General features: G+C 40.9%; 5 protein-coding genes and 3 long non-coding RNA genes across 10 annotated transcripts; 7 read left to right on the top strand and 1 right to left on the bottom strand.

The window, feature by feature from the left end:
• Positions 1-7,288: 7,288 nt before the first annotated feature.
• On the top strand, positions 7,289-13,584 carry cops2 (COP9 signalosome subunit 2). Of its 2 annotated transcripts, none has more exons than XM_023414629.2 (13): positions 7,289-7,447; positions 7,931-8,044; positions 8,128-8,205; positions 8,322-8,447; positions 8,572-8,661; positions 8,766-8,843; positions 8,987-9,161; positions 9,287-9,465; positions 9,700-9,752; positions 11,049-11,146; positions 11,250-11,332; positions 12,002-12,060; positions 12,980-13,584. In XM_023414629.2, the coding sequence occupies exons 1-13, from the start codon at positions 7,394-7,396 to the stop codon at positions 13,122-13,124; spliced, it is 1,332 nt and encodes a 443-aa protein (XP_023270397.1). In that variant the 5' UTR covers positions 7,289-7,393; the 3' UTR covers positions 13,125-13,584. The 2 variants fall into 2 exon arrangements, with proteins under 2 accessions (XP_023270397.1, XP_023270396.1); XM_023414628.1 differs by having other exon boundaries at positions 8,322-8,462.
• A 161-nt stretch (positions 13,585-13,745) lies between these two features.
• secisbp2l (SECIS binding protein 2-like) lies at positions 13,746-32,221 on the top strand. The gene is made up of 18 exons (XM_023414611.2): positions 13,746-14,004; positions 18,968-19,176; positions 20,419-20,746; positions 20,892-21,030; positions 22,192-22,415; positions 22,765-22,789; positions 22,965-23,083; positions 23,602-23,712; positions 23,822-23,932; positions 24,556-24,723; positions 24,896-25,037; positions 25,656-25,831; positions 25,976-26,105; positions 26,214-26,376; positions 27,493-27,713; positions 28,373-28,527; positions 28,741-28,960; positions 29,434-32,221. The coding sequence occupies exons 1-18, from the start codon at positions 13,984-13,986 to the stop codon at positions 30,048-30,050; spliced, it is 3,279 nt and encodes a 1,092-aa protein (XP_023270379.1). The 5' UTR covers positions 13,746-13,983; the 3' UTR covers positions 30,051-32,221.
• A 1,170-nt stretch (positions 32,222-33,391) lies between these two features.
• LOC111661140 (SHC-transforming protein 1) lies at positions 33,392-46,595 on the top strand. The gene is made up of 14 exons (XM_023414612.2): positions 33,392-33,730; positions 33,912-34,022; positions 34,114-34,676; positions 37,087-37,157; positions 38,492-38,552; positions 38,950-39,069; positions 39,196-39,249; positions 41,005-41,056; positions 41,163-41,289; positions 41,959-42,151; positions 43,406-43,478; positions 44,077-44,173; positions 44,291-44,438; positions 44,520-46,595. The coding sequence occupies exons 2-14, from the start codon at positions 33,971-33,973 to the stop codon at positions 44,649-44,651; spliced, it is 1,743 nt and encodes a 580-aa protein (XP_023270380.1). The 5' UTR covers positions 33,392-33,730; positions 33,912-33,970; the 3' UTR covers positions 44,652-46,595.
• A 2,157-nt stretch (positions 46,596-48,752) lies between these two features.
• LOC147818663 (uncharacterized) lies at positions 48,753-50,819 on the top strand. The gene is made up of 2 exons (XR_015437761.1): positions 48,753-49,097; positions 49,867-50,819. It is a non-coding gene; the product is annotated as an uncharacterized LOC147818663 (long non-coding RNA).
• Positions 50,820-64,461: 13,642 nt separating this feature from the next.
• On the top strand, positions 64,462-125,369 carry fbn1 (fibrillin 1). 2 transcript variants are annotated; one of them, XM_087176143.1, is made up of 67 exons: positions 64,477-64,494; positions 64,661-64,754; positions 64,972-65,256; positions 67,074-67,156; positions 69,036-69,134; positions 70,023-70,118; positions 71,551-71,646; positions 78,269-78,466; positions 79,535-79,660; positions 81,024-81,149; positions 82,444-82,596; positions 82,708-82,968; positions 84,135-84,287; positions 84,372-84,491; positions 84,581-84,706; positions 85,817-85,939; positions 86,988-87,110; positions 88,061-88,213; positions 89,002-89,055; positions 89,214-89,339; positions 89,460-89,585; positions 89,734-89,853; positions 90,446-90,583; positions 90,673-90,723; positions 90,842-90,967; positions 91,074-91,301; positions 91,396-91,521; positions 92,512-92,640; positions 93,986-94,111; positions 95,918-96,043; positions 96,150-96,272; positions 97,098-97,223; positions 97,847-97,972; positions 101,724-101,846; positions 102,358-102,480; positions 102,609-102,734; positions 104,244-104,366; positions 104,625-104,747; positions 104,852-105,019; positions 106,465-106,533; positions 106,661-106,786; positions 108,038-108,160; positions 108,260-108,418; positions 108,517-108,588; positions 108,680-108,805; positions 108,948-109,070; positions 110,256-110,381; positions 110,504-110,620; positions 110,716-110,841; positions 110,929-111,048; positions 111,765-111,890; positions 115,156-115,308; positions 115,423-115,485; positions 115,606-115,725; positions 115,848-115,967; positions 116,057-116,179; positions 116,735-116,866; positions 117,171-117,296; positions 118,198-118,404; positions 119,282-119,407; positions 119,674-119,796; positions 120,358-120,474; positions 121,877-122,005; positions 122,098-122,217; positions 122,916-123,147; positions 123,225-123,396; positions 123,710-125,369. In XM_087176143.1, exons 3-67 carry the CDS (start codon positions 65,054-65,056, stop codon positions 124,094-124,096), a joined length of 8,739 nt encoding a protein of 2,912 aa, XP_087032269.1. In that variant the 5' UTR covers positions 64,477-64,494; positions 64,661-64,754; positions 64,972-65,053; the 3' UTR covers positions 124,097-125,369. The 2 variants fall into 2 exon arrangements, with proteins under 2 accessions (XP_023270388.1, XP_087032269.1); XM_023414620.2 differs by having other exon boundaries at positions 64,462-64,754.
• A 358-nt stretch (positions 125,370-125,727) lies between these two features.
• dut (deoxyuridine triphosphatase) lies at positions 125,728-128,356 on the bottom strand. Its single transcript, XM_023414621.2, has 7 exons — positions 128,166-128,356; positions 127,315-127,471; positions 126,904-126,995; positions 126,658-126,702; positions 126,480-126,554; positions 126,038-126,108; positions 125,728-125,873 (listed from the first exon to the last, which is right to left on the bottom strand). Exons 1-7 carry the CDS (start codon positions 128,278-128,280, stop codon positions 125,817-125,819), a joined length of 612 nt encoding a protein of 203 aa, XP_023270389.1. The 5' UTR covers positions 128,281-128,356; the 3' UTR covers positions 125,728-125,816.
• A 5,863-nt stretch (positions 128,357-134,219) lies between these two features.
• LOC147818662 (uncharacterized) lies at positions 134,220-140,308 on the top strand. The gene is made up of 3 exons (XR_015437766.1): positions 134,220-139,305; positions 139,393-139,737; positions 140,166-140,308. It is a non-coding gene; the product is annotated as an uncharacterized LOC147818662 (long non-coding RNA).
• Positions 140,309-140,975: 667 nt separating this feature from the next.
• LOC147818661 (uncharacterized) lies at positions 140,976-142,975 on the top strand. Its single transcript, XR_015437765.1, has 2 exons — positions 140,976-142,186; positions 142,573-142,975. It is a non-coding gene; the product is annotated as an uncharacterized LOC147818661 (long non-coding RNA).
• Positions 142,976-143,317: the final 342 nt, after the last annotated feature.

The raw sequence follows: 143,317 nt of genomic DNA, 5'->3' as shown, positions 1-143,317 counted from the left end.
GGGGGAAAGTGTTTGCCTGTTTCCCCTTTACAAGCATAAGAGTCTACAATTACATGGAAGCATTGGCAGGCGGCCAGCCTTTGCTGTGGTCACGACTAAACCTGAGCCATATGCCTCACCTAAATAAGTAATAGATTGTGATATGTGAAATAACATTTGTTTTGTTATACTTAGCACAAAGCTTGTGCTCATATATATGGAAAATTCTGAATATGAAAAATTTTGTTTGATTTCGTAAAGAAACATCTGCATGCAAAGTGTCATCTGATGCAGCACTGGCCCATGTAGTATCCTAATCACTATGCCCATGCAGCCTAAGCCCCACCCCATGCCTTGGACCCGGCTTCAGCTCCAATCTTGCTCCAACTTGTGCCATTCTCCAGGCTTTTCTCCGCTCCTTAGCCTTATCTCAGGTTCAGCAGGCCCTAACTCATCTGGAACCACAGAAGTAAGAAAAAAATGCTGAATGTTGAATTGCTATTCCTCCGTCTCATTCCCCTCCTTATGGGATTGCCTAAATGTTGTTAACCACACCATTATCTGTGGTAGTTTATGCATAAACTGCATGCACAGGGGAAACAAAATTGGTTTTAATGTGGGTTTGATCATGTGTCTTGTTAAATATCTATGTTTACAATGATCTGTGACAATCCAACTTATTTCTGTGAGTTGAGTTATTTGTTTATCTTGCATCAGTGGCCAGAGCGTTGACAGCTGTGTGTGTGTCACCTCTGCAGCAGCTCTTTATCTTGTAATAGAAGTGATTTCATCAAGTGTGGGAAATGGAAGGTCACAGTGCTCCATCTGTCTCTGGTAAGTTTGTGCCACAAGGGTCAGACACACAACTTGCATCCAGACATCGATGCACCAGCTAACATATGTGTGCACCAACAGGCTCAGACAGACACATACATGGACACTAGTCATCTCAAACGTAAACAAGGCTAGAGCCAATGAATGGCCATCAATCAACACTCTGATTAAGACGTTTTCCTCCAACTTAAACACCCTCTGCTTTTCCTAGAACTATAATTTGTTGCCATGTAACATTTAGGGCGCTCAGAGACAGATAAGGTACATTAAAGTAATCTCTCAGCAGGGACCTTGGTTCCATGCAATGGAAAGTTACTATTTGTGACTGAGTGTGGAAAATCTTGCATGCTTTCCTGGTAGTACACCAGTCTCAGCGCAGAATATTGGCGACTCACTAGTGGAGAAATAAACAAAGTAGATCCTAATGGATGAAATTGAGGGCTTTTATCTGATCTGGGGGATGCTCATAGACTTTAGCCTCAGACATAAGAGCCTGCTGGAGTAACAACAGGTCAGGCACACACAGTTATAACAGCCTCTCTGCCACAAATACAGATACAGTGCATTCAGTCACTGTAATATCTGTTTTATTGCGATTTGTTACTGCATCCAAATGTTCTTCTTGAAAGAAGAAACTTCTTGTCAGCAACATTTCTGCACTTTCTATTGCTCTGACCTTTTAAGATCTTTCATTCTCTCTCAGCTTAGAAAGCCCAAGTAAGGTTGTCAGCATACATATGTGTGTACAATATTGTTTTAGAAGCAAAAGGTTGCATTATTTGTTGCAAAAAAAGACACAGGTTGAATCCAGGATCCATTATGGGGGGGTCTGGAGAATTTTGCAATAGTGGAAACTGTGTTTTCCTGAAGAACAAATTCCTCACTCATCTATCCAAACATGTATTGATACTCAGTAGCAAACTAGTAGACACTGGTATTAATATTACTCATAGTGTTGGTGTCATTCAGTGTTATTTACAGTATTTATCACACAATGTGAAGACAACACATGGTGCATTGCAGAGAGCAGAGCACAGTCAGAACTGTACTCGAATTCCCTAAAACTGAATCTATCACCTACATGTGGAAACGTATAATAAAAAAACCCATCAGTACTGATGCTAATGGGAAACCACATTGAAAGCATATCATTTACAGTATGGTTTTCATTCTAAACCTTCATTACGCTGGTAAGAAACAGCTCCTACAACCTTTCTGCAGACAGTGTAAACTACAGTAAAGCTTGTAAGAGCATTACTGTTATTGTAGTTTTTTTCCACAACAAAACATTCCTCGGACTAGCTGCAGTATTTTCTTCCCAAGCCTGTTGTCATCTTCTTTTCAAGCGAAAGAGTCACAATCACAGCAGATGGCACAATAAAAGCCATGACAGCTGCAGACCAGAAAGAGATGAAAGACAATACACAGAAAATCAAACTAGATGAATTTGTACAAAGAGAAAGAGACCCTGAAGAAGACAATAGACCACCGTTAGAAGGCATGCCGAGAGCTTCCAGAAATAGTTACGTATTCAATCTATATATACTGTATGTGGAAGCTGAAGACACATGCAAGCCTTTCAACAGCAGATGAGTTATGCGCAAGCAGAGGTTTTATTACTTCACTTCTGACAAGTGCTCTCACAGCCGTGGCTCCTCTGAGCTTGGCTGTCAGCTTAGGGCATAAATCACTCCGCGTTCTCTGACAGGTCAGCGGTGTGACAACAGAAGGTTAGTTCGTCGCTAAGCGCTCGCTCTGCAAAACCAGCATCCTGTCTGTCGAAGGGTTTGACACTATCTCGTGCTGATGAAAGCGTCTAAAGGGTCACACATCTTCTGTCAGTCTGGTACTGAATGTGGTCCTCTTGCTTTGCATGAGCGTGAAGCTGGAAACCACCAGCCCCATAGCCTCAGCCTTGGCATCTGAAATATGTAAGGGCATCTAAATATACCCTGTCTCCTGGTTTGATTTTCTAAACCAAACCCAGAGGGATGAGTACACCAGGAAAAAGGGAGAGGGCATGAGGCAACAGAGGAGGAGGAGGAGGAGGAGGAGAAAGGAGTGGGCAGGAGAGGTGATGAGACCCATCCTGCACTCTGTATCCCGGACCTAACCTAAAAGCTGAACTCGCTTTTGGGCCACATCTGTTTTTATTTTCAGCCACAAAAGAGAATAATAAAAACAGGGCAGCTTAGAGCCGTTAGCCTGCCATTGTCGGAGGGCAGTCACATCATTGAGCATGGGTGGGATATTCTGGTGCTTTGTGCTGCAGGGAAGGCTTTGGTCGGCTGGACTTCGTGACATGGTTGCAGTTATGAAACAATAAACTCTTACCAATTTCCCTTGTACTCAAACAAGTAATACCGTTAACTCAATGATTGTGTAGGGAGAATTTCTCTGCAATTAAAAATGTTTAGGGAATTTTGGTTGACAGAAACCACGTGTGACTTCATGTTTGTTATGTTTTTTAATGAGTGTTGGCGGTGCAGTCATCCTTAAAAGAGTAGTTCCACATAATAAGAAACACGTCCTTGCAGTAACTTCCAGGAGACTTGTTGCCAGTTTCTGCGGCTGGCCAGGAAATACTTTGACACATAACCCATTCGTAAAACTAAGTGTCTGTTCACACTTTGGTTTCTGCACAAATTAAGAGAATATATATCATCTTAATATGTGAGCTTTATTGTTGCTGCTAGAGGGACTTTGTCACATTTGGACAGAGGCAGGCTAGCTGTTTCTCCCTGCTTCCAGTCTTTATGTTAAGCTACGTATGTACAGAAATGGGAGTGTGATTGATCTTCTCCTCTTAACTCTTGGCAAGAAGGTATATGCATGATGCTACAAAGTGTCAAAATGTTCCTTTTAATTTAGGATTTTTTATATTGATTCTATCACAATGCAAATTGAGCTGAGATTGTTTCGTCCTTAGAAATGTGTCCACACGCCTCCACCAAATTAGAATAAAAGTGGTCATTGGATAGTATTTTTCTAACCCCCATACATTTATAATGCACAAAAACTCTCCAGATACCCCAACACTCTCAAACTGTAGCCCACATACATACCACATTATGCTAGCGTGTGATGCAGAAGGGGTGCGTGTGGACTTGGCTGCAGCGGCTGGTTCAGCTCTTGAAAGTTGGATTTGATCTGTAATAACAGCACCACTTGATGGAAGTTGTTGCATAAAATTGAGACACGCTTCTACATACCTTGTAAAAATGAAAACAGCAACAAAAAAATAAAAAGAGAAAAACAAAATGGCTAGTCACGCATCTTGCACAAGTTGAGAAGTGAGAGCAGCTATGATGACCTCAGGGAAGGTTGTACAAGGTTGGCAACTGCTCAGGTTTTTTGGCCATTTACCATTATGTGCATGCAGAGGCGCACACGATTAAGCAGGTGTGTAAATTAGACCATATATATATATATATATACTGTTGCCCAACAACAAGTTGGAATAATTTTGTTTTCAGACACAATCCTCTGTTTATTCCTATTTAAATGCATCACTTTTGACCAGGTGCAAAGTGGAAAGTTTTGGGAAGATATACACTTTATCCGTCAAGAATAAATCACTTTGGCACAATAATTTCATGGAAAGAGGTAAAAAACATTTTATTCCAACTTTATGAGCAACAGTGTATATACATTATATGAACAGCTATGTGTGTGACCGTGTAAGCATGCATGACTAATGATCTTCAAGGGAGTTGGCAGCAGTACAACAAGGGTTCGCACCCTTATGTGAGCACTTTAGTGGTGAGATTTTGCGTAGAGTACACAAGCAGGCAGCCTGCTCAGAGAGGTACACAGGCTTTTGCTGCCAGATGCCATGCTGGAGATATATTAAAGACTCTTGTCTCATGATTAAGGAACTGCCAGAAATTAGATTATATTAACTCTTTTAAGGTTATTAGGTTCGGCATAAAACAATTTTTGGCAACCAAAAATTAAACGGATTATAGAGACCAGTGTATACATTGACGCCACGGGAATAATATCAATGTACTAATTTTATCAAATGAATCATCAAAGATTATCTGAAAGGAGAAGGGCTGCTCGGAGGTGTTTATAGGGCTTAATACCATACTTTTGGATCTCTAAATAAGGTTAGTAGGTTTACATGGCAAGGTTAAACATGGTGAACTTGTGTTTATCACACCATCCCCCTGACTCAGTCAGATAAATAAAAGTCTTTGGCACCAAGTTGGTGCATGGGATAGAGTTGTATTGAGCTTGGGCTGGGAGGGTCCTCCTTTGCCCTTCAAGTACTGCAGCATCTCCCCACCACAGCTGGGAAATTCACTCTTAAGCAACTGTGAAGGTGTTGACACATTAGCCAGTCTGCAGTATAATAATAATGGTGTGTTTCAGGTATGTGAAAAAGCCTGATGCCATGTCATTTCAGGATGTTGTGTGGGTGTTGTGATGGTGAATCAGGGTGTATTAGCAACCATGTGTCCTTTGTCACAGACCCACAGCTTTTTTCTGGTGTTGTTGATTTTTGTAGATAAGCGCTGCTCATTTGTTAAGTCTTTGTGTTGATGCAGTGCAGTTCATGAAGTGCTGATAGACACTACACACGCACCACTGTTTGTAGAGTGATGCATCTCATACATGCAACAAATGGATGTGCACATCTGTATCCTGTAACTATAGACAAACTCACAGACACACAGGTCACCAGCCCAGTGCTGATGCAGAACAATTATAATATTCTGCTTTCTTTGTGAAGCCAGCAGACAGCCGCTGCGTGGCTTTATGTAAGAGATGCAATAAATCTGTCAGTGTGCACATTAAAGATAATATGGCTGAAAAAAGTGCACTGTCTATGACACCTTTGTACACACTCGCAAAAGTAATATTATTCTGGGTCCTCTTAATGCATTTAAAGTAATAAGTCAGTCTGTGAATACATTCTTCCCTCTAGCATTGGTGTTGGTGATTCATGTCTGGATATTGTAAATATTATGGCCAAACTGTCTGCGTAGGATGATGAACTTTTTCACCCGCACTCATCAGTTTTTGGAAATAAACGTATGACACATAACTTGATGACACACAAGCAGATTGCGTAAATTTTCGGAACAGGAAAGTAATGTCCTCAGTAATAAAATCTTTCATATGGTTTGATGTGGAATGACCCCCCCCGAGTTAAGCAGAGACGCTAGAGACTGATGTGATGCTGCCAATGGTCTCTCTGTATGGCAGCCAAGATTGTTGAGAGAACAGTCACGAAATCCATTAAACGTGAACCTGACTCACAGGGCTGACTGAAAACTGACACGCAAAACTGGAGTTCATGGACATTTACAGTGGTGGAAATTAACACATTTACTCAAGTACTGTATATAAGTACAACTTGGAGCAATTGTGCCTTTATAATTTGTTCTACCTTATACTTATACTCTACATTTTAGTGGGAAATACTGTACTTCTCTTCATTTATTTGACAGGTACAGTTAGAAGTTACTTAGCTGATTAATTTGACATGCAAAATACAACATACAATCATAATATGCTTAGTAATGGATTTAAATACTCCAACTTGCAACATGATCCATACATTTTATAAGTATATATTCTTTCTTCTCTCCTTTTCTTTTCTTTGTGGTCATATATACTTTCCCTAGCTTAAGAAGCTAAAGGCCAAAAAGAGCTGAAACATTTCTTGTTATGAATATAGCTTTATATTAATATTTTAATCCTTATATATCCAACTTCCGGAGCTGTATATACTATATGTAATGTTTCATCCAAATGTTTCCCATGATACTATTTCAGAAAAATGCAGTAGCCTAACATATAATTTAGTTTCTGTAACAGAACTGCTGTGTCAGGAGTGGTTGAAGAAGTATTCAGATCCCTTTTTGAAGTAAAACCAGCCATATGACAATGCAGTGGAGGAAAGTAGCTAAATACTTAAGTATGTAAGTATATTTCAATGTACAAATACTCCATTTCAAGTAAACATCCTACATTCAAAGTAAAATGTTTAGTACAGAAGAATTAACAGCAAGAAGTAGCTACTTACAGTATCAATAGCTGAGTTCTTATTATGCAGCAAAATGGCTCATGTCACCTCATATTACTGGAGTATGCTATTAGTCTTAATAATTTTGATGCTGTAGCTTTCTGATGTTAATTTGACTCAATATCAGATCTGAATCTGGAAAGTAACTAGCTATTAACTGCAGGTGTCAGATTAATGTACTGAAATAAAAAGTATTTTAAAAAATCCCTCTGAAATGTAATGGAGAAGCATTGAATAGAAATACTCTAGTGTACGTACCTTAAAATTGTACTCAGGAACAGTACTTAAGTACATTTAATTACTTTCCACCACTGATTTGTACAATCTATTATTCCAGTACATTGTTTTAAAGATGCATCTCACAGTCGTGTCATGCTCCAAGGGGCAAAGGACTGCAGCTGAGACGATCCGATAGCGCCATCTATGGAGGGAAATAGGTTCCTGCTTCTCGCCGCCCTGACACACCACCTCACCGCCGCTGCAAAACACAGCACAGGCCGGGCTACCGTCTGTCTCTGAATAAGGACAAGGAACACCATCAAGATGTCTGACATGGAAGACGATTTCATGTGCGATGATGAAGAAGATTACGACCTGGTATTTAAACCTGAAATTATTTACCTTGCTTTAAATTTCAACGTTTTTGTCCGCTGAGCGCTAACAGTGCAGTGCCGACAGTGCGTTAGCTGTTTAGCTAGTTAGCTTGTTGGCTAACATCAAGCTGAGAGTGGGTGATTATCGTTAGCTTCCTAGCTAGCTAACGGTAGTTGGCTTTAGCTTCTAGGCAGCTGGCTAATATTAATGAACATTAACATTGCCTGTTAGCTATATTAGGTTACACGCGTTCAGCTGCCAGTAGATTTAATTTGCCAGCAGGAAAAACAAGCCAACCTGCTAGTCACCAAGCCCTTGCGTTGAGCTAACTTAACGTTAGCACAAGGCTCATATTTGCAGAATAATATGAAAACTCATTTTGCAATGTTTAGCCTTACGTTAGCTAGCGAAGAGTTTCTGACATGTTTTGTTTCTAAATATGTAACTTCTATGTTTGCACTTTGACATGCACATGCTTAACTTTAGGAATACTCAGAGGACAGTAATTCAGAGCCAAATGTGGACCTGGAGAACCAGTACTACAACTCAAAAGCCTTGAAGGAGGATGATCCCAAAGCAGCACTCAGCAGTTTCCAGAAGGTGGAGTAGTGCTCCTTAAAAATTAGCCGACGTTATTTTCAAGTATGATATATTTACATCTCTTGATTTTGCTATGTGTTCAGGTATTGGAACTAGAAGGAGAGAAAGGAGAATGGGGATTCAAAGCACTGAAACAGATGATCAAAATCAACTTCAAGTTGGTATGCAATATAATACATGCCATAGTTTTTTTTTTTTTTATGCCTGTCCCACCAGAATTAATCTTTGCATTAAGAGTGTTTTTTTTTTAATGTATGTGCGTTTCTCAACCTTGTAGACCAACTTTCCAGAGATGATGAACAGGTACAAGCAGCTCCTTACATACATCAGAAGTGCTGTCACCAGGAACTACTCAGAGAAGTCCATCAATTCCATTCTGGACTACATCTCTACCTCCAAACAGGTATCGACAGACAATGTGAGACAAAGCAAACTCCAGCTGGCAGTTACATATGTTGTGTCCTTGGAACTCGGAAAACCAGGTGATTTAAATGTGTCTTCTTGAAATGTGTTTCCTGTTTTACTAGATGGACTTGCTACAGGAGTTTTACGAAACCACATTGGAGGCTTTGAAAGATGCAAAAAATGACAGACTGTGGTTTAAAACTAACACAAAGGTACACAAAGATTCTTTACTGGTTCCAGGCAGTCTTATGTGATAATTTCCATGTAAAACAGGTCTTTAAAAAAAAAAATGCTCTTTTTTGTTTCTCCCCTGCAGTTGGGGAAGCTGTACTTGGAGAGAGAAGAGTATGGGAAACTGCAAAAGATCCTTAGGCAACTTCACCAGTCATGTCAGGTAAATAGGTCAATTTTTTAATTCTTTTTTGATTGAATATGCAATAATAAATTTCCCTGTTTTCATACAAGAAATGAGGTTTTAAAAGCAACAATCGATCAATTATGATAATGATTTAATAAATGATTTTATGTCAACTACAGACAGATGATGGAGAGGATGACCTTAAGAAGGGCACGCAGCTGTTGGAGATCTATGCTCTCGAGATCCAGATGTACACAGCACAAAAAAACAACAAGAAATTGAAAGCCCTATATGAACAGTCACTTCATATTAAATCTGCCATTCCTCACCCACTCATAATGGGAGTTATCAGAGGTATGATGGTGTACATACCTCCTTCATTCACAGAACATTTGTTTAGCCTTGCGTTGTGATACTTTCTCATTATGTACTGTTATAGCTTTTTGCTGAAAGACGTGTGCTTGTTTGCTCCTGACCAGAGTGTGGTGGGAAGATGCACCTGAGAGAGGGTGAGTTTGAGAAAGCTCACACAGACTTCTTTGAGGCCTTTAAAAACTATGATGAGTCTGGAAGCCCAAGAAGGACAACATGCCTGAAGTACCTGGTCCTAGCCAACATGCTGATGAAGTCAGGAATAAACCCTTTTGACTCTCAAGAGGTATGAAAATAATTGTGACTGTTTTAAATGTTTGCGTTTGATAACTGTTCAGAATACGTAACGGGAGAGAACAAGACAGCTAGTTGCCACATAAGTTTGAGCAGTTTGCAGTTGAATTTTTTGATAAAGCACGACTTGAATGTGTTTAAACTATTTTGAACTATTAAACTATTGTGGGAGACGTTTACTTCATTGTTAGCGCCAGGAATAACTTTTCATATTTTTTTTCCAAAGGCCAAACCATACAAAAATGACCCCGAGATCCTAGCAATGACAAACTTAGTAAGGTAAGCATGGATTAATTTCTTAATTGAAAAATGTTTGTGTACATCACACTTTGTTCTAGTGTTGGTTGTTTTTTTTATCTCGTATAACATTTTACTTGCCAAGTTTACTCTGAGGTCTACACCATCTCAGCAGTCACAGCTTTACTAAGGAGCAAAAATGGACAAATGACGAGAATAGTGAGAAGGCTTCGTCAGTGACAGTTGTTTAACCTATTTTAAGCGAAGTACACATCTAAAATGTTTAAAACAATGTTTTGCTTGGCTACAAAATATATGGTTCACTTTTTATTTCCATAGGCTTAGAAAATATGGTTGAACAGTTGACTTTTAATCTGTCTGATTGTATGTTGTCCCATGCACTCTGTTGTAAGGTTATGTCTGGCAAAGCCACTGCAGGCTTCATTACTAAACTTCATTATGTCATTGTGAAGAGAGAACAACTTATACAGGAGAAGAAAGGAGAGGTGTGATTAGCTATTATTGACACAATCCCCTAACACATTAGTTATTATATATGATAATGACTTATACAGACTCTCACCTTTTATTCATGTGCATCCATGACCTCAGCAAACTGGGCATAGTGCGCTTGAGTGTGCTTTGTGCCTTGCATCTTCGGATCACAACCAAGTCTGCAAGAAATATGTTGTCATGGATGGCCAAAATTGTACAAATGGACCCAGAGTGCTAATAATGTTCCCATAATGTTTTGAATGGATGGTTACCTCTTGGACCTATACCCTGTGCTGTATGGCCTTTGGTCAGTATTTCAGCTGAGTTTCTCATTCAGTTTATCCCAGTTACTAACTAATTCTAACAGCTTGGTCTGTACAGATGTTCACATCTTTGAATTCATGCCTTGTATCATTTCCTCTTAGTACAAAATGATACATTAACAACAGTAATGGACTTAATACGATTTATACAATTTGCCAAAACAGTGCTATGTCAACATTAGTGTTCATTTCACAGTATTTGTATAAATTATGGAACATGACTATTGTCTTCCCAAGACTTTAGTGGTCTGCTGCTTCCTTGTTTGCTCTCTTTTGTCCCCATGTTTACATAAGTTACAGGCGCTGTCTGAAATTGCTCAGGTTCCATGCATATATTTAAGATTTTTATTACATAAACAAGAAACTAAGAACGCACACCCAAAACTGTAACAAGAATAGTGTTTACACAAAAGTCTGATATTTTGCAATGTGTTTGACAGCTATCAGGATGAGAGTTTTTCTGTGGGTCACGAAGACACAATGTATATAGCATAACAACTCTGGATGTTTTTCCTTCCAGCGCCTACCAGAACAATGACATCACTGAATTTGAGAAAATCTTGAAAACAAATCACAGTAACATAATGGACGACCCCTTCATTAGAGAGCACATAGAGGGTGAGTGGTGGAAATGACTTTCACTCCACGTTCATGATAAATGTGTTTGGGAAAAATATTGTCTTTTTTAAAGTGTAGCTGATCATATGATGATGTGTTGCAGAGCTCCTGCGGAACATTAGAACTCAAGTACTTATCAAACTCATCAAACCGTACACGAGAATACACATCCCTTTCATTTCTAAGGTAAGTCTACGTGATTAATAAGCGTTCTGTACAGTGACTTCATCTGTGATCTTTCCTCTTTGATCTTTTTATTCCTCCACAATAATGAAGATAAAGTTATTATTGTAAAAAGGCACAAAGATAGTCATACAAGTGTCAAAGCAGAATCTGATGTTGTAGGATTTGGTTTTGTTTTGTAGGGCCAGCAATTATTGGCAAATATGGCAAATTATTGCTTTACTCAATTCGGGTTAATTAGCATAGTAAGTTAAGTGAAATACAGTTGCAGCATTAACATAAATCATGCATGATGAAATCTACAGATGAAAAGCAAAACTAAACACAAACAAAAGAAGAGGAGCTAAAAAGGCAGTATTATTATGATAATAATCATGGTATTTTTCTCAGGACTTGGGTTCATCTCTCAGTACATGTGCCATTCATCACTAGTGCCTCTACATGGTATCTGTTAATACTTTGTAAACCCCTTTCTGTATTTATTTATTTCTTACTTTACATACTTGCATGGCTGACTTCCTCCTCAGGTCTTCTGCAACACACCTAACACACTATTTACAATAGGATTTACAGTGTGTTGAACACTTTGCATCCTAAATGTAAAATCAGACTAGTCGGCCAACTTGTTTACAGATTTGAGGATGAATCTTTTCTCTTTTCCTTGTGTTTCAGGAGCTGAACATTGATGTGTGTGATGTGGAGAGTTTGCTGGTGCAGTGCATCTTGGATAAGTAAGTTTCTCCCTCATGTGGCTGACAGTCTAAAAAATATCTACTCCCTTCCTGTAAATAGTCGTAGTTCCTCATAGTTTGTGTCATTTGGCCCTTAAGGGAATCAGGTGGTATGACTTGACAGTTTCACTTACATCTTTTATGTAATTAATTGTCGTACTGTAATAATTGTGATCTGCTATTTATAGCTTCATATATCAGCTGTACTGGTTCACTGATATAAATGACTTGGTAGGGAGTGAAAACACTTGATTACTCCAACTTCAGATGTACTCAAAAATACTGAGTGAAATGTTTAAATTAATAATTTTTACATTTTGCCATCATGCTCTGAAATGTTAAAAATGTTTTTTAAATGAATGCCACTCATATGAAAGCAAACAAATTCAATAATACAAACGTGCAACCCCCACATTTAAGAAAAATACTTGATTCTTTGAGATTGCTTTTGGGATTTGGGATTTCGGGATTTTCAAGAAATTATTCCACCTATTTTGCTGTTGTCGTTCGCTGTCTTTACTGCACTATCCCACAGTACAATTGGCAGCGAGATCAGATATACTGTTTAATTAGAAGGGCACTCGGAGAACAGACCTTTTTAAGGTCAATGTCAAACAACATACACCAGACTACATGTTCTGAAACTGCCCCAAAATTTAATGGGTTCCTCCCTGGTCTGTTCCCCATCCCTCCACCAAGTTTGGTGCAAGTCGGTTCAGTACTTTTTTCTGTAATCCTGCTAACAAATAAACAGACATGGATAAAAACATAACATCCTTGGTAGAGGTAACTACAGGAAGAGGAAAGATGCATTTCAAGGTGTAACTATAAGAGTGTGACTAAATTGTGTGGAGAGATTGGACTGTTTTTCTAATGCAACGTGTGGCTTCTCTGCTCACTCTCTATTCTTTTTACTCAGCACAATCCATGGCCGAATTGACCAAGTTAACCAGCTACTAGAACTGGACTACCAGAAGAGAGGAGGGGCTCGCTACACAGCTTTAGACAAATGGACAAATCAGCTGAACTCTCTGAACCAAGCCATTGTTAGCAAGCTCACATGATGGCATGTAAAATCAAGAGACAAGGAAAATGGCATGTTTGAATACATCCATAAAGTATGCTACTGTGCTTCTTCAAGTATATCCTCTGAGACAAGATACACAGCACAGGTTTTGAGAATGCCACCAATTTGAAGAAGACTCCGAGAACCACAAGAACGTGTTCAGAGTGTTGTTTTGTCCTGATGAGAGGAAATCACTGACACTTCTTTTTGTTTTTCATGTTCCTGATTGGCAGATCCTTCCATGTGCAACACACAAATGCTTCAGATGTGTAGAAAAAAAAGTCCAAATGTGTATCAAAACGTGTACACAGTATTTTAATGTATACTGTTGCCTGTTGGTAATAAACAGATTTCTCTCAGCACTAAAATGATTGAGCTGCCTTTGACTAGCTACAACGTTTGAACTGTGTGACGGATTGAACGTGGAGTTGAAGTCGAATAAAATGTTTTTAACTGTATGAGCATGAAGAAATCGTTCTTTTGTTTGAGTTAATTCACTGAAGATATTTCTATGCCCTCATGACGTACTGCATTTCCCAGCCAGTAAAAGCTTTCTGGGCCTCGGCGGCTTCCGTTCCAGGTGACTCCCATTTCCACACTGACAGCAGTTTGCTCTCTCTCGGCAGCATAGCGCCTCAGCCACAGGCCGGTCTGTGCTGAGCCCCGTCAGCTGACGCAGCAGCAGCATCTAGCAACAGTTAGCGGTGGTGTCTACTAGGAACTGGGTGTGAGTCACTACAACGCTTCGGTGAACATCATTGTAATTATTTCTATTTACAATGAAGAAATTAAAAGGGCCCACCTCTTGACGTCCACATTGTGGTCAATGAAGGTCTGTCGCGGCGAGGGTGACTGACATGGACGCTAGTGACAATAAGGTACAGTTTATTTTTAAATTATCTGTTTTGTTGGGGTCTTGCTAGGGCTTTAGCGGGTGGAAAAAAGGAACATAACGTTGGTTTAAGCTGCCGAGGCCCAAATTTGTATTTTCGTTAATGTTATTCAAAAAGCCGATATTCCGGTGTTGTAATTACAAATAGCAGCGTTTCTTGAATTAGACGAAAATTACCTGTTTAGGTCATTATCATCGATAACAACACCACACGGTTTGGTGTTTGATCACAGACAACAAGTCAAACAGTTATCTCATTTTGCTAGTAAGCTAACCTTAAACAGCTAACGGTAACCGCAGCTCCGTATAAAACACAGCAGATAAATCGTTTCTTTTCTTCTGTTGCGGTGCATGTGTTTTTGTCCATTTTATAAAATGACTTAGATGTATTTTCATGACATTATTCCAATGCGTTAAGCCCACAAAGACAGACTGTGTTTAAATGTTAGCTTCGCTAGCTTGCTAGCTGAAGCTAAACATCTCAGCTGTCATTTGACGGCACTGGTCATTTTAATCACAGACACTAGCTGGCAGAATTATTTTTTCTTTTTTTCTATCGAAATGATTGGTAACAGCTTGGAGAGCTACACCTTACATAAAGGTTTCGGTAAGGTAGGAATGTGTACATGAAAGTAGTGTTGATGTCAAGGGGAGGCGGAGAGGTTTTGTGGACCGTCATGAGGGGAATGTCTGGTTCTTCTGCATGTATGGCATTCCTATGACGCTGTTAGCAATGCAGAAAGTTTAGTTTGGTTGTTCTCGGGTTTGTTGTTCAAGGCGAATAGGCAATGTCTATTATCTTTGTCAGGTTAACATGTTAGCTAGCACCACTGGACGGTTGTGTTCTCTGGTTGACAACAAGGGGTCCTTAGGTCTACTCATCAGTGTCTTATTTTCCCGAAGGACTACATCTAAAAATGTGTAATCTACACTCAGTTGCCTGTTTATTCTTTACTCCTAGCTAACACAAATGCAGTCTAATACAACAGCCCTTCCATAAATACTACTTATATTAAGGTTATAATGTTTAGTTTGTGTTGAATTTGTTTCAGAAAGGTATTGAATCAACTCAATGGTCATTTTGGAGGCTGCAGTTTTTGGTGCTGTTATATCAAGAGGTGTTTCTATTATTTCCTCCACCCCATTTGTTTCAATGAAGGTAGGTAAAATATCAGAAACACCTCTCCATATAATACAAAGCACCACAAACTACATTCTCCAAAATGATAAAGTTGAATCAACACCTTTTTAAAACAATTTCAAGTTGGGATTTATTGCATGACTGCATTGGTTTTTTAAAGGCTTTAATGCATATGTTCTGTCACCTACACAGCCCACCCTGCTCTCAGTGCAGAAACAGATACTGTCTGGTAGTGTTGGAGAGCTACTGGTGTGAAAATAAATGCTTGCACAAACAGAGGCTTGTGAGATCAGTAGCCCCCAGTCGAATCACTCAGAGTTCTGTCATCCCCAGCGGATGCACATCTGGGTCTGACCTCATTGCCTCTTTCACAATCACAGCTATTCTCACTAACAGAGATACACAAAGACTCATGGTTGAATCAAAAGATTGATCCTCTGACAGGCTCTGTCTTCCTAAACTTGTTTTTCTTTATATAATTGGATTTGTCCACTAGTGTTCAGAATTGAAGATTCACCATTAGTGCACATGAGGCCTCCATGCTGTGCCTTGCTATGTAATTAGCTTATCCTGTAGTACTGTCCCTACTTTATCCTCTCAAACTTAATCCTATAACAACACCCTATCAGCTATACTGTGCCATCATACAGGTTCAGACCGACTACTGTAGTCTTAAAGCCTTGCAAATGTATCAGTCTGGATGAGGCTGCTATTGATCTCTGGGAGATTGTAAAAAATCTTTCTTTAGATCTGTAGTTTGGTCTTCTATACTAGCCTGGCAGAACATGCTCTATTCACGATGCCTCTTTTTTAGATGGGATGGATTCTACAGATTACCTAAGGAAAAATGAGGGAACCACCCACAGACAGTAGCAGTGGGAGACAATAGCTGTCTGTGTGACATCCACTGGCTGCACTGACACTCTATTCATGCATCCCGACCACTGTTTCAGAAGAGTGAGGGGGCTTCTTTGTACTCTGAACCCTGTCACCTCTCCCCTTTCCTCATCCTATGCACAATAGCAAATCATTTTAATGGAACCCCTTGGACAGAGCTGCCACCTTGGATTAAACCAATGCTGACATTATGTCAAATGAGAAGTACTCAGAGGTGTGAAAGATGCTTCCAGACAGAGACAGCAATGGAAAGGACAGGGAGGGCAGTTATGTTATTCTTGTCAGTTGCTCCAAATTGTTAATATCATTTACTTCCTTACCATATATCAATAACTCTTGATAATAAACTCTTGATAGTTTACTTTGACGAGCATGTAAGAAATGAAGGTTAAAGCAGTTATACTGACATTAACAAACACGGTATTAGGTTAATATTATGAATTTAGAATAAGGATTACTATGTTAAAACATGCAGTAGTACAATATGAAAAGTATTGCTCTGTTATGTTTTAAATGTAGCATACAGTACTGTACATGAAACAATGGTATGCTTTCTGATTAGATTTTTGCTTTTTAAGGTATTAAGGAGATACAGGCCTGCCCATTAGTTGGTGTCATCACTAAGCATAACCTACCCATTTGAGGCCATGTCTCTGGGTTTCTGCAGAACAATAGTCTGAAGTGGCTGATTGAGTTTGGGAGTACTTCTGTGTTTCAGCCCAAAGCCTGTCTTCCAGTGCCTCATATCTCTAATCTTTGGCCTTTGTGTGGCCTACTGTATCATTTCCTACAACAGCCTACACTTCTACACCTACACACACCTGCTTGGTGTGCTTGATCCACATATCTGGAGACCCATAAAACCAGACTGACTAGAAGAAGACTTTGAGTGACTTCTGTGCCTGTAGTAAATATGTCACAGCTTTTTGACTGAATAGCTTTATTGATTTGTTTATATAGCTTTATAGTAATTTGTACACAGAAAATGGCCTTTTGTCTGAATGCTCCAAACCTCTATGTTGCTTGCAATTTAATACAAAAGTGGCACTTAAGGGTAATTTTTCTTGTGGTTGCCCATTTATTCCTTTCAAGAAATATTTTGCAGCAATAAAATCATTGTACCGTGAATAATTCATCACATAATCATTATAATACATAATCTTTATAAACATTATGGATAATATGGGGGTACCTCTGTGCTGCTTTATAAGGATTTCAGAAAGGGATATACTTTCTACTGATTTTTTTCATTTTATTCTAATGGTCAATTCATTGTCTTCATTTCCTCATTTGGTCAAAAACTCATGTGGCACATGTGATTCCATCTTAGTCCAGTTTCCTTGTTGTTTCTCACTTTTTTGTGAGAGTTGAGATGTGGTTAGAAACTAATCACTGTTTCCTAACTTACAGTATATGTTTCATAACAAGGCTGAGTCTGGTGTTTGTCCCCAGGTGCTCTCAAAGGCCAAAACCTTTGAGGAAAGTGAACAACATAGCATTTAAGGCCTGAAACAAAAGCTTTAAATGTGTGTCTATTATACCATACATAATCAATTTTCAATGTTGCAGCTACATCTAAAATTACTCTGTTTGCATTTTCTATTTATGATTTCCTATTTTATTTTTAAACTCTTTTCCTTTTGTCCAATTACCAAATCATCCCTTATCTATTTAATGGCGGCCTTACACCAAGCGACTCACATTCTTGCGCCTCCCCGGAGTCGCCTCCGTGCTCACTATCAACTCGGTTTGCTGCTTCCTGTTTGGTGCTGGAGAAGGTGACAGTGTTCACGTACTTTAATGTCAGTATTTGAATAAGCCATGACTAAAAACTAATATGATAAGTTTAAACATATTTAATTTCATCAGAAAAGATGGAAAAAAAGACTGACTTAAGAGAGCTCGGATGACCACCTTACGCCAAACCATCGAGGTGACAGGAGCGCACTACAACTCAAACAAAACTTTCATGATTTTATTCCGACATTGGAAATTTGTCAGTGACAGTGAAATCGCTTGAAAAGTAATTTGGTGTCTGGCCGGTATTAGCAGCTGATGGCATTTATCTCTCAAAACAAATTGTAAGCTCCCTTTGGCTTTGAAGTACAGAGATCAGCCTCACCATATTAACAAGAAGATGGATGAGTGGCTGGAGCTCTTCTCTTACATGTTGTGTACTTTGCTTAGATCCTCTGGCAGCTGTGTGTTATGTCATCTATAGCCTCATAAAGGTTTTATGTCCTTGTTTTACCTTTTTACTGATGGCTGTAGACACATAAGACCTTAAAACAACAGGAGCATTGTGAGGAAATACAGTGCTCTGCTGTGATTACCACTAAAGGAATGGGAGGTTGGTCAGTGTGCTGGGAGACTGTGTACAGCTCCTTCGGTCTCTGTCACACATCCAGTGCTCAGATTAATATCTTAAAAATCTTGGTATAGATTTAATACTTATACAGTTGTGACTTTTACCATGTTTTCAGCTGATATTAAAAAGGCTTTTTTTTTTTTTAATTTTAAGGCCCACCTGCCCAACCTACGCAAAGAGTACAGTCAAATTATGGAAAAATGTAGGTGGGTTTTCATGGGTAATCGTTATCAGTTGATATCAGCTTCCACCTTACAACTATCCCATTTGATATGTGTGGGATGGCAGTAAGAGTAATAAAATGATACAATCTGTTTTACTGTGTAGATACAGGTATGGAGAAGGCTAACAGCGCGCTTAATAAAAAACAAACAGAAAATGTGTTGACTGACTTGAGTAACTTTTTTATTTTTAACCAATTTGAGTAATCAGTCTGTGCTCTCTGGGCACGGACCTATTTCTCTTTCAAAGACACCATGTAGTCATTAAGTGGCTGCCATTGATCATGGTATGGCAGTAATGGCTGTTCATTTGTCACTGCAGGATGTGAAGCTTTCAGCCGAAGTGGAACCGTTCATCCCACAGAAGAAAGGTCTTGAAGGATCCCTGGTCAGCATGAGTCTTTCTGGAGAGGCGGGTGGTGGAGGAGGGAGCGGAGGTATAGGAGGAGGTGGTGGTGGGGTGGAAACCACTCCCATACCCAGCTACCTCATCACCTGCTACCCTTTTGTCCAAGAGAACCAACCCAACAGGTACTGCCCCAGCAGGGGGAGATTGAGGAATGGGTGAAAACCTAATTTAACAGTGGTTCATTTCAATTATGAATTTTGCCAATGGTGTCAACTTTAGCAGAAATATTGCCAATCCCTGTGGCATTGTGGGAAGATTGGTGCCCCCATTTTGAACTGCACAAGAACAATCTTCTCTCTTCTGGACTTTTCTATTTTCAGAATAACTGTTTACTAAAATAAGAAGAAGAGAACACTGTGTCCCTGATGTTGTGCTTCACAGAAGAGATCACGATCAAATCCTTTAAAGAGTGTATTGAGTTAGAGCCATTAGATTGCTCTGTTGATTAAGAGTGCTTAACTATGAATGGAAACCTCCCCAGAGTTACAGAGTTTACATGGAACCACAATCTATGTTTCCAGTGGCTCTTTCTTTGTCCAGAGTGATCTGCTGTATCCTGCACACATCCGTTCCTTTGTTTCCTTCCCCACTATTTGAATGCAAGGAAATACCCGCTATAGTAAGCTGGCTGTGAAAATGTCATCTGGATCCTTATCAACATTTCTGCATGTGACACAGCCTAACAAACCAACCATCATACACATTACTGCCACATCCCACCCAGGCACCACCTCTCTCCTGCTAAATGAATGTTAATCTTATTTTGTGGAACACAAAATGTCTTCCCAACATTATTGCATGTTTGAAAAAAATACAAACTGAGAAGTGCTTTAAGTAAGTGACACAAAGTTCAAAAACCTCTACACAATGCTGTGATTAATTCAGGATATTGCGATCATGGTTTTCTTAACTGAGAATGAGTTTTGTAATTTTGAGTATGTGTCATTACAGATCTGATTTTACATATATTCGTCATCTTTTCCTTTTCCATGTAATGCAGGCTTAGACATTTAGTCAAAAGTTGACCTCCGTTAAAATAACATTTGACAGCTAAATAGCTTAGCATTAAGAGAATGTAACCTGATTCACAGCCTTCCCTTTGTGGTTTCAACATACATTTCGTAACATTTTGTTGTGTTGTGTGGTATTTTGTACCATTCACTTTTGTAATATCCACTGAGAGAGGACTGTGATTCTGTTAATGTTGTGGCAGGACATTTTGGATTGGATATGGACACACTCAGTCCTCTACTACAACACATAGTGAAAATGCCAGCTTTTTCAAATACTTTGGTCTTTCTTTAAAGCTGAAAGACTAGAATATTAGTAATACTTTAACACATTGCCTCTCTACTGCTTCACAGGCAACATCCTATGTACAATGGAGGGGAGCTGCGCTGGCAGCAGCCTAACCCTACCCCTGGTGGTCCATACCTGGCCTACCCCATCTTGTCTTCCCCCCAGCCTCCTGTCTCCAATGACTATGCTTACTACCAGATTATGCCTGCTCCGTGCCCACCTGTGATGGGCTTCTACCAGCCTTTCCCTGGCACCTATGCAGGTCCTGTGCAAGCTGGAGTGGTCAACCCTGTTTCAGCAGATGTTGGGGAAAGACCACTGCCTCTGGGGCCAGCATATGGGATGGCCAGTCAGAGAGGGAGAGGCATGATCCGGCCTAATGTTCTCCCAAAGGTACACAAGGACAACAGCCTTATTGTCATATTTATTTATATATATATATATTAAATTATATATTATTTGTATCACCAAAAATTGTCCGTCCTCATCCTCTGTCTATTTGGTGAGCATGCCCTGCCTCTTTTTCTCTCTCCTGCAGCAACAGTTGGGTGTGTGCCAGCCTCCCCGGGGTCGCCGGCCTCCAACAAGGAATGTAGCTGTGCAGAAGGAGGTGTGCACCTTGGGACCTGATGGTAGGACCAAGACAGTCATGCTGGTGGATGCAGCACAGCAGACCGGTAAGAATACGATGGCAATAATTAAAGATACATTTAAGTCCTACCATGCAGGGTGTAAACAGATGTTTTTACTTCCCAATAACTGCCAATTAAAGATGAAAAGCCTGTTTGTTGTTGCAGTGGAAAATTCATAGTTTGAATTTCCAGCTAGGTCTGTGGCCAGTGCCAGTGTTGTTCTTTAATCCTGTGGCTGAAAGGAAGCTGACGCTCAGAACATTCCAGACGTTGTTAAAAGTTAGCTTTGTTAAAGTTAGATGCTTTGCCTGTGAACAAGAATCTTTCCTGTCAGTGAGGAAGTGGGACACAATGCCGATAAGAGCAGTGTCTGGTCTTACAGGTTGATGTTGATGATGTTTGTGCTAAACTTCTGAAAGAACTGGAATGTAGAGTTTCCAGTTGGGAAGGTTAACATGTGTGCAGCTCATGGTGTCACCCATGATGTCTCTGTTCTCAATAGCCTGTGTAAATAGTTTGGTCATTCAGTTGTGGTATTGTGTTGCATGAAAAACGTCATACAGTTAAATCCAGGTCCAAGTTGGTGATCAGTGAGTTTCTATTGAATCACCTAGAGTATTTATAGTTCCTCTTTTGAGGATGATGATTGATGGGGACAAAAATCTTGTACCTTCTACCCGGAACCTCTAAACAGCTGCTTCAATGTAATCAATCGGTACATTTGTCCGCATCAAAGTACATTGATTAAAAGTGTCTGTTTTTGCCACTGACGGGATCAGATATTTTGATTTTCAGTCGTGGAAGAAGCATTTGGATCCTTTACTTAAGTAAAAGTACCAAACAGTAACACAAACAAACCAATCAAGGTAAAATTAAAGTTTTTGTAAATAGAGTTTGGTTAGTTTTAAACAGAGCTATATAACATGTGTTTCTGGTTAAACAAGGATCTTCCTCTCTAACAAAAAGGTAACATCCATGAGGTTGTCAGAAACTTAAAACGTCAATCTGAACTCGTCAGTGGAAAAAAACAAGCTCTTTAAGTGGACAGACTTTGACTTGGGCCAGTGCATTGTTGATTTCGTTCCAGCAGCTGTTTAACAGTTCCGGGTTTACCGTTCTTGCTCAATATTGGACTGACTGCAAAGATTTTTGTTCCTATGAATCATTTACACCCAGGCTAAAATCCTAGTTCTACTCTGTCCTCAGATTTCCCAGGTGATGTGTCAGGGCGGTGTGCTGCTGAGCGGGCTAGTCCTCTGCTGTGGAAGAACCGTACAAAGAGAAGACGGGCGTCCCATCCAGCTGAAAGCTACAATGAGCAGGGCGCCAGTGAGGCCGATATAGACAGCGACAGTGGCTACTGTAGCCCCAAGCACAACCAGGCAGCTGGGGTAACGCAACGAACAGCAGAGAATACAACAGCACCCACAGTATGTTTGCTACTTACCGTCAATTCCAGATCCAACACATATTTTTGAAGAATTTTTTTTAGTCTGAACATTAATAATTGGGTTAGCGTTGGGGTTAGGTGCTGCGCTTGTCAGCCCCTAACAGTTTTTTGAAGTAACAAATGTAGACGTCATTGAAATACCAGGAAGAACAACTAGGACATACCATAACATACTTGACTCCACTTCTGGAACAGCAGTGCACAGGGGGAATACCCATTTAACTGAATCAATTACATTTCTTTTGCGCTCACAGTGTAATATATAGTAGCATATTTAACATACACTATATATCTTAACTTGTCTTTTTTATATTTTCTGTGTCCTATAGGGAGTAGAGGCTGGTGTAATGACAGGTAAGTTTGATGCAATATGTGTTCGAATCAGGTGTTAGGAATCCTTCCTTTCCACACGTCTTCACACCACGCTTTTATAATCAGATTTCTGATGCATCCTGTATCTAATATATTCCAAATGGATGGAAATTTTTCTTTCACGTGAGAATTACAATGTTTTTTTTTTTTTATTCAGTAACAGGTACATGGGTAAATGTAACCTCCCAGGCTCCCCCAAAGGCCTGGGGGGACAGGAACGGTCAGTTTCACAGAGCAGACCAGAGGAAGACTCCTGAACAGAGAAACTTCTCACAGGTACCATAGGTCCCACTTGAGTAGACACTAAGTTAAAGGCTTCTGTTTCTGATAACACTCTGAGAGTATTGTGAAATACTGAACATATATTTACTATTAAAATTACAGGAATCATTAGCATTTGAGGATAATATTTCTCAGAATATGTAGCCAACCCTTTATGTGGTGTGGATATCCAGTCACATTTCTCATAAATTCAAGCAGAGGGTTGTCAGAACTCGTCATCAGTTCCAAACACGCATCTCTTACATAATGCACATTCAGTATTTTCCATCAGCCAATAAACAATTTAAGCAAAAAAACAGCCAACCACAGGGGTGTATACTTGAGTTAATCTACTGGGAAGTTTTCATGAGCAAGAAAAATTAATGTAATGAAGCTTTGGTGTTTTCACTCTTTCCTTCCTTCCTACAATGTTCTCACCAGACAGCATGTGCACAGATATACAGTATAGAGGGTAATAAGCATATTGAATTGCTGTGGTACCCTGTCTGACTCCTCCGTTCTCTGCCTTCTAGGATTTCCATAGTGGCTATCCAGGGCGTTTGCCACCCAACCAGTCGGATCAAAGACTACAGCCAGCAGTGGTCGCTGGCACTGAGCTCACTCCAGAGCCCCTCTACTTTGAGGTGAGAGAAGTTTCATTGGAATGACTTCTCTGTTACCATCACTCTCATTGTGTATTCATGTTCGGCAGAGTCTTTTGTTGTGCTGACATGTTTTCTACATGTCCGTCAGGATGAAGATGAGTTTCCAGATCTTGCTACTGGAGGGGCTGCCCAACGCAATACCAAACCTGAATCTGCTCCAGCGCAGACACACGCGCAACCTAAACTGCCCAAAAACCTGGTAAGAGAAAATGCTTTCTGAAGGTGACCGTCTTTCAACAGTCTCTGTGTCCTGTGCTGACTGTTTGCAGGGTGTGTGTCTCTCCCTCTCAGACAATTTGACTCTTTAATAGTAAATGTGACTAAATTGATTTATTATTTTCTCAGTTTTTATTTCAAATGCTAAATTAGAAATACCGCATTTTTCAGAGAGTTCCTGGGTCATTGTGATCACTCTGAATTTGGTATTTTTGATTACACTGTATGGATTGACTGGACAATAGCCTGTATGCATTCCCTGTTAAATAAAATGGCACGTAGCTTCAATAACAGTTTTGTCTCAAACCAGGAAAAGCTTAGAAGTGGCATTGCGCATATGTCGACTTCTGAAATTTGTAGCAAAGTGTGTGGTGCCCCTTGTTTATTTTGAACACTGCTTATGTGATGTAAACATGAGGCAGCAGTTGTAAACATATTTCCTCCAGCGTGTGAATGTTGTGGACACTTGAAGCTGTATCGTGTTTTTTCCCAAGCTTGATGCAGAATTTGGGATCAGTGGTTGTGTATCTGTTAATCACTGACTCTTGTATCAGTTAATCTTTACACCCCTACTAAATATTGTTTGTGTCTCTATACGCCTCACAGCTGGATAACCTACCAGAAAACTCCCCTATCAACATTGTGCAGACACCCATCCCCATTACAACCTCTGTTCCCAAGAGGGCCAAGAGCCAGAGGAAGAAGGCTCTGGCTGCTGCGTTGGCCACTGCACAGGAGTACTCTGAAATCAGCATGGAGCAGAAGAAACTACAGGTATGAAGCTGAACGTCATTAGGTTCTGGGTTTAAATGTTGATGCATTTAATCACTTCGTGTCTTCACAACTGGGCCAGCTGGCCTATGAGTACCATTCTGATCTTCAGTTGTATTTGATTGTTTCATGGGTATGATGACCTTGCTCTGCATTCTCTGTCCTCGCCCGGTAGGAGGCATTCACCAAAGCTGCAGGGAAGAAGAGTAAAACCTCTGTTGAGCTGGACCTGGGAGACATGCTGGCAGCTTTGGAGAAACATCAGCAGGCTATGAAGGCCAGGCAACTCACCAATACCAAGCCACTGTCTTTTACAGGTATTCAAAAACGATCATTACGACATTAACAAGTGGCATGAAAAAATAAACTATTTTATGATGCAATATCCCTGCAGTAATTTACAATGATGGTTTGAGCTGTCTGTCAAATACTGTCAAAATGTTAATTCAGCTCAATACTCTCTCTTTTTTGAGGCTATAGTATTATCTCAAGTATATAATGTCACATTAAATGTCTTTCATTCAGTGTTAGTGGTGGTCTACTTGTTTCCAGTGTTCTTTGCAAATTTAGTTTTCTTGTTCCTCTGGTTTTAAGCTGTTATCAGGATTTTGCTCCATTAATACGTTTTTGACAAATACTGATGAAATCCTGAAAAATATACTGAAATAATGATTTAAAAATATATACAAAATATAATAATACTCTTAATTTCTTTTTAACATAATAGAACTAATTCGTGTAGCTGACTTGGTAACTGTGACTGACATTAGCCCCCCCACCCCCACCCACCCCCCACTGAGTGGCCAGACCAGGAGCATTAAATTGATACAAAACCATCTGACAGTCCCAATTCAGTTCCCAGCATTATGAACCCCTTTGCACTTGCATGTGCATATAATCTCAGTAACTGTTAACTTTGTTGTTCTTTTCTCCAGTTGGAACAACCACCCCGTTCCACAGCTCAGGCTCGACCAATGTGCCGTCCACGTTGAAGGGTCATCAGCCACTATACGCAGCCCCTCATAATGCCCTGGATTCCACTGCACCCCGTGTCAAGAGAGGGAAGGAGAGAGAGATTCCCAAAGTGAAACGGCCAACAGCCCTTAAGAAGGTTGGTGATTTTAAGTTCAAGTTGATGAGTTAGAAGAGGTGGTTATATGATGTTATTTAGCCCCTTTAAAAGTTTGTAAAAGGAATGGGGGTCATTGAACCATGGAAGTATAATCCAATTTTTGTATTTTACTCTTTTCTATAGATTATCTTGAAGGAACGTGAAGGGAAGAAAGGGAAGGCAAGTGTGGAACAAGAGTCATCAGGCCAGGAGGAGCATGGGGATGACCTACATTTTACTGATGATCTTACACGAGAGCCCGCCTCCCAAGAAGGTGAGCGCAAATCATAATTATGAAGTGAAAACATTTCAGTTATACTCATATTTTTTTATTATCCACCAGTGTCTAATTGTTATTTCTGGTCTGTTGTTCGTACCACAGAGAACGGTCTGAGTGTGCCCAGTGATGCATCCCTTTCCCCGGCCAGTCAGAACTCTCCATATAGCATCACCCCAGTGTCCCAGGGTTCTCCTGCCAGCTCTGGCATTGGGAGTCCCATGGCTTCAAACGCCATCACCAAGATCCACAGCCGACGTTTCAGAGAGTAAGAACACACACTTTAACACACATGGAGTGAGAAACAGAAGTAGGAACAGGACAGACCTTTTGTAGGAATCCCTGGCATTGGAATGTCTCAAAAACGCACAGTGTGGTAACAAAAAATGGTTAGCGACGCAAATATTTGTCCCACTCCAAACTCACAGAGCCTTGGCTGTGAGAAGCGCACTCTGAGCGTTAATGGGTGTTTTTAAGGGCGAAACTGTACAATAAAGAATTGTAGAGTATGGCAAGGATGCCTAGCACATTGTCCCCTCTCAGCAAAAATGTATGCCAGTGGTTACAAACACAGCTTTGTCCCTCTGTGTCCTCTGCTGTAGGCCTATTGTCCCAGCCCACGCTACTCTAACAGATTTTGCATTTAAAGCCTCCAAAAACCCTCTGTTGACAAGCTCCGCCTCTCAGCTCTGACCAGCAGGACACTTGTTCCTCAGACCACCCTACGTCGTCCCTCTGATAGATATTTCATCAAAACACAAATTTACTCGAAGCTTGCATGTTATCTCATGGTCTGATAGCAACAAAGTGGAATAGCATAAGCATAACCAGCAAGTAGTTAAGCAAAGCTGTCATGAACAGCTGTATAACCATAGAGTGCCGATCGCATGCCATCATGTTAAAAGAAAAATTCACAGCTGTATACTGCTGACCCTGTAAGGATGTGATATGATTGCTGTCATTGTTGTATGGCATGAATCAGGTTAAACCCTTTGTATATCAAATACATGAGCGCCATACAATCTTTCTTTTATTATCTAAGTTGACAATCATAAAGAAAATCTAGCAATAAATAAAAATTTCTACATTAAATGTCCTAACACTAGTGGCACCCCCACAAAATTAAAGCCTTGCATACTGGATATGTTGCTTTTTTATTGATGGCACTTTCCAGTGTAACATATTTCCAGATTGCTGACATCGGATAACGTTACACTTTTACTGGAAATCAATTCTTCTTCACCCCGTTTACTACTGTTTCAGAGCTGCTAGTTAACAATAATGATGACCTTCATCATTAGCCTGGTAGCCACCCAAAATATGTTTTGAACATCTGTAACCTCCTTGTTTTTTGTGCCCTCACTTGTCATCTTTTCTTCTGCAGGTACTGTAACCAAGTGCTGAGTAAAGAGATCGACGAGAGTGTGACTATGCTGTTACAGGAACTGGTTCGCTTCCAAGAGCGGGTCTACCAGAAGGATCCTACCAAGGCCAAATCTAAACGCCGCCTGGTCATGGGTCTCAGGGAGGTCACCAAGCATATGAAATTGCATAAGATTAAGTGTGTCATCATCTCTCCCAACTGTGAGAAGATCCAGGCCAAAGGTGAATAATGCAGCAAAACTGTCTCCAGTACATGTTTGATGAAATTGTCAGAGGTCTCACCTGCTGAGCTGTAAACATGTTTAAAGCTATAATCATTATTTTTTCAGTGTTTAACAATGTGCCTAATAAAAATGTGAAAACAACGTGACAATGCGAAAGGAAGCTGGAGAAAAGTTTCACACAAATCTGCAGCTCCCCATGGCTTATGTCTGAGTTGAGCTCATTGTTTAACTGTCCAGCTGCAACTCTACTGTTTGGTTCATTCTCATTGCTCTCGTAGTGTTGTATTCAGAAAGAAACCTTTAAAACCCACTGCACACCACCTGCTCAGCAACAAACTGCAGATAGACACAGTTGGCGACTCGCTGATGAACTAAGTGATACTTCTCTCAGGAGTTGCAGAGAAACAGAGTCAACAGAGAGTGAACATGGACTGTCATCCATCAGGTGGCCAGAAACACAACTTCAAATGATGATGTTTCTCAGTAACTTCTGGATATGTAAATAAAGAAGTAAAAATCCCGCAGTGACATATCTATTACAAAAACAGCAGGTTTTCCCATTCTTGTGTGCAAGTCATTGCCATTTTCTCCTGTTTTTGTTAATTGGTTTTCTTAAATTTTATTTATTTGAATCACTAATTGTTTACTGTGTTGCAGGTGGTTTGGATGAAGCTTTATACAATGTAATCGCCATGGCGAGGGAGCAGGAGATCCCATTTGTGTTTGCCTTGGGCAGAAAAGCTCTAGGACGCTGCGTCAACAAACTTGTGCCTGTCAGTGTGGTTGGCATTTTCAACTACTCTGGAGCTGAGGTAAGGCACTCCCATCCACTAAAACTATCTATCTTGATGAGTGAATGTAACAATAAAATCCAGATTGTAGGTCAGTAGTTGTTATAGAGCAGTAAAGATATATAGGGACTTTGGAATCACAGGATCATATCTAAGCAGCTCATAGTTTTTTAAATAATTTAAAAAAAATTTTTGTGTCTTGCTAACTTGGTTAATTCCCTCTGTGCCTTTCAGGGTCTCTTCAACCGTCTGGTGTCTCTGACAGAAGAGGCTAGGAAGGCCTACAAGGACATGGTGTCAGCTCTGGAGCAGGAGCAAGCCGAGGAGGCTCTGAAAAACGACAAGAAAGTCCCACACCACATGGGGCATTCCCGTAACCACTCAGCTGCTTCTGCTATCTCCTTTTGCTCCATCTTCTCTGAGCCTATCTCAGAGGTTAACGAGAAGGAGTACGGTAAGCTCCCTCATTTCTGTCTCTCTAATTAGTGGTGGAAGAAGGATTAAGATTATTTACCTAAGTAAAAGTGTCCGCTATTGTTAATACTGATTTCAAATCTGGGGGTTGTTACATGGTTGATGGGGTAGATAAGAAGAAAAAACATGTTTTGCTACTCAAAATGTTTTCATTACATGATTTGACTTCAAACTATAATTTAAATGACACCATCTGATTTGGATTCTCTCTGTGGTGGAATTGCTAATAACTATCAAGTAAGAGGTTACAAGCCAAAAAGTTTGGGGACTTCTGGTTTAATCTTAATCTTTATAAGATTATGTTATGTTTTTATATACGATTTTAATCTGAAAAGGGTGAATGGGTTAGTTAACTACAGCTGTCAGTTAAATAAAAATAAAATTGCGTTCAGGTACAGAACTTGAATAAATGTTTATATAAATGTTTCCTAACAAATGTATTAATTCCTTCAGAGACCAACTGGAGAAGTATGGTGGAGACTTCAGATGCCCCAGAGACTGTAGAGACTGAGCCGAGTCGCCCTGCACCTTCCATAGCCGCCCAGAGAGACAGTGAGGCGCTGGCAGCCACCACCAACACCACCCAGCCTGGCTCCACCGCTCCCCAGCCCAGGGCGGGGCCTCTGACTCAGGGTGCCGGTGACAGAGACGAGGTCCGGGTTGACGACCGATTGGAGCTGGCCTCACAGCAGAGCACGGAGACAGGATCGTTGGATGGGAGCTGCAGGGGCCCGCTGAACTCCTCCATCACCTCCACCACTTCCACCCTAGTCCCCGGGATGTTGGAAGAGGCAGAGGAGGAGGACGAGGAGGAGGAGGACTACACTCCTGAGCCTATTTCTGTGGAGGTGCCCACCCTCAGCAGCCGCATCGAATCCTGGGTGTCAAAGACCCTGGAAAACCTGCAGCTGGGAAAGAGCCAGGAAAGTACGGAAGAGGAGGAGGAAGAGGAAGACGATGAAGAGGAGAGAGGGCAGAGTGAGGACGAGGAGGACCTTGATTCAGCAGACATCACGGAGACGAGGGTGGAGGGCAAAGAGAAAGTGGAGGCTAAGAAGGTCAACGGCTGACATCGATTCTCCTCCTCCCTCTTTTCTTATATACTCATTCATTCTGTCCTCTGTCGCTCTCACAGCAGCCAGCAGCTTCTCTCCTTTGTCTCTAACCCCTGACACTAGACGTAATCTCAGGTATCCAACCAACTGACCAACACTCAAACACAACCCATTAACGCATTACAGAGAAACTGATGAACTTACAAACACGCAGCAACAGACCAACCAACAACTAACACATTTTGAAGGGTAGTAATTGACGTTTCTTTAAAAAAAAAAAAAAAAAAACTCATCTGCCCTCACTTCTTCGGCCCATAACCTGCTACACTTGAATTAAGAGGGAAGTTTTGGATTTTCCTCCTCTGAAACTGAACTCTTTTACAGTCGAGGACTTCTCTGGGAGCAAGAAATGTTGAACTGCTGTCCGTAGCTCACAGAAAAGGAAGGTTGGAACCTTCCAGCTCCCATCTTACTTTATTCAGAGTCCTGCAAGGTTTACAGCTCTGCAAGTATTTGTGTGTGTGCGTGTGCGTGTGTGTGTGTGTGTGTGTGTGTGTATTTACAGGCACATACTGTAGTTTGCATTTATTTTGCTGTGTTCATTAGCTTTATTTTTGTAAATAATGTGTGTTTTTTTCACCTCACTGCTCAATGAGGGAAAGAGAGGCATGCATTTCTTAATTACTGCTTGGTTGGTATTTAGCTTTCCTCACAGAATGTTACAGTGTCAGGGGTTCTGTCTTTCTACCAAAACCACTCCCACCCTTCAGTCTTCAGAGAGTGTTTTAGTAATGTGTCCCATTCTGTATTCAGATGATTCAAATGACTTAACTTCTAAGAAGCAAAACAAGCTTTGTGTATATAACCTCATCTAGGTGGTTCTACTACAGTATGTAATGGTGTGTCATATTGATTTGCTAAGTGTGAAACTATTTGGGGTTGTTTTCCTCTGACTGGAATTGTCTTCAGTTCCCAGATGTTGTCTGTGCTCCATAAAGAAAAAAGTGCTCCTGTTCTCTTTGGTGGTGTTCGTTCTCTGATTTGGGGGGGGGGGGACTCTCAAGCTGTAACTTGCCTAAGACTTTTTTTGAAGTCTGTTTATCAAATTTAAAATCAACACTGAGTCCCTCTGTCCAGAGAGAAATTTGTGTTTTGGTAAATATACCGTTGGACACAGAACTTAATAGTAAAGAATTGGGTAACTAGAAACGTGTTGTAAATTGTCATTTTTACCAATTTACAAAAATCTATTTCCTTTTCAAAATGTCATTTAAATCAAATAAAACCAACCAGACAAGCAGGTGTTTACTGGTGTTCATGAAGTTTAAAGGGGCCAAATTGACAAAAAAAAAAAAAACAAAACAGACATGGTTGCTTACAACTGAAATAAATCCTTACAAAGCTCTTCTAGATTCTATAGACAAAATTTTGTCGGCACCCAGCTACAACTGCCGCTGTCTGCAGTCAGTTCACCACAGCTGAGAAGCTCCCTCCTCAGGACAGAGTCACCACTCTTAAGTCAAGCAAGTCATCACAAAGTCATGCACATGCTAATGATACTCCCCTGTAAATACAAGTGTACAAAAGAGATTTTGATTTTGCATTGTATTAAAAAAAAAATACAATCATCATGTTCTTAAAGCCATTTGATAGTTTTAACATTTTAACAGTTGGAATCCAATTTGATAATGGTATTTGATAGTGAATCATAGTGAGATTTCAGCCTGTCTATGATGATGCAGTGTGTAAATGCAGTATGTCGGGCTGTATGCAATGTAAAGCCCTGTGATGGGAGATGACAGTGTACTGAATGTCTTACTTGGGATTATGAAAGTATTTCTAGTTTGATAAAAGGTACGCTGTGTGTAGGCTTTCTGTTGCTATGACTTCCATCAAAGTGTTTGAAGTATGTTAATTGACAGCAAGTGTGTTTTTTGCACTATGTAAATACAGTACTGGTAAAGGTCTTGTAACTAATGTGAACAAAAAAAAAACAAAAACAAAAATACGGTTCAATGAAGTACTTTTTTCAGCGTGTTCCTCGTCTTTATATGGATATTTAAGACTGTCTCCTTCAGACTGTACATCACTAGCAACATTGTTAGAGGCTGTTTCTCATAATCCTGTTATCACTCTTAACCTATATGAACTGATGATTAACATCATTAAAATGTTGTTTAAGTAAATCATGTCACTGTCTCATCTTCTGTTCACAGCTGACTATGTTTCATCAGCATATGCACAAACTAGACTGCAGTAGAAACTGAAACAAATAGGGAACTAGTCAAATACTTGTTTGATCATTTCAGTCACTTTTCAATCATAAATGCTTCCAAGTCCTGAAATATGACGATTTTATGCTTTTTCTTTGTTGTATATGATCGTAAAATGAACATGTTTCTGTTTTGGGTTATTGATAGGATAAAACAAGCAATTTCAACAAGTCAAGCTGGGCTCTAAGATGTAACATGTAACAGGCATTTTTTTTGCCAATTATTTCATAGACAAAAAAATGCACTGATTAATAAAGAAAATAGCATTCAGATGAATTGGTCATAAAAATAATGGTTATTTGCAGGCCTAGATTGCAGTTTTACTGAATGACCACTAGGAAGGGACAAAGCTCTGCTTTACATTATTTTATACACTCACACTTAGAGACTTGTCTGGTCTTTTTATTGTCACATCCATCTTATGTCCATAAAGAAAACACTTTTCAAGTTATCTCTAATTAAGTTATTTGTTTTGAGGAAAATTAAAGTCAGAAATACTTCTTAGCTCTGAAAAGTCTTGACTTGCGTATATGAAATATGGAACACTGCCACACTCTGCCTGCTGTCTGTTGTTGAGAGATATTAATCTTTTAATCAGGAATAGGTACAGTATGTAAAGCACTCTGGCTGGCGTCTAGCATATGGCTCTGATTACAATCAAACAGAAATGCAAATGTTTCAGTTAAATCCCCTTCCTCTTGAGTGTTCATGCCAGTCATTTGAATATTACATGAATTAGCTAGACTCTGAAATATCTTTTGTTGTATAAATTAAGTCAATCAGAGCAATTCTACAATTACTACTTATACTTACTAAAATATTAAATCATCATTTTCTGGAATTAGGTGAAAACACTTTTTGTGGGTAATAATGTCTTAATAACACACTTTAACAGCATCTCCAAGGTGCAAGTGATGTTAGAAGAGGAGATTAGAGCACTCATGTACTGTATTGGCTCTGCTTCAGTGTATAAGTGTGTGTGTGCGTGTGTGTGTGTGTGTGTGTGTGTGTGTGTGTATGTGTGTGTGTGTACAGCATGAGTCACCCTACCCGCCTGTGATTGGATGGTAGTTTATGGGTGAGGGAGGGGGATAGAGCCTTAGGGGCCGTCTGTCAATCTCTCCTCCGCTCCATTCACACATTCATCTGCATGCACCGTCATAGAGAGACAGAGGAAGTGAGCGAGAGGCTCTCATTCATAAAAAAAAAAAAGGGAGAGAAAGTTCATTCATAAAAGCTGCACAATTCTGCTGTGCCTCAGAAAGAAAAGGCAGAGGGGAGGAAAGTTGATGTGGAGGTGAAGCAGAGCTGGAAACCTGACTGAGAAAGTGTATGGGTCAGTTGGATGGGACTGTACTCAGCATGACTAGAGCGGAGCAGACTGGACTTTAGACTACACAGGACATCCCCAGTCCCACGCAGGTGAGTTGAATCTGGTGTAATGTACAGTAGGAATCCCATCTAATAATCTGAGGACACAGTACGGCAGATAGTCTTCCAAAGATCAGATGATTAGCAGTTCAACCAAAATGATCAACTCAATGCATTTTATGTCTCACCTTTTGTTTCTGTGTTTAACTGTGTGTGATCTCATTCCTGGCAGGTATTCCTCTTCTCTTCTTTACTTTGTCCCGGTGTTCTCCTTCGTCCAGTTTCCTGATTATGAGAGAGCAAACCTTACCCAGGTTCAAATCACAGACAGGACTCTTACCAGGTAGCCCTTCTCCATTGGAGTCATTATAGACATAATCAGTATAATGGAAATCACTGTGCTGCATATCTGATTGTGACACCATCTTCTACAGGCATGCTGAAGCGCACCAAATACAGTCGTCTGCGTAACGATTCACTGACGTCTCTAGAGGATTGTCCCCAAAGAATGCTGCCCCTGAAGAGTGAACTTCACTTAGACTCTGATTTTGCCCAACTGGATCCTGGGACGCCCTTGCACCATGGGCTGTCCACCCTGAGGGACTTCATCCCCCGCGTGGCCAACATCCGATTGCAAAGTCCAATTTCCCTGCGGGGCCTGAGGGGACAGAGAAACACAGCTGGGGAGAGAACCATTGATGGACACACTGACAGACCATTGTCCAGAACAGAATGGGGATCAGGACCTAATCAGAGATTTTGTAGCCAACCTTCCCTTAATGTGCACCTATCCACTGGCCAGAACCTCACTCACTCGGCTCTGCGCTGCACAAAAAGACCCATCACTCTGCATCGGATGGCCAGCCTCCCCTGGACCCCCGGCTGTTCTCCCTGCTCACTGAGCAGAGATGCTCTGTGCTGTTTGCAGACTTCCTCTGCAGCAGATGACTGTACAGAGTTGGGGACAGCAAACAGAGCAGTTCACCATGACATCAAGGTACCTATCACACACATAAACCAATAACGCTGCATGAATACACAGGCAAGGAGTTTCCTTGCCGGACTAATCTTAGTGTTTTTTACTTTGACAATTTGGTTAAAATTATTGATGTGCATGAACATTACAATTTAATGTTGATTGTGTAACATCGTCAGTGTAAAGCTTCTTCACTTTACACTATGCAAGAAAGTGCAGCTAACCTCATATCCAGGGTCCCAGCACAGAGTTGAGATACGCAGTTTAATTCCGACCAGTGTCAATACACACACACACACACACACACACACACACACACACACACACACACACACACACACACACACACACAAAAACACTCTCCTGTCTCCCTGTGCTCTATTCACACTATCACACTCACTTTCGTACATTCACCCCCTCCCTCTCACATAGAGCTTCCTGTGTAGGCAGTAGTGACTCATCCTGGCTCTCTGCTCCTCTCTAGATCTACTCTGCTTGCGTGTGTGTGTCTGTGTCTGTGTGTGTGTGTGTGTGTCTGTCTGTCTGTGTGTGTGTGTGTGTGTGTGTGTGTGTGTGTGTATGAGTGCATATGTGTGTGAATGTATCCGGTATCAGCAGAGCCCATGCTGTCCTAGAACCGGAGGTGTGTCCGCATGGGTGATTAGGAGCAGGGCCTGTGAGCTGTCCACTGATGGAAATGAGAACGGACTGTCTGATTGTCCTCTACAAACAAGCACACACATACATACTCTCCTGCCCACTCACCCCACCCACACATATACACACACACGTGTATTGATTTAAGTCTGGTCTCCAGAAATGGACTTACTCATCCTGTGTCCAGCCTATAGAGTCTGCTCTGCTGAGGCTCATGACGAGTTAAAATGTGACTGGCCAAAGCTTATCTGAGCACAAGGCATCAACGTTGTCTGGTTGCATTAACCGATCGTCCACCCTCCTCAGATCTTTATAATCAATTACATGTTAGGATGTCCAAAACTATTCCTTAAGTGCAGAAGTTGCATATTGGATAACTATGCACAGGCTATTCCACAGTTTTGGTCCATAAGCCCAACTGTTCATACAACCAATGCTCCAGCACCTAAGCCAGCCAGAAACAGTCACCTTTGTATAAAGGTGCTAAAAATATTAAGATCTTTCAAAACTGGCAATAAACCTTTCTAAATAAATTCACATCACATTCAAACATCAGTATGTTAGCATTGACATTGCTAGCATGTTAACATGCTGGCGTTAGCATTGGTACAGCCTCACAGAGCCACTAGCATAGCTTCAGACTCCTACTCTTGTTTACTTATTTTGGAAAAACTCAACAAGCTGCACTCTGTACAAGCTGCAGTCTTTTTTACTGATTACAAAGATATGCCTTGTGGAAAAAAGCCATATCTAAAATGATCTCTAAAGTTTTTGCTGCAGACTGACCCTGGTATCACTATTTTAAGCCCTTAATTAATTTGATGTCTATTTTTGAATGTACACTTTTATTTTTTAATTCTCCTCGTGTAGTTTTTAATAGTCTGTTCAGTTTAGATTGTTGATGTCATCAGGTTCTACAGATACACAGTTGGCTGTCATCTGCATAGTGGCAGTTTCAGACCAAAGTAAATAGTTTGCATTACAGTTTGTGCACAAAATGAAGCGCAAAAAATCTAAAACTGGAGAGAATGTAAATAATCATCATTAATTTTCCAACCTTGTATCTTTGTCCTCTTTGTATTGAGATTTGTTTTCTCAAGTCCCTGTAGGACCAGGGAATAAATTAACAGAACTTGGGGAATGCTCAGAGTTGCATTATATGAACGTTTTGACCATTCTTGACTGTAAAATTATGCCTGACATAATATCCACCTTCAATACCATGGTGTAAAAATTTAGCAGAGCTTTGGCCACAAAATTTGCTGTAAAATCAGTGTAGCATATCTCACTAAAACTCCAGCTGATGGCTGACAAAATGTTTCAGTCTATTTATCAGCACAGTACAATGCAGTTCAGTGGTCTCCAGGCTTATTGATTTTTGATCCCTTAAAAACGAAATGCAATGATCTGTCATTACATGTTGCATGTGTACTGTACATAGGTCATGAACTCTTCAACTCTACTATAGAGTAATTTCCCCTCCTCTCATTTTCCTACATAATTTTCAGAGGTTTGAAGGGAGAAAGCTATTCAGAGGTAAATCAGTAAAAAGTAAAAGAGAGACAGCAAATAATAAGTTTTTTCCTTTCCTTTCCTATTTAATCATCTCAGTCTGTTAGATTTATCTTTCAGTCCTGTTGGGGACATTTAGATTGAGGAGGAATGGGACAGACACATTGCCCCCTGTACATCCGCACTCTGTCTAAAGTCACTCCTAGAGGTGTCATTTCATATTGCAATCGGTGCATAACTGCTGTTTTGTTCTGTTTTAAAGTACATGGGCAGCGTGGAGGTGACCAAGTCCATGAGAACCCTTGACTTTGATACGAGAATGCAAGTCACACGGTAGGACGTCCTTGCACTATACACACACACACACACACACACACACACACACACACACACACACACACACACAGATACCTGAGAAAGAACAGCTAACTACTGATATGATATATCAGGATAAACTATGCATGGATAAGTTGATGTTTCGCCTCTGCATAGAAGAGGAAACAGAAAAGACGAAAGTTCTTTACCCCGACTTACTGAATTCATTCAACATATATTTGCCAATCAAGACATGTGTGGCTTATTTCAAAAATGTTTCAAAGGGGGGAAATCAAATTAAATGTATCATGTTTCATAAACTGGGGCTTTCTCCTCATCATTTGATATTGACATCCTAGTGCAGGATGCCAAAACACTGATGTACACAGCAACCTCTGTTCACAAGAACGCTGCTGAATGATGGGGTAGAAAATCCAATTAGATGAATTTCCTCCTAATGATATCTCGTAGACTTATTAAGAGAGAGAGAGAGAGAGAGAGAGAGAGCAGGAGAGAGAGAGAGACCCAGAGAGAGACCCAGAGATAGAGAGAGAGAGAGAGAGAGAGAGAAAGAAGCCTAAATCCATTACATACAATTTGTTTTCAAGGAGAAGAAAAGCATTTCCTGGAAAAAAGCCTTGCTGCCTAGTGGGATGTTACTTCTCTGTGTGTGGGTGTTTGTCTTCTTTGACCTCTCTGACCCAATGAGCAACAGCTCTCTGAAGACAAGTATGCCAGTCACTGCAGTTTGTTTTTTTTTTTTCAATCTAGCTCTGCTTTAATGTATATTTGTATATGTATATGTATGTTTTATCTGACCAGGAAAGGGCTCACTGATACATGGTTAGGAAAGCAGCACCACATAGAACATGAAGCACAGAGGTTAAAAAAACATTTAAGACTTATAATGAATTAGATTAAATTTGAAGAAAATAATGAAGGTTGACAAAAACAATAAAAAAATGTTGGGATGATAAAATAATTGCAATGAATACACTATAACAACAAATATCAAAACAGATAAATAGTAGATAACATTTTTTTTTAATGCGTAGAATATAGTAGGCCTAGATTTGTGTTGTAGAACTCATGTCAAGCCCTTTCAGATTTGTCTTGTGACACAGTACAGACGCAGTACAAATAGCTCAAAAATGTACCAACGTACAGTCCCTGAGTTTCTTTGCACCACTGTAAAACTGTGCTACTCTTACAGCATATTTTATTTCCCTGGTATACTGTTGATCACATGCAAGTCACATGTTAGCATTCTGTTTGGTCTGTATGTGAACATGTTTATAATCTGTGTGTGTGTGTGTGTGTGTGTGTGTGTGTGTGTGTGTGTGTGTGTGCAGAGAGGCAATCAGTAGACTGTGTGAGAAGACATCAGCCAAGACAACAGTGAGAAGTAAAAGGGTATGGTACACACACACACACACACACACACACACACACACACTGTCCCTGACCCTTAGCCCTGTCCATGTCTTCACAAGACATTATAATGACTGGATATGAATAGGGATATGATTGCAGATGTGCTCTGATCTTAACCATAACAACCGACCACTAATCCCTGAACCGTGTCATCACCTTAAAATTTTATGTTTTACAGTATTGGGACTTGCTTTTTTGTCTCCATAAGAATGACTGTGTAAACAGATTTAGGTCCACCACACACACACACACACACACACACACACATGCACGCACGTGCACATGCACATGCACATGCATATGCACATGCACATGCACATACACACACCAATGCAATCAACACAAGAAGAATAACTGTGATTTTTCTCTTCATCAGCCTGTACATAAGGGTCTCTCTGCTGTTCTGGGTCAAATCAACCTGCAGTTTTCTGGGAGCAGGATCATCCTCACTGTCTCCACAGACAGTGTGACTCTGATCGCTGCCTCCTCCTTACAGGTGACAGCTTCAGCACGCTAAACCACATTATAATCGTCACATATCTGAAATATTGAGGTTTGGAGTGAAAACCGTCCCTGCCTCTGTTTTCATTTTTATTTTTTCTTCCTCTCTTCTTTTCCTCAGAAGATTGCCCACCACCCCATGCAGGCCATTTCATTTGCCTCAGGAGGAGACCCAGTATGTTCATATTCTTAAATGTCAAATGTTTAACATGTATAAACAAGTTCATGGTAAGATAAGGACACAAACAAGGGTAGTATGTGCACAAACACACACACACACACACACACACACACACACACACACACACACATACACAGTGAGTAATTTGATTTTGTTTGATTATTGCTTGGTTTGCTGCCATTTGTGGAGGATTGAATTATTTCCTCTCTTGATCCCTCTACGCTTGTAGTTGGTGCTGCAAGGTCAGGATCAATATTTGTCAGTCACTAAAAGTGAAATCTTTGACTTAAATGAAAGTGTGAAAGATAAATATCGCTCACTTTTACTCCTATTTGAATAAGAGCCATTTATCAAATTTCCTGGCTACTTAAAAATAGTTAAGAGAGCCTCAAAGGTGTCTGAAGAGTAGATTCTAGATGCCTGCAGTGTAGAAACAGATGTGAGCATACGCCCTCAACTGGAAAAGCATTTTAAGGATTGAACACAAATAAAACAACATATTGTAAGATACATGTGATTAATCATATGACCACATAGCTCTTAAAATTTACTTAGTAACTTATTCTTCACACTCCACAAATAACTATTCCACTCCTAAGTTGGCTCTGTAGATCACTCTTAGGTCTTAGGATGAAGCACAAGCAACAGATCATGAAAGCCTGTCTTGTGACTTCATACAACCATCAAAGCCGGTATGCGCTCTGGTTATCTTTACACCTCATCATGTCTGAATGAACTAATAAACTCTTATTGATTTTCCTTCCCTGTCCCACCATGCCCGCATTATTTCCATATGACAGAATTTGGGTGATTCATCCTGAGTGAAAAACTTCCTGTTGCCTGAATGTCTATAATGAATAGGCAGAAGAAAAAAAATCAATGCCGCCCTGTTACTGTCTGAACAGCCATGTCTGTTATTAGCTGCTGTCTAGGTCAAGCCATAATCCATTAACTCACTTTTTCAACTCAAACTAAATGTTAATACAAAAATACATTGCTATTTTGATACTGTGAGGTTGCACTGTCTAAGATCAGACAGAACAGGACGGTAGTTTCTCTCTGGTGAACTGCTCTGGAGAAGCTTATAGCTTGCTGTTATTAATTAGCTAAAATAATCTTGTAGTGTACTCTAAGCCTCGCTCAGTTGGCTTGGACACATGCAAGATAGCGGGGAGAATTTAAATCAATCTGCCACAGAGGCTTTGTGATGAAACATATGCAGCCGACTCGCCTCTTGTATTAGTATCAGAGAACGGCTGATAGGGAGTGAATTAATTTAGACAGAGAATACACATTGATGACCATTAACTGAAAATGGCAGCTGTGTTTTCAATGATTAAATGTGAAAAAATGTTCAAATTATGAATTGAGTGGCCACCAGATGTACAGGTTATAAACTGAACTACACAACAGCACTGTCAGGAGTTGTATTAATGACCACATACACAGACATGTGGAGGAATACAGAGGATACCTGAAAGGTGACTATTAGTAACATTTGAAAGAAAAAAATGAAACATTGCTGCTCTTACAAATGGAAAGTTGAATTTATAGGCAATAAAATCCACCTTTGCTCAATTTAATACACTTATGGTGGTTAATAGTAGCTATGTTAACAAACCTTGAAAGGATGCTGCTGTTGGTTTTCTGACTTTATGATTCAATTTTACTTGTGCTTTTCCTAAACAATGTATACACTATGTATATATTAGCATTTAGCATATTATATTTCTCTCAATTTGTTCACAGGACATGGCGGATTACATCGCTTACGTTGCCAAGGACCTCACCAATCAGAGAGGTAAAGGACTCTCTAAATTAATCATTATAGTGAGCTAGACTTTCTGATACAATCTGTACTTGTCATTATTACGGACAAAACATCTCCCTTTCTCTCTCGCTGTCAGCGTGTCACATCCTGGAGTGTCCCCGGGGTCGGGCCTGCGAGGTCATCAACAGCATCGGTCAGGCCTTTGAGACTCGTTTCCGCCAACTTCTCAGCCACACGCCATCGCTCCTCTCCACCAATCCCAGGTTGTCCTGCTGTATACAACAGCCATCTTATTGCTGTGACACAGCACTGTGCCACACATCCTATTTTAATGTACTGCATATTTAACCCATCTGATCAGAAGTGCAGTTTAATAATGTCTCACTCTACATCGGCCAATAATTCTTTTCACTGGCTTTTAGAACATCATAGTTCTCTCAAATGTAAATGTTGAACCTTTGGAGTTTGATCCAAGATTCATTATATTTGTGTAAACCTGAAAATTAATTGATTATTTATTATTGAGTCATTTTCAAGCACAAACGCTCACCGGTTGTAGCTTCTCAAATGGGGGTTTTACATGGTCTCTAACTCTATATGTTGATAAATAGGTAGTAAATAGAATAGTTTAGAGGTTTGTCCTTAGTTGAACCAAACAAGCAATTTGAACATGTCACATGTCACATTTTTCATTATTTTCTGACATTTATAGACAAAAAAATTGATTGGTCGACAAAATAATTGGCAAATTATTCAGAAATGAAAATAATCATTGGTTGCAGCTATTTGCTTTGCACTATATGTGAAATTCAATGTGGACATACTGAGCAAATTCAAAGCAATCTATGCCTGTAATTTGAGAATGTGTCTGTATTTTTTTGTATTTGTTTGTTTGAAGTGAGGTTAACATCATGTAACTTTTCTGGTCACAGATCAGCAGTGAGAATCTGTCCCAACTGGAGCCCAGAGGAGACGATCATGGACCAGAAGGCCGAGCAAGAAGGTGAAGTCAGTGAGCGCTGTGACTACTACAATGTGATCCCAGGAAAGAAGCCACCTCCTGGTGGAATAGAAGACCTGCGCATCGCAAGGGAGGAGAACAAACAAGATGCTGACATAAAGGGGGTAAGAGTTAATTGTAGCACTAACACCAAATACAATAAAGACATAATGTATTAACATTAGCATAGATAATATATTGTATTATATGCTCTATTGTGACAACTCAGAGGGAGAAAATAGACGTTGTTACCTGCTTTCAATATCTTGGTGATTGGCTTGATGAATGTCTTTTAAGCAATGACCTTGTGAAGAAACTAAGACTGAAGTTCAGGTTTTCTGTTTTTCTTTTCTGAGGGAACTTGGTTTCATGAAATCAGATCTATTGTAAACTCTATGGTAACTGATTCTTTAACTAACTGTCTTTGTTTTTAGTTCATTTGAAATTTCTTAACATTGAGAATTGTTTTGTAACTTTCTTTGTTCTTAGCTCAACTGAGCCTTCATGCATTGCCCCCTGGTTTTTAGTCATGTTTTATTTGTGTGGCTGCTGTTGTTCTGTCCTGGTTGAAACTTCTGATGCTGCTATTATATAATGATCGCAACTGAGCAACTCCATCTACTGAGGAAGGCCATTAGATATGGTTGAAAGATTCAGACACAACAAGCAAGATGGCCCTTGTGTTGTGGCCTAATTCTTAGTCTGTATGAGCCAATGCCATTAGGTCCTTAGCCTGAGTCCTTGAATGTGTGCATATATTTTAGTACAGCCAACTGTGTCTTCACTGTGCTGTTGTAAATGTTACAATGGTTTCATATGTGTGGCATTATATTTCAGTAGTGAACTTCCATGACAACCAGAAGAGAAGATAATTTTACATTTTAAAAGAAATTCATAATCATATCATTATAATTAAATATGATATAGACAGACACATACTTTTCATACTCTCTCTTTATCCAAGATAAGTTCGATGAGCACAAATGTTCGCACAATTGCACCTTGGAGCTTCCCTGTACAACATCATTTTATCTGTCGCCTGCTGAGCAGAGGCAGTTGAGCTTCACGTGCCTTGCTCAAGGGCACCTCAGTGATTGGTAATAGGGAAGGCACAAGCGTTTCTCACTCACCTCCCAGAATCATTGTGCCAGTCTGGGAATTGAGTCCATGACTTTCCTGTCAAGAGCACATATCTCTAACCCTTAGGCCATTACTGGCTCCGGATGGACACACACACACACACACACACACACACACACACACACACACACACACACACACACACACACACACACACACACACACACACACACACACACACACACACACATGCAAAAATGTCTGTCTTTGTGTGTATGACTCATCTAGCGCTGTTGCAGGTTTCTTTGCCTCGGCCTGTTTCACTGTATGAGAACTGCTCCATCACAAAGGAAACTCCAGCTCCACCTGCAGGTAAGAAATCTTCAATGCACTCCCAGTCCAAGCCATAATATACTGTTTATGTCTTTATGCATAAGCATTCTGCGCAGTAGTATAGTTTTGAGATTAGAGTATAATTTCAGTTCATGCAAACTTGAAATTATTAAACCAGATTCAAATTTATTCCCATCGGTGCCACATGATTTCAATTAAAACCTGGTTTCAATTAAGTGGTTTAAACCAAAGTGGAATATTAATTTGAACAACAGAAAAGAAACCAGAATAAATGAGCCTGGACTGAATTACTGACCTGTGAATAGAGCCGTCACCTATATCCTGCAGCAACTACATTTGAATAAAAAACAACAACAACATACTCAACTGGGTTCAGTTAACTTGTTTACTTCAGTCAACATACTGTTTGCTCTATTATAGATTTATTAGCCATTAAAACACCTCGACTGTCAGTTTAAAGTTATTTAAGTTTTAAAATCTGAAGCTAATTTAAAAGTAATTTTTAGTGTAATTCAACCTGTTTATTTAACATTACATTTAAAGATTCAGTGCAGCACAATAGTAAAATAAACCATAGTACAATCCTGTTATTCTTCCTCTGTTGTTTCTCCTTCAGACTCAGTGAGATCTGGGGTCAGTGCTGAACAGTGTACTCCTCTCTCTGAGTCACTGATCCGGGACCTGATCCAGGAGGAAGGCTGGTTCCATAGCAGGTGGGTGATCAACATCCCTGGGCCTTCACTATCGATTAATTCCCAACTTTAATGTGTCTGTCTGCTAATGTATATCTCCCTCTTCCTTTCTCAGTAACTTTGTGTCCTTCATCCCAGGTTAGGAAGAAAGCAGGCAGAGTCACTCCTCAGCTGTAGTGGGGATTTCCTGGTCAGAGAGAGCAGCTCTGCCTCTGGTCAGTATGTACTCAGTGGGATGGAAGGAGCCACCGTGCGGCACCTACTGCTGGTCGATCCTCACGGACAGGTAAAGGTGTGCTGTTGGATTTTGAATGCATAAGGAGAGGAGAATGGCCTCAGTACATAAGTCTGTTTTCTGTATGAACAGGTCCGGACCCGTGATCAGGTGTTTCTGAGTGTTGGTCACCTGGTGCGTTTCCACATGGACAACCAGATGCCAATCATCTCTGGAAGCAGTGAGCTGCGTCTGAAACAACCAATCCTAAGAAGACACCAATGAACATACATAGGGTGTCTCATGCATACATCAGCCTTCAGCAGTGGTTGTTAACCTAAGCAAAAAAAAAAAAAAAATTGAACATGGACATAATTTCCTAGAAAATCTTTTATTATTTGGCCATTAATCTACACACAGTGTGTTGTATATGTGCAGTGAACAATTTGATTTTCCTAACACTTAAGTAAACTCGTGTGTACACTGTGCCTCACCCTGTGTTGAGAATAGCTGCTGGCCTGCAGAGCATCCTGTCTCTCTCTCTCTCTCTCTCTCTCTCTCTCTCTCTCTCTCTCTCAGGCTGTATTTGCTGGTGTTCACTCAAGGTCTAAGCACAATCACTGGTGTCGGGAGGAAATTACCAGAATGTTGGCAGGCTTTCAGAATCATTTTTTATATGCTAAATTTGTCTTGCGTTCATTTGTTTAGACTTGTTATTGTATTGTGTTCCCATTTCCCGTGCTGGACTTTTGAAAATAACTTTTCATCCCAATTATTTGTTACATTCTGAATATGGGATTCAAGTCCTCTTTGTAACCTGAATCCACAGCAGTTTAGTCTGAGATAAACTGGGGAATATGCAAATAGCAATGTTTTTCTTCCCCATTAAGTGTTCAAATACATATTTGGCTCTTTTACAGAATGGATTACTGGACTTTGTCATTTTTTTTGTGTTAACATCTACAATCACACAAGCACCTGTGGACAACACAACTTGCTTGAAGACAGTTTTTTAATAATTTTTTATTAAATAATTGCAATACTCTTCACTGTAACTAGCTGGTCAGTAATCAGCTTCACAATACAAGACACAAATAGAGACACAAATCCAACAACTCATGAGACAAAAGACCTCAAGTGACTGTCATGTAGGAAAAAAAATTCTTCCTTGTATTGTTTCTCTGTAAACACTTCAAAACCTTTCAACGTCATTGTCATATGTAGGTACTGGATATCTGGATTTCATCTCTACTGATGAAATAAAGGTAATAACACTGATGAACTATTTCATACTGCTAGCAAAATATTTTTCGTGTTAACACATGGTCAATGAAGGCATTAGTCTGAAGATGTTTTTCACTTGCAGTTAGTTGCGGTATGGCTACTCTATCTTAACAGAACAAAAAGTACAAAGGTAAAAGGACATAACTGCTCTGGGGAGGTTGTAAGAGCAGTTTGCAATTTCATGATTAGTTCAGCAAGCAACTTACACACGAACATTAGTCAGAACCTGCATATCAAAATTAGTTGATAGAATGAAAATATATCTGAAGATTATAAAAATTGTACTTATATAAACTTTTTATTGTGTCAAGGGTTTGTTTATGTGTGTAGTTGAGGTATAAAGATGCAATTTGTTACTGTTTCCTGTTGTGTTTAACAGCCAATCAAAATGCTCAATGGAAGGTACTGGACAAAGAAGATTCATCACATTTACAGCTACATGCACTGTTTACTGTATCAAGCCATTTGTACATCATTTGGGAAAAACATGATAGTTGCCCAGGAAAAAAATCATCCTAAACCTGCATCATATTTTGAATCTAATTGTTCTCTGTCTCCATCATTCTGAAACCACAACACAACAGATTTTGAAGATGACAAATCTTTACTACTGCCACATAAAAAGAGGCAAAAATTATCTGATGTTACTATTTTGAATTTAAATGACATAGAGGGGGAATGAATTGGGCATAAATAGCATCACTAATCTTGAGATCTATTTTTGTTACACTATGCAGGAGTAGAGTTCACAGATTTAATGTTTAGATGAGAAATCTACATTTAAATCCAGACCATAATAATATGTGCTGGTCTAACTGAACTGTCATGGACCCACTACAGGGCCAAGTAAATGTCTTCACGACTCTGAACTGAATATCAGGCCAACAGAAGAACATTTAATCTAATGAAATTTCTTTAAAGAATAGCATCATAGGATAAACAATATGGACATGTACTGTAATATTATCAGACAGTATTTTATTGATCTACTCCAGATCACTCTGTTCACAGTCCCTCCTCTTTTCTTCTTCTTTCACTCTATCAGCTTCACTCATCCATCACTGGAAATGTCATGCTGACTGCTTCTGCTGCTCTGCTCAAATTCATCACACTTGATGAATTTGAGTAAAGTCCAGTGTAATCCCAGAATACCTGTGAAAAAATACATTGCTGTCATGGAATTACATTTTCATTTTCAAGTTTACATGATTATCTTAATATTCCCCAATAGGCTTCTATAGTACCTTTAATTTGTATAATTTTAGCCTGTTATTTTTCCAGATGCTTTGATAATGGAACACCATATTATAATCATGTGTTGTGCATTTAAAGGAGAATCCAACCCTTTTTAAGAATTCACATTTGTTATTCCTGTGCCCCAGAAAAAAAACTGGTGAATATTTGTGAAAGTGCAGCACTCTCCTCTAAAGTAAGAAGCCAAAGGGAGAACCTTAAAATGTGCAATGTCATCCCAGTTTGCTCTATAACAATGAATGGGGCTCTGATGCTGCAAGGCCATAAAATATTTGTGTTATTTCTTACACTAAAATTTGTGTTTCAAATTTTAAGCTTTATATCCAATTCAGAATCTGGATGAGACCTGTTAGGGGTTAATCTACACAGCTACTGTAGATTATGGGGTTAGTGAGGGAATTTATTGACTCAAAGTAATTTCAGCTATATAACTTCAGTAGCCAAGACTCAGTAATGCAATTCTTGCATTCCATATTTTCATTTGTCATTTCTGCCATTTAATCAATATTTTACTGGAATACACATCTGATGATTCTTCACAAAGTCAGCGCCCCTTGTGTTAATCTATGGATTCTCTCTGATTTCTATCTTTAGGACAGATAATTGAGACTTAACTGTCCTTGGGCACAGGAGTAACATATGTGACATTAAAGCCTTTCATTTAGTCAAAATTGCTTTCAAATTAATTAACTGTATGTTTATGAACGTTGTGATTATTATTTATTAATAACTTGAACTTCCTGCACAGCTGCTGTTGGAGTTATACTTGCGGTTTACCTTCACCTACCCCCGCAGTTTATGGATTTTTGCTGCTGCTTGAAGACTTCATGCTGGTTTACTCTGTGTCCATGAGAATGTGAGGATTTGTGTTGTGTAAATGTGTCTTAATAAAACAGTATGTTATGTAATCTGATTCCATCCTTCGTCCAAAGAAAGGGCTGGCATGGGGAAAATAGCAGGAAATTAACAAACGCTGTTCAGGCCCATCGCCAGAACACGTGTGGTGTGCTTCAAGCCTGGTTGTGGGTTGTTGGACTCGGAAAACATGGCGGGCCGCACTTCAGCCGGATCTCTCGGCCGAGACCCGGTCGAGTCTTTGCCACAATAAACTGAATAACAGCATAAGAAAAGTAAACTGGGGAACAAACAAACGCAGAAACTTTTCGTAGCCTATCTATGCCATTTTCGGAAATCGGACGAACAGGAAACGAGGCGTGCAAGGAAAAACCAGAGGTTCGCACATCTGTCTGTTTTAATTGACTGCGCACATACGGGCATTGGGCCGAAAGGTGCCACCTTTGCTTTAAATACTGGAGACAAAAAGCAGGAATGTCGCAGTGGGCTCATGCCTGGCTCTGAGAATAGTCCACGGTCAAAACACTCTGAAACGTCCACCAAGCAATATATACTGTCTGCAGAAATCAACTGCCCGGTACCGGAAGTAAGTCCGACAGCGTCTGAGGCTTTGAATTTATTTTGATGCATAATGTGAACAGTGCGACATTTACTGACCTGAATTTAAAATAATAATAATAATAAAACCTGAGAAAACTAAAATTTATTCTGTGCTCAACAAATCTACTTCTCAGTTTGCTATTATCCACAATATCAACGTGTGTCACTCAATTCTTCTCACAAAATTCTATGAGAAGCTGCTAGGCCCAAACTGAATACTTCATTTGCACATACAAATATACTGGTATTAAGCACTTGCACACACATGCATACTATCATGCATGGCAAGTACTATATATACATGGATACATACTTATGCATGTGTAGGGCAGTAGCCTAAATAAGCCACTGTGTGTCGCAGTTGCGATGTTTATTTCCAGGTGAATCCCGGTTTTGGTGTTTGACCGCTGTGGGACACCGTAGTTTCGATGTGCGTTCCACAAGGGACGCCATCTTGGTTTAATGTTTTCTTCTCTCACGGTAGAAGGTAAGCAGTGTTAACAGCAGCCTGCATCATCTTACAATAGCTTTATTTAAATCAAATTTCCATTTTTTTCTGTTAAAATTGTCTGTAAACAACATGTTAGTTAACAGTTTGCCATGGGAATGAGACGTGAGCAGTTGTATTTCCTGTCTTAAGGTTGTTCGTAATATTGGCCAGCCGGCTAGCTTTCTGCGCATCACAGCAGCACCTGATCAGTGGAAATAGTGTGTGATGTCTCATCTGATTGGTTACAGGTAGGTCCTAGCTGTGATCCTAGCCGCCATGCAAACTGGTAAAAACCGATCTGTCACATCTCATCTCCGGGTTGGTGCTCCTATAACAGTGTCGGAGCCTCCGATCGGTTAATATGTGTTTTTAGAAACTAATTTCGAGGCTGCATTTACTCTTTCATCCCTGAGTGCAATGTAGCCGCGGTGTTTTACAGCAGGTCTGGGCTGGACAGGTGTGTTTACAGTCTTTTTTCTGAAAGATGTTTCAGCAGGAAAGGGGTGAAAATGAGCGGGTTCATCCGGGTGTTGCGTCTACTGCAGTCATTCCTTTATTTTCGATCCCTAGTAAGCAGTCTGCAGCAAAGAGTCAGTTTTAGCCTGAGCTACATTCTTGACTGACATGATGCATTTTGCTTTCACCTGTATCTTTACTCCTTTTATGTTTACTGGTGGTTGGTGTACCACCTGGTGGTAGCAACTTTTGGTTGAAGTGTGGTGCCTTCCGGATACATAATCACACACACACAAATACTCACACATGCATAACTTTATGTTTTGTGACTTTAATGTCTTGTAATGTGGGCAAAGAGCATGGAAATTTAAAATGATTTTGGAAAAACGCTTTATACATTTTTAAGAAATAAAAAGCCTCACCTTTTGATGTTTGTGCTTGAACAAGTTTTAAGTAAATATAAATGTTTTTCAATATTGTATTGTGAAGAGCTGCTTAAAATGTCCTTGTTTGCCCTGCAATGGAATATATTTTATTTAATATAATTACATGTTTTCCTAGGAATACCAGAATCCACCTCAGGCCAGAACCACACCAGCACAACAAGCAAGAAATTGGTAAGTCATGCACATGACTATACCCCATTCCCATATAGGCTCAAATTAGGGTCCTACTGAGTTTGAGCTTGTAAAGTGATGTTCACAGGTAATTCTGAAGTTGGTAATTGTAAATCAACCTTTTGTAAACCTGTAAAATAAATTTGCATTAGAAACAATTGTGCTTGTGGCAAGGATATATATGTTTGTGTTAAAAAATGGTGTGATTAAAATCTGAAAAAATGATATCAGTGCTGAGGTTTCACAAAGACACTGTGAAAGATGAAGTGCTTTTGTTAATATTTGTATAAATAAAGAGCAGAAAACAGTGCTCGTATTTCCCACACTGTGACACTGAAGTAACAAGTACAAATTTTGACCATGTTTTCACATGTGAATCTGATTCGACAATGACAATCCAATCACAGAGTCCAACTTTTAAAATTTTTTCCAGGATTCCTGTTAACAGTACCTTTTTTATGGAGGTTTTTTTTCCTATCTTTATTCAAGAGCGTGGTATATCAATTTGAGGGCATGATTTATTGATTTCACGTTCAGATTTTGTAACATTGTCTCTCAAAATCCTGCCCTCGTACTCAAATAGCCTCTGCTTGCGCCTCTGCTTGCTTTGCTCTGTTCCTGCTCAAACTGTGTGCTTGCACTCAGGTATATAGTTGCTTGCACAGATTTCCCGCGCTCAAGCTCAGGTTGCTTCTGTTTATTCTCTTTCTTTAAGACTTTTGGAATAAAATATTCCATCTTCAAACATCTGTTAGTATTCTTTCCTAACAGGTGCTTCCCACTGGGGAGTTTCTCTAGGATGAGGTGTAATGTATACCATGTACACTTGTATTCATGCATGATAACTCGTTTTGGTAGAAAAAATTTGAAATGTCATTAAATGCACATTTACAGTGACCTCTTTTTGTATAGTGTATGTTTGCATGATGAGTTTAATTTATTCTTTCTGAATAAACATCTTTTCTAAATTATAACACTGAGTCTAACATTTCAACATTAACAATGTTAATATCTATCTTAATATTTATCTTTATTTTAAATCATCTATGACTGGATATTTATGACATTGTACATGGAGAAATGCTAGTTCCGGTTCCCTTTATTCCATCTCAACAAAACAAAATATACTGTAAATCAGTGAATAAATAATATGTCATAAAAATATTTTTAATGGTGGAGTCTCATGTTGTTATACAACCCTGTGTCAAATGATAAATACATGGACCTTATAACCTTTCTTTCACTTATTAAGTATATATTTTGCATTATGACGTATTCCTTACTATTACCAGCTGTACGAGATGAGTCGGCTGTTCCAGTGACTGTACAGGACAAATGAAGATAACTGTCAACTGAGTATAGGCTATATGTAGGAAATATCAATTATGCTGTAAACAGCAAACTGACAGAGATTACAATAAAGTCAATGGTAAAGAAATGACACCAGTTATCTCTTTACAGGTTGGATGGGAATGAAATGTGGTCTGTTTACAATGCAGCTTCATGAAATGTCAGAACCGTGCTTTCATTCCCTCAGCCTGCAACATGACTGTTTACTGTCAACAGGTTCTGCTTTAGTAGTAAACGTTAGCGTAGCCTGCATATTAACAGTGAGCAGTTTCAACACCGAAAGCCATACTATCAAACACCTTAACCAGGTTCTGTCACTTCATATCTTATAACCGTTAACATAGTGCACGTTACTTGGCGCCGATTATTTGAGGAAATAAAAAAGCTCAAAGAAGATATTTCCCCTTTACAGTAATAATAGAGCTTCATTGATTGAATCCAGTAAGAGAGACAGAGAAGAAATGACACCAAGTTGAAGTTATGAATATAAATAATGTTATAATAAACTTTTGGCCCTATAAGCCACCCCCCACGCTCTGCCTATGGTGTGACCCGGGTCACATGGAGTCAAGAGCCTGCAGGTAAGCTTTCTGGAAACATGCACAAATCCTCACATTTTTAATTGCAAGCAGGAGACTGGACACCTTACTGTGACTCCACTTCCATGTGTTGACGTCACAAGCAACTTGCCATGCAGTGAAAGTAGCAGTATTATTCTTTGAACTGCATGTTGAAGGTCAGTATGACAATAGCAACAGTAGAAACTTCATGCAGATCTGACAACAACTTCAGAACAGGTTTCTTGAACCTAGTGTGTAGAGGCCCATAACTTTTCAGGTTGTTTGATCAAATCACTGCATCAAGTGTTTTACTGACTAAAACAGTAAAAGAGATGGTGTCGACCTGAGAAATCACCAGATGTAGTATTGTGATGAAATTTAAAGCTGCAGTATCTGATTGCTTCACGGTGTAAGGCCTTTTGTTCCCTTGTGATAATCACATATCTGTGTCACATGATCTGTTTCTCTTTTGGCCCTAATCCTGCTCATTACCATTCATTACAGATTTTTTGTTCATCTCAGACAAACTAAAAAAAGATGGAAGAAATTGAAAGAATAATTATGGTAAGCCTTGCATTGTTGAAATGCAAGGAGGATCTGCCAGTAATCAAAAGACAGAATCAGGAGACTGAAGATGTGAATCTCACACCATCAAAATTGAATTACACAATTCTAAAACATTTTGGCATTTTCTTAGCAAATCACTGCACCTTCGATAAAATGAAAATAATGTTTGATTATAAATAACCACAACATACATGTACAGTAAAATAAAAACTATCATTCCTTTGGGTTAGAATTCAATTTTGACAATTCTGTAAAATGTAATAAATTCAGATATTGGCTATAGAAATCACCATCAATACTCTCAATACATAGCATGTACTTCATTCTTTTCCCTACCAGGTTGCTAGAAAAGTTATATATATTTCAGATGTTTTTTGAATTGTGATTTTAAAGATGAAGTTGTTTCACATGGTCATCATTAATACATTTTCTTTCATAAAGATTTCTATAACTGCAACAATTAGTCATTTAATTGAATAGTAGAGAATTAGATAAATATTTGCTGTTTCTAGCTGGCAGATGTGAGGGTTTGATGCTTTTCTTTGTCACACACGATAGGAAACTAAATATGTTTGGATTTTGAACAGTTGTTCCGACCAAACAATCATTTGAAGATGTACCTTGGTCAGTGGGAAATTATGAGGAGTAGTAGTTTTAGCCCTGAGATCTTGCACATGGAAAAATAATCACTCTGAAAATCACATATTGAACCTTTTTTTTTTGAAACAGCCTGGATTCCTTAAGCCACAAGATGGTGCTATCAGTCTTTACAAGACCTCTTTCCCCTTCATCATATATCAAAATATGCTTTCTTGATTGGTCAGATAATCTATGGCTCAACTCTTAAAATTCTCTGTTTGTTTATGTAGTCATTGCATTTCTCAGTTATCTTATATAGAACATATTCATGAAATATGGCAAATACATATCTGCTCAAACCACTGATTTTAACTGCAACGATATCCTGCATCTCACTGGTTATTTCAGTGTTCTTTGAAACAGATGTGTGTTTGAAAGAGCAGTGAAAATGACTGGTAGTAAACAGCCTATAACAACTGCTGCGACACTTCTCCCTCAGTTTTTTTCCGCAGCCTGTCACTTGCAGATTTTGCTGAAGTAAAAGATGACTGTGTGCCGAAAGTATGCGGTTGACTGTTTTCAGGCTGTGGCCCTCATCATCCTCTGAGAGAGGCTTGGAGGGTCTCGCCCACATTAATCACCCTCAGCACAGCTTGTTAGGCTGAGATCGAGGGGAACCACTGGCAGCTGATGGGGGGAAGAAGCAGCTCTGCTATAATGGCTGACACAAAACAAGATAAACCCTGAGAGGGTATCTAAAGAAAAACAACACTTCTTTTTGTTCAGACGCCTTCTTGTTCAGATAATTCTGTCAGTTGCAATCACAGAAGTATCTTTTGGGGTGTCAGAAAGCAGGCTTCCCTGATGTGTTACAAAGAACAGGAAATTAACATGCTTGAAATGTTATCTCTGCTCTTTCCTATGCAATTCCCTGCACTAGTTAAATATGACATCTGCATCTTATCTGATTCAGTCAGTAAACAAATAGAGACTGAAAGTGTCTCTCCCCAAACTAAAAATCAGATATAACTATCATCTATTGACATGAAAGCGATCATAACTGTGAAATGAAGTGATTTTTCAGCCCAGTGAAGTTATTTTCCTGCTTCTATTACGTCCCTCTGGATTTTCTCTGAGTCACACGGACCTCGCCCAAAACAACTCACCAAGAACAACAATGACCTAGTGTGTGATGCCATTCTTTCACGCTTGTGAGGCCTGCTGATGATCACATGTTGTCAAACCTGTGTGAGGTCACTGTTCGACCTCTGAACCATCATTAATGTCAGAGCAGCAGCTGGCAGCCTGTGTGGTGTTACTGTATAAGCAGATTTGGGAGGAACTTAAGCTGTGTCAGTTTTTGAGTGAGTTTCCTTGGCTCTGGTTCGACGGCAGTCAGTTTATGTTGTATAAAACCAATGCTGACCATTTGGAAAAAGATCTATTAACATTTTGCTAATTTTTCTCCACAGATAATCCAATATTCTCATGCAGGATAAAAGGCAAGTGGTTTCTTCTGGTTTAATGTGATTTTTGGCACCTTTACTTCGGATGAGCTCAAAGAGATCACACAGTGCTTGAACATTTAACCACTGAAGTAATTTTTTTTTAAGCAAATATGCCAAAAATTCACTGGGTGCAGCTTCTCAACTATGAATATTTACTTATTATTCTTTTACTGAACATCTTGGGATTTGGACTGTTGGTCAGACAAATCATGAAATTTGAAAATGCCAACTTGTGTTGAATATTGAATATTGTAACATTTTCTGAATAATTAATTGAGAAAACAATCCGCTGATTAATCGATAACGAAAAACAAATCATTAGCTGAAGCCATACTTACAATATCCATAACAACTGTATGACTTTTGTTATCGTGTAAACCAGTGATTAAAATGACTAATGTAGCATCCCCATTTTATGATAATCGAATTAAAACACATCACTGACTAAATGCAGTCATTATTACACATGGGCTCTCCCGTCCACCTTCACAATAAGAGATTAAGAGGTTTTAAGCTTTCAGGGCAAACATTATTGTGTCAGTAGGTTAATTACCAAAATCTATAAAATTCAATCTCTGCAGCTAAAACCACAGGAGATATTTAATCTATACAACCACGTGTTTGTCCTTGACCCCAGCCAGTGACATGACAGCCTCTGAAACAGGAAATGATAAACATTCAGTCTAATCTCCAGGTTCTGTGGCTTTGGTTCAGATCCAGGGAATTAAAAAGCCTGAACTTTTTGAATTCCTTTATAGAGTAAACTTAAGTGCTGATGAGCCTGAGGGCATTACTTTAAACACAAACACTCACATACACACACACACACACGGACACACACACACACGGACACACACACATTGTGCATATGACAAAGCATTCCCAGACCCTGAAGTGCCTTAATGGAACAATTAAAGTCATAAAAAGTGCCCAGAGTACAAGAGCATGAAATTGTTCCTCTTTTCAATGTTATCAGAGTCACACAGAGTTCAAATCTGAGAGGAAACAAAACAAGACTTGGTCACTGACTGAGCCGTGTTGCAGCAGTTACTGACACGCCAAAATCTACACGCATGTTCCTCCAGAGACAGCGGAGTGGAGGAGACACGTGAGTCAAGTGAGGTTTGCAAACAAACACACAAACAAAGAAACCAACTACTTTTTGTGCCTGGTTCAGTTTCCTGTTTCCACGAGTCAGGAACCAGTGAGGGCATGCTGTGGAGAGGAGTGAGCCAAGAGTCTCTGTTAAATGAGTATACAGTGAGTTGCTGTTGGCCGGAGTCGGGGCAGAATAGATGAGTGTGTGTGTAACCCCCACAGTGATCGCCTCACTCCTCAGCAGTGCTCTGCTTGAGCTTTTACCTCCCTCTGCTCTCAGGCCTTAGCCCTCTACCCCGGCTTAGCATGACGGCTCGTCTCTGGAGCTCTGATGGGTGTGTGGACTGTTGGCTATTGGCAGGCCTTTCTGAGCAGAAACACACACATAACACACACACACACACACACTTGCGCACACACACTCACGTGCACAACACACTGTGTCCTCAAGCACAACATGCCCCGGAGTTTCTTTACCTCCTCCAAATCTTCAACTTTCCGCTCTCCCTTTATCATTGCCTCTTTGGAAACTAGGTCAGTGTCAGTTCATACCATTAGCTTCTGCTCCAAGTGTATGACTTAGTGAGCATGTGCGTGTGTGTTGCGTGTATGTGTGCATGTTCATGTTCAGTTAGAAGCCATGCTTATCTGCCACTTGGCTTAAGAACTTCCTTGAAAATGTTTGTTTTCATGCTCTGTGTCGGTGGATTGGAAGCAAGTCTGCATTTGTGTGTGTGCGTGTGTGGGTCTGTGTGTGTGTGTGTGTGTGTGTGACACGGTGATGATGAGGGGGTGGGGGATTCCAGGATTCTTGCACGAGGCAGCAGACAGATGTGGGAGACTTGAATCAAAACTTTTCTATTGGCCAACTTCAAAAGGCGACTTTCCCTCCAGTGTTGGTCTCTTCTGGTTCTCCATTCCTCTGCCGTTCCCTCATGCTTTGGCCAGCAGCTCACACGTCTCCCCTGGATTTCAAGCTGAGGCTGAGATCAAAACTTGGATTCTAGCAAACACCAGGAGGGATGATTCAGTGAATCTTTGTCATGCTGGACGTGATCCTGGAGACCCTGGGCCTCTTCAGCAGCTCAAAAAAACATATCAAATATTGTTTTATCACCTACATCATGACTTTTCACAAATTTATGAAAATTGCTTATAAACATGATTTTGAACTGATGACATGTTGCTACAGAGATGTATGCATTATATTTCTTTGAGGTCTTCGAGACACCGGCTGTAAAACATGGTGGTTTTCATATATATTTGATTGGTGTTAACTGTACTTTTTAAACAGCACACACTCCTCCCAAATCCCAAAGAAGTCTATTTGGATTTCTGTTATTGGAATTTTGTTGTTCATCAGAGGGAGTTTGATTCCTCTGGGGTCTAACTGACCCTAAACAACACTATGCAGGATAACATATTGTACATTTCTTCGTCTGTGAATCCCTTTTTGGCAAACAAATGAAATATATTTCTTCATGCATAAACCATATTACATATAATACTGAAAAGCCAAAAGAAAGTGTGACAATTTCTGTATTTCTTCTTCTTCAAATGTGCAAGTTATTTGATCTATCATTTCGTTCAGACTTAAATCTCAACAACTATAAGTCGCCATGAAAGTTTGTATAGACATTCATGGTTCCCAGAGGACGAATCCTCCAGACTTTCAGTTGGCTGTCACTTTTCATATAGAGTCATCAGCAGGTCAAAGTTTTCACAGATTCCAGTGAGATATCTCAACATCTTTTGGCATAGAGTTTGGTGCAGCCATTCATTTTCCCCGAAGGATGAACTGTAACAATTTGTTATTATAATACATTTAATTTGGTGGTGATCTTATGGTCACCTTGTACCGTTATCCGGCCAAATAGCTTTCTCTGTCATCCTCCTCAACTCCTCCTCCTCAACCCCTTTGGTAAGGTAAGGTATCACTTTAACACTGGTGTGGCGTGCACAGTAGTATATTTCTCTGTGTGTCTATTTGCATGGAGTGTGTTTATGGGTTTCTACATCTGCGCTGAGTGTCTCTTACAGATGGTGGCGGCAAACCCCTGGCGAGAAAACTCAACAGGGAATGTTTTCCATCCCTAAGATGGTCAGATTTGTGTGGGGGGACAATGACTCGTGGGCGGCTAGACCAGCCAGGACGGATGGCTCAAGCCAAAAATACTATCCACTGTGCCCCACAGGGGACAGACCCTGAATAAATCTGTGTATTCAGACACAGGGTGTGGACGAAATAACACGGACACCTTACAATCTATTCAAACTACACCCTCAAGTCAAGGCAAGTTAAATCAACACCATGTGTATGAAAGTATATGATGAACTTCAAAAGGTTAATTGCATTCATTGCAGGGTAGTAGTATTTCAAAGGGGCATTACCTCATCAGTGGGCGTCATTAAAGCAATAGTTCCTTTTGGGAAGTACATTCATTTGCCTTGTTGCTGAGAATTAGACGAGAAGATCGATACCACTCTCATTATTGTCTGTTAAATCTTAAGTTACAAGAGATGGTTTGTTTAGCTCAAGGGAAGAGGGGGAAACAGCTAGCCTGGTCATTTCCAAAGGTTAAAAAATGATCAGCCTACACCACGTCTACAGCCAAGTTTAGCTGTGTGTGAAAGGGTTATAATAGCGGGCACAGCTACTGTACGTTCCTTTGCTCCAAATCGAAAAATTACAACTCTGACTTGATGGTGAGAGATGATGCAAACCTTTTGCCAACCACGATTACAGCTCACTATGGTGAATGGAGGAACACAAATACAGTGATTACACAGCAGTAGTATCTTTTTGAGTAATGAGAGAAGGCAAAACAGGAAGTTACCTGAATGTTTTACTGGTTCTATAAGTCACAGCCCACTGTTGCTGTATTACAAAGTTAAAAAAAGAAAGAATGTGCAGTAACTGTAAAGAATAGATTTAAAGCCCCATCTGCAGTGGTGATTCCAACAGGGGACATCCAGCACCGAGCTACAGATAAAAACCCACGCCATAGGTAAAGTCAAGGTAATAATCCCAGTGAAACAACAACTTGTCATTTCTACACGCTGGTGTTTTTATGGATTAACGAACCAAGATATAAGTTGTTAATTAGTGAGTTGTAGAGAGATAACTAGATGGAGTTTGTTAGCTTTGGACAGAGCCAGGCTAGCTGTTCCCCCTTTTCCCAGTCTTTTTAAAGCTAAGCTAAGCTAACTGGCTACCTGGCTGTAGCTCTATATTTAACAGACAGACAAGCAAGTAATATTGATTCTCTCATTTGACGCTAAGAATGCAGATAAGTGTATTTCCAAATTTCCAAGCTAAAGTCCCTTCACGTGTATGAAACTCCCACACACCCAAACTGTATGTGCACACACTCCTGGATGTTTATACTAGCAGATTCAAAAGTGTTTATTACTCCCATGAACACAATCTCTCAACAGGGATAACATTTAAGATGCGAGGGGCTTTCTCACTACGTTTCATAGACAGTGTTCTGATGCAATGTCCTGTTTTCTCAAGCTGGAATGACGTCTGAGGTTCAGTGTAGCCGAAAAACATCCAGGGTCAGTATACCAGCTATTAGACTGAGACATTCAGAGATGACTAATGCTGTCAACCCTGTGTTGCTCCCCTCCTCCTCCTCCTCCTCATAGCTGTTGCATTCTCCTCATGAAAAGGACCTATTACAACTTTTTTATGACCTGAAAAAATTCTATTCTGCTCTTCTGGGTAAACAGTTTCTAAGAGAAAATAAGTTCATGCAGCTCTTAGGTACGCAGGAAAATGATCCATATGGCGGCAAAAAGGGATTCCTCTGAGTTATTTTGTGCTTATGTTAGATTTTGTGCTGTAGCAGTGCACTGTATATGTGTAGTGTATTATAGTGAAGGAGACCATATGTGATAATAGACGGCCAAACCCAAACAGTTGATATAATTCCATCATTACATTATCCTCAAGACAAAAACGCAAAGGAGGCCAAACTCCAGAATCACAAGTAACCTTATTACACACACACACACACGCATAGAAAGAGAGAGAGTGTGTGTGTGTGTGTGTGTGTGTGTGTGTGTGTGTCTGTGTGTGTGTGTGTGTGTGTGTGTGTGTGTGCGTGTGTGTGTGCGTGTGTGTGTGTGTGTGTTTGTGTGTGTGTGTGTGTGTGTGTGTATGTGTGTGAGAAAAAGTGAGAGAGCGTAGGGAGGAGATGGGGAGACTCATTTCTGCTGCAGCTCATTTTCTTGAAATATTTCACATGAATATTGGCAGCAGTTGTGCTGCAGAAGACAAAAGGAAATGAACCGTGGCTGCTGCAGCCAAAGACAACACACAGTGTGAGAAAGTCTCGCTACAGTTACTGCTCACAGCACAGCGAGAGACAATCTCAATTTAAGCTATTAGAAACTGCCTTGGGATATATGAAACACGTGAAAATTAGTTGGTGAAGGAATATTTGTGATGTAGCCCAGGGGGGAAAATTAACTTCCGTCACGGTGAATGTTAAAGCAAGAAACAGGTAAACTTATAGAACATGAGTTGTGTTATTATTAAATGACAATAACTTGGTTGTCTGAGGGATATTTCTTTTTGTAGTGAACTCCTCCACGGAAACAGACTACGCTCTAAGAAAAAATGTTTATCTAACCTCTGTTTCAGTCTTACTATTTCAGGCTTTTTAGTTCAGCCATTTCAGGCCAGAGGAGTAAACATTCCCTAAAATGAAACCCACGCTCAGATACTAACAGTGAGGAGATTAACTGAGGAAAGGATGGGGTGGGAAGCAAAGGTGGGTGGGTGTCTGGGTGGGTGGGTGTGTGGGGAGGTGGGAAGGTGGTGTCTTACTGTAAATGAAAGCTGCTGTGTGTCGAGGAAGAGCAGAGGGCAACCCTACACTGCCTGGCATCGGCTTTCCCCCACTCTACCATGATTTGAAACTTCTCCAGAAACAATCCTGCAACACACTCAGCTCTGACGTCACTCCGACAGTGGTTTGTGTGTGTGTGTGTGTGTGTGTGTGTGTGTGTGTGTGTGTGTGTGTGTGTGTGTGAGTGAGAGAGAGAGAGTGTTGTGTTTGGGTATACAAGTATCTGTTTGCTTGTCTTAAGTGGAGATGTCTGGTATCCACAGCCGTCAAATAAATGTTATGGGATAAAAAGAACTACATTTCTCTCTGAATGTAATGTTGAAGGAGACTGAGTAGCATAAAATAAATTCTCAGGAAATACCTGAAAACTGGGTTTAAAGGAATAGTTCAAGATTTTGTGAAACCCGCTTATTTGCTTTCTGTCAAGAGTCAGATGAGAATATTGCAACCACTCTGATGTCTGTACAGTAAATACAGTCAGTTAAGCTCAAACATTCATAAATGGAGGAAATCATCAAGGATGGATCAATTCAAAGATCTAAAAAAAAAAAACTGACCACCATCACCTCTAAAGATCACCGGTTAACATGTTAATATCTTTTTTGTTTTGCTTGTTTGTCTCCTGCTGTAGCTTCATATTTAATGGACAGATGTTGAGCATCCATCTTCTTGTCTAACTTTCAACAAGAGAGTAAATAGCTGTATTTGTAACCTGCTGATGAGGTAATGCCCTGTGATATACTGTATATTACCTTTTGTAGTTTATAATATTAAACTTTCATTACAATCAGTGTTGATTCAATACTTACTAAACTGCATCACATTATAGGGTGTTCGTATTATTTGGTCCACCCCCTGTATATGCATGCATTCAGATGTATTGGCTGCTGGCTGACATGAATGTGGCATCTTTTCATCTAACTCACAGCAATAAAGCGACTAAGTATGCAAGTACAGTTCTTGGGTGAAGGTACCTGATGTCCAGCATCAAGAGTTTCTGGGTTTCGGAGCCAGTGAGCTGTCTCTGACTCCAACCAACACACCCCAAACCACTCTGCGCTCTTGCACTTCTATTCACCGTCATCTCAGTTCTTCACACCCAGGTCACTCTTATGTTTCAGAGGTTGATCTCAGCTGCACCCAGAGAGAGAGTCGAGGCTCCAACACGACCGGGGAGAGGCCGTCTTACTGTCAGAACGATCCTCTCCAATCAACAGTGGCCACTTCTGCCCTCTGCCTCTCCCTCAGACTCTCTCATTCCTCCACTCCAGACCTTTTATTCTCTCTCCTGGACCTTTGTCTCTTCTTCCAACATCCCTCGCTAGTACTCATGCATACCATTTACACTAAGTGATGTTCTTATCTTACGAGTCCAATAGTAAGATCATTTTCAGTTCTTATTTACACTTATATAACTAAACTTACCTGCCGGTACCTCCATTATTATATTGCTTCCATGATTATGGAGCTAATGGAAATGAGTCCAAAAGGTCCCAAATAATGTTTCAGTGACAAGATAATAATAATGAGAGAGCAAAAGACAGGAAATGGATTTTTACAGAGAAGGTGACCTGGCTGTGCCTGTGATAATAAATTATATCACTAGGATTGGGTCAATGAAAATCTGAAAAATTGGTGGAAAAAAAAGCGCTTGTCCAATAGGTCATTCTGTTTGAAGCAGCACTTGATGTCCAGTTGCTGTATGTAACGATGGAAGGTGGAGATAGTTTGCCCTGACAGAGTAATGCACAGCAGTAGTTTGACATGAATCTTGAATCAATCTTGTTTTACATACATATATATATATAGTTTCAGATGGAGCTTCTTCATGATATGGATCTGTGAATAACAAAGATGAGGCTGTCAAGATATTTGTAATTTTCTATGACAGTGGGGAATGGGGTATGATATAGTCAATTAAAAACAGGCTGAAATACATGCATCCTGTTATTGTTTATATTAACATTAAAGTGATTCAACTGATGAGAGAGGTCAGGAGAGTGTTTAGTGTTAATAACATGAGCATTTGGATCATATTAGTAAAGTACTGTGTCATCAACATATGAAAATCTGGAATATTTACATCCAACAGTGAGGTCACTAACATGTAAAAGTAAAAGTAGAGCAGCTGTGCAGATGAAACTAGGACCCTCCAGAGCTAAAAACTGTCTGAATCATGACGTGGAGGTGTGGAAGCAGAGCTCTTTGAATTCTCATATGAAAGCATAAGCATTTCAGATTACCTACGAAAGGTCATGGGCACATTAAAGGGAATTTACAAAGGGAGTAAAATGGATAAACTTATGAAACTAAAGATGGGGCAGCCTCCAATATTTTGATGAAGTGGTTGGGCTGCAGTAACCCAAACAGGACATAACTAAAGTAAAAATAAAGAAACTTTGTAAGGACACTGATCAGAGAACGTTGAATTGGATGGAGATTATTAAGAGCAAACCTGTAGGATTGCACTGTGGTTGCACTCTGGGTGCTGCCTGACAGTTGGTTGTCTTGAGGCAGACAAAGACTCTTGGCAGTCTGCTCTGGAGTAAACGTGGTCTTGTCAGCAGTGATGGAGAGGCCTTGCAGAGGGCAGGACTTTCCAGGGGAAAAGAAGCAGCGCAGTATTGTTGAGACTAGGTTTGAGGTGGTGGGCAGACATCCAACTGGCGATGTCAGCAAGGCTAGTGGAGATGTGTGCCTCAACCTGAGCGTCTGAGGATGGAAAAAAAAAGTTGTGGAAGTCAAATTAATGATATATATACTATCCTGTACACAAGATGAAATACGACAAAAGAGCGGGAAGCCTGTCAGAGCACGTTAGGCAGGTCACCAGCATTTTCATTGCAGAAGAGTGAAAAAATGGGCTGAAGGTTGAATTGGGTGCAGTGGTGCAATGTTTTGTCTCAACCTTGCACTGGCAAAGTGCTGTAGTGATCATATTTCATGTAACTATTGTCTTGAAAAAAAAAGTCCAGACCAACACATAATCTACGAATAAGTGCAGGTTGAGGCCGTCTTTGGACGTTTATGGAGAATGTGGATAACAACAAAAAGAAGGAGAGAAGGGAAAGAAGCTGATAAAGGAATCTAGTGTAGTGGAATATACAGTGTCAGGGGGTTTCTCTTGGTTTTAGCATAGCCTGCTTGAGAGAGGAGCCAGGCTGACTATATTTGCTGGGTGTGGCCGCAGACATGAATCAGTGTGTGAAAACTATCACTGCACCGGACAAAATTCCTCAAAACATGCAGGATACACAGTGTAAATATTTACAGGACATAATTCAATATAGAGTGAAGAGGAATAAAAGGCTTTTTATTTATTAGTTACTGGGACAAAATTGAAATTTGTGAAGTAAAGTGTCTATTTAGAAGTCACTGACTGAAAAAGGATGTGGGAAGCCCTTAATGCAAATCACTATGGTTACTTTGTGATTAAGCTCAACTGCTTTAAACTACATTTTGGTACCAGAAGTTTTAACGGTTTATGGATCAGCAGCGTTTTGATTCGCAGATGATGTAGAAGCCCTTTTGCAGTTGTTAAGGGGCAGCGGGGAATCTGGACCTTTCCGGGGGAAAATCCTAATAAATTAATTGACAGGCTTCCGACACTTATAACTCATTATTACCAAATAAAATGATTAAAAAATAACCAAAATTATTTTCCAAAACGTGACTATGCATTAGTAAATTCATTAACATTGATAAAGTTAGAACTTATAAACCCTTTGCTGTATAATGCGTGCCTTGTAAGAAAAATGCCACGTTTTATAAGAATGAACAGGTGCATTTTTTTTTTAAATAAAAAATAAAAATATATTTTAGGTTTGACTATATTAGCCCCTGTCTTCTTCTCCCAAGCTTTTCTGGGCTGGCTATAATATTATTATATCAGTTAAAGGACTAAAGTAAAGGTCCAGAGCATAACTTGAGCATTTTTGCACTCAAGCTTTTGTATCGCGAGAGCAGGAAGAAGAAAGGGGGAAAAAAAGTTTTGGGTAAAGTTGAGTAGAGCAGGGATGAGGAAAAAGCTCTGCAGTGAGAGAGAGACTCAGTGAGTTTTGCCATTCTCATCCTCTGGAATGCATCAGCTCCTCTGACTTATCTGTGCAAAATCAACACACAACTGGATGCGCACCAGCAGAGTCCAAAAGTTACAATGCGCATTTATTTATAGCAGCTCAGCGAAAGGTTTGAGTGACTTTTCTTCTTCTCCGCAGTTTTTCTTCTAAACGTTTATTCAGCAATACCTGCCAGTAAAAGTGAAGCAGTCCTCTGTCGGGTCTGAGGCGAATCTCCTGTTCGGGAGACAAGGTAAAGTAACGACTCATTCGTGCGCACTTTTTTTGTTGTTGCACATTATCATTTTAACGCTGCATGCTTTTGCGACTCTGAGCTGAATCATTTTCTAACTTAATAATTGTAAAAATCATGTCACAGCAGCTACTTCTCAGAGTTGTTTTTCTTTTGTGCGCAGCATCTCCTGCACTCTGCGTCTTTTCCAAATGTTTTTTTTTAAATTGTTTTGCAGCTTTGACTCCACTGCAGAGGTCGACGGGGCTGGGAAACTAGTTAAGGTGACTTTTATTCTACCGAGCACTGGAGTTGTACATATGAGAGTGGATATGCCGGACAGTAAGAGTGGAGGACGGCTGCTGCAGTTGGCCGTGGCTCTGGTGGCCTTGCTGTCGCTCTGCGCCGAGCTTGGAGACGCTGCAGAGGTGGTGGACACCGGGGACAGCGAGCTGGTGACCAAGCAGACCGACTCCAGAGCCAGCAGGGCTAAGAGGCGGGGAGGGACAGACGTCCTCAGAGGGTAATGTGATTATGATAATCCCTGTTCGTCCAAATTAGGAACACTTTTCTATTTTTTTCTTTTTTCTTTCCTTTCCTTTCCTTTTCTTTTCTTTTCTTTTCTTTTCTTTTCTTTTTCTTTTTCTTTTCCTTTCTTTTCTTTTCTTTTCTTTCTGCCAATGTTCACCCCTACTTTTACTTTAAGTGAGCATCTTTCTGCGTGTGTTTTATTTTGGCTTGGAGCAGGTGTCTGTTCTTCTCACGTTTAACTCGCTGGTCCTACACGATCACTGAAGGTCAGAAAACACTTGTGTGTGTGTGTGTTTTTAATAAGGCAGACTGAGACCCATGAATGACATTGTCTATGATGGGAAGTTTGGAGCAAAGTTTAGTAATTAAATACTGGCAAGAATATCACATTCCTGCTGACTGCAATAATAAATTACATCCAAACAAAGGAGGCCATTGGTCGTGTGTGGCTGCGGCTGAGAGAGAGAGAGAGAGAGACAGAGAGTGAGAAACAGAGAGAGAGAGAGAGAAAGAGAGAGAGAGAGACTGACTAACAGCCTAATCCTCTTTCTGGCCAAAAACACCACACCCCAGTTGTGGATAAATCACATCTGCAGCTGTACACAGTGGGTCACTGCTGGAGAGGTTGTGTGTGTGTGCTTGTGTGTATGTGAAAAAGAGAGAGGAGAGGAGGAGAGAGAGAGAGCAGGAAAAGAGAGACAGACAGAAGGAAAGCAAGAAAAGAAAAGAAAAGAACGAATGTCTGTGTCCAGTGATGACAGCAAACAGCTGATGAAGGTCACACAGTAGACAGCTCAATGAGCATTCTCCACAGGCATTTTTATTTGACATGCTTTAAGTTAATTTATCAGAACATCTGGGTTCACAGGCAGGAAGTGCATACAGGCTGCATACTGTGTCATGCTGACTTACCACTATAAGAATGTTTCAGATATCCATCAGGCTTCATTATTCACCTCATGGATCTGTTTGGAGTTGCACCTTATAATATAGACACTGACCCCCGGGTCGACACAGGCCCAGTAAATTTCGACTTGTCACAGTCCTGTAGGTGACAGGATTGCCCAAGAATCCACTTCCATGTCAGATGAAATATTTTTCATCATGAAATTCCTTGAAACACCTTGTGCAGGGATATTTTCCTCACCAAGGATATTTTGTATTGGGAAGTGCCAAATGCTACATGCCAGGCCGCGCCCGACATTAGCACGAGAACCATAGGCATGTGTACTTCCCATCCTGGGGGTGGGGATCCCCACAGCAGGTCATGAGATTGATGTGAGTGATCATTAGATAATTGCATGGGTAAGAAATACTGTAATACTCCACAATTTGTTTTTTTCTGGTGGAATACGTTATAGGTTTACCTATTGGGTTTAAGTTAACCCTAACCTGTGAAAATATAATTTTGGTATTTTGAGATGGCCTTTGTGTTCGCTAATCCTACAAATGTTACTGGAACTTTTGGGGGTGAATTTTGGTCCTTTGCCTGGACAACTGGGGTCAGGCCGCAAATCACCATCCTGCTGAAGTGTCCTTGAGCAACGTGCCCTTATTCCTGTTGCCTCTGATAAAGTATTCTGCAGAGAGAGTCAAAAAACTGAACATTTGTTCCTACAGTGTGTGGGTCAGTAATCAATGAGAGTAAAGAGCAACTGAGGGTCTAAGTACAGAGGGTTTTGTTTGATGTACATCATCATGTAGCCACAAAGACAAACCTGTGATCAGAGTCTGTAAAAACAAAATGGACTTGAGAGTGATCTGAATTGTGTGAAATGGACTGACCTTTTGATACCGCTTCTTCCACAGACCAAATGTGTGTGGCTCAAGGAACAATGCGTACTGCTGCCCAGGCTGGAAGACTCTGACTGGAGGAAACCAGTGCATTGTCCGTGAGTATCACCTCCATTATTCCACAAGCGCTCCAGTAGGTTGTAAATTCAGGTCGGGTAGAACTTCATCATCATCACAAGCAGTAGAGTCCAGCACCCCTCTTTTATTTGGGCCATTCAGTCCCAGAGTATTATACATCTTGGATTAGAGCTGAGAGGATTAGTCGATTATTCGATAAGTCCAGGGAAAGAAAAAAAAGCAGCAAAATATTTTGATAATCGTTTATATCCATTTTTAAGCAAAAATACCAAACCTCTGATGGAGCCAGCTTCACTCAGTGTGAGCATTTCCTGTCTTATGTTGTAGTGAACTAAATGTCTTTGGGTTTTGGACCACTGGTTGAATACACAAAGCTATGTGAAGATATCACCTCAAGCTCTGAGAAAGTATTATGTTCATTTTTCACTCTTTTCTGATGTTTTACAGACCAAACCAAACAAGCTAGTGGATTCAATGAACAAATAATTGGCAGATTACTGTAATAGATAATGAAGATAATCATTAGTTCCAGCCCCCTGATGTGCAAAGTGAATGCATGTTACATTATCTTAAATTCCCTGCTTTGTTGGAAAAAGATCCAACAGGAATGTGCAATTAATTTGTAAATGAATTCATCTTCTTTCTTGAACATTGTCAAATGAATGGGAGGAATAAAATACACTGTTATTGTATGTAAGTTTACTTTATTGCACTTGAGTCTGTTGGATGAAACCAACTGATCACTGCAACTTTCAGATAGTGAATGGACACTGGTAATACTGACAGCTAACACTCTCAGAAGTCTTGTTGCATCCAGATTGTTCAGAGTTGGTGAAAAAGAAGCTAACAATTACAGTTTCAGTAATTATTAAATTGGTGTAATATAAATAACCCTAAAGACCTCAGTGTATACGAAAAAAATAATGCAAATATTACCTAATGCAAAATATTAAAAACTAGTAGATGCTTTCAAGATGTGCAAAAACATTTTTTCTAATTTTGTTGCTTGACCATTTGCCTAATTAATGAGACTAATTTATTGGATTTATTCAGGTATAAATGGCCACTTAGTTGTTTAAAGGTGTTGCATCACCTAGTAATTTTACATTAGCAATTGCTCAGTGTGGCTAATGGTGATGATAAGCCAATTACATGACCTAAAACAAGTGGGAATTGGTCAATAATTGTCATGCATTTACTCTGGTATTCTGTCAGTGGTTTCTTTTCTTTTACTCCCCCTTGCTCTCTCGCTTTCTCGCTTTCCCTCAGTAGACAGGAAGGTCTGAGAAGCTGTAGAATTGTGTGATTGCAGTCTGGCTGGTCAGCTGGCAGGATGCCTGTCGCGGCTCTAATGACATTGTTTAGCAGTGGGGTTCAGGGAGTAGGGGTCAGTGGCTGGACTCTACCTGATGGGAGCTGGGGGCAGGGGACCATGCCAACAACAGTCTGTGGGAAAGAGAAAAACTGAACGAAAACAGCCATGCAGCACCAACTGAAAACACCAACTGATACACATTTATGGCAACAAAGCTCAAAGAAGAAAATAGCTCGGACGCCATTGCCAAGTGGGCCTCTATAACTTAACCATGATGATGGTTACAAGGAGGATTTGGCCATATTTGGACTGTGGTCTGTTTGAGTTTTGAAATATTATAGATGAGAGGTCAGTATGAGGTTTAGATCATGGCCTAAATTGCACCAAATGAAATTCTAACCTGAAATTCAAAACCTGCAGCGGACAGGCTGACAAGCAGCAGATACATAACATGAATTTTCTCTCATGCACAATCAAGACAGATCCTGGAGCCATAAACCGAGCACTGGACTTTTATTTCATCTTGCACCTGACAGAGGAGGTTTTTTATGTTGTTTGACTGAGTGTCATGTTCCTCTTTGCAGCGATCTGCCGGAGTACATGTGGAGATGGTTTCTGCTCCAGACCCAACATGTGCACCTGTCCCAACGGCCAGATTGCCCCATCCTGTGGATCCAAGTCAGGTTGTTCAGCACCTCCCCTTTCACACCATGATACGCAGTGAACTCCTTTGAAGCTTGCTGTCATCAGCTTGATGGGTTTATAGAGATTCAGTGTACATAGAGAGGGGTAGGTGGGTGGGTGGGGGGGTTACTAGTACTTAGCCAAACAGATAAACACTTTAATGGTATGATTTAATGGTATGATTTATGTAAATAGGAGTGTATGTCAAACCTAAGTGTTTTTTGGAAAGCACAGCCTAGACCACACCCCTGTCTGTGCATTTCTTTTAATGAAGGAGCTGTAAGACAGACATTTCACCATACAGTATAACGACAAGCAGTGACAGAAAATATGCTGCCTTGTCATGTCTTTCCCTCTGTAGGATTGAAATTAAAGAGATCGTATTTGGCTCAGATTTTTTGAGTGCCATTTGAATCTTTTTTCTTAAGTTTTCTTCTCCTCATCATGAGTAATGAGCACTAACTAGCATGGTCCGAAAATATGAGATACTAAGCCAAAGAATCTCCTGAAAACATCCCTTGAAACTGCCTCAAGATTGCAACAATTGATATATGGTGCAATCACGTTCTGGCAGATAGCGGCCAATCTCGTGGGTTGTTGTGTGTGTTTGGTGTGTGTGTTCTTTGGAAGACATCCATAGTCAACATCTCCTCCATGTTACTCTCTCGCAGCTCACAGCACTTCAACCTAGTGTGCTCATCTGTTTGAAAACCATAAACTTCTAGGAAATTATATCTGAGTGTGACTTTCAAGAAACATGTTTCAAAGTGCATTTTGTTTATGTTGTAAATCTAATCTGCAGTGTATGTTTGTCTACTCTGAAATTAAGTCCAACATTGCTCTGTGTGTATGTCTGTGTTTGTGTGTTTACATTGTTTTGCCCACAGTCCAGCACTGTAATATTCGCTGTATGAACGGGGGAACATGTGCTGAGGACCACTGCCAGTGTCAGAAAGGCTACATTGGAAACCACTGTGGTCAACGTAAGGATCATCCTGAAAAAAACCATAAGACACAATTCAACTTTATCAGCATATTTTAACATCAGTTAAGATAAAGACATGCTATTGAACCTGTATTTCCTACCATTTTTCCTTTTAAGGAAGTGTTTAGTGCTAGTTAGCAAATGTTAGCACACACTATAGTAAAACAGTGAACATTAACATAAAAACTGGACATGCTAAACAAAAGCATGTTAACATTATCGCTGTGTGCATATTCCCATTGTAATGTTAGCATTTGGCAGCCGTGCTGTACCCAAGTACAGCTAGCATGAGCATAACTGCTAGCATGGTTGCGGACTCTTACTCTTGTTGTAGCTTTGGTTCCTGTTCATAGCAATATTTAACTTGCCCGTTATCATGGCCATGGGGCAAAACAGCCGAGCAGTCAAATGGTCAGATACCCAAAACCCTCAGGTTAGTCAAACTGAGCAATATGTTAAATATATTCTATAAGACCTCTATTTCCTAACATTTTTCCTTTTAAGAATGTGTTTAGTGCTAATTAGCAAATGTTAGCACACACTAAAGTAAAATGGTGAACATTAACATAAACATTAGACATGCTAAACAAAAGCATGTAAACATTATCACTGTGTGCGATTCCCATCCTAGTGTTAGCATTTAGCAACAGTGCTGTGCCCAAGAACAGTTTTACAGAGCAGCTAGCATGGTTGCGGACTCTTAGTCTTGTTGTAGCTTTGGTTCATTTTCATAATAATACTTAACTTGCTGAGACGTGATCATGGCAACATTTCTAAAAAGAACGGGCAAGACACACGAGCAGTCAGATAGGTTAGTCAAACTGAGTGATATGTAAAAGATATGTTATAAAACCTCTATTTCCTAACATTTTTCCTTTTAAGAATGTGTTTAGTGCTAATTAAATGTAAGCACACACTACAGTAAAATGGTGAACATTAACATAAACATTAGACATGCTAAACAAAAGCATGTTAACATTATCACTGTGTGCGATTCCCATCCTAGTGTTGGCATTTAGCAACTGTGCTGTGCCCAAGAACAGTTTTACAGAGCTTCTAGTATGCCTGTGGACTAACTTCGTCATCCAACTTTGACCTTGTGTACTTAGTTGTGTGTGCACTGTGCACTGCATTTTGGATGTGCTTACTTTTGGTTTGACCTCCAAATACATTGGTTTAGATAACCTCAACTGCTTGTCTGTGACTGCTGGTTTCTTGCCCCATTTGACTTCTTTTTAGGGATGTCATCGTGTTCCCAGATCTCTGTAATTAATTTAGTGACTGCAATGTTATCATAACCAACAGAAATTATGGCAAAAACTACAAACTTAAGACCCAATTTGTTTAAACCAGAAATGTCCTTTAAATTCCTCCTAAGTCACAGTAGTGTCATCATGTAATTGTTTGTTGTTCTCTCTTTTCCTCTCCAGCGGTTTGTGAAAATGGCTGTCTCAATGGAGGAAGGTGTGTGGCTCCCAACAGATGTGTGTGCACCTACGGCTTCACCGGCGCCCAGTGTGAGAGAGGTAATGAGCACCACACTGCAGGACTCAGCATTTCTCTCACTCATCTTACATCACACTGTCTCTGTGCTCTACATTCATTGCTCACTGCTGCTGAAGTGTGTTTTCAAAGCCACACGTGCTGATTTTGTGAAAACGTGACTCGATGTTGAATGGCGGTTGTTTTTTGTGACTGAAGACAATTCCTGCTTAGTCATGCCACCAGCTCCAGGAATGCGGTTTGTTGTGGAACATTTGCATGTGAAGCTTGAGCTCAGAAATGACCATTATTTTCCACATCTGCTCTCAAACGACGCTCTGGGGAATGTAATGTCTTTCTAAATGTGTGCTGTTTGTTAACTGAAGACCTCCCAACCTCCTGTGGTTGCTCTCTGGCACATGTGAGCAAAGGCTCCAAAATATACAAGCACACGCAAACTGAGGGCGGCCTGCACTGTGTTTGTGAGCGAAGTGTGCGTGTGCGTATGCAGGCATGTGTTTTGTGTATGTGCCGGGCAGTGATGACCTATAGAGGTCAACGTGGTGACCTTGTAAAGCTAATATTTAGATTGGCAGCAGAGCTCCTAATTAGCATCTTCCTTTTTAACAAGGTCATGATTCAGGGGCTTGTCAGTAGGGTCAGGCTGATGATTGGTCCTTTGGTTTACTTTAGTGTCTTTAACCTTGCAATTAATATGACACTATCTGGTTGCCTGGTGGGTTGGAACCAGCCTTATCTACTGAAGCCCTATTCTACATGTTGTCACTTTGGTTTCCAGTCTTTCCTGTGGAAGTTTGGCTAAATGGTTTATAAGACTGTTGTGGAATTCAAATTAAGCTTTTTCTTCTTTTTTTTCCCCTTTTTTTTTTGTAGCATACACCATCTTCTAGATGTTCATACTTGCCGGGGAATACAAGGAATCTCAGAAACACTGCTGTTGTGTCTTGTGTAATAATTTCTGATGGAGGAATGATGTATGGGCAAGGAGTTTGACCACATCTGGTTTTAAAACGTTGATTTGCCACATAAAGTGACAAGCATGCAAACTGGCCACTCGCTGTCTGCTGATTTATGAATGGTAGTTTCTTGTCTGCTATAGTAGCAGGATGAAACTTTTTGCATACTTTTTGGTGAGTTCGTGTAGTGTGTGTGTGTGTGTGTGTGTGTGTGTGTGTGTATGTGTGTTGTGGGCGTGGCGCTTCTCTCTCTCTCTCTCTCGCTCTTTCTCCCCTGGCTCCCTGATTGCTGATCAGCCTCCACACCTGCAATCGATCTACTCATGAACCCAGCAGTATATCATCATCGGTTCGCCAGATCGTTGTTTCAGCCAGTTTGGATCGTCACATGCCCGCCTGTTTTTGTGTTCGGGTCCCTGCCTGCCGATCAGTCATCCATACATGCTCATGGCCCTGCTTTCAACCCCACTCAACCTTCTTCCCTTGCCTGCCTGCTTCTCTGCTCGTGTCTGTGCCTGCCGGTCAGTCATGCAGCCGTGCCTTCATCCCAACTCAGTCCTGCTTCACCAGCCTCCAAATCTCTGCTAGACATGCCTGAACTGGGCAGTGCAAGATGTTAATATTACTGTATAGTGCTGAATATAATTGTATAATATATACAGTATGGTGCTTAGTTGATTGAAAGACAATTAGTTTTGATGATTGATTAGTCTTTTAGGTAATTTATTTAGCAAAAAGGCCAAATATTCTCTGTTTCCAGCTTCTCAAATGTGAGGATAATCTGCTGTTTGTATCATTGTTAATTAAATATCTTTGGGTTTTGGATTGTTGGTTGGAGAAAAAAGGCTGTTTGAAAATGTAATGTTAGGTTTTGGGAACTTGAATAGTTTATTGATTTATTGATCCAAACAGCTGTCAAGAGATTGATCAATCGTGGAAATAATCAGTGCTTGCCCTCCTATGAATTCATCAGTTATTTGGTCCTTCATCTTGAAGAGGCAGAGAAAGTAGGCCAATGGATACAGTGGCGTTTTGGGTTAAGTTACTTTCACTGGAATTTCCTTGGCTGGGATCCATCACTTCTCAGGGGAAAGCCATTGTGCTCTCATACAAACACAACCACATGCATAAAGTACGTGTGTACACACATCCATGTGCACATGCACAACCCCACACTGTTTTTAATGCTGTTTACAGAACCGTGCCCCATAATGTCTTGATCCTATCACATTAGGAAGAACACGAGGTTTTCCACAAACATGTGATCTGACCAGGGGAGAAGTAGCTGCAATCTGGACCCATGCCTTTTCTTGAATGGGGAAATATCCTGGTGCTATCAGGGCTCAACATGAACACATCACTACTGCAGAGTTGTGTGACTTTGAGCTATATGCTGCCAAAGTGAGTGGCGATCTCCTGACCAGTGGTCCCACCACCAGGCACAGCTGACTGCAGTAGAAATGCAGCTTGGTACATCAACGTGTTCTTTGTTGGTTACAAATGCGATTTAGGTTGGAATGTGGGATTGGTGAGATCCAGCCACACCGCTGATGATTGCATGCAGGGCTCTTCGCTCCTGCTGCAGAGTCGTTTAGCTACGGAGTAATAAAGACGAGCTTTCGGTATGACGCCATTGAGTTCACTTGGGATGGTGGTGAAAGACTGGCCTGAAACGTGGCAACACGTGAGTTACACAGTCAATAAGTCAGCAGCCAGAGCACAACTGGGAAGTTGGTCAGTCAGCTGAGGGGCTCTCTTGTCTCTTAATGCCTCACTGACTTTCTCCTATCAGGCTCTGTTCTAGCCCAGTGCAAACCTCAGTAGATAGATAACCAAGTGTGTGCCTCTGTGTGTGTCTGAGTGTGTGCTCAACTTTTTAGTCTTGGGAGGATGGAGAAATCTCCTGACGGGCCTATAGGGAACGACCCACCCAGATATAAGACCCCATAACACATGCATGGAAACGCACATATGCATACGCGGATGCATGTGCACAAATTACACATATGTTAAGGCATGTACAGTAAGGATGCTGTGAGCACCATTTGCAAAGGGAAGATTGAGAAAGGGTGGATATGGAAAAGGTGGACAAAATTTTTCTTTGTGTGTACAAACGTTTTGGAGTTAATCCAGGAAACTCTTTTGACCCACTTCCCGGCGGGCTTCCCTCCTGTTCACACCGAAGGCTGTTGTTGCACATAAACTCGCTGGTCATTGAGGAAGCCAGCATTTCTATTGTGTTCCCAAAGTAACTGCACAGACATGAAATCGCTTGCTAATGAGGGTCAAAACCATGTATCCATTCCCGTATTGATATACTGATGCACTTATTATAATATTCAAACGTGTTTCTGAAAGTAGGGCAGTAAAACAAAAACAAGAGCAACGATTTTGCAAGTTTTGGTCTGTTTTGAGATCATCTCTGGCTAGACTGTGGATGAGGGGTGGCTGAGATTCTGTGTGCGCATGTGTGTGTGTGTGTGTGCGCACGCATGTGTGTGTGTGTGCATGCGTGTGTGTGTGTGTGTGTGTGTGTGTGTGTGTGTGTGCATATGTGTGCGAACACGTGCGATTGCTCCCAGATGCACAGGACATGGGTGGATCCCCCAGCTGTATGCAGTTCACAGGGAGACAGTAAGATGACGAATGAAATGACACCACTTTCACCCTACAGCTGTCCGCCTCTCCCTGTTTACCTCAGCTGACTGTTTAAGTGCTGTGCTTGTATTTGCTTCATTTCATGCTCAGGTCTTTGTGTTTTTAGTGCTCGCTCCCCTCCACAAGCAGCCGTAATAAGCAGGTATTATGTCAGATGGATTACGAGAGGCAGTCCGACAGTAATAACACATAAACCTTAATCTGATGAAAAGAGAAACTTGAGTTCTTTACACTGTCTGCTGCACTCAGCTTATATGGGCGCCATGTAAAAAGTTTCCATAGTTCCTGTAATAGCTTTTCCAATGTACGGTGTATTCCTTTGTTGCTGCAGGTAAGGCATATAATGTAGGATTGCAGTAGATACCGCAGCTTTACTACCAACTGGTTGGGTTTGTTATCTCAAAGCTGAACATTGCTGAAAACAGCGGTGTAAGAATTATCTGATCCTTTGCAGCTGTCCACCTTATAGACCAGAAACAGGGAACAGTTAGCCTGGCTCTGTAACAAAAATCCACCTGCCTACTCCTCTAAAGTTCACTGATTAGCATCTTATATATTGTTTGTTTAATTTGGAGGAAGGAGCATAATTCATTAAAATTATTAAATGTTGTAGGTGGCCCAGCTGGTGCTACGTTAAACTTGTTTAGCAGTTTTAGTATGCATGGAGTTTTACCTTCAGAGTAGTAACTAGTAACTCTCTTGTGGTCTCAAATTAATTAGATTAGATTAAAGTGGATTGAAGTACAGTATTTCCCTCTGAAATGGCTTGGTGTGTAACTTACCTTAAATGGAAATACTCATGCAAAGTACAACTATGTACATTTAATCAAGTACTGTACTTAAATAGCAATACTTTATACTTCCACTCCACTACTATTCAGAGAGAAGTATACTTTCTACTCCACCTCATTTATTTGACAGCTTTAGTTACAAATTGCTTTTAAGATGTACATTTGACAGAATGGATTATATAACAAGCTTTTAAAAATACAACAGTGGATTTTCAAACATTTTTGCGTCTTTCAAAAACCAGTGTGTAATCGGTGTCAATTTTTACTTGTCTATGAGTTAACAGCTCCTACAGATAGTGATTTTTTTCCTCTGAAAACTTTATATAAAGTTGTTCAAATTGGCTCCACCATCAGCAGCTACAACAGTAACATGCTGATCACACGCTGATGCTTCAGTATTAATAATGTAATGATCTCATTCATCATAATATATCAATCAGAGAGACCATGCCAGTGCTTTTACCTTAATACTCAGATTACATTCTGCTGCTAATACATACTTTTACATAAGTAGCATTTTTTATGCAGGACTTTTACTTGTAATGGAGTATTGTTATACTGCTGTATTGGTACTTTTAATTAAGTAATTGATCTGAATACTTCTTACACTATTGTTATACTGCTGTATTTGTACTTTTAATGAAGTAATTGATCTGAATACTTCTTACACTATTGTTATACTGCTGTATTTGTACTTTTAATGAAGTAATTGATCTGAATACTTCTTACACTATTGTTATACTGCTGTATTTGTACTTTTAATGAAGTAATTGATCTGAATACTTCTTACACTATTGTTATACTGCTTTATTGGTACTTTTAATGAAGTAATTGATCTGAATACTTCTTCCACCACTGGTACAAGTAAATGTACTGAGTTACTGTCCACCTCTGGTGGAAGGAGAAGTAGACTAAGAATCGAAAGCATTTGGTCTCCAGTAGAGCCTGAGCAGGAGGGAGAGAGAAAGAGAAGGAGAGATGACCCAGTTCTGTTTCACACAGTGCTGGTGCCAGAGGCAGAAAGACCGTGGAGGCTGTGGTGCACGTGACGGGTTTGGGCTGGGCCCTGGTCCACACGGGAAACGCACAATGTCTCGTTTGTTTTAAACGACTGCGCTGTTGGAACTGGTCTCCCTCTTTCCTCTCGCTGTCTGTTGTCTGCCGTGAAATGTGGAAATGATTTTTGCCTTTGGATCTTGGCCAGATTCTTTTAGGAGGGATGCGTTTTACCCTCTCTCTTTCTCTCTGTCCCTATCTCTGTTTCACCATCTTCCAATCCTTCACCTGATAAGATTCAGTGATTTTGTTAAATCCACAGGGAGTTTGCAACTAAGGAGTGGTGTTTGGATAGAGAATGAAGTGAGGGGATAGATGCATGCAAGCAGTGGGATCAAGGGAATAAAGTTTAAACCAGTTTGAAGGGAAGGAGAGATGAAGAATCTTGATGGAGGGACTTTTTTCACACACTTGAGATCATATTTATTATAAGCTATTTAGTTTTAATTCTAGACTGCTGTAGCTAGTGTGGAAATCACCTACTGTGTTCCATAGACATGCGCTTTCAGTCAGCCTCTGCTGGTCTTAGGGATGTTGAGCTATTCCTTACATCCTATGTTACTAGAAAACTAATTTACCACTATGTGCTAAATGTGGTATTTTGCCGTAAAACACAATACATATAACTAAAGAACTGATGATCATATAATATGTGCACCAGACTGATTTTTCATTGTCTGGGTGTCCTTGCTTACTTTTGCTAGTGTCTATTACTCTGCACAGCCGCCCACACAACTTTAAAAGGTTTTCCAGACCTCTTCCCTATCTCTGCTTTTCTCTAACTCACACACACACACACACACACACACACACACACACACACACATACAATGCACCTGAGAGCCAGACCGATTTAAATGCCAGCAACGGACAATGCATTCTTTATGGAGTGTGTTACTGTTCGCTCAGCGGTACTTTCATCACATATAATCTAAGTGTGTGGTAGATGTCATGCAAAATTACTTTTTATTTTGAGCATTTCTGTTTGTGTATGCCAGACTATTTTTCACTCACAGACACAAGTTCAGGTTCTAGGTTTTTCAGCATTGGCTTTATTTTTCTAACCATTTTGTATGTTTTTCTGTTTATGCTACCAAACCTCGTTTTTTTTTTCATTTTGTTCTAGAAAAAACAAAATTCAGTTTCATTTTCACAAAAAAATTAATCCTGCTTCGTCTCTGCAGACTACCGCACCGGGCCGTGCTTTGCCTCTGTGAATAACCAGATGTGTCAAGGCCAGCTCACAGGCATTGTGTGCACAAAGACTTTGTGCTGTGCCACAGTGGGACGGGCGTGGGGTCACCCCTGTGAGATGTGCCCAGCCCAACCTCACCCTTGCCGAAGAGGGTTCATACCAAACCACCGCACCGGGGCGTGCCAAGGTAAAGTCTGTTCCTTCGCGCCTCTGTCTCTTTTTTTGTTTTTGTCTCTTACTTTTTCTCTCTGTCGCTCTCCCTCCCCTCTCCTTCTTTAAGTAAAGTGTTGTTTCTGTTCTCTCTGCCTGTTTTAACTCCTTCTCCCTCCCTGTCTGCCTTCACCGCTCTCTGTCATCCCCTCATCTCTACCCACCATCCCCTCTCTAGAGGATTAGTTCTAATTGGGTTAAATTGGGGTGGGTGGCAGTGCCTCCCACATGTGTATGGAATGCCCACGGACACCCGCTGTGGCGGGACTGTCAGAGTCAGTAACACGGGTCAGTGGCGGTGCCACGTGGGAGAGCTCATTTCTGGTAAGACGGCCCTCTGCCTGCCTGCTCCAGACCCAACAACATCAGAACCTCTGCAGGGGAGGCGGACCTGAGCCAGGACCCAGAGGAACATGGAGTACTCTGAGACTGCATCAGGTCACAGCCTCCTGGCGGTTTTCAGCCTGAGACCTACGTTTTAATCGGCCAAATTCATTAAATGAATTTAATTTAATCAGCAATGTAACTCACAAAGTCACAGATTTGAAATTTCTTCCTAAAAGTTGTGGGATAGATAGATTGACCGACAAGTCCAGAGCTCTGAATCAACTCTTTAATGATGTCATAGTGTCCCTCTTTTGCAACAAATTTTCATAAAAGCTACATCACTCAACTATAACTGTCTGTTTGACTGTAGACCAGTCGTTTCTGTATTTCCTCCCTCTTTCTATCTCTTCTTTGGTCGACTTGGCCTCAGTTTCTGTTCCTCCTGCAGGAGACATTCCTCTCCCTCTTTCTCTTTTCCCTTGTCACTCTGTTGATCGCAGAAAAGTCAGGGCCAGACTGTTAAAACAGACCCAATTTCAATCTCTGCACATCCAGGCATGTGCAGATTTGTGTGTCAATGTTAGTCTGTGTGTGTGTGTTGCCCTCTTTCCCCTGTACTGAGTTTATTTTACCATGACTGTGTCATGTCTCTTGTTAAAGGACTCTGTGTGTCCGTGTGTGTTAAGGTGTGTATTAATTGTATGCCCTCTATGTACAGATGTGGATGAGTGCCAGGCCATCCCTGGCATCTGTCAAGGAGGAAACTGTATCAACACAGTTGGATCCTTTGAATGTAAATGCCCCGCTGGGCACAAGTTCAACGAGGTCTCACAGAAATGTGAAGGTAAGAATCAAGTGAGCAGCCACCAAAGTAAAACTGTGATATGTCTGAATGACAGAGTAGACTAAAAAACTTTAAAATTTCCTAATTAACAATGAAAGTAGAGTTAAGCCACATCCGTCTAGTTGTGGTTAACTTCACCTCAGTCGTGGTATTTTGATTATTACTTTGTGGGGAAAGACCACACATAAGCCTCTTTCCCCTTCCCCTGAAATAAGTTTAATTAAACCAAAGTAGCACTCCAGTAATCTCAGTAATTTTGCATAACACTTAATTTGTGAGGCTTGAGATAAATGCTGATATCATTTCTTTTACCTCCATACGTGTGTTAACATGAGACTATGTAACTTCTGAGTGAAAAAATACATTTTTCCTCTTAAAAAATGAAAAGCTGAATTCATGAACAATTCATCGCTCCAATGCTGCTACAACCTTAACTTTCTCTAGTGTGACTTTCCTGGCTTATAACTCTTCTCCACTTTTGCTACTGTTACATTAGTTTAGCATTTTAAATAAAAATAAACATTAACAGCTTCTCAGCCAGGTATATCAATGCACAGTATAAATCAAGAAACAGCCAGTGAAGATTATGTCCACATGTAGTTTTGAAAAGACATTTTTCTCTCAGCTGGGGATCCTAATTATCAGCTTCTGACTGGCTTTCAGAATTCTTACACATCACACATCTTTTCTTACCTTGTAACTGTGGCCACTGAGAGGCTCACAATATTTTTTAATGTTACTGGCTGAAAAGACTTTAATAAAATCCTTCTCTCTGCATCACTTCTGTTTTTCCAGAAATAAAGACCTACAGTTAGCCTGCGAAAAATATTGGCTCATTAAGACATGAATGTGACAACTTCCAGACCAAGTTTAACTCTGGTGAAACAGACTGAGCAGGGTTTTGTGGCACTCATATCCAGAGTAAAATATGTGCTATTTTATACCCAGAAATAATTGCCGGAAAACTTCTGGACTGTGTAAAAGACATTTCAAACGGGTCTAAGTTACAGTGTATTTTTTAACAGACTTTGTGCACTATGATGTGCAGTTGGTGGTTAACGGTGCTAACAGAAGGGCCGCTACAGAGGCCCCTGGATTTAATATCCTGTGACAATACTTTATTTCCATTGTCACTGCCAACATGTGCTCCAGTCACCCTTGAAGCCATTCTCATTTTAACTTGGTTTTTAGTTTAATCGCTTTCATCAACACTTACTATGCAGTTTTTTTAGCAACATAGAGCAAACAAACAGGAAGCAATATAAAATGTTTTGAGGCATATTTGATAGTTGTTTGCCCTCTCCTCTCCTCTCCTCTCCTCTCCTCTCCTCTCCTCTCCTCTCCTCTCCCCTCCTCTCTGTAGATCTGGATGAGTGTTCAAACATCGCAGGTCTCTGTGGTGTAGGCGAATGCTCCAATACTGTCGGTAGCTACTTCTGCAAGTGTCCCCAGGGATATCACTCCTCTGTGGACGGATCCAGGTGTATAGGTGAGTGTCCACTGTGGTACTGGGTGTCACACCTCTCCAAATCGACCGCATAGGATTTGCTTTGGTTCATTGTTACTTGGATAGATGAAATATGAGACGAAGTAGTTGAGCAAAAAAGGTGCAGCCTCATTCTCTTTCCTTTTTCCACCCCATTTTGGTTCTTCTCCCTTTATGTCTGGCACTGAGAGCAGAAAGAACTGAAATCTGTCCAACGTTCCAGCTGGTAGAATTTAGGTCAGTAGTCACTTGCTTGTTTCTAGTTCCACAACAATGAGCTATATTCTCTTCAAACTGAGGAGGGGACATGACAAGAGAAGGGACGTGAACTCCTCTTGTGCTCGGTGACTTTGATTTTTACATCATGGTTGGTAGAAGTGAAGTATGTGTGTGTGTGTGTGTGTGTGTGTGTGTGTGTGTGTGTGTGTGTGTGTGTGTGTGCATCTGTCCATTTGCTTAAACAGTGTGCATGTGTATAATTGAACAGTCCACATCCTGGAGGGTTGGTAACAGTGCATATTCACACACACACACACACACACACACACACACACACACACACACACACACACACACACACACACATGCACGATAACCAGAAAAGCCTCCAGTAAAGCTTGCAAGTTCAGTTCAGTTTGACCCAAAACAGACCACGGAGGAATTTTGGTCAAAGTAGTTCATTAGACGTGCACGCACATGCTCAAATGTGCACGCATACACACATGTATTCACACACAAACGTATGCAAACACACGCTCACATTACCCCCTCAGGAGAGGATGTTTGTGAGGAAGGAATGTCTGAGTCTTTTGCTCCAGAAAACTGGTGCGCCAAACATTTTAGTCTGTTTCCCATGCAGCAACACTCGAGCTTAAACATCCACTCCAGCCCCTTAATGGCCCAAATGCTTTTCCTCCAACCAACTCCACGTTTGCCTGACATCTTGTCGAACTTAACCAAGTAATCATCAGTGTAGAATGTTAGTTTTGTCCATGTGAATATGCTGGATGGGCTGGGTGTGAAACAAGACATGATATATTTATGTTAATAGGGAACCTGCGTGTTAGTCATGCTAGTGCCCAGTGCCAGAAACTGCAGGATGTAGGAAAGGTTCTCAAAAAATAGGAAGTGATGACTTGGAAGTGGCTTCCATTTTCCAAATGATGGAAAAATTGAAACAACAACAACGAATTTTTGATTGTAGTCTTGCCAATTTGTTCAACATGCAGACAAAACATGCCATGTTCCATACACCACGGTTAGTTTAACTTACTTCACGCTGTGTTGTTTCCCACAGATGCTCGTGGTGGATACTGCTATGCTAGCCTGCTGAACGGGCGCTGTGCCAACCAAAACTCACAGCTGTTGACCAAAATGCAGTGCTGCTGTGATAGTGGTCGCTGCTGGTCTGATGGGTCCACCCCCGAAATGTGCCCCATTCGTGCAACAGGTGGGGTCACTCACTATCGCATGGATTTGGCTTCAGACATTTTGTTCGCAACTACTCCATGTCTCAACACAGAGCTAACCTTCTGTTGTTTTCCACACGTGCTCATTTTAGAAGAGTACCAGAAACTGTGCTTCCAGGCACCTGATGGGAACGGTGGAGTGCTGATACCCGGTCGTGTACCCGGGGGGCCTGACCTGCCCGGCATCTACCCAGTTCCGTATCCCGGTCAAACACCTGGGCAAGTTCCTGGTCAAATTCCCATCCAGGGTCCAGGCCAGGTCCCTGGCCAAATACCAGGTCAGATTCCAGGGCAAATTCCAGGACAATTTCCAGGACAATTTCCAGGACAGTTACCTATAGCGCCTGCTCCAGGTATGCTCCTACTTTCTGCTTGTGTTTGGTTCCCATGTTCTCACTCATAAACTGACATTGTCTTCAAAGTTGATGTGTGCCATAATACTTATAACTCATACTTTCTGGTATGACTCAGTGGATGTGCAATGTCCCAACTCCCACTGATCTTGTTTTGCATTTTCAAAATCCCACTTTGAACAACAACAACCCACACCCTCCAGCTAATGATCTACAACTTAATGATGGGAAACTTTGACTGAGACTTGATTTGTGCCCTGACACTGTGCTGTTTGTTTCATACGGGTATCGCTGTAGAATATGTGCAGAAAATGTTCTCATTTGTTTGCAGGCCATTAATGTCAAGACTTTAAATAATAAGGCGTGAAATCTTCCACAATAAGATTTCCTCTGAAACTGTCAGCACTTTTTGCCTTAATGAGAAAGATGGAACATCCTTCCAAATCTTTGTACAGTGCAAATGTAGCATGAGGATAGGTCTGGCAATGCAAGACTAAGACATGTTTAATGAATGGCCTTTTGCTTTTTGCAGGCAGGTGAGAAGTTACTTTTCCAATTCTACTTACCTTGCACTACTACATGTACATTAAAGGTGTTGTACATTTTTGCTATCGCTACATAGCCAACGTTAGTATTAACAGCTGTTTACTTACCGGTCTAGAAGAACTGTTGCAAGTTAAGCATCAAACTTTGTTCCTTTACTTGCCAACAGCTGTCTCCAGGGCTGGAAAGCAACTCCAATGTTAATTCTTGTTTTGCTTCTTTTTGTATCACTTATTTTTCTCCTGCTGAAGTTAGCGTGCTAACCAGCTAGCCCCGCGCTGTCCATTCTTGTATTACGAATTTGCGATAGGGAGTCACTGCAGTATCCAGTCTGCCCTCAGTTCAGCATGAGAGGATAAAGAAGGAGCGCTGATCAGAGAGTGTATTCTGACCTCTTGTTTTGTAAACACAATGATTGTGTGAAGCTTGGCAAGCAACCATTTTCACCAGCAGCACCTGCTACCGGCAAGAAGACTTACATAAAGCACCTTTAACAGTAGATATAGTAATTTACCCCACTCGGCATGGAGTTAAATGAAGGAATGAAGGCAGATAACTGTGGATCGTTCATCATGTAATTTTATGATTTATCAGTGATAAGTTTGTGTTAATGTTTCCATCAGGGCCTGTTATTATCCAAACCCAGAATATCACCAACATGTGCCAGGCCTACCGCAACCTGTGCCTGAATGGCAGGTGCATCCCAATGCCGGGCATTGGATATCGCTGTGAGTGCAACATGGGGTTCAGGTTGGATGGAAGAGGAGAGTGCATTGGTAAGTTTTGACAGAACGAGAATCAAATACCAAACCTAACGTAGGCCTACATGAAAGTGAAGAAGCTTCATATTTGTTCTGCAGATGATGATGAATGTGAGAGAAGCCCATGTGCACATGGGGAATGTGTGAACACGCCTGGGTCTTACATCTGTCAGTGTCCTGCTGGATTCCAAACCACTGCAACCAGAACAGAGTGCCGAGGTTACACATACACACACATGCACACATATATACTCACACATTTTAAGAGGATATGCGTGTTTATTGTGCTATCTGTTTGTTTCTGCCAGATCTGGATGAGTGTGTGGCCAACGGTCGTATCTGCAACAACGGCCGCTGTGTGAACACTGAGGGCAGCTTCCACTGTGTCTGCAACGCTGGATTTGAAATTTCAGCAGATGGCAAAAACTGTCAAGGTCTGTCGATTTCTGGCATCTGCATTTATGGTGTCGCGACATATTTAAAGGGAAGTTCTCCGTAATAACCACAGTATGTGTAATGTTTAATGTTCAATGGACCGTGGATCTGTTGGATGTGGTGATTTAACACCAATGGCTGTTGGATACATGTACCCTAATAAACAGGATTTTAAAAGATCAAGCTGGTAGCTTTGTGCAAAATATGCACATTTCATATCACTATCAACAACCCCTGTACAAATGTTGTAGATGTTGTTAGTATTTACTTCTTACCTTGCAGGCATTCTTTTGTTTCCACTCATTTTACTTTGCTATAAAGCATTGAAAACTCATATAGAGAGGTAGTCCATCACAGGAAACGTTTTGTTGATTAGAACTACTTTGGAAACCCCTTCCCTCCACACCTTTGTGTGTGGGGGTGGGGTTTGAACGTCTCTATCTAGCTCTATTCTCTACAACTATTTCTGTCATTTTTCGTGTGAACAGCACATGTGCAACACTATAAATTCCTTCCAGGACATTTACACCCCCACCCACACCCCTCAACCCCCCTTCACTGTTTCAGAACTGCTACAAACACTTTTGATTTCCCGAAGAGGTCGCGCAGCACGTTGCACAAACTATTTCTGATCCAGCATAGCCTGGCCCTTATAATCTCTCTTGTCAAGTCATATTACTGACACATGAATTAAGTTTTAGGCATGGAGTGTATAAACAATTCTGCCTGTTGTTCTGTTTGAGAATGCTCCAGGATCTAATATTAAAGAGTTGGCTGCTCAAAAGCAATCAATTTTCCCAATTTCGTGATTCCTATCTTTGCTTAGTACTTGTTTGCTGGCCTTGATTTTCTGACAGCGTACACAGCTCGCACATGTAATGATTTGACAGTGAGCTATCAATTGTCTAATTTGAGCTTCCTTGAATTGAACAGGGTTTTACTTGCCACTGCATTGCTCAACAGCAACAACAGAACTTTTATCAAAGCAAGTTCAGTAACAATCTGACTGTTGAGGCCTAATGAAGTAAAGTAAAATGTCGTGCCTAAAATATTTTGTTAACCCACAGTTTGTGTCTTTAACCAGTATGTTTGTTTCTGCTCATCCACAGACCAGGACGAGTGTCTGATCAGGAATATGTGTCTCAATGGACTGTGCATCAATGAAGATGGCAGCTTCAAATGCATTTGTAAACCTGGATTCCTGCTTGACACCAGTGGACGCATGTGTGTAGGTGTGTTTGTCAGAAAGCTCACAGACTGTAAGAGTAATATCACATCTGTACATTCTCATGTTCACTGGCTGCAGCACCAGAATATATTTTGAGTCAATTGTTCTTTTGACCTGCATTTTCAAGCTAGCTTGGAAGGTGGCTACCTCTCTGGCATGTTAGTGGTTCTAATATGTGAGTCTTTGCACACAGGGCAAAAATCCCCCTAAAAGCCTTGGAAAAATCCCTCAGCATCATGGCAGGCCAGCTGGACATGTGGATAGTTGGGGCCCGCCTATTCTGAGGCAGACAGCCTTTCCTAAACTTGTACGATACAAAGAGAAAAGAAACTTCTCCTGAAATTGACAAAACGTGCTGTAGCAGGCACCGGTTTGATTAGGACACACAAACTTGTGAGTCACACAGCAAATTGAGCAACCATTTTGTTGTACATGACACTATCAGATGCTGTGTGGAACCTTAGAAACAACATCAAACAGAGCCTGCATTAATGTAATGTTTAAAATATGTACCATAAATCTCCACGTGGCCAACAAACGCCCCTGCAGCCATTTTAACCCTCATGGTGCAGACGTTTGATCTCAGAGACACTGACCTGGTTAAGTCGCAGCAGAATAAATAAATAACAGAGTAGGGTGTGGGTGAAGTGTGCTGATGTATGCAGTCATTAATGAAGTGTGTAGTCAAAAGGCGCCCTGGGACCTCATTGCTGCTATCCAAACTCTTCCTGTCCCCCAACACACCCAGACACGCACATAAACACACACAGTTATAGGTGCATGCCATATCATTGTTTACGCTCATTATGATAATTATTGTAATACGCGGATGGGATCAAGGGGAAGGAAAAGAATGTTTTCTTAGTTGAGGTCATAAAACTGAAACAGTGCAGCAGTTTTGGCTGCTTTTTTCAATGAATCAGGTGCCTGAGGACTTTAATAAGCACTGCCTTAGCAGGAAATTGGTTTATTATAATAGATTCTGGCCTTCTACCATTCATTCAATGAAGCGAAATGTATGAAGAAATAATTTGTGCTGTATTTGCTTCTAGATATTGATGAGTGTGAGACTCCAGGCATGTGTATGAACGGTCACTGCGTCAACACGGAGGGGTCTTTCCGCTGTGAGTGTATGGCTGGGATGGCCGTGGGCCTGGACGGACGAGTCTGTGTTGGTGAGTAAATGTAGCTGTAGCTTTGTTTCCAGGAATAACTCGTGTTCATTTTGGATACTGTGGCAAACTGTAATCTCACATCAATCTCAGTAGAAAAGCAACACCCTCTTTGGGTGAGGGGAGCTAGATAGCCTTGCATTTTTTCTTCAGGGTAAGACAGCTTTTTTTGGATCTGGCCTGTGTCCCCCTGCTTCAGTCTGGCTGCAGCTTCCCTGAAAGTTCTCAGCTGCCGCAAAGAGAAGATAAAAATGGTTCAAGAAGTTCATTGACTAGTTTGATTCCTACAAGCACATATGCTTAGATCTCCAGTGAATCCTCACATAGGTTTGGTGTACTTGTGCCTCTTGTACCAACAGTGACTGGACAAAACGAAATGATGGCGAAATGTTTTCTAAGCAACTGAAAGCTCAGAGTGCGCATACTGTCACAACAACTGTCACACATTTTAAACAGAATAACCACAATAACAATATTTTCCAGTCCTGTAATTAAAAAAAAACAAAACTGAATCAATAAACTTTACTGACAGCTCATCTTCTAAACCTGTTGCAACCACATACAAACATTGATAAATGTTTTCCTGCCTCCTTGTGCCCCAATCCCCTGGACTGATACTCAGAATCCAGATCTGTTTTTTTTCTCTTTATTTTCAACATTCCCACATTTCCCCAAATGACATTTCTTTGTGTATTGTGTGGGAAGTGTTGAAATGCTGTTATTCGGTCTGGGTGAGTTTTCATCAGGATGATATCAGCGCAAGGGAATGCCTCGAATCCCAGGATATTATGGAGAGAGAACAACCATTTGTTTTGCCAGTGTTGTTGTTTACTGGAACTACAGACTCTTGCCTCCCTTTCTCTCTCTCTTTCTGTCTGGCTCGAGCCTCTTTCCAGATCTCTTGCCTCATCTATGTTTCTCATACACCGTCTCTCTTGTTTTGTCCGAAACAGACACACATATGCGCAGTTCGTGTTATGGTGGCTACAAGCGAGGGCAGTGTGTTAGGCCTTTATTTGGAGCTGTGACCAAGTCGGAGTGCTGCTGTGCCAGCACAGAGTATGCCTACGGAGAGCCCTGCCAGCCCTGCCCACCACAAAGCTCTGGTATGGATGTTCCAATCACTCCACCCTTTTATACATATGGAGCCACCTCCTGCCGCCTGACAATAAAAAGCATAGACAAACACACATCCTTGTTTTACTATATTCCAGGGGACCTGTGACTGACATAATTCCAACCGTAAACGTCACAACTGAATACCTAACCCTAACCGATACCTCATTCTAACCCTAAAACCAAGTCTTAATCCTCAAACAGCCATTCAAACCTTTGGGGTACCAGCATTTTGGTCCCCACGAAGCTGCCTGAATTTGGTACAACAAACCCCTCCACACACACACACACACACACACACACTCACACACACACACACACACACACACACCCACACACACACACATTGCTTTTAATTCAAAACACACCTGTCAAAGTCAGGATGACCGGATCAAACGCTTGGTCTTCCCTGACATACGAGCTTGGATTTGATAAATGACAGAATAATAGTGATGAAGTTGTGGCTAAGACACCCACAGTTAGGAGACATTGACAGCCTCCGCACACACAAACACATGCACAAACACACACACGTCATCCAGTCACTTCTCATTAGTCCTTCCAATTAAAGTTTCTGTATCACAAGACGCCAGAGCTGCACCACATTAAGGAGTTGGTTTTATATACATCTAGGCTAAATGAGAAAGCATGAAAATGGATAATGACATGGTATTAAATTTCTTGCTTTGAGATTTCTTGGATTTTGGCAAATATGATATTTTCCCAAACGCTTCTTCTTTTATCAACCAAACCGTGCTGTTTGTGTGTTTTGTTGCAGCTGAGTTCCTGGCTCTGTGCCCCAATGGCATCGGGATAACTGGCGATGGAAGAGGTAATGCCCACAAGTTTCTCTGGTTGTGTTTCTTTCTGGAACGCAAAGCACAGACCATGCAGAAACCAAACAGGGGCACATAAATTAAAGGCAGTTATTATTTAGCTTAGAGTTTTTTCCTTCTCTGATGTTGAACAAGTCATGCTTTGCCCTCTCAGATATTAACGAGTGTGCCCTCGACCCTGACATCTGCCAGAATGGCGTGTGTGAGAATATGCTGAGGACATACAAATGCACCTGCAATGAAGGCTTTGAGGTTGATCTGACGGGCAAAAACTGTGTCGGTAGGTGAAGTGCTCTGTAATTGTGCTTGGAAAAATAAAGTATATGGCCTTGATATCAAAACACAGTGTTGGGGGAGTAATCGTGTGTGTGTGTGTGTGTGTGTGTGTGTTTTTCCTCAGACATTGATGAGTGTCTGATGAACAGACTGCTGTGTGACAACGGTCTGTGCAGGAACACACCGGGCAGTTTCACCTGTCAGTGTCCAAAGGGATACCGCTTCGATCCTGAGACAGACGTCTGCGAGGGTCAGAGACTCATTCATTCTGTCGTTCAGTACAATGTCGCTTCATCACTGCATGTGCTGGGACTGCTGTATCAGATTCATAAGAGATGGGTAAGTTGAGAAAAAAAATAATAAAATAAAATCTGGTGTTTGGTTTTGTCTCTCCACAGATGTGAATGAGTGTGAATCCAGCCCCTGTGTTAATGGAGATTGTGTGAACAGCCAAGGGTCCTTTGTGTGTTTGTGTTCAATGGGCAGTTCTCTGGACAGCTCTGGGCTGGAGTGTATAGGTAAGTGAGCAATGTGTTGTTTGAGTACTTCAATTAGCAAAATGTTTCTTTATTTAATATAAAAAATATAGATTAAAAAAAAGAAACTATTCTGATTTAATCAAACTTCATTATTTAATAGTATCAAGTATTAAAAATAGGTCAATATGGTTTTAAATAGAAGCATTTTTCCACTTTTTATTAACAGAAAAAAAGCTGTCGAGCTTTAAGTTCAGCGTTGCAGGAGCTCAGGGATTAAATACATCAAACAAAGTGAGAAAAATTGGGTTGAAAATGCTGTACCAGTTGCACCAGCACTGTCCTTTTTATATTTTGGCAAAATAAAAACAAAACTTGGATCATTTGACAGAAATGAGCGTTTTGAAAAAACTGTTCTGGAGAAACTGGTTTCACTGTCTAGGGTGAGTTGAAGATAAATCAGCAATCTGTTTCATATGGAGATTAATCAAATGTAAGATTTAATATTCAGTTCCGGGTGTTTCAGTTTTTTAGATAACATGCTGACATACAGTAAGTGCCAAACCAGCCTGTGTTGACCCATATGTCATATTGCTGAATTTCCAGTAACGATACGTTTTGTTTCATAAAACAGAGACTACTAAGAGCACCTGCTGGCTGAAGATCGTCAATAATCGCTGTGAGGTCAACATCAACGGGGCCACCCTGAAGTCCCACTGCTGCGCTACACTGGGAGAGGCCTGGAACAGCCCGTGTGCCAAATGTGAAAAAGGTGAGATGATCACCATTATGCACGTTTTAGTAGATTTTTACCATATAACTGCAACGACTGACACTGTATATTGTGCCCCCCTTTTTCAGATCCAATCTGTAGTAAAGGCTTTGCCAGAGTGAAAGGAAATGTCTGCGAAGGTAAAATCTGCTTTGAGGCCATGTAGATGTAGAAATTCAGACTTACATTTCATTCAAGTGATGGGAAACACTGGACCTGTTACTGACGTTGCTCTGATTTTTCTCTTCTGACTGTCAGACGTGGATGAATGTCAAGTGTTTCCTGCAGTGTGTATCAATGGCAAGTGCATCAACACACCGGGCTCCTTCTTCTGCCAGTGCCCTCCAGGAATGACTGTTGATGTCAGTGGCAGGACATGCATTGGTGGGTACTGTACATAGTGTGTGTGTGTGTGTGTCTGTGTGTGCATCATATACTCATTATATATGTTTATATATATATATATGAAATATATGTCTGTGACTTCCAGACCTGCGTATGGAGCAGTGTTACCTCACCCATGAGGATGAGCGCTGTGGGACTCCTATACCAGGGAAGCACCGTGTCGATGCGTGCTGCTGCTCAGTCGGCGTGGCCTGGGGCCCTGAATGTGACGAATGTCCAGAGAAGGGCGCTCCAGAATACGCCCAGCTCTGTCCTCGGGGCCCGGGCTTCTCACATAGGGGTGACTTCATCAACGGCAGACCCTTCCTCAAAGGTATTTCACCGTCCACAGACTGCATAGACCGCCTGGGTTGTTTCATCAATGGTCTCTCGCCTCTCTTCATTCACCTCTCTGCTCTGTACCTTAGACATAAACGAATGCAGGATGATAAACTCCCTGTGCTCAAATGGGAGGTGCAGAAACACCATCGGCAGCTTCCGTTGTCGCTGTGACAATGGATACGCTCTGGATTCTGACGAGAGGAACTGCACTGGTGAGTAGCACTGAAGGAATGAGTCAAATAAATTAATCATAACAGTTTGATAATTGTTAAAAAATGTCTTTTGGTTTTGGGCATTTTTGCGGCAAGTTGAGGATATTTTGTGGAAATTGTGATGAGGATATTTCCCTCTTTTGTAACATTTTATTGCCAAAATAGCCAATTAAGTAGATAAAATGATAATGAAAAGAATCATTACTCGTACGTACAACACACAGCAACTGATTAACTGTACAATGGTTGTTTAAATTACTACAAAGATTGGATTTTGAATGTGAAGCTCCTCAGTAATCAGCAGTTCACGTATTGCCAATAATGTACGAGCTAACATCCATCTTCAGCTTCTATTTTTGGCCAGAGTGTTCGCTCAGCATCAGCTACAAACAATATTGCAGCTGCGTTGTATCTTTACAAGTCTAGCCGTTCTTCATCAATGCCCTTTTCTGAATCCCTCTGCCAACTTCAATTACAGTAAAGTGGTGTAAAGCCATTGCCTACATTCAGCTCATTCAGTCTAATGGGAGTCTGGCTGCTTTGGACTTGTTGGAGCTGGTCCCTGTAGTCTGGTTAGATGCATTACTGCTCTACTGAAATGTGCACACATCATTTTAAGTTTAAATGCCAGTGCCATTACTTTATTCTGAAATAATTTATAGGCTCTTCGTAAGTAAATGATATCTGGGACCTTTTAACCCCATATGAGTGAGATCCCAGCGCAAAGTCTCTGTGTTAAGTGTTTCAAAATGTGGATTAAAATCAAAAAGGATCAGGCCTTTAGATTTAGACTTTGGCAGAATCTGCTTAAAGACCTTAAATTCACCACTTAATCTTATTTTATAGTCTGTCTTTTTATCTCTCTGTATATAATAAAAACAGGGAGCTCTCCAAGTGATTTTCTTTGCATGCGTGAATGTTAGTGCACTTTTAAGGGAAGCTCTACCTTGCTGAGTTTGTTGCTTGTTTTGTTGCATTCCTCTCCTGTAGACATTGACGAGTGCCGCATCTCTCCGGACCTGTGTGGACAGGGCAGGTGCGTCAACACACCAGGAGATTTCGAATGCGAGTGCTTTGAGGGTTACGAAAGTGGCTTCATGATGATGAAAAACTGCATGGGTAAGTGACGAATCCCCCCCCACACACACACACACACACACACACCCACCCCATCACCTTCAGACACTAACAATTCATAAAGCTAGTCGCCTCTTCGACTCGATAGGATTTGGTTCAGTTACATGCAGACAGCACTTTTTCATATGAAATCAATTAGTCTGTGAGGACATGAGTGCAAAACTTGATCTTTCTCTCTCACACCCTGTTAAAGTCGCAGTATCTGAGACTACGGAGCTCTGCCAACCAATAAAGGTCTCCAAATATAGGGAGGGCCTGCCACACAACCCGAGTCCCAATCACACCCCAGCCATCTCCTCCACGCTCCCTCTTGGGCCATAAGCTCTGGATGAGGTGCTTAGGCTAACATGTCAGACCTGGAACTCACTGTTTAGATGGCTGATGTAATCTCAAATTTGCAGGCTGTGTGTGTGTGTGTGTGTGTGTGTGTGTGTGTGTGTGTGTGTGTGTGTGTGTATATATATATAGAGTTAAACTGACTTTATTTAAACTCTTGTGGGGTGTTGAGAGGGCCTAATCTGTGCAGACCAAGTGTTGTCACAATCGCTTCACACGACTGCTCCATAAAGTCTAAAAGATAATTGTTCTTTATTACGTACTTGACCTGCATGCGAAGGACACACAATCAGCTGCCCAGCAAAATGGTTTTTATATGAAGCTACAAGTACTAATGTTCTGCCATCTGTGAAAATACTTAATGCTCTATTTCTGTTCTGGTCTGCCTTTGACGCCGTTTGATTAAATTCTTGGGAGGAATCGTACACACAAAATGGAGAGTCTCAATACTTTCGTTGGCCTAAAGCCGCCATTAGACTAAAATTGGCGAGACAAAATTTACTTGCACGCTGCACCAAAAAAAAAAAAAAGCATCTGGGACTGGAAATAATGTGGGCATGATTTCACTCATAAGCTGTTGGTACTGACTGGGCAAGCAGGCTAACAAAAATAACTAACAAGTAAAAAAAAAGTTCTACAGCTTTTTACCAAACTCTTTATTTTTGTTACTGTCCATCTACATTCTCAACATCGCTGCCAGCTGTGGAGCTGCTGCTTGTATTTTTTCACTTCAAGTACTTCCTGAATCAGGAAGTCCCAGTCCCGCAAAGTTTAACAGAGGTGAAGTAAGTTCGATCTGCAAATGTGCCAAAACCAATCAGAGCTCACGTCACCACTGGAGCTCCATTGATGATGTGGTGAAACAAATATCTGCAGAGACCAAGTGTGACTGAATCCTAACACTAAATACCTCTACGTGTGTGTTTGTGTGTGTGTGTGTGTGTGTGTGTGTGTGTGTGTGTGTGTTGTACGTGTTTGTGGTCTTTATCAGACATCGATGAGTGTGAGAGGAACCCTCTGCTGTGCCGTGGGGGTGAGTGTGTGAACACGGAGGGCAGCTTCCAGTGCGTGTGCCCCGAAGGACATGAGATCGCACCCGACGGATCGGCCTGTCTAGGTGAGTGATGAGGTTATTAGAGAGTAGAGTTAGGCAAACACTCCCTCTCTGAATCTCTTCTCGCTTTTCTTCCCTTCTCTGAATAATCTGTGCGGCAGAATGTGCTTTCTTGAGAGATGAAAGGGTGAAAAGAAGATCAGTAAGTGGAGGTGTTGTCACAGAGCTGAAAGTTTGAATGACAAGCAACCTTTGGATCGCCTCTGTTTCTGTCTCTGTGTGTGGGCTCACTGAGGCTCTGTGTGGGGGTGGGAATGTTTGAGATAGGTCTGTGTATATGTGGGATACACAGTATATTCTTTAATAGATGGGCTGATATGAACACTAGACCAGTGTGTGTGCCTGCATGTACAGTATGTTGACACTAAGAAGGGTCAACTTTCATGTCAACACAGTAAAGACGAGAGAAAATCCTCATCGAGAATCAGAGACTTTATAGTTATGTAGCAAAATAATTTAATATTTTATGTTATGTTAATATTTATTTAGGTCTCAAATACTATCCTTATTTCGTTGATTGAATTTTGTCTGTATGGCGCCGTAGCTTTTACTGTTCATTTTGCTGTGTGCTTTTATTCTGAAATTTCTGCATTTAGGATGCAGCATCCTTTTAGAGGCTGGCCTTTTATGTGTCCAGTTCTCATTGGATAATTGACAACGAGGCAGCCATCTTGCTTTGTGTATATATAGGTGTTTTTTTCCCCCTTATTCTGTAAAATGCCCCAATGAAGGCTGTAACATGTCGGCTGAATAACGAGGAGTCTCTTCCAGTAAGTTTGTTAGTGTTGTGTTACTTGGGCAGCGCAAACACACTTTTATATAAGAAAAAGAGAAGAGCCTGACCTTTGTAGTGTTTTCTATAGTTTCACAGCCCCCATGTTTAGTTTATAGCATTGAGCTGATCATGCATTATTCACTGGGTGTCATTCTGATGACCTAATGTGGTGTGTCAGTCCATGACACTCAATCACTGTCCCTTAAGCTCATTTATTTTCATTTATTACCACCCAAAGTAATAAAAACAATGAAAGCATTACTGCAAAACTGCCTACCTCATCCCTTCTGAGACAATGGTCTTATTTATCCCCATTGAAGTAACAAGTTGAAGAGCTAAGATGATAATAATGACAACAAACTTTAGTTATATGGCAAATTTCACACAGATGCGTCTAACACAGTGTGCTTAATGATGTCAGATTCCTTGTTGTTAATGTCCCATTAATCAACATTAGGTTCTGAATCTGTCATGAAACATCTGTCACAATTTGTGCTTGAACATTGATTAATGGTCTCAACTGTAATTGGCTGGTCTCAGGCAGGTCCTACTTAATGGCTCTGTTGGTGCAATTAAGTGTGGGTGCAGCGCTGAAACGATTAGCCAATTGATCAATTAGTCAATCAACAGAAAATTGTTCTGATAATCAATTGATCATTTAAGTAATTTTTAACCTAAAATGCCAAAAATGACTGCAAATTCTAAAGTGTAGTCAACTGTTGTCCAGACAAAACAAGCGATTTGAACCTGTCACTTTGGGTTTTGTGAAATTATGATTTTTCTTTCTTTTTTTATTTTTTTCATTTAAAGAACCAATTGATTAATTGAAAAATAAGAGGTTAATTAAATAATTAAAACAGTTGTTAGTGCTAGTCATAGGTAAGTCCTTTGTAGGATTACTCCATGCGGACTTATGGTCAGGTTATGTCCAAGGATGTAAACATCTAACCATCATGTGGACATGCTCCCTGGTGATGTGGGTTGTCTTTATTGATCGAGTGTAAGAATTTGATAATATCTTTGTTCTCTCACAGATATCAATGAATGTGAATTGAGTGACAGGCTGTGCAGGAATGGACAATGTGTCAATATGATCGGCCGCTACCAGTGTACCTGCGACACAGGATACAAATCTACTGAGAACAGACTGGAATGTGTCGGTAGGTACTTTACATATGATTATTTCCTTACAAATACACAATCTTTAGTTTTGATTGAGGTTTTATGCCACCAGTATGTGACAGTGTGTGTTTTTGTGCCTGCCAGACATCGACGAGTGTACCATTGAGAACGGCGGCTGTGAGACTTTCTGCACTAACTCAGAGGGTAGTTACGAGTGCAGCTGCCACAGCGGATACGCCCTGATGCCTGATCTGAGAAGCTGCACTGGTAAGTAGCTGTTTATCTTGTCTGTCATGGCACCACAATTCTTATATGTGCTATTGTCTTGTTTGTCAAGATGTGGTTACTAAAGCAAACTCCCTTTCAGTTTAGATTTTCTGTACATTACACATATGGTGGTACAAAAACACTTCAAAGGTTGTGTTTGGATGGACTTGATTTAAGAGCAGGAATAAAACAGCACATCAGGAAACTTAATTTATACAGAAGAGAGACTCTGCTGTAATTTGAGTGGGTACATGTTTAAACCAAAAATATTCTTGTTCTACTCTGAAGACACTGAAGACTGTTCACTCATTATTAGCTTCAAAATATCACCAGATAACGGTGCTCACTGATTAATATGGCTAATTAATAAGTTTAACAGCATTTCTGGCTGAGAGGGTGTTCATTTGGGGAGAATGATAGCAGGTTTCATGTGTTGTTCATAGACTGAACAATTCCTTTAATTACCAGAGACACATATACAGACAGAGTACAGACAAGGCTGATCTGGGCCAAAGAAAAAAACTGCTTTGCCATTTCTCAGCATAATGTTCGGTTTATTTTGCAAGCCTTGTCCTGACTTGTCTTCATTGATTTATGGTTGAAAAAGTAAATGTTCACCTGAATTTCTTTTTTGCATGGTCCTGTATTCTGCCCTGCAGGACCCTGAAGTTGCAGTGTTTATACTGTAATCTAGATGTGCTCTTTCAAAAACTGTTTGGTTAAGTGATACGTAAACATTGAAACCTGGATTAGTGCCTGTCGTCTACACTTACTCTGCTCCCATTTTTTGATTTGCCTTTCTGCCTCTCTGTCTTCAATCTGCAGATATTGATGAGTGTGAGGAGAGCCCAGACATCTGTGATGGAGGCCAATGTACCAACACCCCAGGGACGTACCAGTGTCTATGCTTTGATGGCTTCATGTCATCTGAGGATATGAAGACCTGCCTGGGTAACTGATGCACATTTTATGCCCAAAATAAAAGGCTGCAGCTACACTGTCTGCAGCACTGTGCTTATTAAATCCAGGGGGCTCTCAGAGATTTACTGAAACAACGTAATCGTCATTTTAAAGGTTATCCAAGATATGAGTCATTAGAATAACACTTAATGACTCAGATCTATGAGTCCATGTGTGTGCGGATTGAGAGTAATGTTGTTGTTGTTGATTTATAAGACAGTGAACATTGTGTTGGTTCTCTTGAGCAGGGAGGAATGCGTGACATTTAGATGTCTGGTTCCACTGAGTGAGAAAACAAAAACCTGACATTAGTGATATAGGGACTTCTGAATGGCTCTGCACAAACACATACCCTCTTATTGCTGCATTTATTAATAGTACAAAAACAGAGCCTCAATTTAATGTTAAAGCCTCAATATAGTTTATGATGTAATTCTTTTGTGACTCACCGTTATATATCCCAGTTTAGCAAAACCTGTTTGTCAGGCTGAATCAACAAATTAGCTAATTTGGTTTTATTCATTGTCATAACCTTTCCTTTAGCGTAGTTGTGTTTAGCACATTAACATTCTTGCTCCTTCTCTGTTACACTCTTCTCTTCCCTCCCTGTCTAGATGTTGATGAGTGTGAGCTGAACCCAAACATCTGTCTGAGTGGGAACTGTGAGAACACCAAGGGATCCTTCATCTGTCACTGCGACCTGGGATACTCTGTACGCAAAGGAACGACAGGCTGCACAGGTGAGCAAAACAAACACGCACGCACGCACACACACACACACACACACACACACAAGCATTCCTACCCGCAACGAAATGTCCTGCCAGTGGAGGAACGTGGATGGGAGTTAAAGGATTGTGAGTCAACGGAGAGCGCCTGCTGATTACCAGGATGAATGAGACAGGTGTGTATGTGTGGTTTTGTTGAATGCAGTGGATGCAAACTGAAGTTAGAGGTGAGAAACAAGAGAAAGTCTGGCTAACCAGAAGCAGCTCTGACATTACTTACCCTCATTCAAGAGCTCCTGTCTGACTTGATGAGAAACACGCTCACAAACACCCGTGTGCTAACGCACACACATGCACCAGCAGTAACAGTAACAGCAGCAGGAGCAATGAGATCACTATCTTTCATCAGATGTATGCATCACATTGCACCTTTGTTTATTCCTTTTGTTGCTCTTTCATTAAGGCCAGTTAAACATTACGTGATGGTTGGAGGAGTTCTGCAGCACGTAACCACCTGTAACGGCTCCAGAACACATAAATACAAAGTCCATCCGGCTGGTAGAGTCCTTTGCTAGTTTGGATTCAACTTCTCGTCTAGCCGGAGATAAGTCTGATTTATAAGGCCACTTAAAAAATTTGGGATTGAGGGCTAGTGGAGAAGTAGTGATTTTATCTGGCCTCGTCTCAGTGATCGAGATGAGTCAGACTCACAGTCAGCAGCAGCACGTCCTCCTGCAGACGCAAATAAACAGGTTTGTCTGAAGTGTGACTCAAACCCCCCCCCCTCTTCCTACTCATTCACACACACAAACACAGGCACATACGCACACACTTACTCATTCAAATCCCATTAAAATGTCCATACAGAATTTTCCTTGTTTTAAGAAACTTGGGTTTGCAGTAAAGCAGCCTGTTCTGATTCACAGGTTGGGAGTTTCAGCCGCAGAATACCAGGAAATCAAGCTGCTAATTCCTCTCAGGCAGGCAGGAGCTCTTGTTATAGACAAGTGAACAAAACCTGCTACTCTATTTGGAAAAGATCCCCTTCTAATATATTCAGACGAAAAATGCATAAGAAATTGGTTGTCATTGTCGAATTGCCTTATGTGACCACGTTGGTATGCGTGGACTTAATCTTCTTGCTTGTGTGTGAGTGTTAATGAGTGAGTGGTGCTGTCAAGCCCAGATCTGATCCAGCTGTTGATGAAGCTCCCACAAGAATTTTTTTATTCCACAACATTGAGAACTCAGGGGCAGGGAGTGAGAATTTATGTATGTACACTTAAGTACTTATGAGTCCTTGTGTACATTGGAAAGTTAGGACTGGGTGGAGATGTACTGGTGGAGTTCACATTGGCTCTTAGCTTTAAAGAGAGGATCAAGGCGAAGGGTTGAATTCATCATCTTTTTCCTAAATTACATGACAGTCAAATAATTTGAGTAACAGCAAGACTATGTGACTTTAAAAATGATGAATAACACAATTTTCTTCTTAAAAATGAAAAATGTAATTCAGAAGCAATAAAACTTGGTCAATTCAATACACTCTGGGATTTGGCGGCTTGTGTTTAATGCCGTAACTGACATTACTAAGTGAGCTTACTAACTTTCTGAGTCCTCTCTACTTGTGCTACAATTACATTGCACTTTAATATTTACCGTTATCTCCTAAGTGTGACTTGTATATTCTCACTTTCACTTGTTCCGCTTGGTCTGGTATGACCAGTAGCCTATGGTGGCTAATGTAAGCTAATATTAGCAAACTTGGATAATATTGTGTTACTGACATTACTGAATCAGCTTACTAAGTTCATGACTCCTCTCGACTTACACTACAGTTACACTGCACTTTAATTTACTAATATCTAGTTATTGACAGGAAAGATGACATCATATAGATAGCCCTTCACAAAAACAGTGGAAAAAGTGGACTTCCAAAACAGGTCAGTGACGGTACAAAGAAATAAGCAGGGGAGCCTCCAAATGAAGAGAAGTGAGACAATTTAATCTGCGAGATATTGCCGCAAGGAAAGTTTTCTGAAAAGCGGCCATACCAGAAGACATTTAGACATGGAGGCAGACAGACAGTTAAACAGAAAGGAAAAAAGATAAACAGACAGGCAATCAGGCAGGCATACCAACTGGGAGATGGCTAGACATGTCCCCACTTCTGACGGCAGATGTGTAATTCTCTGCTGTCGTTTTTTAACCTTTTTTTTTGCCCTTCATCTGTCAAACATTAGCCTAGTTAAATCAAACCTCTTCTTTGACACCAGCTGTGACCGCTGGCATGTTTCTCGCATGCAACAACCTGTGTTTGCATTTTACATTTCCACATGAGAATGAGTGTGTGTGTGTATATGTGTGTGTTTGTTGTGCTCTCTCTGTCATCAAAGGCTTGGGGGAAATGATCTTTAATTCCATCTGTAATCCAGGGAGATTCGTTTGCTCCCAGCCCTCATATTAACCCCGTCATCAAATGTAGTGTAAATATACTGTACCCTCTCCTCAGGAAGACTATAAACCAGCAGTGCTAATCTCTAATTGACAGTGTTTTGAATTACTACCCTCACAAAGACAGACACACAGAGAGGAGCGCGTGTCTCATTGGCTGATAAGTCCTAACATCTTGATCGAGTTCATAGCATGGCTTCCCTTGATGTGCAGCAACACACACACATGTGTACACACTTGTACAATCTCTCTATGGCAGCTGCGACATTCAAACCTCAGGCTCGGGGCCAGGTATTGTGTTGGTCAAGGTTTCACAGGGTTGTTTTGGCTCAGATTAGCAGCCAGCATTGTTGTAGCTCCATACAGGCTTTTTCCAATGTGCCAATGTAGTTGATCATGTCAGAACCGCTCGAGCAACAAGAGCTGTAGAGCCACAGCCCCGGTGTCTTATCAACACCAGCTACTTCATGGAGATCCTTACTGCCTCACCCTACAGGATGTAAACAGCTTTATGGGCAAGGCAGATTTTATTATGGCCAGTTTGATTGTTTCCATTAATAATGGTTGTTCATTTATTAGAATCCAGGGCCACATACAATAGGTTAGCACATAGAGAGAGGTATTTTTATAACCACATTATCTACTAAGTACCTCAATATTTCAAACATTGGCAGAGTTCAGATATAATTATCATGGTTTTGCAGTGAAGGAATGTTTATTTGCAGAGTTGGCACATTACCACATCACATTTTTATTGAAATTTATTCGGGAAAGATTAAATTTCCAAACTTGACAGCTGGGGTGGTGAGAAAACCGAACATGAGCATTAAAAGAAGGTCTGTAATGTGCTGTTACAAAAGTCTCATATGAGAGGTGAGGGGTCTGTGGGTGAAGAGGGAAATCTTTGCCGAAAATAACCTCAGAAATAGTAGTTCAGACAGAGCGGACAGAACAAGGCCTGAGCATTAGGATATCATTCTCCCTCCTGGCCTTTTTTATATAGCTCTCTGGACACACTTGCACAATGAAAATCTAGAGTCTGGGTCCGCTCATTAAACCTTCGCAGGAAGGCTATTAGTATCAGAGATCATGAGAATCTCTGGGCCTTCTGCTCTGAAATACAGCTCTCCATGGATGAAGACAGTGAGCCAGACAGACTTAGTCCTGTCGTCTCCTGCTTCTGTCTTTATACAGTTCAAACCAAGCATCGACTCGCTCCACAGTGCCAAGAACCTCACTGGGCAGAATGCAGACTCAAATCATCATCTATTTTTCTTTACATGGCTTCATGTTTGTATCTCTTTGACAGATATCAATGAATGTGAGATTGGAGCCCATAACTGTGACAGACATGCTACCTGCACCAACACAGCTGGCAGCTTCAAATGCAACTGCGCTCCAGGGTGGATTGGCAACGGCCTCAAATGCACAGGTAAATGATGCCACTTATTATGAAGCTTCGAAATAGAAGGGATGGAAATTTCTGCAACTTTTTGTCAACAGCCAAGAAAGTTGAGGTGAGAAACGAAATGTGATTCAGCAATCAAACAAAAGCATAAAAGTATTTTCCTTTTCTTCTCAGGCACAGCAAAAACTAACTTTTGCTTGAAGTTGGTCTGAAAATACCAAATCCAAGTGATCCTGTTAACAAGTATTGAACATGTATCACTCTACATTTGTACCATGGACACATTGTTGTCCAAAAATGAGTAAATTACTTAAAAGATCCACACAGTTGCACTGACTGACATGGACCAACATTGGTGCTGTAAATAATTGTGTATTAATCCAGACTCCCAAGGAGATGCACTGTTTACCCCGGTCTGAGTCACATTTGTTTAAAACTACTGTGCCAAGCTTTAAAAAAAAAAAATGAAATTATATATTTCTGAGCCAGTTCAATTGGAATGACTGAGCACCTTTGGACTTTTGTTGTGTTTCAGATTTGGACGAATGTTCCAATGGGACACACATGTGCAACAACAACGCTGACTGTCTCAACACAATGGGCTCATATCGCTGTGTGTGCAAGGAAGGGTTTTCTGGAGATGGATTCTACTGCTCAGGTCACACATATAAACCCGTGTCCTAAACCACACTTTTGCTTCTTAAAGGATGCGCAAATACATTTTGTGCTTATGGACTGTGTATGCGTGCGTGTGTGTGTGTGTGTGTGTGTTGGTCACCCATACAGACAGCGATGAGTGTGCAGAGAACGGCAACCTGTGTGACAATGGCCACTGTCTGAACCTGCCAGGAGGCTTCCGCTGTGAATGTGACATGGGCTTCTTCCCCACTTCTGACGGCAAGGCCTGCGAGGGTAAGGCACTACAACACTGCTATTCCTGACTATCCTGGTTCCAGACCTCCGAATTGGTGCCCACATCCTAAATTATGTCGAGTGATTCAAAAAGGTCTGGTGGTGCTCCGATGAATGGTTGTTTGTTTTCCTGTTTGGAGAAAGAGCCGATCCAAACAGATGCTTCCTTCAAATAGAACTCGTGAGATAGTATTTTGGTCATGGGAAGTACACAATATGGTGAGCATTTAAGTGGTTTTAGTTGTGAGGACATTGGGACAACAGCCTCGTTCCCTTTTTCAGATATGGTTCGTGATTTGGTGTTTTTCTGCATTTTAACATCGCAAAAAATATTTAAAAAAAATAACTTTACTGAGCGACAACGTGTGAGTTATAAGCCATGAGAGATGTTTACGTATCAGGTCAGGAATGCTACATCAGTTGGTCCATCAAAGGTTCAGATTAGCAGACAAATTCTGCTTCTGTCCCAACTATGAACTGTATGTACAGATGTTTATTTAGCTTTTTATTTATGGGCTATTCTTCCTGTTTTCCCACCTATTTACACTCATGTAACAAACACTAGCAATATAAGAAAATAACAGACTCAAAGTGGGAGCAGGACTAATGGTGTAATGTTGGCTTGCAATCCCTAGTCAGCTAACTTAGCCAGCCTCTCTAAGACTGAGAGACAAGGTTGAGTAGGCCCAGATGTTAACATTGTCTTGAGTTAATGTAACACAACCGTCTTTGGCTAATGCCCATGTTATACAGTTAAGAGAGATAAAGGTATGTGAGTTCTCCTGATGCAGAGGAGCAATGTAGTGGAACTCATAATTTGCATTATCCCTCACTTTAAGTGCAAGTTGTCATTGCATTAACATTTATTGTTAAACGTATTTCATCCATGTTTGCCTTCTGTAGGTTTCCATAGACAGTAGATCTATTTTGGGAAATTTTAATTGAATGAGATAGAATAAAATATTAAGGCGATCAACCTTGCGTGTAGACTTAAATAACCGAAGTGGGATCTTGTATGAAATCCAGAACTGTGCTACAGTAGAGTTGACATATGAACACTTTTATGACTGGTAGCAGACAAGCATGATTCATGCTCCCAGTGATAATGCATTGCTGGATTCAATTGAATGAGCAGACTGACCTCATTGTGCTGATGTGTCAAACATCCTGAAATAACCTGTCCAGTCCTCCCTTTCTCAACTCAGGCAGGACTGGACAGTAATGACTTGTGCAGAGTCTAATGATGTGGAAGAGCACAATTTCATAACCTTGGCTGCTGCTCTGATTGTGTATGTGTGTGTGTGTCTGTCTGGATATGTCTGGGCATTTTTTTGCCCCAGAACTGTCATTCTTTAGCAGAGGTGAGCGGCCTTCACTTCCTACTGCTGGCTGCCAATTTTCCACCATGATCCCATGATCCACTAATCCCTCACAGCTGGGCCTCTCTCTCTCTCTCTCTCTCTCTCCCTCTCCCTCTCTCTCTCTCCCCCACCCCTTTTTCTTTTACAGACATAGATGAATGTACCTTTGCTGACATCTGTGTCAATGGACGCTGCCTGAATATGCCAGGACTTTTCAGATGTGAATGTAACATCGGTTATGAACTGGACAGGAGTGGAGGCAACTGCACAGGTAAGACTAGTCAACACGCCAGTCCAGCTGCCTGGCCCGATGATGCTCTCTTTGTGGCCCAATGAGCTGAAGAAATTTGAAAGAGTGTAAAAAGAGTGGAGCAACAGTGTGCAAGTGAAGAGATGAACAGCGCTCACATCCCTCGAGATACAGAGGGAAAGTTGCTGCTCCTCCCCTTGCTGTTGTGGCGAATAGTGACTTACTGACAAAAAAATGAAAAACTCTTTTATTGAGTGCTGCTTTGTCTTATTTTCTCAGATGTCAACGAATGTGCAGACCCGACCATCTGTATAAATGGAATGTGCGTCAATATCCCTGGAAGTTACCACTGTAACTGCCCAGCAGACTTTGAACTCAACCCCACTCGAGTGGGCTGTGTAGGTGAGACTCAACACGTTCTCACTACATTGTTGCTGTTTGATCTCAACAAAAGCCAGAAACACCTGTATACCTGGACACCTGTTTGTTTGTGTGTGTGTGAACAGACACTCGCTCTGGAAGCTGCTTCCTGGATGTCCGTTCCCGGGGAGATGCGTCAGAGAGCTTGGACTGCTCCAATGAGATCGGAGTTGGTGTATCGAAAGCATCCTGCTGCTGCTCCCTGGGCCAGGGCTGGGGAAATCCATGTGAATCATGCCCCTCTGTCAACTCCAGTGAGTCATATCATCGCTACTGAGAGTCTGTGCACTATGCATGCTCATTTTGATCTTTCAGTTCAATAGCAAGGTTTGTGGCCTTTAGATATATTATAGATATTTTTATTGTGTTAATATACATTTAGTTAGTTCAGTGTGTGAGCTGTGCACCTGACTGGCTCAGAGTGGAGTGATAAAACACGAGAAGATGGGGGTGGCACAGAAGTTGCCTTTTAATGTTATCCCTGCTAAAAACTTCCTCAAGTTATGCGATGCAAGTTGTCGCGTTTATTTAGAAACAAACCAAACCATTTCAAACCTTTCATCAAAGTGCAATAGATAGATAGATAGATAGATAGATAGATAGATAGTTTAATTTACCCCTGGGGGAAATTCAGGAAGTGTTAAGATTAAGATCCTTTGTGTTTTAGCAGAATGTCAATAATACATACTAAAACTCAACCACCGAACTCTCGCTACATGGGTCTATAGTGCAAATGTTGGATTTTCACATCGGAGGCAGCTGCAACACAAATGTCTAATGAACAATACTATGACAAATTTACTGCTTCTTTGTTATATATTTTCTTGGTTTGAGACCAAAGTTTTTTTTTGTTTATGTAGCCGAGTTGTCTTTAGGTTTTAACACGGCCCTCCATCACTAAACATTTGAATCATACGGTCAAAGACTTTGGACTGTCTTAAAAGCTCAGTGGGCAGGGAACTAATTAAGTAATTTAGTAAAGTCTCTGGCTTTAATCAATAACCCTGACATATCCATCTATTAGTTGTTTTGTACCACAGAGCCGAGCAAATCATTCAGTCACTCAATTGGCACCTGTTGCCCTTAAGTTCCTTGAAGTTGTTAAAGGCGTTCTCTTACCAATTCAACTACTAACATGAAAAAAATCACAACCAAAACACCAAAATGTGAATCAGGCTTAATAAGGTGGGAGTTAACTGCTCTGCCAACATACAGGCTACATGCTGCCTGCTCTTCTCATGCGATGAGTATGTGTTTGCTGTAATTGTTGTTGCTGGTAGAGATGAGACAGATTTGTGCAACTTACTTGAAAATTGCCAACAGATGGTTCAAAACATTACAGGGAATGACTCATGCTTTTCAGCTCAAGGAAATGCTTGCTCCTATGACAAGAACAAAACCTTTTCTTTTCACTTTGTAATTCTGAGTAGCTGCAGTCATGTCCGGTCCACTGGGCTCTGTGGATAACTCTTGAGATCTGAGCTGGCTGATCAGAAAACGCAGAACAGAGAGCGACAGGAAACGAGTAGATGACCAGAAACGTCTTTTTCTATTCAGGCCCCTGACCGATTCAGCATCTCACAATCAGCTGCCACTCTTTGCTGTCAAATCCTACAAGAAAACAAGACTGGTTGTGGGGTGATGTGTTGTGTCATTGTTGCCGGTGAATGTGATTTGGTGCTGTGTTTCTGTGTTACAGCTGAGTACAAGACGCTGTGTCCCGGAGGAGAAGGCTTCAGACCAAACCCGATCACTGTCATATTGGAAGGTCAGACAGCAATATGCTATTATGTGTTTGTGTGAGGTTGCTCCTGGCTGCACTTACGGATGACACCCACCCACCTACAATGCCACTGAGTGTTTCCTCTCTCTCTCACTCTCTCTCCCTCTGGCAGACATCAATGAGTGCCAGGAGTTGCCAGGCTTGTGCCAGGGAGGACAGTGCATCAACACCTTTGGCAGCTTCCAGTGTGAATGTCCAAGAGGCTTCGCCCTCAACACAGAAACCAGAGTCTGTGAAGGTATTAGACACGCACATGTATCTCTGTGCAGCCCCACAGAAGCATGAACACACAGGTGACCTATTCCTCTGTAGCTCTTGCCCTGGGACATTTTAGTGGGAAGGAAATTGAGTCCAGCCGTCGAGGCCTTAGTTCAGCGAGGACACATGGAGAGAGAGGAAAAGACAATGAGAGCAAAAAGACAAAGCAATATTGGACCCTTTTGTCCCATTGACAACTCTGCAGTTCATTCTAGCTCAATATGTGTCTGCTCTAGTTCCCGTCTGTTGCTAACCCAGCAAAGCTCAGTCACGATGATGAGACTGCTGAGTGCCTAACTGTGTCCAGAGGACTAGGCTCTGATGTGGTCAGCCCTCTCCTCAGGGAAGTACACTGAGTCCCCTGTAGACAGGGCAGAGATGACAGACGGAGAGAAAGACGGAGGAATGAAAGGGGGGAAAAAAGAGATAAATGAGAAGGGTGTTTAGAAAAGAGGAACAGGAACGGAGAGGAGAGGGCTAAGGGTTAGACAATGACATGTGGCTGGCGGCATTTTAATTAGCGTGTGTTTGTTGGCCAGGAGAACAAAAGCGGGTGTCTGCTCTGTAAAGTCCAGGACTGCACATCCACTATGTCTCTAGTTAATCAGCAGTTCAGCTGTTAGCTGGGTCAGAAGGAACAAACACATTGTGTTTGCTATGTGGCGGTAATGTTGTGAGAGAAAGAATTGTAAGCATAGAAATAAGGAGAGCTACTTCAAAAACTAAAACTGATATGAATAGAAACAAATTCTACCCTGTTTCTGGCTGTAGTTGTCTTTTTGCACCTAAGATGTGCAATACATTTACAATAGATGATGATGACGATGTGTAGAAATATGCCCAGAGGAAGAACAGTGCAGGAAATAGATGCTACATTTGTGATTCAGGTGAAAGCTGCACGTTCCTATTGAAGTTAATGGTTAAATCAACTGAAATGACAAAAGCAATAAAGGTGAAGTGGAGGTGCTGGAGAGAGGGATTTAGTTTCTTTTGCCTCAAGGCATGGATCATAATATTTTGTGTGCTCCAGTTCTTCCACGTAGGCCATATTTAACATGATATATTCCTTGCGCTTGTCCCACCTTCCTTCAGATCACAGGTCCTCTTTTAAGTTGTTGGTTTTAAATAATCAAAATAGTTGCGTGGCACCTGAACTAAAGGAATGTAAATCAGATACTGTATTTATCAAAACAATGGACTGATTTGTTTCTGGGTGTCTTTCTGTGTGCAGATGTCAATGAGTGTGAAAGACCAGGTATCTGTGGCCCAGGCCAGTGCTACAACACCATCGGGAACTACACCTGTATCTGTCCTGTGGACTATATGCAGGTCAACGGAGGGAACAACTGCATGGGTAAGTCTGCATGTTGCACCCTCATCACTGTGCCACTCAGCGAAATGTCATGTAGGGACATTTTCCCCTAGTGACCCTCTTTCTTATTAACACACACAGACATGAGGAAGAGCTACTGCTACAGAAACTTTTACTCTGACAACGGGACGTGCGATGGAGAGCTGACCTTCAACATGACCAAAAAGATGTGCTGCTGCTCCTACAACATTGGCCGCGCATGGAACAAACCCTGTGAACAGTGTCCCGTGCCCAGCACTGGTGAAGTCTCACACACGCTCATGCTGGTACACATATATGTAGAAAGTTTTAGGAAGTAAAAGTGAGCTTTTATAAACTCTTGTCTTATGTTCACCCAGATGAGTTTGCGATCCTGTGCGGCAGTGAGAGACCAGGATATTACATTGACATCACCACTGGACGGGTCATTGGTAAGATTTTTCCCATTCAAATGCTCGTGTGTAAAAAGGAAAGTTTGTTTTGTTTTTATCTTGTCCCTTACGTCTCCTCCTCATGTGCTAGATATTGACGAGTGCAGGGAAATCCCAGGAGTGTGTGAGAATGGAGTCTGCATCAACATGATTGGCAGCTTCAGGTGTGAGTGCCCCATTGGTTTCATCTACAATGACAAGCTGCTGATTTGCGAAGGTGAGGTTTGCACCCCACTTAAGGTGATGACAAAACATACAATACTGTGAATTCTTCCTTTGGTCAGACCCGTCTTTTTACATTTATACACTTCCTTGTAAAAAAAAGAGTCTTTGAACGCCTCTGTCCCTGCTGTTGTTAGATATCGATGAGTGTCAGAATGGACCCGTGTGCCAGCAGAATGCAGCCTGTCTGAACATGCCAGGAAGCTTCCGCTGCGAGTGTAAACCTGGATATCGCTTCACCCCCACTGGGCAATGTCTAGGTAAGGCTGCGGAGGTGATCAACTATCGATACAAATTTTGAAGAGGCACCACGATTACCATCACTGGTGTAATGCATGGTTGTCACTGTTCATTCAACCTGCAGTGGTTCAGTGAACTCTGAATCACCTTGGTGGAGATCATACAGAATTGGTGGAAACATGGAGCAGGGATTAGATAAAAAAAAAAAAAGTTAGAGGAAGCAGCCAAAAAAAAAAACTGCTGTCTTCCATGAGGATGACGCTGGCGTCTCTGGGTCTTTCTGTGGCCGGCTCTCTTGTCTCCTTAAGCTATTGTATCAAACTCAGTTATATGAAACTCTTTGAACTACATATTCTTGGCATTTGTATACCAAAGATAAAGCAACAGAGGCAGCACAATGACATGTCAGGCTGAGGGGCGAATTCTTCATGGTGGGCTTATTATTAAGGAAGAGAGAATCTGAAGCATGTGTTGAGCTGTTGAACATATGCTGCAGTATATCTGAAACACGTCGCTGTCAGTCCGATAAGTAATTGTTAAATTAACATCCTGTTTTGCTTCCTGCTTTTCATGCGACTCCTAACAACAAAACATGGCCAGACTACAGTGAGAGAAAACTGAAACTGTGGCGGGAGGCGACGATGACCTCACATGTGTGAATTAACAGTTATTTGAAAAAATTAAGCATCGCTGCACAATGCCAAATGAAGTATTTTAAATAGATTTTCTTTTACTTTTATTAGATAATGATACGACTCTGGTATCATATAACACACATTGATGTGAGTTAAGGACAAAAGTGTCAAACTCTCTCCTCAAGCAACAGTGGGAGAAGCAAGGTTATGGGCTGGCAATGCGCTATCCCAGTGTATACTCGCATTTACAGCAGATTTTTTTTCTATTCAGAACTGGAGAGAAAAGGACGCGACTTTGATATGAAAATGCATAAAATGCAATTTTGAAATATTAAATACAGCAGAACAATACACTGAGGGATGTAAGGTAACAATATAGAAATAGGATTTTCATTTTATGGGGTCTTCAATGATTAACCCGCAATATACCATAAAGGAGAAATAAAAAAGTATCAAATTAAGCCATCACAGATTTTTAAATACCATTATAAGTGTTTTAACTATTGCTAATATGCTATTATATGGTTTGACCTTGAATTTCACACAGTGTTTTTTTTCCTCCTTGTTCAGACCGAAATGAATGCATTGAGAACCCCGGTATCTGCAATCCTGGTCAGTGCATTGACACGCTGGGTAGCTATCGCTGCATCTGCCCCAATGGCTTCAAAACAACACGGGATCAGTCGATGTGTGTTGGTAAGCTGTGAATGGTTCTTATCAGTCCTCTCTCTCTCTCTCGTTTTTTTTTACGCGTGGTCTCGTCAGTGTAATGTGATCACCGTCTGAGGTGAAACTGTGACCATGTTCTCCGGTTTCAGACGTGGACGAGTGTGAAAGACAACCCTGTGGCAACGGGACCTGTAAGAACACAGTGGGCTCCTACAACTGTCTCTGCTACCCCGGCTTCCAGAACTCGCACAACAGTGACTGCATAGGTGCGTGCGTCTGCCGGTGTGATGAAATAGAGAAGTATAAAAACAACAGCGCTGAGCTTTTATGTGACGTACTGTTGTGTTTGTGTGTCGATCAGATGTGGACGAGTGTTCGACGCAGAGGGGCTTGTGTCGAAACGGGCAGTGTATAAACACAGTGGGCACCTTCCTGTGTGTGTGCAATGATGGCTATGAGCTCACCTTAGATGGCAGACTGTGTGCAGGTAAGGGACTGCCACTTTTCTCTGTTCATGTTTATTTGAATATAATATGTATGTGTATCCCTTACATATTCCTTTTTTTTTTCTCAGATATTAATGAATGTGCAGTGAATCCAGGCACATGTGGTGCGGGAACTTGTCTGAATATGGATGGCTCTTACAGGTGTATCTGCCCACCTGGCTACTATCTCCATGAGGAAACCTGTGAAGGTACCACAGCCTAAAGCCATTCCTTTCAGCATCATGAGAAATGAAAAATAAAAACAGGGATTTCTGAAGTAATAAAATACCATATCTCACCTCAGGCAATGCAGAGAACACCTGCTTATATGAGACGTGCTCACACACACACACACACACACACACACACACACACACACATAGCTCTGCTGAGGTGTGCGAGAAGAGAACGAACTGCTTCTTGGCCTCCTCCTTCTTTTCAATAGCCCCGCTCCTACAGAGCACCCCTTTTTCTCCCTTTCACACGTGGGAGTGGGTCCAAGCCAGAACACTTGGATTGTTTATATAGTGGGGCTGATGAAGAGATATTCGGCAGACTTCAACACATTCCTGCTTTGTGCTCTGTTCCTGGAAGCCAGAGAGGAACAGGACTCAATTCTCAGCATCAGTAACAGCAACAGCTGGTCATTGTGATGAGCGAACACGTGACACGGAGGCAGCTCCAGATAATAAGACTTTATCCAACTACCCATTAGTGAGATTACATTCTGTTTTATCACATTTGGATAGACCGTGATGCACTGGTATGACTTCATCCCTGCAGCCACGAGAGTATTTGAAAGAAAAATTAGATGTAAATGAAGCACTGCAGGATGGAATTTGGATGGTACAAATTAGGAATGAATTTGATTTGTAGATTTGTATATTTGATGAGGTGGTTGATGCCGTTCTTCTTTGTGTGTCAGATATTGATGAGTGCTCCCAGTCACCTGAGATCTGCACATTTGGAACCTGCTCCAACACTGAAGGAAGCTTCACCTGTTTGTGTCCTGAAGGATTCCAGCTCTCTGCCTCTGGACGCAGATGTTTAGGTAATTGTTGTGTGGGTGTGGGGGTGGGTGTGGGGGTGAGAAAGAGGGGAGGTGAAGCTATAAAGCTATCATATACATCAAGTTTTAAGTGCAAAGTGTAAATGCTTGTGTATCTGTATAGTCTGTCTCTGAGTGCTCATAGAGACGAAGCAGCAGTAAGTGGCGTTAGACTTTTCCTGCTCTTTCATGATAGCACACTGTGTTCCAGCTGGTTCTGCTGCTGCTGCCTCAACAAGGCCAAGGGTGGCTCTGAACAGATCACTTTTCCATTTCCTCACTGTGTGTGTGTGTGTGTGTGTGTGTGTATGTGTGTGTGTGTGTGTGTGTGTATATATGTGTGTGTGTGTGTGTATATATGTGTGTGTGTGTGTGTGTGTGTATATGTTTATATGTGTGTGTATGTGTGTGTGTGTGTTTATGTATATATGTGTGTTTCTGGGTTGGGTGGGTGCACGCTGAGTCCTCTGTTAGGGAGTTCCCCCTCCAAACACTGAAGTGATGACATAATCAGTTCAGTGAGGCAGCTTACAGTTTGTATTTCACTTTTCTCTCCAGTGTCAGAAGTGCTCGACTGAGGGTCTGGGGATAAACAGGAGGAGCTGGGTGGAGAATGAGCAATATGGGCAGTAAAAGAGATCAAGGATTTTTGACAAGGACAAACCCTGTCCCACTGAGAAAACCCATGTTTTTTATTAAAAATTATGATAGATGAGAAGACAATGAAACAATGAATATTTTTGATTTAATCTGTTCCTACAGTATATCATCTATGTGCCCATAGGGAGAGAAGATATTATACATTTTCACTTTAGGTATTACATGAAAGATAGCAATGAGTAGTAACGAAGGCTGTAAATACAGTAGGATGTTTAAACCTTACATTGTTCATAGTTCTGCACAATGGACTATATTTTCAACTCAATTAACATTAACTTAGATGTTCCCTCTAAAAGCCTAATAAACCCATTCATGAGGCCAACTGCTTCTTTTCTTATATAACTGTATGTTAGAATATATTTCGGCCCATTACATTAATGCTACATTAAAGCAAGATTATGTAGCTTCTGTAAACACAGTATAACAGTAGCACAAGCGGAGAACACTATTTGTGCGACATACCAGCACGTCTATATTTACAGTATTTTATCTGGCATCACAAAATGGATTTAATGTATAATTCTCAAATTGAGACATAAAAACAGCAGCTGAAGGGAAAGGAAATGCTGCCTCACACACACATCATGCACATCTACACTTTCTCCTCTTGGACTGAGGAGAACTCAGCCCAAGAGGAAGAAATTATATGACACTGACATTTTAGGTGACCATATTAAGAAAGCAGGAGAACCAAGAGTAGGGATGGATGAATGACCTTTGCTTTGTAAGAAAGCACAGTTGGTGAGGAGAACTGTGTTTGATAACAGAAACATACAAAAGAAGACACAGAATAAGACAGAAAGGACAAGTATGTCCTGAGGACAGAGAAAATACTGATAGAGTAGATAGTAGAGAAACATGAGGAAAGACGAAGGGGATGACGTGCAACATCAATCCATGGCTGGGATCATACTTGGCATATTGCGATAACAGTACATGGTATGTGTCTCAGCCACTAGGCTGCCAGGACTGCCCGATTAATGATACGTTTTAAATTATAATGCCTCAGTGGTTTAATAATAACTAAATATCTGTCACCACCCTCACCACTATCAGATTTGTGTCACCACTGTCAGACCTTTTGTTGGCCAAGCGTTGATTCATACCAAGGTTTATTTTTCTACTTTGTTTGTCTTTTATGTCATTTTTTCTTTACTACATTCTGCCACAGATTTAAAGAAATTATATGACACTGACATTTTAGGTGACCATATTAAGAAAGCACAATATTTGAAAATTTTGTGTCATATATTTCACTTACAAACTAGGAAATAAGAATGACATATGCACGTGTAGATGCACATGTGCATGCTCTCACACACACTTGCACAGCAGCTGTGCACAAAGCACCATAAATCTCTTTTGCGGAAAAGCTGACAAATCAGTTTCATGGAGGAAAGTAACATGACACTTTTTGACGTTCTCCTCACAGCACCAGGTGTTCACGTATGTGATCCTTGCCTCTGAGCCAGGTGTGCTTGCATGTGTGTGTGATCTATGGTGGCCAGAAAGCTTATTTGTGTAGAGTTCAGTGAAGGCCAGTGCTAGCAGGAGAGCGCGACCATATGCTTCTCATTACAAGTAAGTGCCTGCCTAGTCCAGGAGAAACAAGAGCCCTCAGAAGCAGGGAGAGAGAGAGAGAGAGAGACAGACAGAGAGAGAGACTGGCAAACACTGATCACTGACAAGAGATAATTAGTCAGCCTCTATCCTTACTACAAAAATGTGAAATCTTGGTTTAAAAGAAAAAAAAAGAAACGTATATATCTGAGCCTTATTGTTGTAGTTTTGGTCAATTTACAGTATCTACAGGTAAGCATAACACTGTACTCAACATTGTCATTATCAAAGTTGTGGCCATGACCAACCATGCTTGACGCAGCTTTACAGTGGAGTCCTATTTGACCACAGGAACATGTCCCTAACCATTCATCATTCAGACCTGTTAGTTACTGCTGGTTGTTTGTTAGGTTAAGATTGGACTTGTTTCAAACCCATCTAACCATCTCTGGTGGGGGTATCACACTGACCTACTGAATCATCAGCCAAAAGTGTGACAGTAAAACCCAGATGCAAAAAACTTTTTGTTTCAAATACTCACATCTTGTAATTTGTTATGCTTGAAGAAAAAGTTTGATTTTGCATTACTTCACTGAGAATTGGTGAAGACAAATATATATATTATTTAATGATACAGGGTTTAAAGAACGAATTAAGCAAACAAGATCCAGTTTTTGTTAATTGTATTAATTAGTGCTCTTTAGAGGTGTGTTTTTTTTTTTTGGACAGTTCCAGGCTGGTTGTTTTCCCCTGTTTCCAGTCTTTATGCTAAGATAAGCTAACTGACTCTTTGCTGTAGCTTCATATTTAACAGACAAGCATGAGAGTGGTATCAGTTTTCTCATGTAACATCCAGAAAGAAAACAAATAAGCTTATTTCCAGAAAAGGTGGAGCTATTCCTTTAAGACGAGTAAAAGTGGTGGAGTAAACAACATAGCACATATATATGATGGGCGTTGCTCCTTCCATCTATCACTCTCCCTCTGCAATCTTCCTCATTGTCTATTTTTTTCATTATTTGTCCTCTTTGTGTGTGTTAACCTTTAGATATCCGTGTGAACTACTGCTATACCAAGTTTGAGAATGGGCGCTGCCTGGCTCCAAAGCCTCAGAACACTACCAAGGAAGTGTGCTGCTGCACTGGAATGCCAGGTCAAGGATGGGGAGACCCCTGTGAAATCTGCCCCAGCAAGGGAGAGGGTACGTACACTTCTTATCACATACACACTCACATATGCAGGGAATCCCTCATGTAAATAAAATTATTTACATTATTTAACTGTATTTTTGACTCTTCACATCCCATGGTTCCAGATGGCTTTCTTCTTCTCTGTCCCAATGAGGGATATCAACGGGGGCCAGATGACCATCCAAAAGGTGTGTGTCTGTGTGTGTGTGTGTGTCATTAACACTGAATCTTCACTTTTCTGCATCTCAGTTACAGTTGTAGAATGTAATTCACTTCATGTTGATGTTTTTTTTTTTTTTTACTTGTAGATGTTGATGAATGCCTCAATGACCCTTGCGTTAATGGCCAGTGCATCAACACAGACGGCTCTTTCCGCTGTGAATGTCCTATGGGATACCGCCTGGACATCAGTGGAGTCAGATGTGAAGGTCAGTTTACTCACTGCTTTTGCTATCTCTCTGTCACGCTCCCTCACTGATACATTCACCTGGTCCATGTTAATCTAACACTAACATGATTGATGGGGTTTATCTGACTTTCTCCAACACAGACACTAACGAGTGTGACATCGGCAATCCTTGCGGCAACGGCACATGCACTAATGCCATTGGCGGGTTCGAGTGTGCGTGTGATGAGGGCTTTGAGCCTGGGCCGATGATGACCTGTGAAGGTATGTGTCATTATGTATGCACTCCCTCTTCCCTCATGCAGTCTTTGTTGTCATGCGGTACTACTGTAACGTGCTGCCTTCTGTTCCAGACATCAATGAGTGTGCCCAGAATCCTCTGCTGTGTGCCTTCCGCTGTGTCAACGTGGTGGGCTCCTACGAGTGTAAATGTCCCACAGGCTACGTTCTGCGTGAGGACAAGAGGATGTGCAAAGGTGATATGACTAAATGACTCACACATACACTCAGCTTTTTCGGTCACGGTCCATTTATTGGAAAGTGCTGGTAGAAAATAAACTAAGTTCCTCATAGAGACATTCTGGCCCCATCCACAAAGTTGCATAACACACTATCTCTCTGACATCTTCAAGGGTTCTCTTTCTCTGACAAACTTAAAACACTCTCTGGAAACTGTAACTGGCCGAGTCACTATTTACACCTCCGCACTCTCAGATAGGTTGGGCACCATAGCAACGGTTGTATTTGGCAGGAGGCGCTGAGACAGGAGGAACTTGTCAGTGTCTATAGCGTCACTGTTTACGTTAAAGCTCCAAACAGACCACCAACTCTCCCACCTCATGCCTGTTAGCACTACGGAGCTCAGTGTCGGATTGGGTGGTTAGATTAAACTCTGGAGTGCTGGAGTGCTGCAGTGTGTATGAGTGTCTGTGTTACATCACCGGTGTAACTGCTGCACATGCACACATACACATAGGTTTCTTCCCACTTGTGCGTCCTCTCACTCTGACAGTATGCTGTTTCTCTTCCAGACCAGAACGAGTGTGAAGATGGTATAGATGACTGTGCCAGCAGGGGCATGACCTGCAAGAACCTGATTGGTACATACATGTGCATTTGTTCCCCTGGATACATGCGCCAGCCCAGCGGAGACGGCTGCATGGGTAAGATTATCATAGTGTCCTACAGTGTAAAAGCATAAACCATCCTTCTAGTTTATGGCGCCAAATCTTGGCTTCACTTTGCATAAAATAAATCTATTTTGATGCTCATTCACTTTTGTGCAGCAGTGCACAAAGCTAAGTGGGGATTTTTAAAATCCTGCCTTTGTAAACCTCCTGGTTGAACTTCATCTCATCAAGTCCTGTGCAACAAATATTTCCATTTGATCTTTACACCATGTGCGTGTGTGTGTGTGTGTGTGTGTGTGTGTGTGTGTGTTTGTGTGTGTGTGTGTGTGTGTGTTAGATCTGAATGAGTGTACAGCCAAACCAGGTATCTGTAGGAACGGCCGTTGTGAGAACACAGTAGGAAGCTACCGCTGCAGATGTGACCAAGGATTCATCGCTAACCCCACACAGACTGAATGTATTGGTATGTACATTCTTATAATCAATATATCTTTGTCTTCCTGTAGGTTTTTTTTCCCACTGTGCTCTAACATTTCTTGTTTGAGTTCGGTGTTGGTCTTCATCGGGATCTGTTGTGTCCTAACTGTTCTTTAATTTGTTCAGAAGGAGCTTGTTGTATAGAATCAGCCTCTAGAAAATTAGAGTGTGAAGTTAAAATCATAAGAGAACAACTTTATTTAGGGGCTGACACTGGATGTTGGAATGAGATATACTGTAATACTGGGATGGATGGTTCTGGAGTCCAAAAGTAACGAAAGATGTTTGTTAATGACACAAATTGTTAAATGAATTCACCTAGTTCCAGCCTATACCTCTCCTTCTCATACAATCACTCATATTACTTTGCAGTTTGAAAATGTTTGAAGAAATTAGTAGTTTAGAGTTGAACATAGCCAGGAACATTTTTTCCAGGAAGATAAAAAATTACAGATTTTATGGCCATTGTGTTTGAACGAAATGTTTTATGCAGTTGAATCTTGGCTAACCGCGTGAAAAAGTAATTTTAATCTCAGTGGGAATTTAACCGTTCCATGACAGTCTCGTTAAAAACCATGTGTCTGTGACTGTCGAGATAGGGGCAAGGAAATCCTTTCAAAGCCTTCCTCCCTAATCTAAATATATACTTCTGGATAGATGCGATGTGCTGAACTCGGTGAGAAGATCTCCAGGGACACTTTGTAAGCTCTGTGGTTCTATAGCTATCTTCCTCCTTACAGACAGTTGTGATAGAGAAGTGTGGGTTATCTATTTACGTCTGGTTCTCTGAGGCAGGGTCCTGTCTGGGTGGTTTGGTCTGCTTTCACATCTTTTTTTTTTTTTTTTTTTCGCGCTCACGTTCCTCTCCCTGTCTCTCCCACCTCCAGATAACCGTGAAGGCTTCTGTTTCACTGAAGTTCTGACCACTCTGTGTCAGATGACTTCCAGTAACAGGAACATGGTGACCAAGTCAGAGTGTTGCTGTGATGGAGGAAGAGGCTGGGGCACCAACTGTGAGCTCTGCCCCCTTCCTGGGACCACCCAGTACAAGAGGATGTGTCCTCTGGGACCTGGATACACCACCGATGGCAGAGGTATCTTACTGCTGAGGAGACTTGAGTTTGAATTGACTGTCACTGAAAAACTGACCATCAATCAAGAGGAAATTTTCTACAGTTAATGAGTGTGGATCTTTCTCTAACAGTGATTAGGGATACATTTTTTTTAAATTTCATTTATAGAGCGAACATGAGATCGGTTTTCAAAACTATATATTAAATTGCTAGAATTATTAAAATGTCCATATTTATAGTTTTACACTGTTGAGCCCTAAACCACAAGTACTTTACATGTTTAGCTGTTAGATTTCCTTCAGCCTGCCGGGCAGCCACTGATTTCTACTCATTTCAATAACTTTCAGTGGCAAGCTGAATTAATTTTGAAAACCTCTCTGTTTTCATGAAGGCTACAGCATCCAAAATTTAAAGCTTGCCCTCAGAACAGCTTTGCATTTGTTAGCTTTAGATATCAGCGGATCAAACTCAGAATAGAACAATAGGCAGTGTTTTCAATATGGTCCCTGCTCACAATTCTGTTACCTTTACCTTACCTCGATAAAAATAAAGCAAACAAAAGTTCAAGGTGATGGACTATCTCAACAAGTTTGGGATCTCTGCAGGTGAATGATCTGTGTGTCCTGAAATGATTCAAACTGCTGCCTGAAAACGAGGACATCAATTGTTATGCTTTGTAAATTTGTCAGCAGTAATATGCACATGAAACCACTTTTATGATTTTTTTTTTTTTCAATTAACATGTGGGTGTCAAATTAACAGATTGTTGTTGTTTGGTGATACAATCATTTGCTTTTATACTTGACACAACAGCGACGCACGGCTAAATGCATAGATCAGTATTTCCCCAAGAATGTGTAAAATGTATCTGGAGCTGACTTTTCTTGTTCCTGCCCAGATATTGATGAGTGTCGTGTCATGGGGAACTTGTGCAAGAATGGTCAGTGTATCAACGCATTGGGCTCCTATAGCTGCACCTGCAAACCTGGCTACACTACTGATATCAGCGGCACACTGTGTGTGGGTAAGGCTTAATTTCACCTCCAGCACTTACACTTTATGGACTCTTTTCCTACCATGCCTACCTCCCATTCTCATTCCTGCTGTCTAGTAAAGAGCTGAAACTACGTGGGTGGACTGCCCACACACTCCTCTGAAAAATGCAGCCCGAGTCTGTGTGTCTCATCATCTCCCCTTATGGAATTTCTGGCTACAGGATCAAACTGTCTCCTCTCTGTCTCTCACTCTTACTGTCTCACCCTCACCCTTTCCCTCTCTGTCTCTCTGTAGATGTGGATGAGTGCATCCAGGCACCAAAGCCTTGTAACTTCATCTGTAAGAACACAGAGGGAGGCTACCTCTGTTCCTGCCCCCGCGGATACATCCTACAGGAGGATGGGAAGAGCTGCAAAGGTGACATGCACAAAACACTGAAAAACACAACCTCTAAATGTTGTGCTGCTCAGATCAGTTGAGTTCAGTGGCGTGCTCTTCTTGCTTGACTTAGTTTCCAGTTTAGAGCTACAGTAGTGCTGAGTGGGCCGGGCCCTTTGCCAGTGTTCTGCTCACTGTCCCGAGACGCTTCATTTGAAATGGTGTGTGCACGTGCGCACGTTTGTTCATGAACGTGTACCCTGCAACACACCGCATCTGTCTGTGTCTCCGCTCATCAGACTTGTTTGTAAGTCTAAACAAGTGTAGTCGTGGTGTTGAGTTTTTTAGGGTCTCTTTTATCTTTATTTACCATAGCTGTAGTTTCCCCCTCTCCAGTACCCCTCCGTGTTTCCGGTGTCTGGTTCATTTGCAGTTCATTTGTAGGTCAGTGACTGTAGAAGGACTGGAATTTGACTCAGAAAAGAGCAGTCCCCATACAGAAGTACGTCTGACACAGCTCCGACCAGAGAATCTGAAGTGCACTGTAGAAACCAACAAACAAATGTGTATTTTAGCTGTACAACCTCTCCTCTTTTCCAGATCTGGATGAGTGTTCGACCAAGCAGCACAACTGTCAGTTCTTATGTGTTAACACCATCGGCGGGTTCACCTGCAAGTGTCCTCCTGGCTTCACCCAGCATCACACTGCCTGCATTGGTAAATACACACATGCAGATTACAGATACGCTGCACACCCAAATATTTTGCAATTAGAAATGCTTTTTGTACAATGATCTGTATGTTCTCAAAAGAGGTGCACTACATGACCAATTCGTACACAGTTTGTTCTTTCACTGTGTCATTTCTTACAGTATCTTCCAGCCCAGCTCATAAAAGACCCCTGAAGCACCCTCTTGTCTAACCTTTACTAACTCTTATTCAGATTTAATGGACTCCGGCTGATATCACACTGATCTTATTAGGCTGGACTGGTTTGTAGTCATGGCAGCTTAGCAATGCTTTGTTATGGAACATTGCAGTGGATCGCTGTGACTACCACAAGCTTTTTTTTTTTTTTTCCAGACCATAAAGCAGCTCCCATGAGCTCACATCAAATCAGAGGCAGGGAACCCTCAGTTTTGACTATAGGAGTAGCTCCAGGCAAATGACATACAGTAGGTGTGGATGTGTTCAAGAGTTAGGAGGTTGAAGAAACATGGGTGTGACACACAACACTTATCATTCCTCAGTAACTACTGCCCAAAAATATTGTTATTGAGGGAGGCATATTGTAAATACTGTATGTAAGACCTCATTCCTTTCGATGCATCTGCTCTTTCAAGCTGCTGCTGAAAAGTATGTGTCCTTTTCCAGTATAATAATGTTTTACTTTTCTGTTTTCAGTCACACTGATAACGATTCCTTCCTTTAAAGCAAAAACGTGTTTGGATTCCATGTTTGGATTGCCAGGTAGTGCTTAGGGAAAGTAGACACTCCTTCTATGGTTTTGTGCACTATGTCCCACATGTTGACAGTTTGACCAAATGGAGATCTAAAACTGGGAAGGCGTGCTGGAAGACTCAGATGACAGTGAAAATCCAGGATCACACATTTAATAACTGACATTTAGAGATTATATCTTTCTCCGCTTTGATCTTTGTCCCTAAAGAGCATAAAGTACGTGATCGTGTTCAGATTTGCATCAATTCCAATCACAACAGTCAAACATGTTCGTGTTGGTTGATAAATAATCCGAACTCAAGGCTCACGTAAACCTTTTTCCAGGAAAAGCAAGCAAGTGGGTGTTGAGTTTAGGTGATTTTGTCAGACTATTATTCACAAGGTCAAGAATGAGCTTTCACACTCACTCATGTTTATGATTACCTCCTCTGGTTTGAGATTGAATCAGTAGGTGAGAGATTTTATTCTCCAGTGCCTGAAGACTGTGAGATTATTTGTACCAACAGTGCATGGTGACCTGCCCTATTTTCCGAGACCCGTGTCGACACTCTCCGCAAATTTGAAAATGACTCAGCAAATCCAAATCGGGGTCGTAATCAGCCCTAATATCATGTTTCTGGTTTTACCCTTGTCTGAACCTTTTCTCCTCTCTGTGTAGACAACAATGAATGTGCAACAGACCCCAATCTGTGCGGCTCCAATGGTGTCTGCCAGAACACTCCAGGGAGCTTCAATTGTGATTGCCAGAGAGGATTCTCATTAGATCCCAATGGACAAACCTGTGAAGGTCCGAAAACAACTGATACTGACCTCACAATCAGCTGATTCATTACAGAAAACAGACTCTCACAGTAGCTTTTGTTTGTTTGTCTCGGACAGATATGGATGAGTGTGATGGTAACCACAGGTGTCAGCATGGCTGTCAGAACTTAGTGGGTGGATACAGGTGCAGCTGTCCACAAGGCTACCTGCAGCACTACCAATGGAACCAGTGTGTGGGTGAGTAAAACTGCTGTTCTTTTTTATCAGCAAATATAAAAATGATTTCCTTTTGGGGCATCTTGATGACTTGGTTGCCAAAGTATGTACAATCCAGCCTTGATGTTCTGGGCTGGAGTCCGACCTGGAACCTTTTTAAAACAACTTATCTGTCCTTCACCTCTTTCCTGCCACTCTTAAAATATAAATATGTCCAAAATGTTTTTCCTCTTCTCTGGAATTTCAACCCTTCCCTTACTGTGGTAAGGTCATGAGAAAAGGAAATGTTGTGTTGAAACTAAATGCACAGTATCCTACTTACAAACCTAAAACGGCTACACTTAGTTAATTATACTGTATATATACACACTTAATTAATAAAAACAAACAAAATACAAACTATGAATGTGACAAGAGAGACCCTGAATATATCTAACTCTAAAAGGACAAAGTGACCTATGGAAGTAGGGCCAAAAACCAAATGAAAAGAGGAGGGTGGTGCAATGCCAAAATCTGAAAGTACCTAAAATAATTAGAAATAGCGCAGACATTTGCAAAGTAATTGTGTGACTCTCTGTATGCCCCAAAATAACAAGCTTGTTAATTAAACCTGTATTTTTAGTTTGCAACACCATGGCAGACTTCCCCAGTATTGTTTGTGTCCTTTAACTGGAATGACCTCTTGTTTGTTTACTTCCTGTGACCTTCCGGTGACCCAGATGAGAACGAGTGTTTGAACAGCCAGATCTGCGGGGGAGCGTCGTGCCACAACACCCTGGGGAGCTTCCGCTGTCTCTGCCCCACTGGCTTCAACTATGAGCAGACCAGCGGAGGCTGCTCAGACATCAATGAGTGTTCCACCAGCCAGAATCCTTGCAAGTTCGGCTGTTCCAACACGGATGGGGGCTATCTCTGTGGATGTCCACCTGGATACTTCCGTGCAGGACAAGGGTGCGTTAGTGACTGACTATGTGGGAAAGCTGTCTGTAGATGTTTCTTGTCCACTGATGGCTTTGTCTTTGTTTCAGGCACTGTGTGACAGGTCTGGGCTTTACTAGTGGTGGACAGGGAGGTGAGGTGGATGATAATTCTCTGTCTCCTGAGGCCTGCTATGAATGTAAGATCAATGGCTATCCGAAGAAGGGACGCAAACGTCGCAGCACCAACTCAACACAAGAGGATCCTCTGGAAGACATACAGGTAATCTGTCTGTCTTTGTGCATTACTGTCTGTAGTTTTGGGAGAACTCGACGGGACTTAACTTAAGTTTTACTGCTTTTAGGTGAACAAAATATAATTTAAATTTACCAAAAGCATAATTGGGTTAGGGTTAGCTAACCTCTACAGTTAACTGAACAAATAAACAATATTAAAATGTTAGAAACCTTCTGTTTCATTTCTCTCTATCACACCTCCGCCTTTTGTCTCTCTTGACTATCAGAAAATACACTTTACTGTTGGTCAGATATCTTCCATTCACTAAGTTCAGTTGGACCATGTTTTCTCTCTGTAGCTGACTGAGAAGGAGGAGGTAAGTCTGGCCAGTGTGGACATTGAGGACACCCTGCAGCTCCACCTGAACATCAGCGACTTGAGCAACCGTGACCACATCCTTGAGTTTACCCCGGCCTTATCGGCCCTCAGCGACCATGTGCGCTACAGCATCGATTATGGAAACGAAGAAGGCTACTTCAAGATCAACCAGAGAGAGGGTGTCAGCTACCTGCACCTGAGCAAGAAGAAGGCCCTCCCCCCTGGGGCGTACTACCTTCAGATCAGCAGTCTGCCCCTCTACAAGAAGAAGGAGCTGGCTGAGCTGGAGGACTGGCACGATAAAGACTACCTCACAGGACAGCTGGGAGACATACTGAAGATGAGGGTGCAGATCATCCTCCATTAACCATCACAAGACTGAGACAGGCAGATGTTGCCAGCAGCTGCTAATCCAGTGTCAGGCTCACACTCCCCACAAAGGCCAAACATCTCTGACTCTGGGTCAGTGGTTAGGGGCAACTTCTACTTGCTCCAACATGGAGAAGGGCTCGCCACCAAAGAGACAAGAAGGGGGTGGGGGGGGTAGGGACTGTGTCATTTGATTGCCAAAGATGATTCTACATATCATACATACAGTTTCTGTGGAAAATACCAGCTGAATGAAGCATTATGAAAGAGTTCAGTTAAATGAAGAACATATTGCCCCGACACACAGCGTCAGCTATGTGTAAAGCACTATTGAGAGTGTGAATGGTTTTTAATTGTAGGGTTTATTGTTCTATAATGATATGTGGAATCAGGTGCCATTTTGAAGGGCATGTGGACTGCAGAAAGCTCTAAAGGCTGAGTTTTTTACAACTCAGCTTAGGTGGAAGAAAAGGGTGAATCCCAATAGTCTGAAATAAATTCATTTCCTCCCCTCAGGTAAATGACTGAACAAACCTGGATACATGGAAGTTAACACTTTTCTCCTTCCCCAGATATTAATTTAATGGAGTGAAGATGAAAAAAAAAAAAAAAGATTATGAGAATAGTTAGGAGAGGAAAGGAACCCACTATGGACTATTGAGCTGTAGCCATGTCTGAGCTTGAATGACTCCTACTGCATATTTAAACTATGCTTTTCCATCTTTCCTACTGACTAGAATAATTCATATTTACTGGTGCTAGCAACACACCCACATAGACTTCTGAATGCACTGTACTACTATACAAAACTCAGTAGTCACCAAGATACAATCCCATCGGCCATTCCGAAGATTTCATGTCTTTGCATCCGTAAACAGCTAGCTTCATAGCCTGTCTGCTCTCCTCTATACTACATGTAAATTGTGTTTATACTGTAATAATCAATGCCACTTTTAATCTATGAAGCATTTGTAAACTAGAGGAAGCCCCTGGAATAGAGGGGTTTGTAATGGTGCTTATAATGACCAACTACTTCCTTTGTAAACTGTGTATACATACACACACCTGCACACACGACACACATTTGATGATGCCAAACCTGGGCCTTCATGATTATGCACTGAGGTCTTCGTGGCCACACATTCTCTCACAAGTACAATCAGTGCTGCATTGCCACGGACCAGCCTGACACCAGTCTGTGTTCTCTGTTCACATCAGTGAGGGTTTAGATGTAAATTCACAATAAAAACATATTTTTTGGTGTATATGTATTTACTGCTGTGCTTTCACCTTTATCTGGATTGAATTACTGTTGCAGCAAGTTCAACAAGCGGCTGTTAGCTTCATTTTGGACATCCCTCTTCAGTCATGTGTTCCCAAGTAAAATGCAACATGATCTCTGAATGTATTAGCTGGCGAGGCTCACATTACACTAATGGAATTGGTTATGGAGCCAGGCTTGCATGTTTAGATATGCAATTCTTGTCCTACACTGCCCCCATGTGGACATTTGGAAGATTTTATTTTTCTTCTTCATTTGTGGAGGGTCAGACAGGAACTTCAGACAGAGCTCAAAGCATTTGCTGAAAACATGTGGGTGATTCTTCCAGTAAGGCTATCAGACCCAACTTACAAAAACGAGAACTTTATTAGCACCTAATCTATATATTTTCAACATATACAGTCACACAATCATATTTGTGTCATATTTGTAGGTTTCAGTTGCGTCCGGTTGATCCGAAGCCTCCAGCACCACGATCCGTCTCATCTAGAGTCTGAAAGACAGCAAGACAATGATTTATTAGATTAACTCGGATGACATACATACCTGAGATAAACATCTAGTGCAGTAAAAAAAAAAGAAGCAGTCATTGGAGCATGTGACAGTGTCTACACAAGTATTTGAGACAGATAAGTATCTATGTATTGCGTTTCTTACCTCTTGCTCCACCAGGTCTGGGTAGCAGATCCTCTCACACACCAGCTGAGCAATTCGGTCACCCTTTTTCACTAGAAGACAAAGAGGAAGAGAAGGATGTGAAATAATGAATTATACATGAGGCATCTGTACAAATAGTTTCATGACAATCATAAAACTCAAAAAGAGTGTGGATGGCAAAATGTTACCGTTGTTAATTCTCACTCAGTTTAGAATTGAAATGAAACGTGAGGAATGTGAAGATCAAACGTGTTTTTGTTTTGTTTTTAAATTCTACCTTTAGCCACTAATGTTTTCTAAATGTAGGGAACAATTTACACCTTAGGGAGTTTCAGTATGTATGTAGTTTTAGTATCAGATATGCAATGACCTAATTAATTCTGCTACATGTACCTTCATGACTTTTTTGTGAAATTTGCCATTTTCCAGCTGAATCACTCACCATCAAATTTGTCCTTGCCGAAGTTGAAGAGCACAACTCCCACATTTCCTCTATAGTCTTCATCAACAACTCCAGCTGAGGAAAACATAGAGATATTAGTAAAAAATAAAATGACTAACATGACAAGGGTTAAAACTATACATGCTCACAAGGAATCTCATTGTAGGTAAAAACTCACCACCAACATCAATGAAGTGTTTTGCTGCCAGTCCAGATCTTGGTGCTGAGAAGTAAAAAAAAAAAAAATGGCAAGAGAGTTATTATTATTATTATTATTGTTGTTCTGCAACTGATGAAACATTATCCACCAACAGAAACTCATAACTTGAATTCCCAGGCCCTGAACAATAGTCTACAGACATGGAAGGAAAAACCTGAATTTCTAGAGCTGCATGGTTGCATCAGCCAAATTCTGAACACTCACCCACTCTCCCATAGCAGCCGTGTGGAACTGCTATTTGGATGTCTGTCTTCACAATGGTCTTATCCATAGGAGCAATGGTGTAATCGTATGCACTGTGCAAATTCAGAGAATTATGGTTAAGGCGGATTAAGGCTGGTTTTCATGGAGTTATATTCATTTGACTATGCTTCTATATTGAGCGACAGGAAGTAAGTATATTACAGATCTGTAGTAACAGTAAAGCTAAAAGGGGTAGGTTAAATTAGGTTTTGGTTAAATTTAAAATTGAATATCACAAACACAATTTATATCGAGTCATTTAACTTCAGTTGAAAGAAAATGTGGTCACAGTATTCAAAACGTACAGACTGCTGCTCACATTAAGTCATAAATGGCGCAAAAATATAATTTTAATTAAAAAATATTACCAACCTGTAGAGGTCATATCCTGCAGCTTTAGTCGAGCCTCTGGTAGGTGTCGTGGCATGCTCTGAGAGTTTAGCAAACCTGAGGACAGGTCTTTCCTCTGCAGGCTTTGTTTCTATCCTTGCCTTCTTTGATGGAGAAACTGCAGAAGCATCTGCTACTTCTAGGGCGGGCATGTTGGCAGAGTTTTCACAATTAAAAGCCGAAAGTGCACTGAATAATCTATATGGAAAAGACTACCTAATTACTAACCAGGAGTCAGGACTAGCGCTAACTAATGCAACGTTTACAAAAAACCCAAGCTTCTGTCCCAGTTTCTTGGCGCTTCTGTATTTGAACGAATCGACTTCCCGCGTTGGATGTAGCGCCAAATTAGCTCCTCCTCAAAAACACGTCATCTTAAAGGGATAGTTTATCTTGCTTTTTATTTTAAAAACTAAGACAATCCCGATGACTTGCAGCACTGTAAACAACTACAGACGTGTTATTCTATGCAGTGGGAGAAAAATATTCTCATCAATAAATTAGCAAGAAACTTAGTATGCTTTGAAACTATGGCAACCACTTTAGTCACTACGTTTGCCTTTAAACAAGTTCTCGCGTGAGTTGCTGATGTAAACAACAGACATGTAACAGATGCATTAGAAAATATTTTAAGGAAAATAAGCCTCACTCACTCATGCATTGCAACTGGATATAATAGACGCAATGGTGGTGTCGGTACACAACAGAGAGCACAAGACACAAAAACCAAAGCGGTAGGTAAAGGTTACAGAATGCTAGCCTGAGCTAGCAAAGCTAACGTCAATGTCAACAAGCGCTTGACAAGTGCAATAGGAAGGCAATTTCTCCCTTGCCTTTGTATTGAGTGGGCTTCTGCATATGAATTTCCCTTCCTAAGATACGCGTGGCATCAATAATCGAAGAGCATTGTAGCTGAAGCTCCCACAGCCTCCGCAACGTTCGTGTCATAATGGTCGCTAACGCTGTCTCCAAGCTAACAGTTCATTAGTGCAGTCCTCCGCCGCTCTGCAGCGCCTCAGCAGACTTGGCTGACTTCAGTGCTTTAAACAAGCATTTCAAGTTGTGGATAGAAACAGGGGCGGAGTCAGACATAGCAAACATCCGGGGCTTAGTTCCAATTTGAGCCTACATCCAGGGCAAGGGGACATGCTCCTCCGGGGAATTGTTTCCCCAGTGACAGCAGCTATATGCATTATTTACTGTGTTAAGCCATTTGTACATCATTTGAGGTAAATAAAATAGTTGCCCAGGAAAAAAATCCTCCAGAGCCTGCATCATATTTAGAGTCTAATTGTTCTCTGTCTCCATCATTCTGAAACCACAACACAACAGATTTTGACAATGACTATTTTTCACTACTATCACAGAAAAAGAGTTAAAGATTGTCTGATGTGACTAATTTGAATTTACATGACATAGGTTGGGAATGAATTCCGCATAAACAGCATCACTAATGTCAATACCTATTTTTGTTACACTGTGCAGGAGTAAAGTTCACTGATTTAAAGTTTGGATGACGAATCTACATTTTAATCCAGACCATAATAAAATGTGCTGTGCTAACTGAGCTGTCATGGATCCACAACAAGGACAAGTAAATGTCTTCACTTCTCTGAAATGAATATGAGGCCAACAGAAGAACATTTACTCCAATGATATTAAAATTCTTTAAGGAATAGCATCATAGGATAAACAACAATAGATAGATAGATACTTAATTTTGATCTACTGATCATTTCTCATTTCTTCCTGTTTTTTTCTTCTTTCATTCTCTCAGCTCCACTCATTCATTCCTGGAAATGTCTTCCACTCAAAGAATATATAAAGAAAAGAGTTTTAATATTTCTGATCTGAAGATGTAGAAATATTAAATGCATGTCTTATTCTCTTACATCTGCTCCACATCTGCTCTCCTTTCCTCCTCTTTTCTTCAATCCTGTCTTGTCAACACATTTTCATCTCCTGTCTTTTGATGATGAAGAAACATTGTAAGTAGGCCACATTTCATACCCATCCAACCTGTAAAGAGATGACTGGTGTAGTTTGTTTTACTGTTGAGTTACACATTTACTCACAGATTGTCAATCTGTTCAGACAAATAACATTGAGACAAAATCGACCTCCATAGAAACCACATTCATAGTTTTTACACAGTCACAGTTCAAGTTTCATGATCGTGTCTGAAGTTTTACATTAGTGTGTATGTGGTGGAACGTTCACAGCTAGAGTGAGTGATGTCACACACAGCGCTGTTTGCTTATTGTATTTGAATACTGTCACTGTAGAGCAGGTTCAATTTTTGAAAATTAATTGTCAGTAGGTTTTCATTTTTAATTCATAGAATGCCCACATGAGTATGTGAAAATGCAAATGCAAATGGGATTACTGCATTTTCTTTTGAATTGTCTTTACTTTGCTGGGATAAAGAGCAGCAGGAGAACAGGTGTGCTGACTGGGCAGCTCACACAGGTGCCTTCTGTGTCCTGAACTCATTCTCTATTTGCCCTTCAGCTGAGCTGGTTCCCTCTGAGTGAGTTGAGTGAGTTTATTTCATTACATTTCCTCAAGTCATGTTTTTTTGTTGTTGTTAAGTAGTACATCTAATCCCCTTGGTTTATTCTCACATGGTTATATATTTAGAGTAAGAAAATATTGATGTACTGATTTTCATTTAGAAGTGTTTGTTGCTTTATTCAAGATAATATGATCGAATTTGACCTGTGTATACACTTTCAATCATTTGTAAAAATATAAGCACTCAGTTTAACCACTCACACCTGACCGACTGCAAGAAAAAGCTTAAATACCTTTAAAAGAAACCTGCTGACTGCTTCTCCTGCTTTGCTCATATTAATAGAGTCAAGTCCAGTGTAATCCTAGAAACACGCGTATGAAAAATTACACTATCATGGAATTGATCATCTTAAAGTTCCCATTGGGCTTCTATAAATATCTATTTTTCTGCACCAGATGCTTTGAGGATAAAACACTATATTATAATCATGGGTTGTGCATTTACAGGAGAACCCAACCCTTTTTAAGAATTCACATTTATTATTCCTGTGCCCCAGAACATTTTGGTGAATATTTGTGAACATTCAGCACTCTCCTCTAAAGTTGGAAACCAAAGGGAGAAACTTAAAATGTACAATGTCATCCCAGTTTTCTCTATAACAATGAATGGGGCTCTGATGCTGTGAGGCCATAAAAATGTAATTTCTTAAACCAAAATGTGTGTTAAACATCTTAAGCTTTATATCCAATTCAAAATCTGGATAAGATCTGTTAGGGAGTACTCTACACAGCTACTGTAGATAATGGGGTTACTGCAATAATTTAGTGGCTCAAAGTAACTTCAGCTATAGCCTATAACTTCAGTAGCCTGATGGATGAATCTTTGAATTTTTTACACTATGACATTTGCAGTCCCACCACCGGCAGAGTATGTACAGACACACTGAGGAGAAATTCAAGTTTCTACATGTGAAAATAATTGTGCTCGAGTTGAAGAGATTTGCATTTCTTAAAAAAAGACTGAATCACAACCATGAACAAATGATTGTTGTTGAGGTTAAAAGTTAAAAGTTTTGTCAACATCTGTGTACTGATACAGAGCAGAAAACCGTCCAAAACTCTGTCAGTGTCACTGATAGGTCAAAATCCATACTTGTTAGTGTCACACACAGGGAAAGTTGCACTTTTAAAATGAATAAATAAGCATTAAATGTATATAGGCTCAAATTACGATCAAAATGATGAGCTTGAGCTTGAGCTTGTAAGGTGATGTTCACAAATGATTCCAATGTTTGTAGTCAAATCAACATTTGCAAACCTTTAAAGGAGGCATGTCCAAAGTCCGGCCCGGGGGCCAATTGCGGCCCGTGTTCAAATTTTCACCGGCCCGCAGCCTCTGTCATAAAATCAATAATATGTGGCCCGCCAGCTCTGTTGACCACTGTATAAAATACACGCGTACAATAAAAGCTGTTTTACACTTCACCAGAAGATGGCAGTAGACCTGTGGCCGCACTCTCGCCGCCGTGACCCTTGTGTGATCCTTTCAGCCCATTTCTGAAATGGCGACTGTAACTAAAAACAGAAAGTTGACAGCGAGGGCCGCCGCTTCCAGGACAAGTGGAAATTGGAGTATTTTTTCGCTGAATTACGAAGCAGTCGGCACCAACAGCTCCCTCTTGTCAACTTCTACCTCCAGCTGGATGAAGGCCGGGTCCAAGAGATTCGAACATTTGCTAAGAAAATGCTGAGCTCGTTTGGCTCGACATACTTGTGCGAGAAGACATTCTCGGTTATGAACATCAACAAGAGCTGCGTGAGGACGAGACTAAGTGACTCTCACCTGCGTGACAGCTTGCGCATCAAAACCACTGTTTTTGAGCCAGACCTGGACTAGGCCTACATACTGCAGTCGAGATCTCAGTATCACCCTTCACATTAGTGCAGGCAAGATATGTGTTTAGTCCTCTGAGGTGAATAAATTATAAAATCTCAGTGAATTGATTTTTTTGTGATGATCAAAACCGCAGTTCTGAATATGCACGGACCACTGTTTTGAATTTAGAGGTTTACAGTGAGCATTTAATAGTGAATAATATGTAATGTTTCAAATGAACCTAGATATGTTTCATATTACCAAAAGTTTTTTTTTCCCTGACAGACTTTCTCCCCATTTTATGTGGTCTTCAAATATGAAATGCAGATTGATTTTGGCAAAAACTTGTATGCCATTTGCAAAAAAAATTTCATATAATAGTTCATTTGTATTTAATGTTAATGGTTCAAAGAATGTCAGGCTGAATGGTCGGCCCCCACACATTTTCACCTTGCCAAATCTGGCCCTCTTTGCAAAAAGGTTGGACTGAGTTACACAGTGGACCTTTTAAGGCAATCTGCAGTCACTTATTTCAACCCCATTAACCCCATTACCATTCTGTTCAAAGGAATGCATTTTATTTAGCGTTGTTGTATATTGGGTAAACTTTAAATAAAGGGCTGATTTGTTTTAGCATTTGTAAGTCTCCTTGATTTTTAATTTGAATTCATATATATGTATTAGGTGAACCTGGATGAAACTAATGCAGTATAATGGAACAGGCCTTTCAGTAAATCCTCCTTCTTGAGAATTGTAATGTTCAGTATTTGCTGAATCTGTTTGAAAAGTGTTGGTTTATTTTAATGGTCAGTGTGGAGGCTGTAATTGTGGTAATGTTTAAGTGTACTGAGACGTGTTCCTAATAGTTTGTCAAGTCTAATTCCTATAAATGGGATGGACAAAAAATTAGGAACACCTCTCAGTATAGGGTTAGTTTATATACAGTGGTGGCCAAAAGTCTGAGACCACTTTCCCATGTAGCCTCACATATTGCTTTCAAAATAAGTCTCAAAAAGGTAACAGGTAAGGTATATCATAAAGGTTCTTACAAGCTATTCTAGTCTATATGGGGATATAGTGGTATAGCTTTATTGCAGATCAACTTCTGTTAGGACATGTACATGTGTGCATACATGTCTTGCTATGGTTGTGGGGACAAATCTGGGTTTGAAACAATCTGTGAGGTTATTCTGGCCAGTTGTGACAGCTTCAAAAGGCTTTTTGAGGGACACCTGCAATGACTGAGGTCAGTGTCAGGATGAGTCTCTACGACGTGAATGAAAGTGAAAGTAACGTTCTTTGTAAAGGTTGAAACGTGAAGAGTGAAGTACACGCACCAAGCAGCAGGTGCATTCAAAATTTCTCCAGGAATTTTCGAATACTTTTAATGTTATGCTCTACCGGGGCAATCGTCCGTAATTGTGTCATCAGTTCAGCGCTTTCTTGTTCAACTTTCTGCACGACATAAAAATATGTTCAAATGAGCGCAGCGCAGTCAGCTGCTTCTTACAGTGTGTTTTGTCTGTATGCTAATCAGGCTGCGCGGACTCCGTGACAGGATTGGTCGAAGCAGAGAGGAGGAGCCTCCGACTCCACGGCCGGCTTCTCCTATTGGTGCGACAATGATCCTGAGTGCTCACCACAGCTGTAGCCGTTCAAGCATTCAGAGGAAAAGAGTTTAATACCCGGCCAGCACATCATTAGTGGCGGCTGACATGATAGGCAGCGCGCCTCTTTACCGCCTTTGTAAACATGTGTGTGTAATTTGTGATTTGGTTTGAGATGCTGGTAGTGATTGTTGGGGACTGGGTTAGTTTTAAAATTCTGATTGTGCATCACACCCTTAGAAAAAGACTGTTGGACACATTAGGAACAGGGGTGCTGCTTGTGTTTTGAGGTTGGTTAGAATCGCACAGTTGGGCTCTTTGTTGGCTTCTGTTCCCCTGCTTTAGTTATCCTCTCACCTGTTTGTATTTTTGTTTCCTTATTTAGCATCCGGGTTATGCAATAAATTTGATTTAAGAATAACACCTGGTCTTATGTTGTTTCCCTTTTCCCCTAGCTGTGTCTAACATAAAGACTGCCAACATATGGTGACTGGGGGGACAATACACCATGATTTCTTTGTATATAGAAACCAACAGGGCTGCAACTGAAACCTGGCTCTGTGAGCAGTCCACGATCAGTAAGTGAAATACTCGGTGAGTAAAATTTCCCGGGCTGTTATGTCTTCTTTGTTTGCAGAAATCAACTGCCTGGTACTGGATGTGAGTCTCACAGTGTCTGAGGTTTTTCTTTCCCAGGAAAGTGGTTCCACAAAGGGTTTATATCTTGATGCTTCATGTGACCAGTGCAACATCTACTGGCCTGACTGCAAAATGGGCAAATACAAATGTTCATAAGTTACAAATTGAATGTAAGTATAAGGTAAAGCATGATTGTATTTTATATTCCAAGCATAGATTTATATACTGTCAAAGCAAATCAAAATGTTTTGTATTCATGGAATGTGTCAATATCAGTTAAGCTCAATGTCTTAGTTTTAACTTAAGTGTTGGCAAAATACATGTAGCTTTAGTTTTAAATGTCAGCGTTGGTGGTTGTGCTGTAAATGTAGCAGCTGCTGGGGCTGATTGCATTCAAGTCTGCCGCTCTGCACTTTACCTGGCGCCGTAGCCTATCAATGCAGAGGGCGAGGGAATAAAAGGGGGCCGTGTCCCTCGTCCTCTCACTTCCTGGCTCGAAAGCCCTCCCGCTTCCCGGCCTTCCGCTTCCTCCTTTGCACTCGAGACGGGTAGGTGCACGGCTGCATTGTTTGCAGGTTGTTTCTTTTAGTTATTAGCCTCTGCATTGAACTGTTTAACTTTGTGTGCGTAGTGGTCCATTGTGGTTGTTAAGGATTCTCGTTCAAACTCCACTTCAGTACAGCTTCCATCATTGCTTTATTTTTCCATAACCGACCGCTGGAACACACAAGCGTGAACAAAAACTTTTCCCGGGGTAAGCTACACATGTCATATCCGGGATCGGACAATAAACATCTTTCAAAATAAAAGTACTGTGCATAACACAATGAGTAAAGGTGCTTTCTTTTACATTGCTTAACACCCCCATTCGCCTTTAACTTAATGGCTTTCCTGAGAACATAACATTTTATGTACCAAACATGTCTTTGACAAACCTTTTCAGTTTCAGTTTAGTAGCTGGTTTTGTCATTACATCAGCAAGCATTTGCTCAGTAGGACAATACTCCAGATGTATCTTGCCACTGTTTACCACCTCCCTGATGAAGTGATACTTGATGTCTATGTGCTTACATCTTTGCCTGTTTACAGGGTTCTTGGCAAGTGCAATAGTACCTTGGTTGTCTACGTACACTTTTGTTTGTCTATACTGGTACTTGTCCATTCCTTTTAAGTAGCCGTCTCAAATATATACATTCCTGTATAGCTGATCCTAAGGCAATGTATTCTGCTTCACATGTAGAAAGTGCAACCGTTGGTTGATGTCTAGATTTCCATGAAATTAGAGAGCTTCCTTCACTTAGACTGACACAATAACCTGAGATACTACGCCTGTCTGCCCTCTCTGATGCCCAGTCTGCATCACTGTACACTTTCAAACCTAGTTTACTTGTGTCATTTCTTTTGAAGCATAGACCTTGTTCTGCTGTACCTTTAAGGTACCTAAACACATGTTTTACAGTGCTCCAGTGTTCTTCAGTTGGATCATCAAAATGCTGTGAGTTTACTGACCACAAAACCTATGTCTGGTCTAGTGCATGTGGACAAATATATTAAACTTCCCACTGCCTCTCTGTACTTTCTTGAATTTGTCATTTTTCCAGCATTTTCTGAGTAGTCAAGTTTTGGTTCACATGGGGTCTCTCTTGCCCTACAGTCTTCCATTTCAAATCTTTTCAGTATTTTGTTCACATATCTTTTCTGTGACATAACAACTTGACCCTCTGTTTGTTCAAAGTCTATTCCCAGAAAATGTCTGAGTCTCCCCATATCTTTCATTTTGAACTTTTCAGTTAGCATTGTTTTCACATTTGTTAATACACTTTCATTGCTAGCTGCTATTATCAGATCATCAACCCATATAATGAGGATTACCTTTTCATCATGTTTTTCTTTTGTATACACACAATGATCAGCAGGGTTCTGTGTGAAATCATTTCTGATCAAACATGCATGTAACATAGCATTCCAGTTTCTTCCGGACTGCTTGAGACCATAGAGAGACTTATGCAGTTTACACACTTGTTTTTCACCTGTGTCTGACCATGTCTCATAACCCTCTGGTTGTTCAATGTAAAGTTCAAAGTCAATAGGTGCATGTAAATATGCTGTCTTAACGTCCATCTGATGCAGCACCAGATTCTCCTGCGCTGCTTTCTGCATGATCACCCTCACACTGGTCATATCAGCAGTGGGTGAAAATGTCTCTTTGTAATCAGTTCCTTGTTTTTGACTGTAGCCTTTTGCTACGTATCTTGCTTTGTACTTTTCTGATCCATCAGTGTCACTCTTGAGTGCATACACCCATTTGCCCCCCACTGCTCGTTTGCCTGGTGGAAGATGGGTGAGGCTGACTGTTTCATTCTCCTCCAGTGACTGCATCTCCTCATTCATAGCGCTGATCCACTGCCTTGAGTTGGTTGAAGCAATGGCATCCTGGTAAGTCTGAGGAATGTCACACACTGCTCTGTAACAGAAGTCAATACATGTTTGTAATTTGTCTACCTTTTCTTCCGTTTCAAAGTCCTGTAGGTAAGTTGGTTTCTTTCTTTCCCTCTTTGGGTTTCTCCTTGTTCTCTCAGCGTCGTCTTCTTGCTGAGGCACTTCAGTCTGTTTTGGAGCAGTCTCAGAAACATCACTATCATTATCATGACTTGATGCATTTTCTTTGTTTTCATCAACCATTTCTCCATCGTCATGACTTTTTGGCTGTACACCTCCATCACAATACTCAATGTGTGCTTCTGATGTTTGTGTCTCTTTTTCATTTGCTGTTTTGGTTGTGAATTTCACTAACCTGTGCTTTTGGACTTTTTCTGTGTCTGGATAGTACACCAGATAAGCTGGGCTGTTTTCATCATATCCTATAAAAACACCTTGCTGGCACCTGGAATCTAACGTCCCTTTCTCTTGTTTGTAGGCAAAACAGATGGACCCGAACTTCTGCAGTTTGGAAACATCCGGTTTCACACCTGTAAACATCTCATATGGAATTTTTCTTGTGCGTCTGCTGTAGCACCTGTTTCTTACATAAGCAGCTGTCTGTACAGCATAGTTCTGGTAATTTACGCTCTAAGAGTAAACACCTGCCCATGTCATAGAGAGTTCGCCAACCTCTCTCTGCTGTGCCATTTTGGTGTGGCGAATAGGGCGCAGATTTTTCATGCCTTATCCTATTCTTGGTCAACAGTTCTTGGAAGTCTTTAGTTGTAAACTCAGTGCCGTTGTCTGAACGGACGCACTTGACTTCACCATAAGGTGCTATGTCTGCCAAGAATATTTCTGTGGCATGAACTGCATCACTTTTGGCTTTAAGGAAGTACACAAACATGGTACCTGAGTAGTCATCTGTAAAAGATTGAGCATATCTGTGTCCCTCTATGCTCGGGGTTCGCATTGGACCTGCTAGATCAGTGTGGATTAGCTGTAAGGGTTTTTTAGCTTTTCTGTCTGGCTCTCTATTTCTACTCTGTGTGAATTTTCCTTTTGTACACACTTCACATATCTGTGTTGGTCTGACCACACTCCCCTTTATCACCATGCCTTTTACAACACCTTGTAATTTTTGTACATCTTCATAGTTGCAATGACCCATAATCTCATGCCAGGTTTGTATGTCATGGGATACTTTACATTTATCAACATTATGTTCAATAGTTGATAAATAATACAAATTGCCACTCTCGTGAATGTTAAACCTGCTGCCATCTGTTGTGATCATGTGACTGTTCTCTTTCTTGAAGGTGACTGTTGCTTCTCCATTTGCTGCTCTCGCCACTGAGAAGTTAACCTGGGGGTACGATGGCATGTAGAGTGCTTGCCGAAGCTGTGCTCTGTGTTGTCCAGGAGATGAATCACAGCTGTCCCTCTGCGTTGAGCGATTCCGTTGCACTTGGTCCCATCTGCCAGCTCGACTGCGTGGGTCTCTGGCTTAAATGTGTCGTCGAAGCTCACAAACTTGCTCACATCGTTCACGATGTGAGAGGTTGCTCCTCCATCCACCATGATGCCTTTCAGCTTTATATTATCTGCTGGTCTCTCAGTCTTTGTATGCCTCGCCATGAAGAGATGGTCGTCATCACCTTCTTGCTCTTTCTCTGCAACTTTTCTGGCACCATCTTGTTCCCCCTTTTTCTTGCACAAGGATTCTTTATGTGTGTTGCTTCTACAGTAACTGCACCACACTTTTCGTGTGCATTGTCTTGCTTTGTGCCCTTTTATTCCACACCTGTAGCATGTCACACTTACATCTTCATGTCTTTTGTTATTAAAGTGTGTATTCATATTTTGCTTGTTATGCTTTATGTGTGTTTTCATTACATTCCGTTGATTCAGCTGTTTCCATCTTTTCAGCTTCTTCATAGATTCTCAGCCTCCTTTTAAACTCTGTGAATGTAACTTGGTCTTCATTTTGTGTTACATGGTCAGCTAGGGGCTTGAACATGTCCGGTAGCCCGCCAAGTATCATGGCTATCATTAGTCCATCACTCATGGTTTCACCTGCATTTCTCAAAGCTGTGATAATATTTTCCGTTCTTATAATATAGTCTGTGACACTTTCGTTGTCTGCCATCCGTAGCTTGGTCAACGATGTGTATAAACTTATTATTCTTGTCTTGCTTTTTCCCGAATAATGTTCTTTCAATATCTTCAGTGCCTCCCTGCCATTATCGGCAGCATCATGTCTGATTAGCGATAGGCTTTTATCATCTATCAGCCTTATCAGTTCAACATTGCAGTCAGCATTCTTCCGTCTGTCTAGAGCTAACTGCTCTTCATCATCATCCCTGGGCTCATGCAAAATAGTCTCTTTCAGGTTTAAGCTGTGTAGGTGACCAAGAAATCTCGTTTCCCAAAGGTCATACTTATCTTCTGTTCTGTCAAAAAATAGTTGCGGCATTCGCATCCCTGCCGCTCATTTTGCGGCAGTCTTTTCTTCTGCTAGCCTTCTAGCTTTTAGCTCTTAGCCCTGGCGTTCGCGTCATGCGTCGCGATACTCTTCATAACTTTGCCCGGTACTTATCTTCAAGTCGGCTCTCATTAGCTGCTAGCGGTGTCCGAGGATGCCTTGGCCCATAACCTGTTAAGGATTTTCGTTCAAACTCCACTTCAGTACAGCTTCCATCATTGCTTTATTTTTCCATAACCGACCGCTCGAACACACAAGCGTGAACAAAAACGTTTCCCGGGGTAAGCTACACATCGGACAATAAACATCTTTCAAAATAAAAGTACTGTGCATAACACAATGAGTAAAGGCGCTTTCTTTTACATTGCTTAACAGTGGTTAAGGGGATGGTGGCGATTCTCCCTGTTTGCCATAGCCATTAAGAGGACAAGGTATGGACACCTTAGCAATTATGTTCAGTTCCAACTATAGCCGTTAGCCAAGGTGCTAAACACCTCACCTGTCCATTTTTTTTATAGCTGATCCCGAACGCACCACAGACGCTCCAGTCAAATACGGAGCGGTGCCGAACCTCCTCGGAACGGTTCCTGCTGTTCGGGACCTGTGGCTAACGGTGGATATTAAGTACAGGAACACTACTGCTTCGCCGACCCGCAGTTTGTGGTGGCTGGGTGCTGTGGATGGCTCTGTTGCCCCGCTAAATAGACTGTCGGTTGTGCATCTTTTCTGCTTCGCTTGCTTTTTGCTTCGCTTGCTGCCGCTGCTACGGTGACGGTTTTCTGCAGGTTGCTGCTCGCTCCCCCCGGTCGCCGGTGTCCGGCTCCCCTTCTGGGCGGCGGGCTTAGCGAGAGCTGCTCCGTCAGGTGTGTGTGTGTGTGTGTGTGTGTGTGTGTGTGTGTGTGCGCGTGTGTGCGTGTGTGCGTGCGCGCGCGCGGTTGTGTTTGTGAAGGGATGAATGGTCATATTCACTGACTGGCTGTGTGAGCGTGTGCAGGGGTTAGATGGGACCAGGTATTTTTATGTTTTCTTTGAATGTATTGTTTTGAGTTAATTGGTTGGTCATTTATCATTTAGTTTATTTTTATTGAATGATTGTGTCCATTGGTTACTTTGTTTGTTTGTTTGCTAAGTTGTCGTTAAGCTAATGGTCTAATTGTTTTCTTGTTTCATTGAGTTTCAGTCCTAGACTGTTAATATTGTTTTGTTTTTGGACAATTGTTAGTTTACATTTTTATAAGGGATTTGTGTTTATGTATCTTGTGTTTAATTGTGTTCTCCCTTCCCTCCATAGTTGCTGCGAGCTGACGGTGGTGGCGGTGTCCTGGGTGGTGCTTCCTCATCGTGTGCTGTGATTCTGGATTTGGTTGTTTTGCACTTCACCTGTGTGTGTGTGTGTGTGTGTGTGTGTGTGTGTGTGTGTGTGTGTGTGTGTGTGTGTGTTTCTTTGTTTTGGACTCCCCCCACATTGTCCTTCACCGTTGGTAAGCCTCAGCTACTGGAGTAGGGGGTTAATTACAGTGGAAAGTAACAAAATACATTTACTCACGTTACTGTATTGAATACTTTTTTTGTGTATTTTGTATTTTTTAAGTACAATTTAAAATTGGTATTTTGTATTTTACTTGAGTACGTTTTTACTCAAGTATTGTACTTAGTTACTTTATAAATCCTATCCGTTACTGAGTAAAAATAACAATTCAACCTACAGGGGAACAATACGCGCCAGAACCATTGACAGTATACCAATGGCCAGAACCAACAGTTACTAACTTTACAAAACAACTAACTTTAAGTTGCTACTTAAACTGAACAAGAAGTTGTTGTTTTTGCACTTACATTTGTTACACTTGTTCTTTAATTAAAAACAAAGTAGTTTTGGATTTCTGACCCCTTGTCCTATTTTTACTACCCTCACACCCCAAACAAAGAAAGTAACTAAGTAACTTTTACTTAAAGTACATTTCAAATGAACTACTTTTTACTTTTACTTGAGTACATTTTCAGATGAGTACTTTTACTTCTACTTGAGTAATATTTCATCAAAGTATTGGTACTTTTACTCGAATACAAATTTTTTGTACTTTTTCCACCTCTGGTTAATTATTAGTTCTGTCGTGAACTACCCTTTTTAACTTGTGCGACCAACTTCCAATAAACGTGTTAATTATTTTTGCTACCGTGAACCACGTCTCCTGCCCTTCCTTGTATTACTTACCTGTGTGCCTTCCTTCATAGTTATATTTATTTACAATTCCCTGGGTGCAATTCCCAGGGTGGCGTTGTTGGTTTCTTTGTTTCAAATTTCATAAGTGTAGTATAATATTTTGAGCCCTCGCATCGCCACATAAAGGTGCAATATAAGATGTAGGGGTGAGCGGATCGATTTAAATATCGATAGTATCGATACTAACGTTGGTATTGGGTATTGATCGATACTTGTTTGATGAGATCGATTCTTAAGTTTCAGTTTATCTTCTGTAGAACTCCAGGCATTTACAGAGTGACCGACTGGCCGTACAACACTGCTCTTCTCTCTCTTCACTCATGCTCAATTAGCCCTTCCCCTTTCCTCCGCTCCCCGGCCTCCACTGCTACACTCACTCACTGCCTGTGGCTTTTTATTTGCCTGAAAACTTTGTCCTGTGTTTTATTATCATCATAAACATGATTAATTAAAGGAAAACTTACAAAATAATTAAATAATCATGAAAATTCAAGTTTTCATTCAAATTTGCATATTGATGATGCATTCACTTAATAAATTATGATACATTGCTCCCCCCTACACAAAAGTACATGGTAGTAGTAAAAAGTATCGGTATCGGCAATACTGGCCCTGTATTTACTTGGTATTGGATCGATACCAAATTTTGCAGTATCGCACAGCCCTAATAAGATGTGGCCAGGACTTTAGTTTAAAATGTTCAAAAAATGAATCAACACTATCAGCAGTGTCTAAAGGAGACGCAGTGATGTCATGATCTCCCTGACCTGTCCCCTGTTGTAATACCACTTTGTGACACTAGACGCTGTGTGAGTCAGTGGCGCGTCAAGTCTTCCCTCAGTCCCACGAAGAAGAACAACTTCCGGCAGCACTTGAAGTTAGCATCACAGAAACACAGGAATGGCTGAACCTCCTAAATGGCGATATGTTTCTGTATCCCGCAGGACCGCTCCCGACAAGAAACCACGTTCAACGGCGAAGAAAAGCAACACGAGTAACTCTCGATGTGGTTTTCCACCGCCGGAGACAGCTCCTGAGAGTAAAGAGATGCAGTTTGATGCTGAGCTCGCAACGTTCCTGTTAGCCCGGTGAGTAGCATCATTGTTGGCTTTTTAGCTAAAAGTATAATCAGTGCAACGACTGACAAACCGTACCGACAAACATTTCAGGTGGTGATATTGATGTTGTCGACAGACGTTTTAGCGGTTACTAGAATTGTCTGTTGCTGTCGGCTGTTGTACAGCTAGTGACGTCAGTAACTTTAGGCTCATTTTGTAACTGATGACTGTAACTTGAGATTGTATGGACCCAGTAGACCGAATGAATACACGTCGATACACGTGTATTTACTTTTGCATATTCATATCTATCCTCACAATTTAATATCTATCTACAAAACAGACCTAACATGTTTGAATGTAAAGAACTTGTATGAGCTAAATGAATTGTCCTATCACATGTTTGTCTTTATCAGGACCAGAATTCCAGTGTAATCATCACCAATGTTGGACCAGCACCTGCCTTTCCTTCTGCATCTGGCCTCATCAATCAACAACCACATTACAGTAACACCTTGAGGTATTATCCCTGCACATAACAGATATTGTCTATACTGTGATCTTTTGCACATCCCCTAATCAATACCTTTTGCACAGCTTGCCCAGCAGGAGTTTTGTCATTCTAGAACACTTTTGTATATGGTTGCGTAGTATCGTTTTCATTGTTTATTTTATTTTTTTAAAATCTATTTATATTTAAGTATTGCAGTATTAACTTTTTTATTTATTTCTTATGAATACGTTAATTTAATACTACACCAAGCCAAATATCTTGTAAGTGAAAACCTACCTGACAATAAACCTTATTTTCTGAGTCTGCTTTTGTGGTGATGTCGTCATCCCTTCCTCATGCTGCTATAGCCTGCCCATGTGTCCTGCAGTATCCCCTTGCCTTCATAAATCTACAAGTGTATGGAGGTTACAAGTAGACTTCAGATCCTATTTTTACACCTGAATTTAAATTCTACTTGTTACCTCAGTGTCACACACTTTTGAATTTTGAGCACCAAATTTCAGTTTTGTGCTTTGCATGTGTTCAGACATTGACAGAAGCTCTAACTCTTCCAGTGTCTTTGTGTTGCCTCAACACTGTGTGTGTGTGTGTGTGTGTGTGTGTGTGTGTGTGTGTGTGTGTGTGTGTGTATATATATATATATATAT

Source organism: Seriola lalandi, unplaced genomic scaffold, assembly GCF_002814215.2.
Source record: "Seriola lalandi dorsalis isolate HSWRI2012SDOR001 ecotype SW California unplaced genomic scaffold, Sedor1 jcf7180002054537, whole genome shotgun sequence".
Classification (NCBI taxonomy): domain Eukaryota; kingdom Metazoa; phylum Chordata; class Actinopteri; order Carangiformes; family Carangidae; genus Seriola; species Seriola lalandi.
Note: the sequence above shows the minus strand (reverse complement) of the source record. Positions and strands in the feature narration are given on the sequence as shown.

What these genes read in the sequence shown, in the direction of transcription:
- cops2 (XM_023414628.1), top strand. Translation starts at nt 7,394, where the DNA reads ATGTCTGACATGGAAGACGATTTCATGTGCGATGATGAAGAAGATTAC. An exon ending in CACTCAGCAGTTTCCAGAAG is followed by an intron (nt 8,045 to 8,127) that starts GTGGAGTAGTGC and finishes CTATGTGTTCAG; the next exon opens with GTATTGGAACTAGAAGGAGA. An exon ending in GTGCAGTGCATCTTGGATAA is followed by an intron (nt 12,061 to 12,979) that starts GTAAGTTTCTCC and finishes CTTTTTACTCAG; the next exon opens with CACAATCCATGGCCGAATTG.
- secisbp2l (XM_023414611.2), top strand. Translation starts at nt 13,984, where the DNA reads ATGGACGCTAGTGACAATAAG. An exon ending in GGCCTAATGTTCTCCCAAAG is followed by an intron (nt 20,747 to 20,891) that starts GTACACAAGGAC and finishes TCTCTCCTGCAG; the next exon opens with CAACAGTTGGGTGTGTGCCA. An exon ending in CTAAACTGCCCAAAAACCTG is followed by an intron (nt 23,933 to 24,555) that starts GTAAGAGAAAAT and finishes TACGCCTCACAG; the next exon opens with CTGGATAACCTACCAGAAAA.
- LOC111661140 (XM_023414612.2), top strand. Translation starts at nt 33,971, where the DNA reads ATGAGAGAGCAAACCTTACCCAGGTTCAAATCACAGACAGGACTCTTA. An exon ending in ACAGACAGGACTCTTACCAG is followed by an intron (nt 34,023 to 34,113) that starts GTAGCCCTTCTC and finishes CATCTTCTACAG; the next exon opens with GCATGCTGAAGCGCACCAAA. An exon ending in CAGTTCACCATGACATCAAG is followed by an intron (nt 34,677 to 37,086) that starts GTACCTATCACA and finishes TCTGTTTTAAAG; the next exon opens with TACATGGGCAGCGTGGAGGT.
- fbn1 (XM_023414620.2), top strand. Translation starts at nt 65,054, where the DNA reads ATGAGAGTGGATATGCCGGACAGTAAGAGTGGAGGACGGCTGCTGCAG. An exon ending in TGGAAACCACTGTGGTCAAC is followed by an intron (nt 70,119 to 71,550) that starts GTAAGGATCATC and finishes TTTCCTCTCCAG; the next exon opens with CGGTTTGTGAAAATGGCTGT. An exon ending in AGGAACGACAGGCTGCACAG is followed by an intron (nt 97,973 to 101,723) that starts GTGAGCAAAACA and finishes TCTCTTTGACAG; the next exon opens with ATATCAATGAATGTGAGATT.
- dut (XM_023414621.2), bottom strand. Translation starts at nt 128,280, where the DNA reads ATGACACGAACGTTGCGGAGGCTGTGGGAGCTTCAGCTACAATGCTCT. An exon ending in GAAGCCCACTCAATACAAAG is followed by an intron (nt 127,472 to 128,165) that starts GCAAGGGAGAAA and finishes TGCCCGCCCTAG; the next exon opens with AAGTAGCAGATGCTTCTGCA. An exon ending in GCAGGATATGACCTCTACAG is followed by an intron (nt 126,996 to 127,314) that starts GTTGGTAATATT and finishes GAATTTGCACAG; the next exon opens with TGCATACGATTACACCATTG.